General features: G+C 37.3%; 7 protein-coding genes across 10 annotated transcripts in view; 1 reads left to right on the forward strand and 6 right to left on the reverse strand.

Annotated features, from left to right (window-relative positions):
- Positions 1 to 17,631: 17,631 nt before the first annotated feature.
- On the reverse strand, positions 17,632 to 18,006 carry LOC121247293. Its single transcript, XM_041145664.1, has one exon. It carries the CDS (start codon positions 18,004 to 18,006, stop codon positions 17,632 to 17,634), a length of 375 nt encoding a protein of 124 aa, XP_041001598.1.
- Positions 18,007 to 24,143: 6,137 nt separating this feature from the next.
- Positions 24,144 to 30,825, forward strand: LOC121247294. The gene is made up of 2 exons (XM_041145665.1): positions 24,144 to 24,242; positions 30,316 to 30,825. Exons 1-2 carry the CDS (start codon positions 24,144 to 24,146, stop codon positions 30,823 to 30,825), a joined length of 609 nt encoding a protein of 202 aa, XP_041001599.1.
- A 105-nt stretch (positions 30,826 to 30,930) lies between these two features.
- LOC121247842 (UDP-glycosyltransferase 92A1-like) lies at positions 30,931 to 32,900 on the reverse strand. 2 transcript variants are annotated; one of them, XM_041146301.1, is made up of 2 exons: positions 31,242 to 32,900; positions 30,931 to 31,066 (listed from the first exon to the last, which is right to left on the reverse strand). In XM_041146301.1, the coding sequence occupies exon 1, from the start codon at positions 32,829 to 32,831 to the stop codon at positions 31,254 to 31,256; it is 1,578 nt and encodes a 525-aa protein (XP_041002235.1). In that variant the 5' UTR covers positions 32,832 to 32,900; the 3' UTR covers positions 30,931 to 31,066; positions 31,242 to 31,253. The 2 variants fall into 2 exon arrangements, with proteins under 2 accessions (XP_041002235.1, XP_041002236.1); XM_041146302.1 differs by having other exon boundaries at positions 30,931 to 31,063; positions 31,239 to 32,900.
- Positions 32,901 to 39,439: 6,539 nt separating this feature from the next.
- LOC121246819 (signal peptide peptidase-like 3) lies at positions 39,440 to 75,807 on the reverse strand. Of its 2 annotated transcripts, none has more exons than XM_041145104.1 (14): positions 75,554 to 75,807; positions 73,078 to 73,236; positions 66,182 to 66,293; positions 61,961 to 62,080; positions 57,449 to 57,606; positions 55,021 to 55,200; positions 47,732 to 47,766; positions 47,478 to 47,634; positions 45,456 to 45,509; positions 45,287 to 45,379; positions 42,776 to 42,918; positions 42,372 to 42,442; positions 40,110 to 40,193; positions 39,440 to 39,977 (listed from the first exon to the last, which is right to left on the reverse strand). In XM_041145104.1, exons 1-14 carry the CDS (start codon positions 75,707 to 75,709, stop codon positions 39,868 to 39,870), a joined length of 1,632 nt encoding a protein of 543 aa, XP_041001038.1. In that variant the 5' UTR covers positions 75,710 to 75,807; the 3' UTR covers positions 39,440 to 39,867. The 2 variants fall into 2 exon arrangements, with proteins under 2 accessions (XP_041001038.1, XP_041001039.1); XM_041145105.1 differs by having other exon boundaries at positions 73,078 to 73,277; positions 75,554 to 75,681.
- Positions 75,808 to 88,249: 12,442 nt separating this feature from the next.
- On the reverse strand, positions 88,250 to 89,230 carry LOC121247296. Its single transcript, XM_041145666.1, has 2 exons — positions 88,973 to 89,230; positions 88,250 to 88,732 (listed from the first exon to the last, which is right to left on the reverse strand). Exons 1-2 carry the CDS (start codon positions 89,228 to 89,230, stop codon positions 88,250 to 88,252), a joined length of 741 nt encoding a protein of 246 aa, XP_041001600.1.
- Positions 89,231 to 109,113: 19,883 nt separating this feature from the next.
- LOC121247147 (prolyl 4-hydroxylase 1) lies at positions 109,114 to 121,787 on the reverse strand. Of its 2 annotated transcripts, XM_041145491.1 has the most exons (12): positions 121,537 to 121,787; positions 121,279 to 121,326; positions 120,055 to 120,117; positions 119,754 to 119,806; positions 117,942 to 118,007; positions 117,151 to 117,225; positions 115,094 to 115,168; positions 114,129 to 114,199; positions 113,984 to 114,035; positions 113,766 to 113,855; positions 109,852 to 109,944; positions 109,114 to 109,637 (listed from the first exon to the last, which is right to left on the reverse strand). In XM_041145491.1, the coding sequence occupies exons 1-12, from the start codon at positions 121,601 to 121,603 to the stop codon at positions 109,530 to 109,532; spliced, it is 861 nt and encodes a 286-aa protein (XP_041001425.1). In that variant the 5' UTR covers positions 121,604 to 121,787; the 3' UTR covers positions 109,114 to 109,529. The 2 variants fall into 2 exon arrangements, with proteins under 2 accessions (XP_041001425.1, XP_041001426.1); XM_041145492.1 differs by lacking the exon at positions 120,055 to 120,117 and having other exon boundaries at positions 121,537 to 121,749.
- A 21,049-nt stretch (positions 121,788 to 142,836) lies between these two features.
- LOC121247188 (mitochondrial import receptor subunit TOM40-1-like) overlaps positions 142,837 to 144,179 on the reverse strand; it is a 16,256-nt gene continuing 14,913 nt past the window's right edge. The window contains exons 9-11 of the mRNA XM_041145542.1: positions 144,144 to 144,179; positions 143,335 to 143,430; positions 142,837 to 143,136 (exon numbers count right to left, since the gene is read on the reverse strand). The exon at positions 144,144 to 144,179 is cut by the window's right edge and continues 48 nt beyond it. Coding sequence (XP_041001476.1) covers positions 143,080 to 143,136; positions 143,335 to 143,430; positions 144,144 to 144,179 — 189 coding nt within the window. The 3' untranslated portion in view covers positions 142,837 to 143,079. The remainder of the gene's footprint in view (positions 143,137 to 143,334; positions 143,431 to 144,143) is intronic.

Raw genomic sequence — 144,179 nt, forward strand, 5'->3', positions numbered from 1 at the left:
TCCTTGGCATCCCAAATCCTCAACTAGAATTTCATGACGAACAAGGCGCCAAACCATCAACAGGCTTGAAGGGCACCTCAATAAAAGGATTGAGAGGGCCTTCCTGCATAGGCTCTAGGATCGCGGGATCCAACCCCACATCCATATCTTCATCCTCCTCCTCCTAGTAGTCAAGGGCTTCAACCATACCAATAGTAGGAGATGGAGCCTGTATGACCGGCTCCTGGTTTCAGATTTGAATCAAGAACTCTTTACGCCTCAACCACTAATTTCTCTCTTGAAGCTGTCAACATCATGATAAGAGCAGAGATGCATTTTTCTAGTAGTATTGATTCTGAGATTGTTGCAAGATCAAGAATGCTCAGTGCTCAATATGTCGCCTCTATTGCAACCATGCCTCAGAGGTTACTGACAAGGGTGAGTGAGGTTGATCGACTTAACAATCAAATATCTGAGTTGCATCAAAGGCTTGCTAATAAAAGTAGAAAGAATAAAAGATTAAAACAAGAAAACAAGGAGTTGAAGAGATTTGTAGACTGGTACGCTCATGATGACCTGCAACCACGAATAGAGGAGCTAGAATAAGAGAGAGTTAAAATAAAAAGTCAACACATCAGCAGATAACAACAGAGGTTCAGTGTTTATGAAAAAATAGGGATAGTCTGTAGTTAATCTTGTTGGCTTAGCTAAATAAATTTTGACAATATGAGCCCAGCATATCTTGTAATCTTGACTAAGTTTTGAAAAATTATAGTTTGTCTTGTTCTCATTTCTATCTCTATAAAATCAGTTTTGAGTTTCTTTTAATTTGCATCAAATTTTCTTTACTCTCTGTAATCCATCTACATTCTCACTCTTTTAGCTTTTTTTTTTTCGATGGCTCAACAATCTTCTTCTAACAAGCCCCTTGATTACTATATAAGGTATTCTACACCTTAGCCACCAGTTATTTCTATATCTTCCATAGGTGCCATGATGCAACATGAGAATGATTTGACTAACAAGTCAAATGATTGCACCATTAATGAACTTGTGAGTCTTGGTACTCGATATTCATCATCCATTGTTGCATTTTTTTCGGTGATTGTAGTCCATAACTCATGAGGTTGAAAAGTTTAACGAGAAGATCTATGTACTTCAATGACTTGTTTACAAGTCTAACAAAAAATATGAGACTTAAAGCAGGAGAATAAAGATTTAAAATCCTTGCTTGACTCTTCATTTGATTGCCTAATCCTTTAGATAAGGATAGCGTGTTGATATGTGAAGAGTAAGAGCGCTTGAAAAATGAGGCTAAAAGTCTCAAGTTTTTGTAATTCATTTAAGATAATAAAATAAAAATATTTAATAAAAATGAGGCTATCTTCTGGCAGAGGTTTTGTAAAAATGTCTGTCAACTAATCGTGTGTGCTTGTGAACTCAAATACAATATCGCCCTTCTGCACATGATCTCGAAGAAAATGATATTTAATCTCAATATGTTTAGTTCTAGAATGTTGTATTGGGTTCTTTGAAAGATTTATAGCACTTGTATTATCACATTTTATTGGAATGTGATTGTACATGAACTTAAAATCCTCAAATTGTTGCTTCATGTAAAGAATTTGAGCACAATAACTACCCGCATCAACATATTCTACCTTAGCAATGGATAATGCAACCAAATTTTGCTTTTTACTAAACCATGAAACAAGTGCATGACCTAAGAAATGATATGTTCCACTAGTGTTTTTTAAATCAACTTTGCAACTAGCATAATCTGCATTTGAGTAGCTGATTAGATCGCAAGAAGTATGCTTAGGATACAATAATTCTAGGTCAATTGTACCATAAGATATATAAGAATGCCCTTAACTACAGTCAAATGAGATTCTTTTGGAGATGATTGAAAACGTACACATAAGCATACACTGAACATAATATCTGGTCTACTGGCTGTCAAATATAATAGACTACCAATTATACCTCAATACACCTTAGAGTCAATTGGCTTACCGCTTTCATCCTTATCTAGTTTGGTGGATGGGCTTATTGGTATTCCAATTTCCTTCGTACCTTCTATCCCAAACCTTTTCAATAATTCTTTGATATATTTTGATTGATTAAAAAATGTTCTACTTTTTGCTTGCTTGATTTGCAATTAGAGAAAGAAGTTAAGTTCTCCTATCATACTCATTTCAAATTCTTCCTATTTACTTTTAGCAAAAACTTAGCACATATTTTCATTAGTAGCACCAAATACTATATCATCCACAAATTTGAATCTAAAGAATATCATCATTTTCATGTTGAATGAAAAAGGTTGTGTTGATTTTTTCTCTTGAAAGATCTTTTTCAATCAAAAAACCATTGAGTCTCTCATACCAAGCTTTCGAGACTTGTTTGAGTCCATATGGTACTTTTGTGAGCTTGAAAACATGATTTGGAGAAAAATAATTTTCAAAACCTGGAGATTGCTTAACATATACCTCTTGATTTATAAAACCATTTAAAAAAACACTTTTAACATCCACTTGAAAAGGCTTAAAATCTTTATAACAAGCACAAGCAAGTAGCATTCGAATAACTTTTAATCTTATGACCGATGCATATGTCTCATCATAATCGATTCCTTCTTGTTGATTAAAACCTTGGACTACAAGTTGAGCCTTATTTCTAGTGATGACTCTGGACTCATCTTTTCTGTTTCTAAAAATCCATTTTGTTCCAATAATAGTATGATTTTTGGGTCTCAAAACAAGTGTCCAAACATCATTTCTTTCAAATTGATTTAGCTATTCTTGCATAACTAAAATTCAAGATTCATCAAGAAGTGCTTCATCAATATTTTTGGGTTCAATCTAAGATAGAAAAGTAATATGATTGCAAACATTTATAAGAGATGATCGAGTACTTACACCTCATGATGGTTCTCCTAGAATTTGTTTCACTGGACGATCTTTCACAAGTTTCCACTATTTGGTTGCATCTTGTATTAAGTTTTGATGATCTTTCCTGATGTCTCCATGTTGGACTTCCTCTATTGAGTTCTCTTTGTTCAGATTGAGACTATATGTTTTATTTATTACTTCTCTTTCTTCATCTACAGATTTCTTAGAGAGTGGAGGATTAGATTCATCAAATACTACATGCATAGATTTTTATACAGTCAAAGTGTTTTTAATGAATACTCTCTAAGGTTTTACTATTAGCAGAATACTCGAGAAAGATGACTTCATCAGATTTTACATCAAATTTGCCTAAATTATCTCTATCATTCAAAATGAAACATTTGCATCAAAATACATGAAAGTAACGAGTGTTGGGCTTTTTCCCATTACAAAGCTCATAGGACGTTTTATCTAATTTAGACCTTAATGTAACTCTATTTATAACATAACAAGCAGTAATTACTGCTTCGGCCCAAAAATAAATAGGTAAGTTGTTCTCATTAAGCATTGTTCTTACCATCTCTTGAAAAGATATGTTCATCCTCTTCACTATCCCTCTCTACTACCCCATTTTGTTGAGGAGTTTGAGGAGTAGAGAAATTATGCATAAAATCATTTTCATCACAAAAAGTTTCAATATCTTTATTAACAAACTATTTCTCCCTATCACTTCGGATAATTGAAATAATATAACCCTTTTCATTTTGAATTCTCTTGCATAGATTGATAATGGCATTGAATGCCTCATCTTTATGAGCAAGAAAGATGACCCAAGTATGTCTAGAGAAATCATCAACAATAGCAAATGCATAATATTTTCCTCCTAAACTTGCAACTTTGTTTGGTCCAAAAATATCCATGTGTATCAGTTACAATGGTCTAGTAGTAGAAATATATTTCTTGGTTTTAAAAGAAGTTTTTGTTTGTTTACCAAACTGGTATACGTCACAAATTTTATCTTTAAGAAAACTTTCCTTTGGTAAACCTCTCACAATATCATTTTTTGAAAGTTTGGAAATAAGTTCCATGTTGACATGACCTAGTCTTCTATGCCATAGCTAACTAGTTTCATTTTGAGCTGAAAGACAAATAGCATCTTGTGAGGTAATTTCTTCAAATTCAATAGTATAAACGTTATTGTTTTTAAGAGTAATAAAACAAACATTGCAATCATGATCATTCAAAATAATGCATTTATCCCTTTTGAAAGTAATTGTAAATCATTTATCACATAATTGACTTATGCTCAAAATATTATGCTTTATAGACTTTGAACAACTAAAACATTTTCAATTATGAGAGATGACTCATTACCAGTTTTACCTATTCCCATGATCATTCATTTCTAGTTGTCTCCAAATGTCACGTGTCCTTCTTCTTTAGATATAATATCAATGAACTTAGACTTTTCTCCCGTCATGTGTCTTGAACATCCATTATCTAAAAATCATTTGCTTTTGCTTATGGAGAATTTCATGCCTACTTGCAAAAACAATTGAAATGATTTTTCTTGATACCAAAGTTCTTTGGGTCCTTCATTTATTAGTATTAGAAGAAACAAGATTTCTAGGTACCCATATGGCCCTAATAGTCATTGTATGTTTTCTTCTAATGTGACAAATATGATAATTATGACCATTTCTATTACAAAAATTACAAATGGCATGTGACATATATGAAGAACTTGAGTGATTGTAATAGTATTTTTCTTTGAAAATTTTATTTTTATGAGAAAAATTTTGAATATTGGGCTTTGATTTAGAAGAATTATCAAATAAGTTTTTATAAATTTTGTATTTTTGATTTGGCATGTATCCCAAACCTACCTTGTCAAAAACACATCTTTGACTACCAAGAAGTTTTTCAAAATTTCTTTTTCCATTTCAACAATCTCTTCTAAATCAGTCACTTTCTTCTTCAACTCATAATTTTTATCTTTTGAAATGATATTTTCTTTTCTTAAAACATCAATTTTGTTTGTTAAAGAAGAATTTTTCTTTTTTAAAGTAGTATATTTGACACCCAATTTCTCAAGTTTCTCATATACTTCTTACAAGACATTTTGCAATTCATCATATGAAGGATTTTCAATATTGTCAAGATCTGTTACCTCAAGACCATCTTTAGCCATAAGACAAAGATTTGCAGATTATTCATTGCTTGTTTCACTATATGAACTGCTTGAATCCTCATCCCATGTAGCTTTCATTGCTTTATTGCCCTTATTTCAATCTTTCTTTAGCAGAGGACAATCCACTTTGATATGTCCAGGCTTATTGCATTTGCAACAACTTAAAGAGTCATTTTTACACGTATCTTTCTTGGAAAACTTTTTGAAGGATTTCCTTGAATGGGCTTTATTTCTCTTTATGAGTCTTTTAATTTTCCTTGCTATCATTGAAACTTCTTCATCTTTATCATCACTTTTCTCATCTTCATCACTTTCACTTTCATAAGGAACGGTTTTAAGTGTCAAGCTCTTCTTTGGCTTTCCTTCTTCTCCTTTTTTCAATGTGTACTCATGGGTGGTAAATGACCCGATGAGTTCATTTTCTTTGAGTTTCTTGAGGTCTCCAGCTTCAAGAATCGCCGTCACTTTTGATTCTCAGCGTTTTGGTAGAGAGTTGAGGATTTTTCTTACTATCTTCACATTGGAATACACTTTGCCGAGAGCTGTCAAGTTGTTTATGATGTTAGTGAAACAACTGTAAATACTAGAAATAGATTCATCATCATTCATTTTAAACATTCCGTATTCATGAGCAAAAATATAATTGATTCCTTGACTTGCGAAATTCTTTCATAAGTAACTTGCAAGTTATCCCAAATTTCCTTTGCCATCTTGCAAGTCATTATTCTATTAAACTCATTCCCATTAAGAGAATTATATAGGAGATTTATAGACCTTGAATTCCATGTTGTAATTCTATCGTCTTCACGATCGAACTCTTCTTCTTCCTTTTTGACCTTTACTCCATCAACAACTTTTTTTGGGACATAAAGTCCATTTATAACACATCTCCAAATTTCTCAACCTTAAGATTGAAGGAAAATTCTCATTCTAGTTTTTCAGAATGTGTAATTTTCTCCGAAAAATAATGGAGGCCGACTATTAGATTAGCTTTCACAAATGTAGCTGCAATGTTCATCATAAGATCTTAACTCAAAAGATAGTTAATCTTATAAAAGAGCCCTTACTCTGATACCAATTTTTTCCCAGATGACTAACACAAGAGGAGGGTGAATTGAGTTTTATTTACAAATTTACAATTATAAACCAAATACACAATATAAAATATGAAACATCAGTAAATATAAAGAGTAAGGGTAAGAGGAAGTAAACTCAGTATTTTAACGAGGTTCAGCCCCGTTGCCTACGTCCTCGCCTTAAGCTACCCCTTGAGGATTTTCAAATTCACTATTCAACCTCCTTCAGGTGGAGATAGAAACCTATTACACCTTTGGGCAATACTGCTACAAAGAATCTGTGTAGAACACCCTCTACACTTGCAATCACCTTACACGTTGTGATTCAACTATTTCCTATATAGAACCCCTCTTACATACACAAGGGGTATACACACCATTTTACTGATACAAGAGCTGATAATGGGTAGGCTATCAGAAAATACTCCTCATTGAGTGAAATAAGAACAATACAGCGCAAACTATATCTCTCTCAAAACGAACAAGAATAAAGGCTCAATGTTTAGAGAAGAGAGATTGAAAGCTTTAAATGAATGTTGTAAAACATGCAATGATGTGCGTATGCTCTTGTTATTGTATTGTGAATTTGAAGAACTCAAATGAGCTATTTATAGGCATATGAGACTTCATTTTCAAATTTAAAAAATATTCACATGTCAAAAGGAGCACCACTCACTTTTCAAAATTTTCAAATAAAAGTTCCTCCTTTTTGTAATTATCAAAGACAACATCATTCACTTTTCAAAATTTTCAAATCAAATTTTTACTTTCCGCAATTGTGAAAGACAACATCATTCACTTTTCAAAATTTTCAAATCAAAATTTCTCATTCTTGAAATTGTCAAAAACAACATCATTCACTTTTCCTATTTTTCAAATCAAAATTTTACTTTTCGCAACTGTCAAAGACAACATCATTCACATTTCAAAATATTCAAATCAAACTTTTACTTTTTGCATATGATAAAGGAATCACTATTTACTTTTCAAATTCTTAAACAAAATCATCTACCTTTTGCATATGTCAAAAACAACATCAATCACTTTTGAAAAGTTTTAAACAAAACATGCACATGTGAAAGATGATAATCAATCATCTTTTAAATTTTTAAAATTCAAAATTTTAATCATGTTATGCATATGTGAAAGATAACAAACAATCATCTTTCAAAAATTCAAATTTCAAACTTTTAATTTTTAAATATGTCATTCACATGTGGAAAATGCAATTTAATGTTTTGTGATAAAAGATTAATTCTGAGCCTTAATCCAATTTCGAATTTTATCAAAAAATGTACAAAATTACTCTAAGAGCTTCATTTGCGAGCTTGTTCCCTTTCTTACTCATACTTGGTTCATTGATGTGGTTGGCTACATTGTGTAGACAAATTGAGCTTGAGATTCCTTTATGCTTGAATTCATTTGTTATCATCAAAATCCATATGTAGATATGTAATTATATGAGGCTTGAAACATTGGGTACAACATAGAGGAATTCCCAGGCGGTAAGGTCAGGATATTCCTCACCGGAAGGTTCCAAACCTTGACGCCACACAATGCAATATGATAGCAACGTCCTCCAAGGGTTGGGGTGAAGTTGGGCCGGGGCTAACCCAAATAATCCAAGATGTCCCTTATCGCTTGAAAAAACGGGAGACGTAATCCCATCTGAAACAAAATTATAAAATAGGCCACCTTTCTGGTGAACCCTTAGAGTCCACAACCCCACGGTCAAGTCCAAGAGCCTCCAGAATGACAGAATCCAGATCGACCTGAGCAATCACGACAGACCAACGGCTGCCTTCAAAATCATTAGGACAGTAAGAATTGCTGCCTCCAGCCTTTTCAACAGAAGCCTAAGAGAGAGAAGAGCATGAACCACGAGAATCAAAGCGAGCGGCATTGCGAGAAGCCATCAAAATCGAGATACAAGTTAAGAGGAAGAAGAAAATTTAAGGTTTGGTGGAGAGTACGACAACAAAAGTCGACTGGGAATTTGAGAAAGGAGTATAATGGCAGAAAACGCAAAAATATGAAAAGAATGGCTTTATTAAGAGTTGCGCCGGTTAGGCAGTCCTAAAAGGAACTTAACAAGTGTCCCTAGTGCAGATACCAAACAGGCAAATTTCTTCATTTGAGTTGCATAAAGGGAAGTGGGAAATGACTTGCCACACGCCATCCTAAAATGAGGGAGGGCATATTGACGAAGTAGCAACTTAAAGTTGAAAAGGATAGTAAATGAATGCCAAAATTCAAAATTCCCGCCACACTAGAGGGATGAATAGATCCTCACAAAGAGTGGGTTAGGCCCACAACCATGGGAGCCCATAGATTAGAAGACACATGCCCACAAACATGGATCAAGGGTCAATGGCCATCGTGCACCAACACAGAATTCAAATCCGCACATCATCAATAACTAATTAATGACATAATGGACAAAGTGATCCCCCACAAGACACATGCCCATAATACTCGCCCAGAGTATTAACTCCTTCAGGATAACAGCTGATTGATAATTCTTTAGATCTACAATCCAACAGGGATTAGAAGCAAAGTTTTAAATTTCGTACCGTACCGGCCGGTACGGCCGAAATTTTTCGTTTCGACCGTCCGGCCGGTACAGGTACTATACCTATTCCGTACCGCTAAAATACCGGTCGGCCTCAATTTCGGCCTGTACCGGCCTGTGTTTTTTTTTTTTTTTTCATTTTTTCATTTTTTCAAACTACAAACTTATTTTTTAACCATCAATTCAGACTAGACTATTTATAATTTATATATATATGTATTTGTATATAATTTATTTATATATAGACTATTATTTTAGAATATAATTTTTATATATATAATTTATTTATAGATCGACTATCCCGAAACGTTATCCCGAAACGCTATCCCGAAACGGTACCGGTACCGAAATATTTCGTTCCAGTACCTTGGCCGGTACGCTATCCGGTACGGTATTCAAAACATTGATTAGAAGAAATCATGCCACCAAGCAAGCCTCCATCCTAATATGACCAACCCACATAAATAGAGGTCAAAGAACATGCCTGAGGTAACTTCTTATCTTTGTTTTTCACTTTGAAATACTTTTATGATCAAACACTAATTTAATCATCAAAAGTATCCATAGACACACTTAACCTCTCCCACTCTTTGATTACATGTTATCAGAAGGCATCAGTGCTACTAAATACGTCCGCAACAGAACTAATTCTAAAAAAGTAATTGAACTCAAAACTTCATTGAAAAACACGTGTAGATGGTATCACACAATCTTTTCCTCTTTTTTTTTTTTTTCCTTTTTAACCTTTTCCACCTATCTATACTCCAAATAGACTCAAAGACACTTTAAAATCAAGCATGCCTAATAAAGAGTATTGTTATGGACGTGTTCACCGTCACCACCTCATGATCACCTGCAACCAAAGATTAGATGGCTTTGAGATTTGATGGGAAGCCTCCAATGCCTAAGCCAATAACTGCAAGAATAGTCTTTAATCTCAAAGAAGTAGATCATTTTTACATACCTGAGTTCTTCTCTTATATAGAGGTTCTAAACCATTCGGTTGCCTAAATGTTAATAGATTTATCTATTATTTAAATTCAAACATGGAGATGAGGGTTCAAACTTTAATGGATCATCATTATAGCTACTCTTATCTTTATTGCCAACTGGGTGGTTACCCAGTCGATTTTGGCAGTGGGTTGTGCCCTCTCAGTATTAATGGGCCTCTTCATTATTGGGGCTAGGATCAGGATCAAGGGAAGGCCCAGGTCCATACTGTATTATACTGTATTAGGGGGCAGAATGCCCTCTCTAGTTACCCCGCGAAGTCTCATTACACACGCTATGAGGGGAAATCTTAGTATCATTTCATTTTTCGAGGCATGTCAGGGTGTCATTTTATCTCCATTCCTCAGGCATGTCAATCGTCATCTCACGTAAACTCCTATTTAATGCCCCTTAGGAACTTGTTTTCCCTCCCCTTTCGAATTTCTGTCTCTTTCGCATTTCTTGCTTTCCTTCTCAGTTCTTGCTTTCTTTCTGAGTTTTCGCTCTCTTTTTGAGTTCTAGTCCTTTTACCTTCCTCCATGGCTTCTTCTTCTCCCATAGGCAAGGGTGTGGTCTCTGCTCCTGAACCTTCACCACCCTGCGACTCCTCTCCCTCAGTTGCCTTTGCTCCTCCAGCATCCATTTTAACGGGTTCTCGCAGGCCTTCAGCCATTACTTCTCGCGAACTGGAGAATGCTCGAAACAACTTCAACATTCCCGGCTCCATCGATTTGAGGGCTCGAAGGCATTGGTTGATTTGAGCACAAGTATTCACAATTAAAAGACTGGACCAACAAATTTTTCCTGCTTACTGGTTTGGGTTGGGAATTTCCTGCCAATGAAGCTCTTAATCGGGAATTTACTATTAGGGCATGCTGGCCTCCTGTTCCTAATGGGATGACTTCGAGGTTATTCTTTCCCCACGTGAGGAGGCCCATGTGAAGTTGGTGGATTCTTCGGCTCAAGCTCAACCTAACTTATGTTTCTCGGATATGCTTTTGACCCCCTGGCAACATTGAGAAGTTCCTGATGGTTCCCAGTCGGGCCTATATATTAGGACGCAAGTTTTTGGGTGACCCATCGCCGGCGGGTGACTTCAGAAAGAATTAATGCCCTAGTGTAGATGGATCAAAAAAGAAAAAACTCAAGAAGGCTCTGGTCTCACCTCATTCAGGTGAGTCCATCTCGTCGAAGCATTACTCCTTGATCCTCCTATGGTGAGTGGAGGTAGTAACTTGGCTCCTCTTCAGGAGCAACCAAACAAGGCGACGCCCCAGGCGAGTGGAAGTGATATTAAATTGGCCCCCCTGGGGCTAAAGAGAGTGAAAAAACCTCTTAGACAAGTGGGAGCACGAAGGTGGCACCTCGGAAGAAACTGAGTAAGCTGTCTACTTTTGTGGCGCCATCAACTCTTTCCTTGGATGATATGATGTCTTTGGCCGAAGAGGATCTTAAGGCCATAATTACGGCAGAAGCTGCTGCTCCGACTACTATTCAGCCCTTAAACATATCGGTGGATGATTTGTCAAAGAAGGGCGATGATAGCCCTTTGGAGGAGGATGACGTGATCATTTTGAATATTGACTTGCTGGTGCCTCCATCTACTCAAACTGACTTCTACCCGTCAAGACTCCTCTGCCTACATTGCCTTTATCCCAACCTTCCACTACTCAATCCTTGATGTTTTCGTGGAACCTTCACAGGTGGAAAATGTTGAGGGGGGCCATGTCGAGGAGGAATATGTTGACGAAGTAGCAAGAGGTTCTAGCTTGCCTCTTGCTTCGACGATATCTGGTGGAGCTACTCCCGATTTACCTTTTATTTTTCCAAGCCTTTCTCTCGCTAGTGGGAGCAAGGTTTCAATCTCTTCTTCCCCCCCCCCCCCCTCCCTCGTTTTAGTGTTTCTCCTAGGGGAGAGGGCGAGCTATCTCTGATTGTTCCTCAGGAAGATCTTCAAGTTACTTAGGGACCATCTCACCAGGATGAAGCTGCAATGTGTTCGGGTCCATATGTTAAGGCCCGCTAGTTTCCCGTCTAGTCAGGTTGATGGGGCTTCTTCTCGGGGGCCTTTTGCTAATACTCCTTTTCAGGCCTTTAACCCAAGAAGATCTTCTGACCCTCATTTGTCGAGCTCCTTGTCGTCCTAACGTGCTTGCCGTGAAGAGACTTTCAGCGCTGTCATTCAGCATCTCTGGAGTATTTTTGCACCAGTAGTCTCCTCGTACCCACTTCTCTTTTCTGTATATTCTTTGAATAAATATAGATATTATTATTCAACACTTTTTTTTAGGGGGGTTGATCGCCTTGTTGTCGACTTGGTGGAAGACAAACTACATCTAGAGGAGGAAAAGGATCGAATGGCCAATGAATTGGCCCAGCTGGAAACTCGTTCCCGCGTGGCAGGTGATGAATTGGTTGCTCTTTGTGCCCATGTTGAGTCACTTTGGGGAGAGTTGGTGAGCTCTGCTGTGGATACCGACTATTACCGCCAAGAAGTGGCCGTACTTGGGAAAGAGCAAGATGATCTTGCTACCCAGCTAAACCAAACGAAGAACATTGAGTAGGAGTGAGATGACCTTGCTGCTCATCTTCGCTAGGCAGAGATGGTTGTGCAGGAACAAGATGATTTGTCCGCCCAAGTGGAGGTCTTCAACAAAGAGAAAGATGAACTAGCCACTTGGGTGGAGCTTGCTTTGAAAGAGTGAGATGCCTTGGTTGCTGGCCATGACCGGACAAAGGCAAAGCTTGAAGAGGCGAAGATGGCCAGTCTGACTACGCTCTCGCCTAGTTTTCCTAGAAAATGAGCGGCGAGAGCTAATTTTAAAATTGGGTGTGGCAGAAGGCGTGAAAGTAGAGGCTGAGAAGACTTTGATTGAGGTGAAGAAAAATCTCAAAAGTAGTGATAATGAGTATCTTCAACTCAGTGCGGTTGTTGATTCTGCCAGAAAGAAAATCTCCATTTTTTAGAAACATGTGTCTGAGCTGACTCTCACCCTAGAGGAATCACAACAAGACCTCAATAGTTCTTCCCCAATTAGCCATCGCTCCCAAAGTTCATGTGCGAGCCTAGGGTATTGGTTTCAAGCTTGGTATAAAATAGCTTCGAGAGCTTATTCTTGCCAAACTAGAGACGAACCTACAAACTTTGAACTGGAAATCTATCGTGCCAGCGAGGTTGCTTTGCATGTTTGTGACTCTCTTGGTCGGGCTGAAATGTCAAATGCTTTCCCTCACCCTTCATAAGACTTGTATATTTTGAAATTTTTGTACCCCTTGAGAGACTTTTTTAACTTTTGTAAAGTTTTGTATGCAATGAGACTTTGCAAAAAACTTTTATCAATACCTTGTGTGCTTTTGAATTTTGTTTATAGGATAATAAGCACTCTTTCTTGTTTCTCAATAACCTGCTTATACACATCGACATATGTTGTTCATACTTCAAGAACCAGGCTACATTGTTCATACCTTAAGTGTTAGGCTAGAGGGTGAGTTCCTCATCTACGTCGTCTTTTCAGCGAAAGGGTATTAACGGGAGATCCCTCGATGTTTTTAACCTTTAATTCTTAGGCTAGTGGGAGATCCATCGACCATGTCTTCTTTTGGCGAGAAGGTGTTAACAGGAGATCTCTTGACCGTTTTAACTTTTAATTATTTGGGCTAATGGGAGAGTAACTCAACTATGTCACCTTTAAGTGAGAAGGTGTTTAATGGGAGATCCCTTGACTGTTTTCTCCTTTAATTATTAGGCTAGTGGGAGAGTTCATCGACCACGTCACCTTTCAGCAAAAAGGTGTTAACGGGAGATCCCTCGACTATTTTAACCTTTAATTATTTAGGCTAGTGGGAGAGTTCCTCGACCACGTCAGCTTTCGGCAAGAAGGTGTTAACGGGAGATCCCTCGACTATTTTAACCTTTAATTATTTAGGCTAGTGGGAGACTTCCTATACTACGTCACCTTTCGGCGAGAAGGTGTTAATGGGAGATCTCTTGACCGTTTTAACCTTTAATTATTTAGGCTAGTAGGAGAGTTCCTCGACCACATCAGCTTTTGGGGAGAAGGTGTTAATGGGAGATCTCTCTACCATTTTAACCTTTAATTATTTAGACTAGTGGGACAGTTCCTCGACCACATCACCTTTGGGCAAAAAGGTGTTAACAAGAGATCCCTACACCGTGTAAACCTTTAATTTTTTAGCCTAGTGGGATAGTTCTCGACCACATCGCCTTTCGGCTAGAAGATGCTAACAGGATATCCCTAAACCGTTTTAACCTTTAATTATTTAAGCCAGTGGGAGAGTTCCTTGACCAAGTCAGCTTTTGGCAAGAAGGTGTTAACGAGAGATCTCTCGATCGTTTTAACTTTTAATTATTTAGGCTAGTGGGAGAGTTCATCAACCACGTCAGCTTTAGGTAAGAAGGTGTTAATGGAAGATTGCTTGACCGTTTTAACCTTTAATTTCTTTTAGACTAGTGGGAGAATTCCTCAACCACGTCACCTTTCGACGAGATGGTATTAACAGGATATCCCTCGACCATGTCGCCTTTTGTCTTCAGGTCTTGTCCCCATTATTTAAGTTTGTCAAGAAAAATCAAAGAAAGGTGGGAAAAACGTGCAGGTATTTACTATTGAAAAATGATATCAATTAGTAACTCAAAAAAAAAAAAAGCTCCATATATTTCCCTTAGACGTTGTACTTTCGTAAATGTTCTGCATTTCATGGGTGGGGTAGCTCACGCCCTGCGGCATCCTTGAGGTGGAAAGCTTCCGGTCTGTGGCTTACTACTACAGCATAAGGGCCTTCCCATCGAGGGCCTAATTTCCCTTCCTCTCCCAGGGTGACACCAGTTTCCTTCAGCACTAAGTCACCAATTTTGAAAGATCTAGGTTGTTTGTTGAAGTATTGCTCTGCCTTTTTATTAGAAGCTGCAACTCTGACTTTTGCATCCTCCCTTATCTCTTTCAACAGGTCTAAATTTTCTTCTAACCCTACTACGTTGACTTCTAGATCAAATTTTTTCCTCCTGTAGCTTGGTAACCTAACTTCCACCGATGCCATTGTCTCACTTCCATATGCTAGGGCGAAAGGTGTTTGCCTTGTTGAGGTTTTTGGTGTTGTTTTGTAAGCCCATAAAATCTCTGGGATCTTGTCGGCCCACAGCCCCTTTTTGTCGCCCATCTTCTTTTTCAGTATCCCCATGATGGTTTTAATAGATGCTTCCACTTACCCCGTTTGCTTAGGGATTACTTGGGGAAGAATACTTGACTTTGATTCCTATCTTCGCACACCATTGGTGATAATGTTCAGAATTGAACTACCATCCGTTATAAAAAATGATACACTGAGGTATTCCAAATCTGCATACTACTGTCTTCCATAGGAACCTTGTCACACTTTGGGTTGTTATTGTTGTCATTGCCTCAGCCTCTACCCATTTCGTAAAGTAGTCGATGGCACCAGTGATGAACTTGGTTCCTCATTTGCTGTGAGGCATAGGGCCTACTAGGTCTACTCCCCTCTAGGCGGACGGCCACGGTGAAGTTATTGATCGCAACTCTTCGGGAGGTGTATTTGGAATTAGTGCATGAATTTGGCACTGGACACATCTTTTTGAGAATTCCTTAGCATCCTTTAGTGTGTTTGGCAAATAATATCCTGCCCTTACAATCTTTGCGGCTAGTGATCGTCCTCCTGAATGATTTCCGCATATCCCCTCATGTATTTCCTTCATTATGTGTTCTGCCTCTTCCTTTGTTACACATCTTAATAATGGGTTTGAAAAACCTCGCCTATAAAGCACCCCGTCTACCATAGTAAACTGATTCATCTTGCTCTTAAACTTCCTTGCCTCTTCCCGGGATGGGGTAGGTCACCCGTCTCCAAATACTTCCTTATATCATCATCCCATCCTAGTGCATTTTCTCCAATTTGCAAACTTTCCTCTCCTACTACAGGACTGGCTATCGTTCGTAGATCAACCATCCACGGCAATGCCACTTCCTGCCTTGCTGAGGCCACTCGTGCTAATCAATCAGCCTTGAAATGATCTCCTCGGGGTATTTGCTTGATTTGAAAGTACTTGAGGCTTTTGCATTATTCCTGAACTTGGTGGAGATATTTTATGAGTTTGATCCCTCTCGCCAAGTATTCCCCGATGATTTTCTTGACTACTACCTATGAGTTTGCTTTCATTTCAATCTCCTCTCCCCCTAACATCTTTGTTATTGCTAAATCGGAGAGCACTGATTCGTATTCTGCTTCGTTGTTTGTTACTTTGAAGTCTAATCGTATTGCATGGTACTACTCTGCTCCTTCATTTGTCGCCTCATACACACCAACTCCTCCCCCTGCTCGGCAGGATGATCCGTCCTCATACACTTGCCATGGATTCTTCTCTGGTGACTTTTGGGCTTCTTCCTAGAAATTTAAAAATTTTGCTACGAAATCCGTCAAGATCTACCCTTTCACAGCATTCTTTGGTATGTAGTTGATGTCGTACTCACTTAATTCAATTGACCTTTTGACCAGCCGCCCCGAGGTGTCCAGTTTTTGTAACACCTTTTGTAAGGGTGATGAGGTAATCACCTTTATCGAATGTGCTTGGAAATATGGTCCTAATCGCTTTGTTGCTACCACTACGGTGAAGGCGACTAACTCTACTTTTGCGTACCTAGTCTCAACTCCTCTCAAGGCTCTACTTACATAATATACCAGCTTTTGTTCCTTCCTCTCCTCTAGTACCAAGGCTGCTGACACAACGTCTAGTGTCACTGCCAGGTATAACAACAATGGCTCCCCTTGCTTGGTATGGCTGAGCAATGGTGGGTTAGCCAAATACTCCTTCAGGTGGGTGAATGCTTCCTCACACTTAGCATCCCAATCTTGTGCCTTCTTAAGCACATGAAAGAATGGAAGACACTTATCTCTCAATTGGGATACAAACTCGTTAAGAGTTGTTATCTTTCCTACTAGCTTCTATACTTTGTTTATGTTCGTGGGCGACTTCATTTCTATTATTGTTATTAGCTTCTTGGGATTTACTTTGATCCCTCTTTCTGACACCATGAAACCGAGAAACTTTTCCAATTGCACTCCGAATGCACACTTCATTGGATTGAGCTTCATTCGATATCGTCTTAAAACCTGGAAAGCCTCCCTAAAGTCCTTCACATGCTGAGCAAACTCCATACTTTTTACTAGCAGATCATCAACGTATACTTCCATGTTTCTCCCAGTTTGGTTTTTAAACATTTTGTTTACTCACATTTGATAGATCGCCCCAACGTTCTTCAAGCCGAAGTGCATCACCTTATAGCAGTATAGTCCTCAATTAGTTATGAAAGTAGTCTTTTCTTGATCAGCCTCATTCATCCTGATTTGGTTGTAACCCTAGCAGGCATCCATAAAACTTAACATCCTATGCCCTGTTGTTGTGTCTACTATTAAATCTATCCGTGGTAATGGAAAACTGTCTTTCGAGCAAGCCTTGTTGAGGTCGGCGAAATCCACGCTCATACACCACTTTCCGTTAGATTTCTTCACCAACACTACATTGGATAGCCACTCTGAATATTGTGCTTCTTTGATGAATTTTGCCCCCAATAAAAGGTCCACTTCCTCAGTGATTTCCTCGTACTTCTCTGTATTAAAGTTTCTTTTCTTTTGCTTTATTAGGCGCACCTTCGGGTCTATACTCAACTTGTTTTCGATGATCTCCTTACCTATCCCTGACATATCCTTATGACTCCATGTAAATACGTCTTTGGTCTAGAAGGAAATCTATCAACAACTGTCTTTCTTCCCTTGACATTTTGGTCCCTATCTTCACATGGCTCTCAGGATGATTCTTTTCGAGGGTGACCAACTCTAGGGGCTCATCTGCCTCCCCTTACTTCGAAGTACTTTCATCTCTAGTTTCTAGTTCCGTCATCGTTATTTGGGGCCCTGGTGGGAAGATTGCCTCCTCCTGACTTCTCCTTGCCCTGATCTGAGCTCCTGCACATAACATTCTCTGGCTAAGACTTGTTCCCCACGTACCTCGCCTATTCCAGCTCTTGTCAAGAACTTCATTTTTAGATGATAGGTAGATGTAATAGCCTTCAAAGCATTTAATGTGGGTCGTCCAATGATTACATTGTATGCTGACCAAGTTCTCACCAGTAAAAACTGAGTCATTGATGTGGCGATATGAGGGTCTGTGCTTACAGATACTGGCAATGTAATGGACCCCATTGGTTGTACCACATCTCTAGTGAACCCTTTTAATGTAGTTGGCACTGGTTTCAGTCGATTCGCACCGATTCCCATTTTGCTGAAAGCATCCTAAAATAGGATGTCTGCCAAACTTCTGTTGTCAATTAATATTCTCCTTGTGGTAAAATTTGTCACCAGCATCGTTACCACCAAAGCATCATTATGTGGATATACGCCCCCTCGGCAATCCTCATCGCTAAAAGATATTATGGGGGATATATGCACTTGGGGTTGCTTGATGGGTCTCTCCACACTAAAAACTTCTTCATATCTCGCCCACCTAGCATACACCTTTATTTCTAAAGAAGTTGGGCCACCTCTTGCATACCCACCGACGATCGTATGTATTTCGCCCAAGGGTGGTTCCTGTAGGCATCATCTGCTCTCAGTCTCCGATCACGAGTTTCATGTGACCTCCTCTCTTTTCTCGATGATTCTCGTTGCCTTGGGCTTTCACTCCTCCTTTTATACTCGAGCTTCCGATCGTTCGTACATCGTGGGTGGGGGGGGGGGTCATGTTCTGGGCGATCAAGCATTCCAACTCACCACTGCCTCTCATTTCTTCTACTTTTCATTTCAAGTTGTAGCAGACCTTGGTTCTGTGCCCCTTGTTTTGTGATATGTGCAGTACTTCTTGGTCTGTTGCTTATTGGTTGATTCCTAGTCCTTTGTTTTGTCTCAGTTTTGTGTACTAGAGTAATGCACATAACCACCATTATGTCTTCTTAAATTACTATCATGCCTTAACTCCTGTTGGTCTCTCTTCGCCTCTTGGCCCCTATCTCAGTTTTTCTTCTGTTCTCCTTTTAAGTTCCTGTTTATTCCTTCTTTCTGGTTGGGTGGTCAAGGCGATAAGGGTGTCTTCAGTGTTAACAAAATCGTCGGCCCTATCCCTGAACTCTCGTAAAGTGGAAAGGGTTTTCTTGGCCAGCTCGGCCATAAAAAGGCTCCTTTGCCAAATACCTCACAGCAATATTGCTAGCATGATTTTCTCGTCTTGATCATCAACTGTCATATTTTTTTTATTGAAGCTTGTTAAATACGCTTTCAAACTTCCATCCTCTCTCTGTTTGACTGTTAGCAAGTACGCGGCTAGCCTCCTGCATATTATACTCACCATAAATTGGGTCAAAAACTGCCGGCCCAACTCTTTGAAACTTTCTATGGAGTTTGGTTGTAGTGTACCGAACCATCCTCCCGCCAACCCCTTTAGAGTCAAAGGGAAAGCCGTACACGTAATCTTTCTTAGGAATCCATGAAGCATCATATGGACTTTGAAAGTGTCAAGATGCTCCATGGGATCTTTTGAGCAGTCATACAGGTTGATCGACGGGACTTTAAACTTCGGAGGCAGAGGCATTGCCATAATTTTCACAAAGAACGGTAGATTTGTGCTGGACAATAACTGGTCGACCGAAGAGGACATTCTTATCTTTTTGGCCATCTCCTCATATTTATCTATAAGGTTGCACACGTCTTGGTGTAGCTTCTTCGCTTCCTCATTCTCCTTATGACATTTGCCAACGCCCGCACTGTTTGCCTCCATCTCTACCCTGTCAGCTTGGTTGGGTGTCGCGTCCTCTCCGATGGCCTGTTTCGTAACTTGAGGGTCTCATTTTCCTTTCGCAGTGAGTCAATATCGGTAGAAAGTTTCTTTATTTTCTCATTTATTTTCACAAGTCTTTCATCCATGTTTTGTGAAGTTTCTCCCTGATCTCTAGTTGCCTGAGACTAAGTGGTGATGAGCATGTGAAAAGCATGCTAAGTGTGAGACAAATATAATCTCACAAACGGCACCAACTGTTATAGATGTGTTTCACTACCACCGCCTCACAATTACCTACAATCAAAGATTAGATAACTTCGGGGTGCAATGGGAAGCCTCTGATGCCTAAGTCAATAACTGCAAAAATAATCTTTAATCTCAAAGTATCAGATCTTTTTTACGTACCTGGATTCTTCTTTTATATAGAGTTTCTGAAACATTTGTTTGCTTAAATGATAATAGATATATCTATTATTTAAATTCAAGCTTGAAAATAAGGGTTGAGATTTTAATGGATCATCATTGTAACTGTTCTTATCCTTTATTACCGACTAGGTGGTTATTCAGTCAATTTTGACAGTGAGCTAAGCGCTCTAAGTATTAATGGGCTTCTTCGATATTGGAACTAATCAAGATCGAAGGCCCATACTATATTGGGGGGCGGAATGCCCTCTCCAAGTACAATAGTTATGACGTACTAGCCATGCTTGGTAAAGAGAAATAAAAATAGAGTAATACTATACCTATCTAAGATTTTTTTCGAATTGATGTCTCGAAATGTACATTTTATCTTTTTATTTTTTTTTATTTTTTATGTACTTTTTTAATCATTATAAATATTTATAAAAAAAATAAAAAATTTATAATATTATTAAAAAATATTTTCTTAATTATTACGTAAAAAAAAAAAAAGATTTCGCGACACATTTTCGGACATTTCACATTTCTGATAAAAATAATAACAAAAAAGATGACGTTTTACAATTAAAGAGGATCGGAAATTGACAAGGCAGTGCTAGCGGCGTACCATTGGGCTAATTACTTCTTTAATACATAAAAAAAAAAATACATAATTTTATTAATAATTATTTCTTTAATTATTAAAAAAATATATATAAATTAAAAATTAAAATAATTAAACGGTGATTTTGAACGTCGGGACCATTAATTAGTAATAACCTTAAATTATCAAAAAGGGATCTGCACAGCTTTGAAATAAATAACATTAATGGCTCAATAAATCTTGATTGACAAGAAAATGTTGGCTGCACGTAGATCCAGCTACGGCTCAATTTAAAATATTCGAATCCGAATTTGAGTTCGAACTCCAGATTTTTTTTATTTTTTATTTCAACTCAATTCCATAAGTTAAATTTTTAATTTAAACTTGTCAAAAAAATCATACCATCAAGTAAGAATAAATATAAATAAAAATTACTATTAAAAATAATCATTTTATACAATAATATAACATCATATAGACCGTACATATTTTAAATCTAAAATAAAAAAATTAAAAATTAAAAATAATTATATAATAAATATAAAATATATATTATTACAATAACTTCTTTCTAATTAAACAAACCTCCATTCTAATATGACCAACCAGGTAAATAAAAGTCAAAAGATACACGTAAGTTCTTATCTCTGTTTTCAATTTGAAATACTTTTATGAGCATATATTAACTTAGGATGAGTTTAGATTTTAAACTTATTTTAATTTATTATTATAATTTTTTTTAGTTTTAAAATAATAATAATATTATTATATTATTATTATATAATATAATAATATTATTATTATTATATTAAAAAATAATAATAATAAATAATTTCCATGGGCACACTTAACGCCTCCTACTCTTTGATGGCATGTTATATGACGGCATCAGTGCAAATAAATACGTCCGCAACAGAACTATTCAAAGAGTACAATAGCTATGGTCTAAAAAAAAGTACAATAGCTATGGCGTACTAGCCATGCTCGGTACAGAGAAATAAAAATAATAACAATAAAAATGACCTTGGACAGTTAAAGAGGATCGGAAATTGACAAGGACAGTGCTAGCGGCGTACAGCTTAAACCATTAAAAAGGAATCTGCACAGCTTTGAAATAAAGGACATTAAATAAAGCTTGATAGACAAGAAAATGTTAGCTGCAGGTTAGATCCAGCTACGGACTTACTAGAGTTACTATGCATCCTAGAATTGAGGGACGACCATGGCTTCTCTGTTCTTGAGGAATGAGCTGGTCCACTTCGAAATTAGAGTTACAATCGAGTCGAATCGAGCTCAAATTCGAGTTCTAATATTTTAAATCGAACCGATACTCAAGCTCTTATTTAAATTGTTTATTTATTTTTAGTTTTTTTATAAGATTTAATAATTGATAAATTAAATAAATAAATAAATAATTTAATATTAAATTTATATAATTAACAAGTAGAATTTCTATTGAATTATAAAATTTTATAAAATTTATAAATACTTAATATCTAACTAGTCGATATTTATTCAAAAAAATAATATATTATATATATTATTAATGCGTACACTTAATATGATAATATATATCTATTTCATATATGGTTCTCAAATACTAATATATGAAATTATTAAATTTTAGCAACTAATTATTATACAAATTATAAAATAGACTTATGAAGTATATCCACTATATAGATATAAGTAATTAGATTACATATTATATATTTAATTATAAAAATAGTATGCTTATATTATTAATTAATACATATATATATATGTGTGTGTGTATGCACACATAAGTGTATATATATATATATATTTATTAATATATAAATGAGTTTTAATTGAGTCGAGCTAACGAGTCGACTTGAATATAAACGAGCGAGCCTTAATGAGTCTTAGTCGAGTCGAATTTTATCGAGTATGTGTCATTTACAAATCAAGCGGGTATCTACTTTCACGAACGATTTTTTTTTTTTTGCAAGTCGAGTTCAATTCGAGTTTAACCGAGCGAGAGTGCCGAACAGACTATCAAACAGATTGATTCATTTACAGCCATATCTGGAACCCTAGTCTCTTACGAACAAATAAGATTCCGTTTGAATTCAAAAAGTGTTTCATCTCATATTATCTCATTATTACAACTTTTTCAAATTTTTATACAAAATATAATAAAAAGTTCAATTTTTTAAATTTCAATTCAACTTTCTCAAATTATAAAATAATAATAATATTAAAAAATAATATTCTAATAATATTTTTTTTAACTTTTATATTTCATCTAAAATCATCTCATCTCATTTATGAATCCAAACCAGTCCTAAGAGTTGGAACCAGAGAGAACTCACTACAGAGAATGTTAGTTCAATGTGATTAAAGTAAAGAAAAATGTTTGGTCTAATAGAGATTTTATTTAAGAAAAGTTTAATATGATTTGATTAGAAAAATTCTAATTATCATTTCTTATACTACATATCATTAAATAAAATGAGAAAAATGATAAATCATATATTAATATATAATATGCGGATGATAAGTGACATTTCTCATTTGATTAATCATAAAACTGTTTTACAGATAAAAAAAACAAAAATGAAAAAATAAAGAAAAAGAAAAAATAAAGAGAAAAATGATAAATGAACCGATGGTTGTACTCATTAATTGAACTAATTATTATTTTTTTTAATAGTAAAGGAAGTTATCATTAGTGAAAGACTCAAAGACACTTTTATTAGTGATTATTATTGTGTATTTTTTTAAAAAAAATGTTTAAAACAATGTAAAAGAAAAACAAATCAAATCGCAGTCTCTTTGGTACTTTCTTCTGAAAAATTATATGCCTATTCAATTCTCTCTTGGGTATTACCATTGGCTAATATTATTGGCACCACGGATCCTTATCTAGAATTTCATGAGGAACGACGCCCCACACCATCAACAGGCTCGAAGGGCACCTCGAGCATCGACAGGGCCTTCCTGCACAGATTCTAGGAACACGGGGTGCAGCCCCACATCCATATCTTCCTCCTCCTAGCGGTTAAGGCCTTCAACCATACCAATAGTAAGAGATGGAGCTTGTATGACTGGGTCCTGGTTGCCATATTCAAAGGACTCCACCTCCAAACCAAAGCCAAGCCAATTGCAGCTTGTTTCATAATCTCCTCGAACTAATCATCGAGGGTTGACGTTGGCCAAATAGACTCATAGCCTTTTGCAGTAAGCAGAACTTGGTGTTGACGATTGGCTGATAGCGTCGAACCTGAATGATTCATCATCGCCAAGAATTGACTCATCATCTAGACGGGGTTTCTTTTCCTTCTTTTTTGGCAGGATTGAAGGCCTTCTTTTTACCACGAGAATTGGCAGGACCCCTAAAAAAATTGCGCCCGGTAACATGAGAATAGGTGGGCATCACCAAAAATAGAACGATGTTCTACCGAGTGAGGAGAACATTGGTATAAACTGGCACAGGGTTTTTCACAACCCAAGAATATATTTGCCAAAGACGACTGTTCTCTCACGCGAAAAAAGCATCACGTCGAACTCACAATCGTCAAAAATTGTTCTCAACACCGCCCAAACTGGGAAATCTTGATGTGAGCTTCTCCCTCTGGGAACTCCCAACCTGAACCCAACACGAGAAAAAAACCTTCGATGCCAATCATCGACAAGAGAGTAGTAAGGTTCAATATGCGCCAGATTCCTGCCAATACGTTGAATAACACGGGTGCAGAGGAATTCCTCGGCAGTAAGGTCAGGATATTCCTCACCGACAGGTTCCAAAACTCGACTCCAAACAACGCAATATGATAGCAACATCATCCAGGCGTTGGGGTGAAGTTGGGTCGGGGCTAACCCAAATAATCCAAAACGTCCCTAGTGGCACGACAAAACGGGAGACGTAATAATCCCATCTGAAACAAAATCATAAAATGGGCCACCTTTTTGGTGAACCCCTTAGAGTCCACTGTCCACAGCCCCACGACCAAGTCCAAGAGCCTCCAAAATGACCGAATGAGGAACCTTGTATGAGTTCTGTACAGAATCCAGATTGACCTGAGTAATCACGACGGACCAACGACTGCCTTCAAAATCATTAGGAAAAAAAGAACAGCTGCCTCCAGCCTTTTCATGAGAAGCCTAAGGGCGAAAAGAGCACGAACCACGAGAATCAAACGAGCGGCATTACATGGAGCCATCAAGAGCAGTCAAAATACAGGTTAAAAGGAAGAAGAAGATTTAAGGATTGGTGGAGAGTACGACAACAAAGGTCAACTGGGAATTTGAGAAGGGAGTACAATGGTAGAAAACACAAAAATATGAAAAGAAGGGCTTAAATAAGGGTTGCGCTGGTTAGGTAGTTCTAAAAAGAACTTAACAAGTGTCCCTAGTGCAGATACCAAATGGGCAAATTTCGTGGTTTGAGTTGCACAGAGGGATGTGGGAAATGACCCGCCACATGCCATCCTAAAACGAGGGAGGGCATATTGACGACGTAGCAACTTAAAACTGAAAAGGATAGTAAATCAAAGCCAAAATTGGAAATTCACGCCTCATTGGAGGGACGAGTAGATCCTCACAAGGAGTGGGTCAGGGCCACAACCACGGGAGTCCATAGATTAGAAGACAGAAGCCCACAAACGTGGATAAGGGGTCAATGGCCATCGCACACCAACATAAAATTTGAATCCGCGCATCATCAATCACTAATTAATGACGTAATGGACAAAGTGATCCCCCACGAGACACGCCCATAATACTCTCCTAGGGTATTAACTCCTCCGAGATAACAGTTGATGGAGAATCCTTTAGATCTGCGATCCAACGAGGATCTGAAGAAATCACGTCGTCAAGCAAGCCTTCGTTCTAATATGACCAACCACATAAATAGAGGTCAAATGACACGCTTGGAGTAACTTATTATCTCTATTTTTCACTTCAAAATACTTTTCTGATCATACACTAACTTAATCAACGGAAGTATCCATAGACACACTTAACCCCTCCTACTCTTTGATTGCATGTTATCGGAAGGCATCAGTGCTACTAATTACGTCCGCAACAGAACTAATCCTACAAAAGTAATTGAACTCAAAACTTCACTCAAAAACAGGTGCAGGGGGTATCACACGATCTTTTCCTTTTTTTTTTTTTTTTTTTTTTTTTTTGACCTTTTCCACCTATCTATATTCCGAATAGACTCAAAGACACTTGAAAATCAAGCATGCCTAATAAAGAGTACAATAGCTATGACGTACTAGCCATGCTCGGTAAAGAGAGAGAAAAATAATAACAAAAAAGATGACGTTCGACAAATAAGTTAATGCCAAAAAAAAAAAAAAACCGTTTCTAATTTGGGAAATGATATTTTCACCGAGACTTTGTACCGATAAAATCTACTCATTTTGTTCTTTTTTAAGTTTGTGTTTGTTTATATTTTATTCTTGTGTTGTAATTTTTTTTTTCTCTTATAAATATATAAAAAAATGCTTCAAAACAAGAAAATAGAAAACAAAATTTACACTGTAACGCCCTAGTCTGACACAGGTCGAAAAGTTACTTCTTATCACTTAAACTTACATTTCAACAATATAATTATAGATTCCAAATTCTCAATATCATATAGAAATTTCGATTCAAACTAATTTCCTCAATATAACAAAATTTTCAAAAGTCATCATAATACAATGAAATTTCTTAATAAAAAATCGTCAATACTCATAAAAACTTTCTATGTTTAATCCACTATACTTAAATCATCTCACCCAATACCTCATAATCTTGATTCTCATCTGAACCATCAAAATCATCTGAAAAATATTGTAGATATAAAGGAGTGAGTTATCAACAACACAGTAAGCAAAGAACTTATACTAGCATGTAAACATGAGTATTTATAAAGTTTGGTACGCAAAACAAAACATTTACTTTCAGAATGCAGAAATAACATATTTACTTTTAGAATGCATAAACAAAACTTGTTACAAAACATCAGAGCGAAAACTTTCAAAAAAACTTTCTTATTCAAAAATCATTCAGCATATCATAAACTGAGATATCATCTTCATATCATACTGAAGCATTTCATCTGGACAAATACCATGTTTAACTCCCGGGTAGAGTTATAAACCACCATTATACCCTTGACTAGGCCATATACCATGTTTCACTCATGTGGTAGGGTTATAAACTATTATTATACTCGTGGTTCGGCTGTATACCATGTTTCAATCTCGTGGTAGGGTTATAAACCACCATTATACATGTGATTGGGCCTTAATAGAAACATAACAGAACAACATCGGACCCAGATCATATTCAGATACAGAATCAAAATTTCATGCCAAGGGTTTTAGATGCCACATCATATCAAAACCAAATACTGAAAAGTTTCAGATCATTTCATATATTCGAAATCAACAGAATCAAAACATCTTCATTTATTCACAGCAAAAACATTTAAATTTACATATTCGCTCTTTTTACATAGTTCAGAAACATAATGCATAAGATTAGCTCATTTCTACACCAGTCATGACAGAAAATACTTTCTTTTATATAGAATTTATGCATATGTAGAACAAACATATGAGGTCGTTTTCAGATTTCTTTTCAAAAATAAATGTACTTATTTTCAAAGTTAATCTCATTTTATTTCTTTTGTGTAAAACTAGTATATGAATCCTGCTTACCTGGACTTTTTCGCTTTTCAGGAATTTTTTTCAATAATGCTGAACAAGAATTATTTGTGACCTATAAAATAATCACGTAATTTGTGTAAATTTCCAATCGAAAACATATTTCAATATTTAAGCCTAAGATGCTAAAATAACCTATTTTAATTCCTTAAAACCTATAACCCTGAAATACTATCACTTCTCCAAATCTATCAATAACCACTTAAAATGCTCTGACTAAGCTATTAAATTCTAAGACATTTTCTAAAACTGTATAATAATAATAGTAATAAATTCAACTATGCCACAAAATGCAATTCTGGTTTAAAGATTCATTATACAAAATTGATTAAAGTAGGAGGGCAAAAATTTCATTTAATAAAAACAGTCTAATTAGTTTATTAAAGGGTTAACATAAAAATTTCATACTTACCATTTACTTACTGAAATTAGTTGTAAAAAAAATAATTAATTCATTAATCTAGACTCCTAAAATATTTTTTATATAGAATCTTATACTACAAACAAATCCTATGCACAACACGCTTATAAAAACATGTTCAATAAGCACACATTCAAGGGCATTTTGGGAAAGAAAAAGAAAACATAACCTGCATGGCTCTTTGAAAACAAAAATTGGGATTTACAAACATGTAACAGTGGCCATGCTTACCGAGGAGGAAGGAGGGACACAACGGTAGGGCTGGGCTGATGTTGCAGGTGTTCCACACGGCGACAGAGCACTGAGAGATAGAGATAGAGAGTGATGAGCAAGAGAGAGTGAGTGGTGGGAGAGAGAGTCCAAAAAATGGTGAGAGAGATCAAAGAGGAAATCGTGGCACGGTGTGACCTTACCTAGTTAGAGTGGTGACTTAGGGTGGTGAGAGGTGCCGAGCGGCACTTTCTGTGTGCCGTGAGGGGACGACAGGGCGGCGACTGGCGACATGGGTGGTTGGCTTGAGGCTCACGGTGGGGAATATCACTTCCTCTATTTCTATGAAGCAAAAACAGAGTACTCTCTCAAAGCTTTTGGTGGTTGGCACGGTGGTGGTCTTGGGCTTTGGTGTTGCTCCTTTACGGTGGAAGGAGGGGTAGCCGCGACGTGAAGGAGCTTTGGCTTCTAGGGTGGCTGTAGGTGTGAAGCAGTAGTGCAACTATGCTTGATTCTAGGATACGGTGGTGCAGTCCACGTGTGTTGGGCTTGACTGCTTGGTCGTAAATGGTTTCCTGCCAATTTGGCTTTCAAGCCGACGTCATGAGGTGGCACTCAAAGAGGTTGAGCATGGGAGGGAGGATCACAATGGCTGATGAAGGTGCTGTGGTGCACAACGGCTTCAACGTCTATTGGTTTGGTCTTCTAGAGATCCAAGTCGCATAAACGTACTGCAGGCGGAGGGGAGTGGCTCTCTGTTATGGGGGAAACTTTGCTCTATTTTCCTTGCTTAGCACAGGGCCTTGGTGATGATGGTTTATGTTGAGTTTGTGATGGTCTCACTGTGCAGCAACTTGGGTCATCATGTTGGTTAACAGGGAGGTGGTTCCGTGAGATGGGGGTTGGCGGTTGGCAGTTGTGGTTGGGTGGAGTTTTGGACGTGGGAGAGAGAGTCCTCATGCTGCTGGGGTGGTGAACGTGGGGTGAGGGGTTGGTCTTTGATATCACGCATGGGGCTTACGGTGATGTATGTATGGAGATATGTGGGAAGGAAGGAAAAATAAAACAAAGAAAAAGAAAAAGATTTTAGGGTTTCTCCGGCTTGGGCTTGGTGTTACATACACTCTCGATACCCGCTATGGGTGGATCTAGCATCACCCTTCTAATTTAAACACTATTGAAAAAGGGTAATGTTATGGTGCATACCAAATGTGCAAATATTTTTTTTTTCTTTTAACTATTTTTTAAACATCTTTAATTATTCATTTTTTTTAACATTTTTTTTTTTATGGAACTGGGTCGTTTGGTTCAATAATTCTGGTGGGGTTAGAAATCTGATAAGAAGAAGATTCATTGTTATCCATGGGATAAAATGTGCAAGGCTAAAGCAATTGGTGGTATAGGTTTAAGAGATCTTAAGCAATTTCCCTGATGGCCAGTTTCTCAATGCTACACTCACAAGGAATCCTTCTCTCATATGGAGAAGTATCATGGCTGCAAAACCATTACTAGAGGAAGGCTTGTTTTGGCATGTAGGAAATGGTGCAAATACTAAAGAGTAGTGCTAGAGAGAAGCTATTGTAGCAGTGCACACTTTGCACTCATTGTATGGCTGCTTCTAGTTGATTGTTCCCAACACTCACTTGAGGAGATGTGTGGTCTAAATGATGCCACATCATGTGTGCAAAATGAATTTTTCCAATAATGGCTTCTATCTATATTTATTCAATACTAAAATTTGGCATCACAAATGGCTACCTGTTCCCACCTCCTTCAAAGTTCAAAGCCTTGTAGAGGTCCTGGATCTAGAGGAAATAATTTCAGCTTTGATTGATCATGAAGCCAAGGCTTGGAGAACAGATGTGATTGACCACATTTTTCTTCAACCAAAAGTAGAGATTATTCGATAGATTCCTATTAGCCTTTGTAACAGCCGAGATAAAATTATATGGAGGGGTAACTCTTATGGAATTTTTTTTGTTAGAAGTGCTTATCACATGCAAATTGAGCTCCATCAGAGAAGTAAGGGCTAGGCTTCTCATTCTCCTATCAACACAGAGAATTGGAACAAGCTTTGGAGAATCAAGGTTCCTAATGCTGAAAGATTATTTCTTTAGAAAGCTTGTCATAATAGTTTGCCTACTAAACTGAACCTATTCAAAAGAAAGGTTGTCTTAGACCTTTGGTGCCCAATTTGTAACCTGCATGAAGAATCCGTGGAACATGCTTTGTGGGAATCTATGGCTGCTAAGGATGTGTGGTGTCTTACCTCCACTAAATTGCAGAAACAAAGTGTGAATCAAACCAGCTTCAAAAAATTTATGTTACAAATGTTTGAGGATCTCAATGATGAAGCTTTAATTGAAATATTTGTGGTGGCTTGGAAATTATGGAAGAGAAGGAATGATTGGGTTTTTAACCAAACCTTCACTCGTCCTCAAAATCTTATGAATAGGCCAATCAGAAAATAGAGGATCTTGCTGTCATTAACTTTTAGATTCCTGCTAATCCTCTTACCTATCCATCTCAAACTCACCAGTGGCTGCCTCCACTTCTTGCTGTCTACAAGGTCAATTGGGACTCTGCTGTGGATAAAGTGCATTGCAAAGTGGGAATTGGGGCAATATTTCGAGACTGGGAAGGAAGAGTTATAGCGTGTATGAGGATGTGCAGGCCTATACATCTTGATCCTTATCTGGTTGAGGCTTTTGGTGCCCTGCAATCAGCAATTATGGCTGTTGATATTGGTCTGAAACATATCTACCTTGAAGGGGATGCATTGAACGTTATAAATGATATTAATGGCAACAAAGAAAGCTGGGGCCAAACTGGATTACTTGTTCATGATGTTCAACAAGTGATGAAGAGATTTGATTCAACTACTGTTAATTTTATTCCTAGAAGTTGCAACAATTTGGCTCATTGCCTAGCTAAAGATGCACTCAATGTTGTTGATATCCTTGTCAATCTTGAGGATGTTCCATCTTATATTACATCATTATTATAATTTTTGTTGATGAATAAAGAAAAAAACATCTTAAATTATTAAAAAAATAAAAAAATATAAATTCATTAATAATCACTTTCTTAATTATTAAAAAAAATAAAAATAAAAATATATGATAAACACATTTGATAAACATATTTATATTGATTCATAGTATGACATACAACAGAAAACATCCTCAGCACAGAGGTCCTCGATTCACAAATAAACCACGCAAAAAGTTGGCGATCCTGATACATTAGGTATCGTTTAGATTCGAAGATAAGTTGAGATGAGTTAAGATGGGTTGTGAATAGTAGTGAGATGAGTTATGAATAGTAATGAGATTTGTGAGTTAAAGTTGATGAATAATAATAAATAGTAGTGAAATGAATTGAGATGAGTTGAGATAACTTGCGAATACAAATCAGGCCTTAATCTACCGAAAACTACCCTAATTTTGCTGAGATTTTCGAACACCGATAGGCCATACATGGCTGATCTAGTCTCTTGAAAAGAGCGGTTCTCACAAAGTCATCCACTGCCTTCAAAGAAGAACCCTTCTCTTCTCCCTCTTCTCGTACTGCTAACTTTATCAGCTCTTTAACCCCAGCCGCCTTCTTCCTCATATCCTCCCCTTTTCCGTGTTCGTCCATGGCAGATTCTATGACCCTCTTCACCTCCTTCGCCTCAATCACACTTTGAATCCCTCTTGTCAACTCCACACTCACACCCATCTCCTCCATTAACATCTTTGAATTGAACGCTTGCTCTGCCGCCATTGGCCACCCTACAATCGGTACGCCCTGGCTTAAGCTTTCTAACGCCGAGTTCCACCCGCAATGACTCAGAAAAGCTCCCGTCGATTTGTGTGATAGAATGTCCAACTGGGGCGCCCAGTTGCGAACAATCAAACCTCGTCTGCTTTGTTTCATTCGTTCTTCAAATCCCTCTGGCAACCACTCAGCTCTGAATTCACCGTTCAGGTCGAAACCAAGGGGTGGCCTCACGACCCATATGAAAGATTTTCCACTCCCCTCCAAGCCAATGGCTAATTGCATCATCTGGGAGGCACCGATAGTGTTCTGAGAACCAAAAGAAATGTAGAGGACCGAATTGGGACTTTGCAAATCAAGCCACTCCAGGAATTTTTCAAGTGGGAGACTTGGTTTTTTCCCTGCACGTTGTCTTGAAACACTAGTACTTGCGTGTGAGGAGGACGAGCTCTTAAGAGCCGCTGGGGGAAGAAGAGGACCAATAGCCCAAACAGGAAGTCGGATATATTTCATGAGAAGATCCAGGCCCAAGGGTTCGATTTCCTCGACTGAGTTACAGAGCCACCCAGAAGACTCCAGACAACGTGAAAACTGCCGCTGCATAAACTTAGACCACACGTCTGTACCATCAGCAGCTCTCAGATATTGATGCAGTTGAGAGCGATGGAAACGAACACTTTCTGGGAAGCCCGGTCCCAGGAACTCATCGGAATCTGTAGAACGATGAGGGAGGTTTAGACAAAACGAGACGTAGGCCAAGGTGCCGTAGGCGCCACCGGTGCTGAACGAGACGTTCACGGTGCCAACACTCTTTGCAACATCAACAGCCCACCCAAAGAAAATGTCGGAAATTATGCAAAGTGGAGGTCGCCCTTCTTGGTCTATGATATCATTGAGAAGGCGCAAGAGAGGATATTCGAGACTCTGGGACGCATAAAAGAGCTTTATCGTTCTGTCCAGAGACAAGTTTTCGGTGTTCTCGGTGTTGGGAGGTAAGTCGTGGGAAGAGCTGCAGAAGGGGAGTTCGGCAAAGAGGATTTTGGAATCAGAGCCGGCAGAAATGGAGGAACGGAGGTACTGGATGTTGAGCTTGGTGCTGGCAATGGTGATGGTGTAGCCAGTTCTTTGTTGGAGCTGCTTTGCAAGTGCAAGAAATGGTATGAGATGTCCGTGTGCCAGGAATGGTTGCATTACAATATGCTCCTGAGACTGAGAGTTCATCATGATTATCCTTTGGTTCTGGAGGTGCATAAAAAAAAAAATGAAGGGTTGTGGTAGTTTGATTCAATTTTGGAACTCGAGTGGGCATGGGAAGAGCTAGCGCGGGGCATCACTTATTTAAAACAGGCCAGGGGAAAGTTGAGTCGCTTTCCGTAGTAAAGACGCAACTTCAATTAATACATCTCTTTGGCTGTCAGAAATTAAAATACTTACAGCAGATGCACTTATACGAGAGAGAGAGAGAGAGAGAACGCAAAACCTATGCACGGGGAAGCGTGGTCCTCGGGGTTTTGGGAAAGAGCATTATGCCATTGTCTACCGTTACCAACAAATTAAACTTTGTTCCGACAGGACTATTTCGCTTTTGGTAGTTGTGCCATGTTAAGTTACGTAATGACATTAAATATAAATAAATGTTAAATTTATATAAAAAAAAATTAATTTTTTAATAATAAAATTCACATTTTTTTTAAATTACTATAAGACGCTTACGTATTTTACAATTGTTTGTAATATTACTCTTTTATTATTTTCATACAGTTATATTTTAAATTCTGTTATACATCAATTATTATTTTACTCTACACTTCACATTTTTTTTTTAATTTTATGTCACATCTAACCATCACCTTCAACTTCTTTCTCTCCCCCTCAATCTCTCTATCCGACCCCTCTCTCATTTCTCACTCTCTCTCCTCAAACTCTATTTTTATTCGACCTCTTTCTCTCCTCAAACTCTCTCTATTCTATCAGAAATAACACCACAGTTGGAGAGGTCAGCACAGCGTTCTCAACAAATAAGCCGATCATCGCACAAACTATGGAATAGTCTAGAATACTTTTACCTTTGTATACGTGTCTCATTCTGTTAGCAAAAAATATTCTTATTCTTTGTGTATAAATAGGCACTGTGTACTGCACATTACAATCAAGAAAATAAAAACAAATTTCGTCCACTTCTTTATTACTTTTCTGTTTTTCATCATGGTATCAAGAGTCGTGTAAGGACTCACGTCCAAGCTCATCCATGGCTGTAGAACAGACCCCCTCCAAATTCGCCCTTCCTTCTCCCTCCCATTTCATCACTGTAAGTTAACTCATGACAATTATCTTTTGTGGAAGGTGCAACTTATGCCTTACCTCAATAGTCAAAATGTCTATGGGTTCGTCGATGGTACCACTACTGCCCCGACTCTGCTTGATCTCGCAAAGCCAAGTTCTAAATATTTGGCCTGGAAACAGCAAGATCAAGGTATCATGACCGTCCTTATTTCCCCCCTCTCTGAAAATCTAATAGCACATGTCATCGATGCCTCCACCTCACGAGAAATCTGGACCATTCTAGAGGACCTCTTTGCGTCCAAATCTCAAGCACGTACCATGCAACTCCAGTATCAACTTACCACACTCAAGAAAGGTTCAGACTCTATTGCCGACTACTATCAAAAAGCAAAACTGATTCGAGATACACTTGCTGCTGCTGGTAAAATTCTAACCACCTCTGATTTCATCACTTATGTGTTGGCTGGCCTGGGTACTGATTTCGACTCAGTTGTGACTTCAATCACTACCCATGTTGATCCTCTCACCCCATCTCAAGTCTATAGCCACCTTCTCACCCATGAAACCAGACTCTCACACCAGCAAACCATACTTACCTCTTCTCCCGAATTCTCGGCAAATTCTACCACCACAAATACCACACACTTCAGTAATAGAGGCAGGGCTTCATCTCGTGGTAGAGGAGGTTACAGGGGTCGTGCCCGTGGTTGTAATGGTGGTCGGTTCACTCCCTCCCACTTCACCCAAAATCGTCCCTCGTGTCAAGTGTGTAGTCGACAAGGTCACACTGCGCTTCAATGTTACTATAGATTTTATCACAGCTATCAATCCCCACCTCCTCCCTCTCTATCAGCCCATTTTACTTCCGCCCCATCTTTTCTCAATGACACTGCATCGTCTGTTGATAATAATTGGTATCCCAATTCCGCAGTGACTCATCACTTTATTCATAATTTTTCTAATCTGTCTTTGAATCCATCTGAGTACAAGGGAGATGAGCAAGTACGTATAGGCGATGGCAACTCACTACCCATTCATCATGTTGGCAGCTCCACGGTTCCTTCATCTTCTGGCAATCTTCTTCTCTCTCAACTCTATCATGTTCCATCACTTTCAAAAAATTTAATCTCTGTTAAAAAATTTTGTGAGGATAATCTTGTTTTCTTTGAATTTCATTCCTCTTGTTTTTATGTGAAGGATTCCCGCACCAAGAAAATACTACTCCAAGGACCTACTAGAAATGGCATGTACGTCTTACCCTCTGCTCCAGTTTCTCATCAAGCTCTCACTACTTCCCGCGTCTCTTCTTTCCAGTGGCGTGTACGTTTAGGACATCCGTCTATGCAACTTGTCCAGCGAATAATTTCACAACTATCCTACCTGTGAAGGTTTCTCCAAAAGAAACTGGGTTATGCTCATCTTGTTGTCAAGCTAAACTCCACCAACTTCCATATGCATCCTCTGAGTCTCGGACCACAGCTCCCTTACAACTTATGTTTGCTGATGTCTAGGGTCCTGCTCCCATGCTGTCTAGGGGTGGTTTTCGTTATTACTTGTCTTTTGTTGATGCCTACAGTAGATTTACATGGATGTTTCCTTTAAAATGTAAATATGATATAGTTCAAGTTTTTCTATCTTTCAAACGTCATGTTGAAAAACTTCTCAATGCAAAAATACGTGCCTTACAATCGGATTGGGGAGGTGAATTTCGATCTCTTAATAGTGTTCTACAGTCATTTGGCATTGCACATCGTTTATCTTGTCCATATGCTCATTCTCAAAATGGATCTGTTGAAAGAAAACATCGACATATTGTAAAGACAGACTTAGCACTCCTTGCTCATTCTTTTTCACCTCAAAAATAATGATCTGACGCTTTTACCACAACTGTTTATTTGATTAACCGACTTCCCACACATGTGCTCAATAATAAATCTCCTTTTGAAATGTTGTGGAATAAATTTCCAGACTACACTTTTCTAAAAACTTTCGGATGTCTTTGTTGGCTCAATCTTAGACCATACAATAAACATAAAATAAATTATCGTTCTCTTCCCTATGTCTTCCTTGGATATAGTCCTGATCACCATGGTTATTTTTATTTTCATCTTCCCACCTCCAGAATGTATGTGTCTCGAGATGTCATGTTTGATGAAAGTGTCTTTCCATTTCAACAAACCATTTCCAATCCAACGTCTTCTACTCCATCAAGATTTCCCATCCCTCTTAATACAACCCACATAACTTCCTCTGTCAAGGCCCAGCATAGCGTCACTTGTTATTCCGTCTACTTCTAATGATCAAAGCCCACGACCCACTTCTCCCAATCTATCTCCAATTCACTCAAGGTCCAGTATCTCACCTTTTAGCCCTTCTCCTTTCTCTCCAGAATCTTCTACCTCCCTCCGTCCATCCAACATTTCATTAAGGGCTCACTCGACATCTCCAGAAGCTTCTTCTTCTCCATCGCAATCCTCCCCTGCTCATCACATTCAAACTAGATCCAAGTCTCACCTTTGCTTCCCAAAAATTCGAACCGACAGAACCATAGCTTGGCCAAAGCCGCACGCTCATACCACCTCGGCAACTACCCCCGATGAACCCTCCTCTGTCACTAAAGCATCCAAGTTTCCCGAATGGAGGAAAGCCATGCAAGTTGAGTTTGATGCTCTTCTCTCCAATAACACTTGGAGTTTAGTCCCTCCCACTTCCTCTTAGAACCTTGTTGGATGCCGATGGATTTTCAAAACAAAATACCTTTCTGATGGATCGATCGAGCGATGCAAAGCACGACTTGTAGCCAAAGGCTACAGTCAACTCGAGGGACTGGATTATTTAGAAACTTTTAGTCCAGTAGTGAAACCTACAACTATCAGGTTTGTGCTTTCTATTGCAATTTCTGCTCAATGGCCGATTCATCAATTAGATGTACAAAATGCTTTTTTGCATGGTTCTCTCGATGAAACTGTCTTTATGTCTCAGCCCACGGGGTTTGTTCATTCTCAGTTTCCTCACTATGTGTCTAAGCTTAACCGAGCTTTGTACGACCTCAAACAGACCCCTCGTGCGTGGTATGCACGACTGAGTAGAAAGTTGATTGAGCTGGGATTTGTTGTTTCAAAATCCGACACTTTATTGTTCATTTATCGCCAGTAAACAGTAGTTATTTACTTCCTGGTCTATGTTGATGATGTGTTTTAACTGGTTCTAATTCAAATGCTCTTACACAGCTTATTCATAAGCTAGGTATTGAATTTCCCTTGAAAGATCTAGGTCCACTGAATTATTTTTTGGGAATTGAGTGTCACCGAACCTCCACAGGACTTGTTCTTTCTCAAAGAAAATACATCCTTAATTTACTCAAGAAAACAAATATGGCTAATTGCAAGCCTATAGGCAATCCAATGTCCCCTTCGACTAAACTTTCTGCTTTTGACTCTACCTCTATGGAAGACCCATCGCTTTACAGGAGTGTGGTAGGAAGCTTGCAATACTTGCTATTTATAAGACCAGATTTAGCCTTCTCAGTAAATAGAGTTTGTCAGTTCATGCATGCACCATATGTTTCTCACTGGCAATCAGTAAAACGCATCCTATGGTATTTGAAGCAAACTGTGGATCATGGCTTAATTATCACACCATCTCCTTCTCCTGCTCTATCTGCCTTTTCGGATGCCGATTGGGCAGGATGCTCGGATGACAGAAAATCTACAGGAGGCTATTGTGTGTTCTATGGTAAAAATTTGATTTATTGGAGCTCCAAGAAGCAGTCAACCATTGCTCGATCCAGCACAGAAGCTGAATACAAGGCCTTAGCTAATGCAACTTGTGAACTCATTTGGGTACAGTTTCTACTTTCAGAATTGGGCATTTTTTTGTCCAAGCCTCCTACTCTCTACTGTAATAACTTGGGATATACCTACCTCTCAGTTAATCCAATGATGCACTCTAGAACAAAACATGTTGATATTGATTACCATTTTGTACGGGATCACATTTATAACAAGACTCTGCAAGTCTCCTTTCTCTCAAGTAAAGATCAAATAGCGGATGTTCTTACCAAACCACTGTCCATTGCCAGATTTTTTCTGCTTCGGTGGAGCCTCACAGTATTGCCAGCACTGCTTGGCTCGCAGGGGCATATCAGAAATAACACCACAGCTGGAGAGGTCAGCACAACGTCCTCAACAAATAAGCCGATCATCGCACAAGCTATGAAATAGTCTAGAATACTTTTACCTTTGTATACGTGTCACATTCTGTTAGCAAAGAATATTATAAATAGGCATTGTGTACTGCATATTACAATCAAGAAAATAAAAACAGATTTCGTCTACTTCGTTATTACTTTTCTATTTTTCATCATGTTCGATCTCTCTATCTCCTCAAACTCTCTCTCTCTCTCCAACTTATCTCTTCTCAAATTTTATTAAAAGAAAGAGAAGAAAAATAAATAAATAAAAGGTAGGGTGTGGAATCAGCCATGGTTGCTTATCCATAGAGTTTTTTTTTAATATATTATTTTAAATATATTTTTTTTTAAAAATTTATAATATTATTAAAAAATACTGCTTTAATCATTAAATAAAAAAAATATGAAAACCCACTGTGAGAACATATAATCGGGGCACGGGTGTACGTTGGTTGGTGTCTGTCAGGACGATAATGTTAATTCTGACCGACCCAATTCAGAACGGTGCACGTGCGTTTGACGAATTAATTAGTTTGTCGCTAATTGCTTATAATAAACTGAGTAAATAATTCCAAAAGAAGTTAAATGGATATTTGCTACAACTACAACTACTATGTTGAATCACTGATACGAGCATCTACTGTATGTATTTTCTTGTTTTCATCCCATAGACTTCCACTTTGTTTTGTTTTTTATTTTTTGTATCACTAATAGCACCAAAACGTTGTTTCCACGCCTTAAGCTTATTTTTATATTTCCCTTCAAGTTTTTAGAGAGAAAGCCAGAAAGACAAGTAATGAGAAATGAATGACCACTATAAGATAAAAAAAAAAAAAAAAGTCTTTTTTTCCTCTATTGAATTAGTAATATATATAGAATAATGCTATTCATCATCCCCACTTCCATCATCCTATGATGTGATATTAAATGATTGAAAATTATTTATTACATTTTACTTGTAAACCTATTATCTAATGTCACATCATGTGATGATGTGAGGATGATGAGAATTGAAATGATGAATAGATTTTTTCTTATAAAAATAGTAACAAACCTTTGTTTTCCAACTTTTTTTAATCTTAATGTAAATAAACCATGAACTCTTTATATAATGTTAACTATTGGGATAGATCAATAAAATAAAATGAAATTATGAGGGGACTTAGTTGAATACAAGAAGATAATAGCTCTCTTTTATATGACCTTGAACCTCACTAAGACTATTGAGAAATATAATGTCCATCTGTTGCCAGAATAGAAACAAGAAGAGACTCAAGTGCAGTCAGTCCATTATTGCTCTTAAAGGAATCAAGATAAAGACAAGTTTCCCCAAGACATTGGGGACAAAGTGTAGTGTGTAAAAAGAAGTTATTGCTCTTTAGGATTTCAATTCAACACCAAGTTATATCATATTAAGGTCTGAGAGGCATCAATGCTAGTATATACAACACATTCCCTTCGGGTTTTTATGGGGATAAAATTAACACTCCTTCCTCGGAGCATATAATAAGTAATCGAAGTGAACAAAAAAGATTATATGTATGTATATCAGAATATTACAAACAACAACAAATGGGGAAGAATCGACACAACAAATATAAAAGCAGGTGATTGACATGAGTAAATCCCTAGATGAATTACCTCTGATATGTACAGCGCCATGCTGCTCTTGCTGTGTTCTTCACAGAAGACTTAGCCATTATCCTTGTTGAGTGAGATAACATGGAAGTCCATCTCTACACTTTATGCTTAGGGAGATTGGTGCAATTTCAGCTCATCTTGTTGTGGAAGATACAGGTTGATCTAATGTTTTCAAGCATGTTCAGAATGTTCCCTAGACGATGATGCTGGCTCCTCCCCCATCGTATAACTCCAAAGGTGCGGCAGCTCACCTCTCACAAAACCCAGAATAAAAACAAGACCTGACAACATAGACGGAGATAGGGTGGAAAAAGTCAAGGGCATATATATTTCCTATTGTAGGTTGAAAAAATTTCCTTTTCATTGGCAATTCAGGAGTGAAGTCTACCAAAGCTAAATAGCATAATTATTACCTAGTGTACATGGAACAAGATAGAGGAGTGCAGGCTGGCCATGCCCATCCATTAGATATAAGCCCACATATGTAAATACAAGGCCTGAAAATCAGGAAAACCATACTTTCAGTACCACTGAAAAGACAATATAGAAACATATATGCATATGCATGAATCATACTGCAGCTGATCAGAAGCTCTGAATCAAGATATCATAAGCTGAAGTAACAAACTTTTGACGTCAGAGATCAACATATACATTTGTAGAAATCTAAACTTGATCCATCAACAGAAGACCTGGAAGAGTTAACCCACAGATGGGAACAATTAGATCGGAAAAGAAGTGGCATCTAATAACCAAATGAAGGTGGAGACTTGAGAACATAGCATCATTGCTTGCGCTAGTGCATATAGGATGACGTGATTAAATTTTACCAGTCAATTACATCTATAAGTTGTAGGAAGCAAAACCAACCAGGCCTTTGTTGCCTTAGCAGGGAGATTTCAAAGGATTCAAACCATTTATAAATAGTGTATTTCATTATCCCTTGCACTCTCCGAAATCTTCTACTTGAGCATCTTTTACCGAATCTATAGAAAGGGACGTAGAAGGTTCTTGCCTTACACCTAACTAATTAAAGAAATAACATCAAACACACAATCAAGGATGAGCAAGACTATTTCCCATGGTTTTGGTCATCAGTAATCTCAATATATAGCCTGGACATGACGTCATCCGAAGATAAGTCTATTATTTGACCACTAATCAGAAACAAGCACTGATGCAAGAGTATTTGTTGTTATATGCATTGAATCCAAGATATATTCCTACAAATTGAATGTATTCTAGAAAGGTAAGACAGGATAGTGAAGATAAACTCATATAGGGCCCCTCTGTTAAAGGGGTTTCAGATTAAGTTGTTTTACAACGTCTTATGCTCTCAAGTTCATAGCCCCTTTCCTTGGAAAATAATCTAGTAGAAAAAGACTCCTTTGAAAGGTATTTTTTTCCTTTTTACATGAATAGCTGCTTCAGGAAAGAAGTTATAATAGTTGACTGGTGTTGTATGAATGAGAGAAGTGGGGGTTTGATCACCGTTTCCTTCACTGTGAGGTAGCCAACACCTTATGAATTATGATGGTCTACCTTTGGATAACTTGGGTCATGCCCTGTCACATGGTGGACCTCTTTACATGTTGGAAAGAGTAGTTTGGCAGTCATTAATGTGCAGTATAATATAATACAAGATAATCCAGTCATGAGAATAAAATGGGCGTAGTTTTGAAGATTGTTAGACGTCTGTGATAGATCTCAAAACAAACTTTCTGAACACCCTTTATCACTGGATGATTATTTATAATTGTCACTCTTTTCCAGTTTCTAATTCCAAGACTTTCTTGTCTTTCATTTTATTTTTTTGGTATATCTCTTGTATGCTCCCGTATCTTACGGAAAGAAAAACGAAGCTATAGAAATACTGTCAAGACCAGGAGCATTTGTCACCATTCAACCCCCTAACTGCCTCCCACACTCCACTTTCCGCAATCTCCCTTCCAAACAATCTCTCTCATATGCATCAATAGATAAATTGATAGACCATCAATTTTTGGTTGCCATGAAAATTGTTAAATACAATGGGAATTTGCCTCCCAGTGAAAAGATTTAGCATTCCTATCATCCTCTCTCAACCACATGAAAAGATTTAGCATTCCTATCACCCTCTCTCAACCACAGGGCTCTTGACTTCTGGCACCAAATAAGTTCCTCAAATAAGCTAATTGTTTCCAACCCTTCTGAAATATCTTCCTTGCTCAATCTTTCTGTCTCAGTTAAAGGTCTTCCTTCTGCAGTAATATCTAAGTCCTTAAATAGATCATTCAAACACCTCCTCATTAGGTCTGACTTCAAAGCTTTCAATTTACAAGCCAGAACATAATCAGCGGAATATCATCAGATAGGATTCCAGGAAGACTCTTCTGAGCAAAATCCAGAAACACACCCCCCCCCCCCCCCCCCCCCCCCCCCCCCCCCCCCCCCCCCCCCCCCCCCGCCGGGCGGTGGTACTCGATGAAAATAAATTCTGAAAACTGCAACACAGCTGTTAATTTTCTCTTTTCACTCAGAAACTGAACCCACATCTACTTCTCATGCAGAAACTGAAATAAGTTTTATGTGTTTATATGCATGCCATTTTAGTCTAGTTTGAAGGGGGAAGATAAATCACCATGATGCAAAGGCAAACAATTTAAGTTGAAGATGTATGTTGAAAGAGCACTAACCAACTCCATAGCCAATCATCAGCCAAAGAAAATATCCATTCAATATTCCCTTCTTATTCGCTTTGTCATATCTAAGACAACAAAAGTCAGGGAGAAAAAAAGATATTAAAATGAAAAGCAATAACCTCAAGAGTAAAATAAAATATAGAGCTAACAAAGTTCATTAATATTCAAAATACATTATGACTGTGTTTGACACAAGATCCTGAAGCAACAAACCCATAATTGAGTTTCAAATGCACAATTCTAGAAGTGTCAGCCATTCAGCAACAAATTCAGAATAAGCTTTTGAATGGATCCGATCACCATAAAGCTCAGTAAGCTCAAGACAAATGGAATCCCTAAACTTTATAACATCCTTCAACATAATACTTTCACATGGTAAAAATACATTGAATCATTACCTGAAAGAAAAGGATAGCAGCAAACCAGGAAATATAATGTCCCCGAAGCCAATCATATCATAACCACCCCAGGGGTCAAAACAGCGAGGGACTCTCAAAAGCATGGGAATGGATTCTCCACCACTGTTGTCACCTCGAGCAACCTATAGACAATGATGAAATCTCATATTTGAACAACACATGTAAAGGATTATTCTATTTAAAACATAATCCATCTAAATATATAATCTGATCGCACTTATCAAGAAATATCAAGAAATATACATACATATACATATATATATATATATATATTATGCTTAATAGCAAAGAAATATGGAAACGTTTATAATCGGATCGCACTTATCAAGAAATATACATACATATACATATATATATATATATTATGCAATCACCATGAGCTTACTTACAAAGAAATGTGGAAACATAAAAGATTCATAATACAGAAATTTATTGGAAAGTTAGAAGAGGAAGCAAAGGGAATAATACATATATCCACTGAAACAATTTCAGGTGAAATTTTTTTCAGTAGTTTATGCTGTTCAAAAAAGCATTTGATATATTTATGTGCACATGCTAGCTTCAAAAAGAACACTGTAGGTTCCAAGCGTTATGACATCATACAGAATATATTTTGAGCTTAGTACCCTTATAATTTCAGAGGAACACACGCACATAGAGAGAGAGAGAGAGAGAGAGAGAGAGAGAGAGAATGAGAGAGCGAGCGAGCGAGAGAGAGAGAGAGAGAGAGAGAGAGAGAGGACATTTTACACCCAAAACAGAATTCCAGATGGCCACACCGCCCCCTGCCCAATACAAGATTATAACAATCAATCCATGCCAGTGCTTTCTTCCTCCAATAAACTATCCCTATAAACTGCTATCATCTCATCGAAACCAACCTAATTTAAGAAAAAAAAAAAAAAAGCATCTCCATGAACGTAATTCACCACCATCAAACCTTCATAACAAAGGAATAACAAAGATGTTTGGAATAAAGGAATAGCAAACCTTCATCCAGAGTTATAAAAAAAATTCCCGTTTGATGATCAGACCGTGTGATGATGAGAGGTGGTGGAGAGATGGGGTTTGAAGGAGGTTAAGGTATAATGATGGTGCTCAATTAAACAAGGGAGGAGAGTAGTGACAGCAGATGAGGGGTTCAAGTATTTGCACATTTCCATGGTCCTACCCATGCATATGGCTTAGAGTTATAAGGGTCAATTTACCCACCCAACTTGGAATTGAAATCTAATTCATAAACCCTTTTGCTAGTCCATTCCCAGTCTAAATTGCAAAAGCAGTAATCAAACAATACTAGAGTGTCCAAACGTGATCAATTTGTCACAGTATATAGGCTAGAAACTTGAAACTCAGAAATAAAGAAAGAACTAGAAGTCATTGCCAAAAACTCTAATTTTGCCTCTTCCATATCAAACATGAAGCTTATCAGTGTGGTCTTTTTTTTTCCTGAACATTAGTTATATTCAAATATAATATCAGTTTCTTTATGGTACATTATATTATTGTATAAACTTGGATCCATTTTTATAGAGATGCGCAATCTTAACATGGCCCAACTGAGCATTAAGTAAAGAACAACCCAAAATAACAATTCAACTAAACATGCAACAATAAACCATGGAAAGAAAAAAATACCATGTATTTGAGCAAAGTATCAGACCTAGATCCTACAATGAACAAAAATGTTGCATGTTATGAATGAACATTGATTTAGTTTGTACCCTCTCTTGAACCAACATTAGAAAACGAACTTAAGACTTAAGATCTCCATTATAACTCATTTGCATGTTAGATAAGAACAAATATAGAATTCGATAATATTCATAAACATTATTAGTCAACAGGTCCTTTTACAGAAATCGAGGCAGTAAGTGTTACATGAAAAGAATTAGGAGGCTATATGCACCTAGTCCAAACTAAAACATTGGTTTCCCCCTGATACACAGTTGGAAGTTCCCTATAATCGTATATAAGACCCGATTCCACTTAATAAATATTCCATGAGGGGCTTGGCACCCATGCAACTCCCTTCATAATTCACCCACCCAATGTACACAAACTTTTGAGCTCTCACAATATTTACTCTAGAAACCACTATTAAATAATTTTTTAAGGTATTCTTAAAACCTAAACAGGACAGAAGAAAGAATACTAAAAGAGAAAAGGGGAATCTGGTCCCGGATATATCCTTCTAAGGAGAATGTTCTAGGAAAGTTCAAGTTAAAATTTTATTATGGTAGGAGAAAGATGTGTCAATAACAAGTATTCAGGTCTAACTATAAAGAACAAGCACGGTAAACTTAAATGCCACATTACTTCGAGTCATTGCCCCTCTACAATTTTTAAATCTTTCCAATGTTCCCATAAACCTATATGCATATATATAGTCATAAATGTAGTAAGAAGTTCATAACTTTAAATGGGAGAAAAACACTCACAATTTAGCAAGACAGGTAAAAGCAATGTAGGAAAGAGATCAAAGCTTACCGAAACCATAACACTCTGGTTGAAGATCACTTGAGATATGAACACCCAAAAGATGTCATAAAAAAATGCACAACAAAGAAGTATGGTAGCAACCTGCAGTATCCAAATTCTATCATGACAAAGTAATGAAAATTATGATGTCAAATGCATCTTCAAAACACTTACATACCTTGATGTTAGGTAATCGAGCCATCTGCAAGACTGTTATGATCAAGCAGATACCCTGCAAGAATAAAGCCAAATCATAGTGAGGTAGTGAGGAGACAAGTAAGAAGGATTTGAACAACTTCAAGTCTCAATTCAGAATGCTAGATACAAAACCAGTATACAACTTAGTGCAGCAAACCAAAAGATTTACAATGGCACAAAACATTATCCTTCGTGACAACATGGCCAACAAAAGAGGCAAAACTCAGTGGCACATGTGTTTGGCTGTGCTAACGCAGCACCTTTTTCTAAATTATACTCTACACTCAAGTGAACCCTTAATGGACTTGATCTTTTAATGATGAGTAAGATCACTATAACATCCTTCAAAGCTAAGATCATTCTAGGTGACAGTTTACCAAGGTTTCTTCTTTGCCCATGAAGTATCTTGGTCTCCCCTTGGGCGCCCCTTTCAAAGCAAAGTCTATTTGGGATGATGTAATGGAGAAAATTGAGCATAGGCTAGCAAGTTCAAGAGGGGATCGTAGTCGTACCACCTTAATCGGGAGGCTTGTAGAAGATGGTGATTGATTTGGGTTTTGGGGGGGGGGGGGGGGTGTGGGCAGTATTTTCACAAGATTAGTGGTGGGGGATGGTTCCAGGATTTGATTCTGGCATGACACTTGGTGTGGAGACAGAGCCCACAAAGGATACCTTTCCCGTTGTTTACAGAATTGCATGTGACAAGAGGTTTCGGTGGCGGAGTTAATGGAGATTTTAGGGGATTCTCACCAATGGAATGTAAGCTTTATTAGAGCTGCACATGATTGGGAAATCAGGATCTTTGCAGAATTCTTCAGCTTATTGTACTGCATGGAGGTAAGAAATCAAGAGGTTTAATAGTTGCTATGGACCCCTTCTAGAAAGGAAAATTTTCTGTTCACTCTTTCTACAAGACCATCACCAATCAAGAAAGCAATTCTTTCCCTTGGAAGAGCATTTGGAAGAGTAAGGCCCCTCTAAAGGCGGCATTCTTTGTATGGAATACCTCAATGGGGAACCTACAAAAAAGGTGGATTATTGTAATGGATTGGTGTTGCATGTGTAGGAAAAGTGGTGAAACTGTGGATGATTTGCTTCTTCACTGTGAGGTTGCTAGGGCCTTATGGGATGATCTATTGAACAAGATGGGAATAGAATGGCTAATGCCGGGGAGGGTGGTTGATCTTCTTGCCAGCTGGAGGAGTCTATATGGTGCTCAGCAAATTGCATCAATTTGGAAGATGGTCCCTATATGTATTCTATGGTGTATTTGTAAGGACCGCAATGAACAAATGTTCGAAGCCAAAGTACATTCGGTAAAGGAGCTTAGAAGGTTTTTTTTCTAAGAAATTATTCGTTTGGACAATAGCTATGGATTTCAATGGTCGTAATGTGCACGAGTTCCTAGTATCTATCTCTTCCTCTTCTTCCTAACTAGGTGTTTCCTCTTGTATATGTCTTGTGTACTTGGGCATTTACCTACTTCTATCAATAAAATTTTTACTTACAAAAAATGAAGAATATTAAAAAAAATCAGAAAGATAAAATTCCAAATATGTAAAAATTAGACATGTATCGGTTTAGAATGAAATGAGTTTCATATGCTGCGGTAATCTTGTCATCTATATTCCTCTTTGACTCATCTACTACTACAAATAATGAAGGGGTTAGAAACCTGGAAAACAATTCTGCAAGGACTTCACGAGGAAAAGAGAATGAATTAAGATTTCAAATGAAGTATTTTATGGGTTCTAAATCCAAGCAGAGATTCCTGCACCAAATATATTTAGCCTGATGCATTGCACATCTTATATTAGCACTTCCATATTCAAAGAAACTCTATGTAAATCTATACAGCCTTATCTACTACAGTCATTTCCAATTCAGAACTCGATGTAAACCTTCCAGCATTTTGAAAGTCCAGATTTTAGAAGATGAATTCATTTATTTCTATCAAAATAGAAGAAATAGCCTAAGCACACAGATATCATTTGGAACTTACAAGAACATCTTGACCAAACCATGAATATGATGCCTTCCGAGTAGTAGCCCAGAAAATTGCAAATGCCACACAGAAAAGTAGCACCACAAGTGAGAAAATTGAAACCTCCCCAAAACAAGGCAAATTTACTGTCTTATGCCCACAGTTTCTGCCTTTTCTGCTTAACAAACAATAAGAAGATGAGGAACGTATCGTAACTATTGATCCCAGCTAGCTAATAGGCTTAGCAGAAAAAAAGTAGATATGAAGTGTACCTTAACACCAGGCTAACTATACAAGCATGCATTCCCTGAAAACAAAAGATTTAGTTCAGAATCAAAGTTCACCAACAAAATTTATCTTTGAAAGATTTGACATTATAGCAGAAGCAATACAAACAAACAGAAACCCAAAAGGAGAAAAATAACCTATGCCATGTCTAAATAGCATCAATTCCATTTACAAATACATTGGATCAGCTCTACATCCTATTCAACAAATCTAGGTCACTGATATTCCTTTTGGCAAAATCATATAATTTGGTGAAAACTTCTCTCTCTTGAACACTTTCTCTCCACACACATGCGAAAAAACACGTAGAATCCATTGTTTTGATGGTGCATTAATGGCTGAATAGTATTACAGTTGTGATGGGATTTATTAGAGAGATAGTAATTGAATCAAAACTTTTTATACTGGTGAAGGAGGGTGGTTTGTTACGGATTACAGAGAGAGGATGGAAAGGAGAGTCTACTCTACTGCTGGGACAAAATATGGCGAAATGGCTTGGAGGAGCAGTGGAGGAATGCTTGAGAGGGGAAAAGGAGGATTTTTATACGGCAAGTAGAGATGGATACCGCAGTTTTATAGCACAGAGGTGCTCAAACAGGCGTGGGTGTTACTTGATGGTTACAGAGTATTGCCAGGGAGGGAGAAGAAGCTTTCTGTCGGTACTTGAAGGGGAGGTGGGGAAGGGTTGTAAGAGACTGAGGGGAAGTTGTGGGAATCCAATCTGGAAAGATATAGGGGCGGCTCACATGGAGGAGACCAGTGGAGGAGGTCAATCACTAGGTCCTACAAAGAGGCCCTTGTACAGGCGGCGCAACTAAGAGAACAGGGAGGTGGGGATGGTGGTGAGAGGTACAAGGTCAGTGATAAGCATCGAGCCCTTCTGGCTGTACGAACTATGGGCTGTGGCAGGGTGGGTGTTAACCAGGATAAAGGTGAGATGCGACGTTCTTTGATGGAAATGTAGGAACAAATGTGGAAATTGCAGAAGTTGATGGAAGATGTACTGAGGAATGTTGGGTGTTTTAAGGAAAATGATGGAGGGGAAAATAAAAGGCCTTTTGCGGGAAATTGGTAGCAAGCCTCCTGAGGCCCATTGTGGGCCTCCTCAACAGGTCGCAGCCTAGGGGGAGGGAGCTAGGGGTGGGCCTCAGCCCAGAAAACAAACCAGATGGTAGGTTTGTTCGGGGGCCTCTTTCAGCGGCACTACTGGTGCTTGGCCACCAACCACCATGCTGCGTCACACGCTGGCGTTGGAGGACCAGCCGCCGACAACATAGAATATGCCGGCGAAGCCGGTGGTGGCTTCCGATGAAGGCCAGAGAGCAGTGTATGCTCAGAACAAGCCCGACGAGCCTAACATAGTTGCCTCAACAAACGACAGCGAAGACAACGGTGTCTCACTGTTGAAGGAAGGACATACGACGCCGGCAAAGACAGCGGTGCTCTCCAATCAAGGCTAGAAGGAGCCATATGAGCAGAATCAGACCGTTGAGCCCAAAACGACTTCCTTGGCACCACAGGGTGGTAGTTCACCATCGAAGGGAGGACAGAATCTTGCCGATCTGTGTTGTGGGACCTGGTCCCACTCAAGTGCTCTCACTTGCATAGTTCCTTGAGGTCTTTGAGCTGGACGATGAAGATGGGGAGAGCTCTGATGGTTTTTTGCTTTTCGACAGGGAGTGGTCACTTGAAGAATAGTCCCAGAGTCTTGCCCAGGCACTAAGTGGACAGTTGGGTTTAGATGATATTTCCTTGGTGGAGGAGACCCAATGCACGCCGCTGGATTGTAGGGGGGTGATCCAATCCCCCTAAATTACATGATACCAGTCCACTATAATGTCTCTGATTGGAATTTTTATAAGGTAAAAGAATTACAAAAAGTTGTAGGATTGGAGTCCGAAGGTTATGAGGATCAATTTATGGCGTTGCTTACAATTATTGAAGCGGGGCACCAAGGTCACAGAAGAGCTGGATAAAAAAAAAAAACGAGCTGAATAGGCTGACCTGGTCTATGAACTCTGAGGGCAGCTCCAGCAGGGGCAGGTCGAAAGGGAAGGGGCTGACCTTCCCTCAATGAAACCCAAAATAGTGTCGTGGAACGTTTGTGGACTTAACGAGGCTAATAAGCGACTTCAAATAAGAAACCTGCTTTGTGAGTGGAAGGCGAACATTGTTTGTCTCCAGGAGACTAAGTTGAAAATGATTAATGGGAGAATTGTGCCAAGTTTATGGAGTTGTGTACACATGGGTTGGGTTTATATGGCCTATGTTGGGGCATCAGGAGGTGTTTTGGTGCTGTAGGATAGACGGGTGATGGAGAAAATGGAGGAATTTATAGGGCAATACTTGGTGGCATGCTCTTTCAAGAGTGTATTAGATAACTTTTTGTGGGCTTTTGCAGGTGTCTATGGTCCAAACTTAGACAACAACAAGAGTTTATTATGGGAAGAATTAGCTGGAGTATATAGCTGGTGGGACCTCCCTTGGTGTATTGGGAGAGATTTTAATGTTACAAGATTCCCAAGCGAGTGTTTGGGGAATAGAAGATTACGGCCAACAATGACAGAGTTTTCGGAGTGCATATTTGACTTGAATTTGATGGATTTGCCTTTAGCAGGGGGTTCAGCCATGTGGTCTAATAATCAAACTTGGTCTCGGCTAGATCGTTTCTTAATATCCCCAGAATGGGAGAGTCACTTTCTGGATGTATGGCAAAAGCAAATGCCTCATCTTTGTTCGGATCATTGGCCTAACATGCTTGATTGTGGTGGTCTACAAAGAAGGTGACAGTATTTCAAATTTGAAAACATGTAGCTGAAATCAGAAGGCTTTGTAGAAAGGGTGAGACAATCGTGGTCCTTGTATTAGATTCAGGGTACCCCTCATCTTAGCGGGTAAACTAAAAGCACTAAAAAAAGATTTGAAGCTTTGGAATATGCAGTCTTTTGGTGATATAGGAGAGCGTAAGAAAAGCAAGGTGATGGAGATCTAAGAGTTAGAGAAATCACATGAAAATCGGCCTCTTACACAAGAAGAATTAGCACAAAAGACAATGTTGGTTGTAGACCTGGAAAGGATTATATTATTAGAAGAGACGTCATGGCGGCAAAAGTCGAGAGCCTTGTGGCTAGGGGAAGGAGATCAAAGTACGAAATTTTCCATAGAGTTGCCAACTCCCATAGAAGAAACAACATTGAGATGCTGAGAATTGACGGAGTTGAGTGTCAAGAAGAGTAGGTAATCCATAATCATATAGTTGATTTCTTTGAGCAGCTACTAACCGAGCAGCGGGATGGTGAACTATCCTAGATGGTTTTGCTTTCTTGGTTGGAAAGGGCCTTTGAGGAGGCGGAGGTCTACGAAGTAGTGAGAAAAATGACAAGGCACCGGGGCCTGATGGCTTCTCTATGGGCCTCTTTCAAAATTGTTGGGAAGCGTTAAAAGAAGACTTTATGAAGGTGTTTCAGGAGCTTGGTTGGTAAGTTTGAGAAAAGCCTTAACACCACCTATCTTGCGTTGATACCAAAGAAGGTGGGGGCTACGAAGATTAAGGAGTTTCAGCCCATAAGCTTAGTGAATGGGGTATATAAGATAATTTCTAAAGTGCTTGCGAACTGGCTAAGTGAGGTTTTGGGGAAGATCATAACAAAACCCCAAAATGCTTTTGTAAAAAGGAGACAGATTCTAGATGTGGTTCTTATTGCCAATGAATGTCTGGATAGTAGAATGAAGGCTGGCACAAGGATCATTTGCAAGCTCGACATGGAGAATGCCTATAATCACGTTAACTGGGATTTTCTTCTCTATCTCCTTGGGAGGTGTGGTTTTGGGGAGAAGTGGCGGTCATGGATCCGTTGATGCATATCAAATGTGAAATTCTTAGTGTTGATAAATGGTAGTCCAGTCGGTTTTTTTCATAGTACATGAGGCCTACGACAAGCAAATCCGTTGTCGCCATTACTGTTTGTTATTGTGATGGAGGCGCTTAGCAGGATGACTTTAGCTTTGGTTACTAATGGTTTTGTGGATGGCTTTTCGATTGGAACCCCGGAGAGAGGAATCATTAATATATCTCATTTGTTGTTTGCAGACGATACTCTTATCTTTTGTGAGGCTGATCTTAATCAGATCCGAGCACTGAAAGCCTTGCTCCTTTGCTTTGAAGCAGTATCCGTTTAAGAGTGAACTTCGACAAATCAGAGATGGTGCCAATTGGAAGAGTTCTCTATTTATGACAGCTGGCCAATACGCTGGGGTGTAAGATAGCTTCACTTCCTATGACTTACTTGGGCCTCCCGTTGGGAGCTCCCTCAAGAGCATCCTCTTTATGGGACAGTGTGATTGAGAAAGTAGAGCGGAGACTGACAGGATGAAAAATGATTTATTTGTTGAAAGGTGGTAGGATTACTTTGATTAAAAGTACCTTATCCAACTTACCAACGTATTTTCTATCATTGTTCCCTATACCTGCAAGTGTGGTGTCTCGAATTAAGAACTCCAATGGGATTTCCTGTGGAGTGGAGTGAGGGAGGAGTTCAAGTTTCACCTAGTCAAGTGATGGAGTGAGGGAGGAGTTCAAGTTTCACCTAGTCAAGTGGGAGACGATATGCCGCCCCATTTCTAATGGTGGATTGGGCATCAACAATATGAGGATTTTCAACCGGGCATTACTTGGCAAATGGCTGCGGAGATATCATAAAGAACCAGAAGCCCTATGGAAGTTGGTGATTGAGAGCAAATATGGAGGCTTATGGGGGGATTGATGCACTAAAGAAGTAAGAGGGGCACATGGAGTAGGACTGTGAAACACATTAGAAGAGGATGGGAGGTCTTGAATCGACATACCCGACTTCATTTGGGGGAGGGGTCCAGGATTAAATTCTAGAGAGATATTTGGTGCGATAATAGTACTTTACAAAAGGTATTTCCATCACTTTTCCATTTTGCAAGTGAAAAAGATGTATCAGTGGCGGAAGTCATGGAAAGATCAGGGAAGCAAATCCACTGGAACATCATTTTTAGTAGGTCCGCACAAGACTGGGAAATGAGTAGCTTTGCAGATTTTTACAGCCTTTTGTAGTCCATAAAACTGAGCAATCAGCAGGAAGATGTATTGTGGTGGATACCCGCTGGTAAAGGGGTATTCTTGGTTCGTTCCTATTATAAGCCTCTCACACAAGGACCCAATATTCAGTTCCTGTGGAGGAGGCTTTGGGACATAAGGCGCCCCCCAAAGCAGCTTTTTTTGTGCGGGCCTCATTGGAGAAGATTCTCACAATTGATAACTTGAGGAAGCGAAGGGTAATTATTGCAGATTGATGTTGTATGTGTAGAGAAGGGGACGAGTTTGTAAATCATCTTTTACTCCATTGTGAGACAGCTAGGGTATTATGGTACAAGGTGTTTAGTAGATTAAACTTGGCTTGTTTATGCCGGAGACGGTGGTGGCAACGCTGGCTAGCTGGACAAATCTAGGAGGTGTACAACAGATTAAAGCTGTTGGGAAGATGATCCCTATATGCATTATGTGGTGTTTGTGGCAGGAGTGCAATGACCGGACGTTTGAAGACAAGGAGAGATCACTGGAGGAGCTTAAAGATTTATTTTTTAGAACACTATGTACATGGGCCATTGCTGTTGATTTCAATGGCATGGACCTACATGATTTTCTTCTCTATAATGCGTATACCTAGCCTAAGGGCTGCTTTTTGTATTCTCTTTTAGAACTCTTTACATGGCTTTGCCTATTCTTTGATCAATATAATTTGTTTACTTATCAAAAAAAGATATTCCTTTTGGCTATACCTATTTGTTCTGATATCTCTGTTTCACCCATTATTTGTTAAGATTAATATTTATTTTATTGAGGAATGCTGACATGAATACTTGTTTCATTTTCTCTTAATGATAGGTACATTGTGGATGCACAAGGCTAAGCTTGTGAAATGCTCATCTCATTCCTACTATTCAGGTTGGGGGATGGGGCGTGACACTTGCCTTCTTTTATCAATATGAACGTCAAAAAAAAATATGAACGTCAGAGATTATAAATTCTAGCAATAATAGTGATTAGAACACGATAGGGTATTCTGCAACTACTGGAAAAACATAAGTCAATTAACAAGTGAAAGAAGACATGTTTTGAAAATTGAATTTTTTAGAGAATTAGGAAGAAAAGGTGAGACATTCAAGGGCCATATGTCCGACCACCGGACTGACCCAGGTCATACAATGACATCATAAATATATTTAAAAAACATCCTAATGATTGTAAATTTATTTTCTACATATGACCAGGGTTGCAAAATTAAGGATTCAATTGTTTCAAATAAAATATTAATATTTATTTTACATGGATCAGTCAAGACCCTCATGTGATTGATATTTTTGCCGTTTGATCAAAAAACCCTAACAAAATCTTGAAATCATTTTAAACTTTTGGATCTTTAATGAAAGTCATTAAGTAAAATGATCACCAATGAAATGTAACTAATATCCAAAAAAATCCCTCCCTCCTACCTGCCTCCCTCGCTCTCCATTCATCCCACATGATCCAAATCTGAACACTAAACAAATCACTAATATTCAAAAATAACATTATCCAAATTGGTCTTGAAGTGCTTGGCCTATTTGATGATGGTTCTAGATAAATTGAGCCATTTCAATCTATTGGATTTGTTTTCTATTATTTTGGCTAACACCCTGGAGAGGGTGTTGAAAGGAAGTTCCAACTGGTTGAGTACGTGCTCGGCTAATGTGCTTGTTAAAACGATGCACCAACTGACTTTAGCTTTTGGTTGGGCACTTTAACATGAACGACTTCAAGTTGACGTTAACCTAGAATAATTTTCTGTTTTCTAAAATATGTTCCTGGAAACTGTTACTAAAAGAAGAACCAGAAAACCTTTCAAGTGATTATAAGATTAAAACAAGGCATGATACAAAAAGCAATAAATTATCTAGTTCTAGCCATAAAAACGAAATAAACAAATAAATACATTTGTTTCCTGATTGGTACTGGGTGTCAGAGAACAAAATCCCGACTAATCCCAGGGGTGCACAGACCCTCGACAAGACGTTTCCTCAAGTACACCTCAGGTAATTCAAGGGGAAATTCTCCCAGTCCGATGGTCCTAAAAATTGTTTGTGCCCATGAGGATTCAACCTTAGGATTGGAGGGAGCATACCATGAAGCCCAACGCCCTTACCACTTGAGCCAACCCCTAGGGGTTAAAACAAATAAATATACAAGTGTCAAAAAGAACTACCTTACCTCAACACCACCAATGCAGAAAAGTACAATCAGCACCCACACAAACCAGGACGACATAAAAAAATATAGTAGCACCAGAAATGCTGACGCTGTTATGATGAAAAATATAGCACCCTTGGCACTAATATTAAGGACTTCATTCTCAGAATCATCGTTGAGTGTCTCAGCTTTGGAAAAGTTCTGCACAATGAAGGGAAAGACAGTTCACTCCAAATGCTCCTCCACATAACCACTAAATATACAATACTGAAGGGCCAGAAAAGGGGAAAGAGAGAAGAAAAAGCATTGTGATGGAAAACCTAATTTAGATAGAACATATAAGAGAGAAAATAAAAGTGAATACGGATTTTTTCAGATTGGTGCTGTAAACACTCAGTTCACCAATGACATCAATATCCTTTACGAAGCAGTGCACTCATAGTTGACGAGTTTTGACTTCCAAAGGCAGGAGATGGAAGGATTACGTTCAATTTCTATCAAGGTAAGCATCAAGGGGCAATGACAAGCCATTAACTAAATTCTATCTAGCAAAGGATCTAAAATAATGAGTAGAACTTTACCATTGCTTGCCTGGAACATCCAGGGACCGATTAAAGCAAATATTTGATCTAGTCTTTTTGTTTTGTGGGATCAGGGAGAAGGAAATGGATTGTCAAGAAACACAAAGAGATAACTATTATTTTCTGTAGAAGAAAAAAAAGGTTAGAACACAACAGAAGATGTCTCACTGCCAACTAGAGCACAAATTTTCTGATTCCTGGAGAATAACACATTTCGGTCTCCATTCCAGCATTTCTTAAAAATGTTATATAAATTTCTTGTAAAAGCTTGACAATTTAACAGGGTATCAATGATGATAAATATACATTGTAGCTACAAATGGATGAAAATGTTGGGCAATAAAGAAACAGATCCATAAGATTAGCGAATATGATGATGATAGACAGAAGCAGCAACATGAGGAAAAAAAAAAAAAACTTGTTAGCATGGAGGCTGAGACAGGGTGACCTGCTGTCTTTGTTACTCTTTGTTATTTTCATGGAGGTCTTTAGCAAAATGTTATCAACTACTGTTGATCGGGGCTTTCTCTCATGCCTTTCTGTGGGGGCTAGGAATCCTGGGGTGCTTAACATATCTCATCTCTTCTCTTGTTTGCAGATCATACCTTAATATTCTGTGGGGCGAACCCGAACCACATCTGCTCTTTGAAGACTCTTTTTCTATGCTATAAAGCTGTTTTTGGGTTGAAAGTGAACTTTGCTAAGTCAGAGATGATTTCTGTGGGGAATGTTTTTCTAATATAGATAACTTTGCCAACATATTTGGATGCAAGACATTACTAGGCCTATGGAATATTTAGGCCTATCTTTAAGAGCCTTTTTTACGGATAAGTTTATTTGGGATGGTATAATTGAAAACATTTAGCATCATTTGGGTGGTTGGATGAGGATGTATCTATTGAAAGGTTGGTAGGATCTCCCTTGCCTACATATAATTTATCGTTGTTTTCCCTTCCCACAAGTGTGGCTAATTGCATAGAAAAGTTACAGTGACACCTTTTTATCGAGCGTACTATGTGAAATTTAAATTTCACCTAGTAAACTGCACTAAGGTGTGCTCTCCAATGTCTAAAGGAGGCTTGGAAGTATGAAACTTGCTTTTGTTTAACTATGCCATCCTAGGGAAGTGGCTTTGGGGTTACCAACATGCAGGGGAGGCCTTTACGGAAAGCAGTAGTGGATTCGAAATTCAGTAATGCTTAAAGTAGGTTTAATAAGGTACACAGGTCACATGGCATAGGGTTAAGGAAAAGCATCAGGAAAAGATGGAGAGCTTCTTCTAATCATGCTAGACCTCAGGCGAGGAGATGGCTCAAGGACTCAATCCTAGCATGACTTGAGGTGTGGTGAGAAGGCTCTCGAAAGCTCTCCTAGATGTATAGTAGTCATGTACTCAGGAGGCTTCAGTGGCTGATCTATTGGAGCTCACTAGAGGATCCCCACAGTGGAATGTTAACCTTCTCAGAGCAGCTCATGACTGGAATATTAACACCTCCACATAGTTTGTGAATCTCTTGTACTCTACTGGATTACGCCCAGGTGATGTAGATAAGATTATTTGGGCCCCTTCCAAGAAAGGGAAGCTTGTAGATAAGATTATTTGGGCCCCTTCCAAGAAAGGGAAGCTCATCATTCGATCATTCTATAAAGTTAAGAAATTCAAGTTTGTGAGAATGAACTGACAAATTTATTGATTTCAATGGAGCTAGCTTTCATGAGTTTCTTGTTTCTCTCTCAAGCACCTAACTCTCTCTATGTGCTTCCTCTTGTATTCCTGTGTACTTGGGCCACGGGTATTCATTTGATTCAATAAAGTCTTATTTTTCCTATCCAAAATAAGGGAATGAATAGATGGTTGAAGGTGAAACCTTTGGAGATAGTTCATTGTAGCGCTCATTAACCTGCTGAGGAGCAGTTATCTGGGACCAACATGAAGCACATAAAATTGTTCCGACAGCCATCATCCATAAAAATGCCACTGAGAAGTCAACAACTGGACGTTTTGGAGCATATAATAAAAGTTCCACTGCAAAAAGATCAATTAACCACATATAAACTATGAGATAAATACAAACTTCATAATTGAAAATATGAGGGCTTATAAACGAGCAGAAACACATAAATTCAGAATTATTACAACAAAGAGAGATGGTATATGCCCCTATCCATGTAGAAAGCAATTTGACCAACATATTCTTTGGCTCTTCCACCAACATCCCTTCACTCTCTCCACATACTCCACATTAAACACAAAAGGGCCATCTTCCAAGTGGCTAAAACTGTATGATTTCCAATTGATCTTTATGACAATCTAACAACTCTATTAGCTTGGTAGGCATTATCCATTCTACTCCAAAAGCTTTAAAACCACATTCCATTTTTTTTTTTTTTTTTATCAGTGAAAACTTAAAATCACATTCCACAATGCTGTTGCAACTTCACAATAGAGAAGAAGGTGACCTTTGGATTCCCTGCAACCCCTAGGGGTTGACTCTAGTGGTAAGGGTCTCGATCTTGGAGGTATACTCCCTTTAGGTCTACGGTTTGAACCCTTGGGTGCAAACAATTTCTAGGGGAGACGTATTGGTGAAAAGCCAATGATTTACCTAATCCGTGCGATAGGTACGTGTTACACAGGTCTGGGGTTTAACCGAGTAAAAGATATGTTGCGTTTGCCCGGTCTTCAGGATTCCTCGTTGTAAAAAAATCTATGGACCCTGCTCCTTTGCACATGCAGCACCAATCCACCTTTATGAAATTTCTCTTAGATTATGCAAATCAAAATCTTCCCAAGAGTTGGCATCCATAAACAAATTTACTCACAAAGGTACATTGATTTTCCAAATGCTATTCTAGGAAAATGGGAATCCTCCATAAGTGATAATGCCGCATAGTACAACCTAACTACAAACTTCCTCAAGGAAAGAACCACCAAATACTATCTTACATACCTTGTCTGAATCTGAGAGTATAATAATTCAAAAAATGTAGTTACAACTTCAACCTCCCAGTCTTAGACAGATGCAATAATAGATAAATTCCACTAAAGGTTCTATTAGAATAGCATATGTTAGTAGCTACCCACACGTCCTTACTCAGGCAATATTGAACAACTTTGGAAAAGACCCCTTTAGTGGTCCATCCCCACACCATACGTCATTCCAAAAGTACATCTTGGTTCCATCCTGCACTTTGATAGGTAAAAGAGATTTTATTAATACAATAGGAAATAGGCGGGTACCCCAAGTACACAAGACATATACAAGAGAAGACACCAAGTCAAGAACTAGATACAAGAAAATCATGAAAGCTACGTCCGTTGAAATCTACATCAATTTCCCATGACATTAGTGAGTCGAAGAAGCATTTTAGTTTCTCCAATGAGCATTCCTTGTCCTCAAAGTTCCGATCATTCCTTTCCCTCCAAATGCACCATAGTAGAAATATAGGGACCATCTCCCATATTGCTACAATTTGCGGCATGTCATATAAACCTTGTTAGCTGGCAAAGAGATCCACCATCCTCCCAGGCATAACCCATGCCGGCGTCACTCTACTAAAGATATCATCCCATAGGCCCTAGCCACCTCACAGTGAAGAAACAAATGATCCACTGTTTCTCCACTTCTCTTACACATGCAACACCAGTCAATTCAATTACTATGATCAGTCTTTTCCTTAAGTTGTCCATGTTCAAACTCTTCCCCAAATAAGTTGTTTAAAAGAAGAAAGTGGCCTTAAGAAGCACCTCCAAGGAAAAGGATTGTAGTGTTGACTAGTAATGATCATAGAATGAGCGGTCCAAAATTTCCCTTTTCAGGAAGGGATCCAAAACACCCCATCACTGCTCCCATCCCTAGCTCCTATAGAATATAATAAATCAAAGTCTAAGAATACACCAAATTCCAAACCTTCGGCTGCCCTAAGTAAACTAACATTCCACTACAGAGAGCCTCAAGAAATTCCCAGTACTGAGCTATCAAAGCTTCCTGCTCAACTGTTATCCTGCACACTACTGAAAAAGAGTCCTTTGGGGCCCTATCTCCACACCATATGTCATGCAAAACCATATACCAGAGCCATTACCCAGAACAAATCTAATATGCTGATAGAAAAGCTCCCATCCTCCTCTAATATTCTTCCACAACCTCACACCATATGCCCCACGTACAATGGAGCACACACCCCCATGTCCACTGTACTTGGAGTCAATCACCAATCTCCACCATGCATCCTTCTCTTGGTGATAACGCCACAACCATCTTCCAAGAAGTGCCTGGTAACATCCTCAAATCCCAAACCCCCAACACACCACCTGATATTGGAGAGCAATCCCTTCCACCGATTGACTAGATGGAAATTTGAATTCCTAGCCTAATTTACTCCATAGAAAATCAACCTAAAGTTTCTCAATAGGCTTCGCCACACCCGCCACTAAGGAAAAAGGGTAGAGGAACTAGGTGGGCAGATTGGAGAGGGTGCTCTTGATGAAGGTGATTCGACCACCTTTCAAGAGGCATGTCCTCTTCCATCTTGCCAACCTTTGCTCGATCTTCTCAATCACATTGTCCCATATGGCCCACTTTCAAATGTGCTCCCAGGGAAAGACCAAGGTACTTCATAGGTAAAGAAGATACCTGGAATCCCAATATGCTAGCCAATCTCCTTGTATTGTGAAACACTACCTATCGGAACCAACTTTGACTTTTGCATTTGCAAAGTTACTTTCAAGCCAAAGACAGCTGCCAACCAAAGAAGAAATTCCCTCAGATAGTGTATGTGAATATGACCCACCTCTAAATATCAACAACTCTAAATATCAACAAACCATATGCAAATAACAAAAGTATTAAGAGTACCACAATTAGTCTCGCCCACCAAGAAACCCAAAAGAAAGTCAACTCCAACTACCGTTGACAATATTCTACTGAAAGCTTCCATGCCACAAAAAATAATAAAGGGGACAAAGAATCCCTTGTCTCAAAGCCCGGCAGCTATTGAGGAAGCTAAGAGTTCCATTCACCAAGATTGAGAGCTGCATAGTAGAAATGAGATACATAATCCATGAATGCCATCTCTCCCCAAAATCAACTTCCAAGTAAGTAATGCAAAAATTCCAAACTAAAGCGATCATAAGCTTTCTCCATATCTAATTTTCCAAGAATACCCAGCACTCCGGAATTAATTCTACTATCTAGGCATTCATTTGCAAGAAACAATGAGTCTAAAATTTGCCTTATCATTCACAAATGCGTTATGTGGCTTCGATATTATCTTTCCCATACCACTAGCACTCCTTTCTAGAGCAAAGAGAAGGCAAAACAGAACAGCCGAAGCAGCATTAGCAGGCTTCTATTGCTACACAGCAATAGAGCAGGATAGCATTTTGCACCCACAATGTTATTGATTCCACCCGTTTACTTAGGAGAACAAATATTTGACTAGTTTACTAAATGAAAAACTAAAATCGATATTGATCCCACCCCATAGAAAATATCCTTGCATTATGCACAGATAGGCTTAAAAATTTACTTGCTCTTTCAACATCTCCAGCATTTGTACCCACTAGAAGAATAGGTAAAACGCAAAGACTTCCCTTGAGGTTTTTGAAAGTGACACTGACCTCGGTGCAGTTTCCAAGAATAAAAGAAATATCAAAGATTACCAGAAACTTATTCTGTTAGGGCTTCGTGTAAAGAAAGAGATGATTTTGATGTTATTATAAAATAAAAGCTGAGGGGAATTTGTTGTTTTCCACTTCTACGAATTAACAAGCATGAAAACTAATAAATTTATGTCAAGTGGTAAACAAGAAAGATGCAGCTGCCATATAATGGGAGACATGGTTAACTTAGATGGCCATAGTCCAGAAAAGGAAATGAAGATCAAGACCATTCCTGCAACCCAATCTCACGCCCACTAGTTCAAGCACGCCTTACTCCATGTGACCAAAAATGAGGCCACTTACATCAAGAAAGTGTCTTTAAGCATGATCATTCCAATAGTGACAACACAAAATTTTGCTCTATATAATGTCAGATACTGTAGAAGTGAGTTTACTTCATAAAAGTGAGTCTACTTTCATGTACACTCTTGGGAAATGATGCACATGTTTTAAACACCCCCATTGTATAGAAAAAACCAAGCTATGTCATTTCTCATGGTGAAAATGAAAAAAAAAAAAAGCACTTCTCATTCTCCAACTTCTGTGTCTCTCCAGTGGTCCCTGCCAGCCATATTACCCAGAACTTCCCTAACCAACTCATGTTCCTGTATAGAATAAAGATGTCTTTGCTTCTTTTAAATGTACTAGCAGTCAATGTAAACAACTGACATACATATGCATAAATAATTAGAAATTAAAACATTTGGACGCTCACCTTTCAGTCCATCACCCATAGACTTGTTAAGAGCTTCTCCTCCTGACTTTGAAATCATTATCACAGGAATCAATATATTTAAAGCAGCATCACTGTCAGAACAATCCATCTCAGAAAGACCTGAAATGATTGCAACACAGGACAAAAAATTAGCATTGAATAAAATAATAAAAACCTCCAAAGTCATTGATCAAATTCTCTGTTTCAACATATTCTGCTAAGCAGGATCCTTTGCATAAAACAAAAAATAAAAATAAAAAAGTAAAAGTTAAGAACATGTCCACATAAGTTGTTTCAGAGATGTCAAATGGCATTTGAAACCGGTCCAAAGCTACAAAAACCCAAGCCCAGCTAATTTTCTTATGTTCCAACATGAAAAATCTTCACACATACAATATAATCTTAAGAAGGTTAACATGATAACATTATAAAAAAAAATAATGGTACCTATTGTTTGGCTAGAATTTAGTTTTGAACCAAAGTTGAAAGTTCTGATTGCTAAAGTTACTGCCTAAGGCTTGTTTGGGAAACACATCTCATCTAATCTTATTTCAAAATTTCTCATAATTTTCTTCCCAAGCATCACTAAAACACAAACACTTTTTAATTTCAACAACTTTTTTAACTAATCATTACCTAATCATAACAACTTTCCCAAACTTCAAAACAAAACACAAAAAATAATACTACTTTTTCAAATTTCAAAACAAAAATAATATTAAATAATAATATTCTAACAATATTTTAACTTTATAACAATTTTTATTCAACTTTTTCTCTCTCCTTTCCCAAAACCCAATAAAACATCTTAACTAAACCATTTCACTACTATTCACAAACCATTTCACTACTGTTTACAAAATTCTGATCTCATCTCATTCCCCAAGCATCCCCTAATTTCCCTAATGCTTCAAGCAGCAAACACAGTTTACATAAATTGTAACCCTTCACATGTTCAGAAGATCAAATTTAGGAACTTAAAAATAGTGTGACTGCATTTCACTTTTTAACAAAGTGAAATTTTCAATTACAACAATTAACTACTAAAAGTTCTGATAATGCTTCAGGCAGACAATGGCATTGACCAAAAAAACTAGATGTTATCACTTCACTTGTTCATAGGGTTTGTAAAGTACAAAAAGGAAGAAGTGATAAATTCTGCCATATCACTTAAGTAAAAACTACTTGCTTGAACCATCATCTCATGTGGTGCATTGGCTTGAAAGGAATGATAGGAGCTTTGAACATAGGGAGTGCTCTTTGGATGAACTTAGAAGCTTCCTTTTCAGCACCTTATTTCTTGGGGCTTCTGTTATTGTACTCAATGGAACTAGTGTTCATTCTCTCTTGTATTATTTTCTACCTTCTAACTTGTAAGTAGGTGTTTTCTTTCATACACTCCCTATGTACTTGAGCAATGCCTATTTACTTGACTCATTAAAATTTATTTTAGAGATAAAAAAAAAAGTATCATCATCTACACTTCTACTACTGATTTTTAGTGTAGAATTTAAGGTTTTAGAAATGGGCTTTAGAGAGAGGAATAATCACAAAAAGAGAATTTCTTAAATATGTTGAACCGGTATGCCAAATGGGGGCACAGTGGCATAAAGCTTCTGGGTATACTTTTCACAATCATGCCATCTAACACTTCCTTCAAACTGGAGTACATTGATAGGCAGCAGCATGTTCAATAACCCAATCAGAAGTACTCAGAATTCCAAGGATCAAGGCTATAAGTGGATAACGTGAATAATGGAATGGTTGAAGAAATAGCAAGAGTATATATTGTAGCACATAAGCCACGTCTGGCAGTTAACCGCCCCCAAGATCCGAGCGCCACGGCCATCATTGGCAATGTTTATTTCAAGACCTGGGTCCCCGATGAATGCATTATGACTGGCCCTAACAATCTTCATCGTTCTGCTTTAGACCCACCCAACTAGCCTGAATCAACCCATACCCAATTTCAGTTTTCTGACACACCTGTCCTCCTCGCTTTTTTAAGATAATAACATCTCTTTGCAATGGTAGAAGTGCAGACACTCCCCTTTGTCCTCGTTTAGCAGCCCACCATCGACACTCTGCCTTTGTGCCTTCTCTGCCACAGAACCTCCACCACCACTATGGTTTTCAAGGATTTTACAACACCAATTCACAGTTTAGCATTTTTTTACTCATATCAAATCACTCCTCAGGACTAAGCAATAGCTGACTTTGTCAACACTGCCAGTACCACACAAGCGTTGGTTTACTGCCCCTGCTCACCACTTGCTTGATCGATGCACCAGTCTCACCACACCATCCTTCCCCATCATGGCTCTTCTGCTGAGACCCAGCTTAATTTTTGCCACCAATGCACATCTGGAAGAAAAAGATAACCAATAGAAGTTCAGTCGGTCACCTTCTCCAATCCAAACCAGCAAGTTCCAGCTGCAAACTGCTTTCTAGTGATGCTCCCCCGTGAGAAGTATATTTTATCAAGGCTTCAAAAGATTGGGACTCGGGAGGTGGAGATTCTTATCTCATTCTTGGATTGTTTGTATTCTATTCAGCCGAGAATGGATGCATGGTGAGGACAAGCTCTGTTTGACCCGTCAAAACATGGGATGCTTGAAAATAAGTGTTATATCCCCATGACAATAACTTATTCCCTTGGAAGAATATGTGGGGAACCAGGTATCACTAACAGAAACCTCTTTGTTTAGACAGTTGCCCTAGGAAGATCCTTATTTTGGATAAAGGGACTTGTCGGAATTTTATTCCGGACACTCATGGATAACTTAAGAAAGCAGTATTATTGTGATGGATTGGTATTGCAGGTAAACCATAGATCACCTATTACTGCATTATGAGGCAGCTGGCACTGAATTCTATTTTCCAGTTTGTCTGGCTTAAATTGGGTTATGTGCACTATCAACATTAGTCAGAACTTTGTTTTGAACAGCCAATACTTGTAAAAACTAACAAATAATTGGGTCATGCCTCGCAGCATGGTGGAACATTTAGCGTGGCTGAAAGGGAGATTTAGCTGTCCACAAAGTGAAGCGTTGTGGAAGACAAGCTCAAGTTGTTTGTTGCAGTGTCTACAAATTGAAGAAAATGACCAGAACTTTTAGGCCCCATTTGGTTTCACAGATGGTGTCAATCCATCTCATCTCATTTGTGCAACCGAACGAGACCTTAGTATAAGGAAAACATGGCGGCGGAAATTAAGGATTTCTTTCATCCTTAAGTGTTCCTACGCCTTGTGTAATCGGAAAACACCTTGTTTGATAACAATAAAGATTAACTTGCTCATCAAAAATACAGAAAAACCCAAAATCCACACAACCTACAAAGGATTAAGACGATACTACTTTAGTCATAGAAAATTTAAAAAGATTAAACAAGGATTGAAAACTACTAAACTTTTACAAGAAAGAAGTGCTACAGTCAGAAAGAGATTTTATAAAAGTAAACTCAAAATTTTTTTTTATAAGTAAAAAGTAAACTCACAAATTGATATGTCTCCATGTGATATGTTAGATCTACTTTACAATAAAAGTAACTTTACAATCTGACATACCACATCAAGCCATGTCAATTTATAAGTTTACTTTCGTGAAATCCCTTTGTGGCTAAAGAATAAATAATTCCATGTTATCAATTGATAGTAAATTTAAGAAATGAACCTGAAAGTTCAACCTAAAAACAAATCCATTCCTTTGGTGAATATAACCTAAATATGGTATCCATGAATCAAACTTGAAGATGAATGAATATTATTAAAAAATGAATAAATATAGAAATGACTTATACTTTAAATCAGAACAGATATTTTTTATAATTACTAACTACAAACAGAGAAGTGTTACAGCTACAGAGAGATTTCACCAAAGTAAACTCACAAACTGGCGTGGTTTCATGTAATACATTAAATCTATTTTATAATAAAAGTAACTTTATAGTTTGATATACTATGTCAAACCATATCAGTTTATAAATTTACTTTTATGAAATCTTTTTATGGCTAAAGCATTTTTCTTACAAATAACTAGCATTGCAGGCTACAAAAGAATAAAAGTTTCAACAAATACAAGAAGGGTGGCAAAATTTTTTTAAAATATAAGGTTGTATTGGAAAACAACATATATTGTAAAATATCTTCTGTTGGATCAAACGTTGTTTATTAATAAGAATGTGGATAATGATCTGTATGACTGCATTTAAAATTCATACCTTCTTTGTCATTCACCACCACCAAGGCCGCTGCACCTCTCGATTGTGCAACTTTCGCCTTTTGCACGAAGTCACATCCACCACGTATGGACAAGACAATAAATCCAGAGAGCTGGAAAAGCAGAAAAAAAACCATATTTAAACTGATTCTTCACAAAATTAACAATTTCATCCATTTGGCATTATGAATTAGAGAAATAATAATGCTTTATCAATCATTCAGTCTAACAACCACCCTTACTCAATGATCTTTGGACTACTCCCAAGAGGTTTGACATGTCTTAAGTCCTAAATTTGATCTAAATATGGAATCACCTAAACTTTTTTTTTTATTAGTAAGAAGAATTTTATTAATCCACATAATTAGGCGAAACCTAAGTACACAGAAAGTATACAAGAGATGAACCTAATTACAAGCTAAGCACTGTGAAAAACTGTCAATGGTCGTTATTTGTTTCCATGTTTGTTTCCTTATTTATTTCCTTGATTTACTCTTCTGTACAATTAGCATAATATTTGACAGATTGTATAGGGATAGAATTAGCATATACTTATTTCTTTCCATGTATAGAACTCTTGTACAGTTTATAAAATAAACTGAGATCACAAGGCCAATTGATTCGGCCATTCAAACATAATTCTGACTTATTTTGACATGGTATCAAGAGCTGCTTGAATTTTTTTTTCTCTCGGTTTGGTTGTCACCCGTGTGAATTTTTTTTTCTCTTCTCGGTTTCGTATGTCGGCGTCTTTTGGATTATTCTCAGTGACCCAACGTGATCTACTTGCTGTTTTGTGTGAAAGCTCTCTTGTTTTTTGGTCTATTTTTTCTGGGTTGGTGTTATCGGCGCCGTCTGTTCCAGGTTTGAGTTTTTCGGCAATCTTTGTTCAGGTCTCAGCAGCAGTACCCTTCTTGTGGGCCTCTCGACATGTCTGTTCCTAGTTTGTTGTAAGGATCCTTTAGATCCTCACTGCCAATCGCTTAGAATCACACAAGAAAGAGGAATTAATGAACACAAGAACTCAGATAGAATGATCAAGATTCCATGATGAATCTTGCAGAGAATTTTCGAGGGATTCTCAATCTCCAGAAAATGATCTCACTTAGTTCTTCAATACCAATTACATGAGCCCTCCTGCTTTTATAGAAGCAGTCGTGAAGCAGAAACAATGCAATGTTCTAATCCCCAAGACGCAAACTACAAAAAGCTAAACGCAAAACAAGATTGCAACAAAGATGAAATGCGCCGTTTTACTTATTCCTTACAACAAACCAAAACGCACCGTTTCACTAATGAACTTCATTTCGTTATTTTAGTTTCTCTCAAGCTATTAATTCTGTTATTCCTCTTCTACCCAGTCTGTACTTCAATTCTTCCTTTTCCTCTTCAAGGCCTCACCCACTACACTCGTGACATTTGCATAGTTTTTCAACATCTTCTGTTTCCATCTCGACAGCCGCATCCTTCTGGTGGGCATCTCGGCACTTTGTGCCTTCGTTTTATCGCAGACGCAACTTGTCCTTTCTGGTCATTTTTCTTTCTCTTTGTAATTTCGGCATTTTTTTTGTCTGTGGTAATTTTTTTGGCCATTTTATTTGTGGTAATTTCGGCACTTCTCTATAGGTATCTCTCGGTTTATATTTGATTTGCTTTGTGTCGAAATTTATTTATTTGTGATGGTCTTTGTACCTGTGTGTCAAATTTACGGGCACAAACTATTCTACTTGGGCATTTCAGTTTGAACTTTTCTTCAATGGAAAATATTTTTGGGGTCATATTGATGGCACAGATGTCACCCAAACATCCACTACTGACAAATCCAAAGATCTCAGGGCTTCTACTTCATGGGCTGTACTTGATGCTCGGATTATATCTTGGTTTCTTGTTTCGGTGGAGCCACATATTGTTACCAACTTGCGGGCGCATCGCTCGCTCAATCCATGTGGAATTACTTGAAGAAGGTTTATCATTAAGCTAATGATGCTCATCGCTTTCAGTTAGAACATGCGATTGCCATATTTTAACATGGTAGTCTTTCCATCCAAGACTACTACTTAGCATTTCTGACTCTTTGGCATGAATATACTAATTTGGTTACAACAGATGTTCTTGTTGCTGCTCTTTCGACTATTTAGACTCTTCACGAGACAAGCCGACGTGATTAGTTTCTTATGAAACTACGTCCAGAATATGAATCTGGGCGTCTGAATGGCAGTTCCAAGATGACAATCGTGGCTTATGCTGCCCAAGGACGAGGATCACCTATGAATTCTAAAAATTTGCAGTGTTTCTGCTGCAAGGAATATGGGCATATTGCCACCAATTTTCCCAAGAAATATTGTTCTTATTGCAAGAAGAAAAGTCACATTATCAAAGAATGTTGTATCCGCCCCCAAAATCGTCAGGCCCAAGCATTTCAAACTTCTGTTATTGTCCCTCCCGCAGCGACTTCTCTAGCACATGGCTCTTCCTCAAGTACTTCCTCTAATCTTGCACCTCCTATAGCAAATTACTGCACACCAGAAATGGTGCAACAGATGCTAATTTCGGCATTATCTACAATGGGGTTTCAAGGGAAAAATTATACTAAACTCTAGTACATAGACTCGGGGCATCTAATCACATGACGAATACTCCCATCGTTCTGTGTCATGTTCGGCCCTATGTTGGTCAGTCTGCCATTCAGACAGCCAATGGCAGTTCTTTGCTAATAGCTGCAATCGGAGATGCCTCTTCTAAATTTACTAATGTGTTTCTTACTCCTCAGCTTTGCACGAATCTTATTTTTGTTGGTCAATTAGTTGATAACAATTATACTGTTAATTTTTCTGGTGATGGTTGTGTCGTGTAGGACCAGGTAACAGGGGAGCCGATTGTGAAGGGACCTAAAGTGGGGCGCTTGTTTCCACTATTTTTACTTGTTCTAGCACTTTCTCCATTTTCTTATATTAAGTCTTTTGCTTGTAATAATGTTTCCGATCTGAGTATGGTGTGGCATCATCATTTAGGTCATCCCAATACCGAGATCTTATCTCATGTATTGCACTCTGGTTTTCTTGGTAATAAAGAACATTCTTCTTTATCTCTTGAGTGTGATTCTTGCAAATTTGGTAAAAGTAAAACTCTTCCCTTTCCTTTACATGCTAGTAGAGTTTCTCACTGCTTTGATCTTATCCATAGTGATGTTTGGGGACCTTCCCCAGTTAGTTCACAAATACTATATGACTTTTATTGATGATCATAGCAGATTCACTTGGGTTTATTTTCTTTGCTCTAAATCTAAGGTTTTTCGTACTTTCATTGAGTTTGTAGCGTATGTTGACAATCAATTTTCTGCAACTATTAAGACATTATGCACAGATTCTGATGATGAATATTTGTCTATTGAGTTTCAGGCATTCTTGGCTTCTAAAGGTATTATTCATCAACATTCATGTCCCGATACTCCCCAACAGAATGTAGTAGCCGAACACAAAAATCGTTATCTTCTTGATGTGGTACGTACTCTCTTGTTAGAATCCTCTGTTCCATCAATATTCTGGGTCGAGGCTCTGAAAACTGTTACTCACTTGATTAATTGTTTACCTTCCCAAGTCTTACACATGGAGTCTCCCTATTTCGGCTCGTTTGCTAAACAACCTAGTTATGATAATCTCCGTATCTTTGGTTGTGTATGTTTTGTCCATTTACCTCCTCATGAGCGACATAAATTATCTGCTCAATCTGTTAGATGTGCATTCTTGGGATATAAATGTGTATCAAAAGGGATTTGTTTGCTATGATCCTACTTTACATCGTACACGCATTTCTAGGAATGTTACTTTCTTTGAAAATCAACATTTCTTTCTTGTGTCCTATGTGCCCTCTTCTTCTGATGTGTTCCTCCCCTCCTTTGAGCAGCAATTCTCAGATCTTCATCAAGTCAGCTCTCGCTTTAAACTAGGTATTGTGTATACGAGATGCTCCCCCACCCATAGTCTCTTCTGGTGGCTCACCCGATATTTGATCCTACCATGCTCCAGAACCAGTCAGTTGTAGCACCTCCAGAGCTCTTGGTACGTTGCTCTCCTCGAGTGTCTGTACCTCCAAATAGGTATGGGTTTTCTTATGGCCACTCCATTTCAACTCTTATTGCTACATTGTCCAATTTTGATATTCTCACATGCTACTCACATGCTGTCAAGCATGATTGTTGGCAACAAGTTATGCAAGAAGAAATTGGCTCTCTAGAGGCTAATCACACCTAGGACATTGCGCCTTTTCCTTCCATCATAGTTCCTCTGGGCTGTAAATGGATTTACTTCGTCAAGGTTTGATCTTATGGGAGTTTGGATCGTTATAAAGCTCGACTTATTGCACTTGGGAATAATCAGGAATATTGTGTCAATTATGAAGAAACCTTCGCTCCTGTGGCTAAGATGACCAATATTCGTACGATTCTAGCTCTTGCTACTTCCAATGATTAATCATTACATCAGATGGAAGTCAAGAATGTTTTTCTTCACGGGAATCTTAAAGAGTGTATTTATATGAAGCCACCCCCGGGATTGTTTCCCTCTCTGACCTCACGTGTGTAAACTTCATTACTCTCTTTATGGTCTCAAACAAGCTCCGAGGGCTTGGTTTGACAAATTTCGCACCACTTTACTATAATTTTCATTCAAGCAAAGCAAGTACGACACTTCATTGTTTCTTTGGAAATCATACATGGGTATTGTTGCTCTTTTGGTTTATGTTGATGATATTGTGATCACTAGTTTCGATTCTGCTTTACTTGTCCAGCTCAAGACTCATCTTTCAGAATCTTTTCATATGAAAGATCTTGGGTCTTTCACATATTTTCTTGGTCTTGAGGTGCATCGTAGTCCTTCTGGTATTTCACTCAATCAACATAAGTATGCTAGTGACTTGGTGGCTACCACTGGACCACAAGAGGCTACTTCTGTCGATACTCCTATAGAATTAAATGTCAAGCTTCGCAAAGAGGAGAGTGACCTATTTGATGATCCCACTTTATACCAAAAGTTGGTAGGTAGCCTTGTCTATCTCACCATTACTAGACCGGACATTTCTTTTGTTGTATAGCAAGTCAACCAGTTTCTTCAGACCCCTCGTCCATAGAATCATCCGCTATGTTCAGGGCACTTTTGCTCGTGGCTTATTCTTTCATACAAGCAATTCTCCTTGTCTTACTGCTTATAGCAATGTTGATTGGGCTGGTTGTGCTAATACACGTCGCTCCATCACTGATTGGTGCGTGTTCTTAGGTGATTTGTTGATCTCCTAAAAGAGTAAGAAGCAAGACAGAGTTTCTAAGTCATCTACAGAATCTGAGTACCAAGCAATGTCTCTCGCTTGTTCCGAAATTATTTGTCTTTAAGGTTTGCTTGCTGAGTTAGACTTCTCTAAGACCGATCCTACACCTTTACTCGCCGATAATACAAGTGCTATTCAGATCACGGCCAATCCTGTCTATCATGAGCGCAGAAAGCATATTGAAGTCGACTGTCACTCTATCCGTGAAGCCTTTAAAGCTCGCGTTATTACTCTTCCTCATATTTCCACTGAACTACAAATTGCTGATATCTTCACCAAGGCTCTCACTTATCATCAACATTGCTTCCTAAGTAGCAAATTGATGCTTGTTGATCAACCCACATCAATTTGAGGGGGGTTTGGACAGTTTTGCTGTCCATATTTGTTTCCATGTTTGTTTCCTTATTTATTTCCTTGATTTACTCTTCTGTACAATGAGCATAATATTTGATAGATTGTATAGGGATAGAATTAGCATATACTTATTTCTTTCCATGTACAAAACTCTTGTATAGTTTATATAATAAACCGAGATCACAAGGCCAATTTATTTGACCATTCAAACAGAATTCTGACTTATTTTGACAAATACAGCATAAAAGTCATTAAACGAGTCCCATTCAATACAATAGCCGAAGTCCAAAGTAACAATGTATGTAAGAAAAAGTCCTTGAACCCTCCCATTGAACGTTCTCTATTATCAAAACAACAACCATTTCTCTCATTCCAGGTACACCACATTAAGGCCTCGTTTGTTTTTGCAGATGAGAAGAGATGAGTTGAGACAAAAGTTGAAAATTGAATAAAATATTGTTAAAATATATATTTTTAAATATTATTATTGTTTTGAGATTTAAAAAAGTTAAATTGTTTATTTTATTTTGTATGAAAATTTAAAAAAGTTGTAATGATTAAATGAAATGAGATGAAATGTGTTGTGAAAACAAACAAAAACTAAACATAAAAGCACCACATTAAACGTATGGAATTACCTAAACTATTAGTATTAACCGCCTAAAGATTCATTGAATTCCTCGGTGGGGTTGGGATCTACGCCATGGCTTAGACCCAACTTGAGAGATCTTCTGCTAATTCTCGTTGTCTACTCCTGTTCCAAAGGGTAGGGTGCTACTATGGTCATGCCCCAAGTAGGGAAGCCACCTTCGATTGCCCCTCCTACCTTTTTTAGTCAGCAAAATATATATATATATATATATATATATATCCTTTGGTCTAACATCAACTCAAGTACTAAAAGTTCTTCCAAAGTCCCAAAAGCTTTCAGGGTTTTCTCACAATTATAATATTTTTCCATGGTATGTATACATCATGAATCTAAGGTAAGGTGACTGGTAAGAATAGTTTGAACTCACATTCCAGGAGAACAAACAAGTTTCATAATAAAAATTCTTACGAGTTATCAGTATTTATCAAATCTGTTCCTAGATCACATTTAAAAACGTATTCCTTTCTTTTCATCTTCAACTCATTTATAAGTGGTCAATTGAGTGTTAGAAATTTTTTGGCTAAGAACTAAAGAGATTTTACAAGTTTAAACATGGAAAACCAATGCAATACCTTTGAAGATGAACTGGAACAACAGTTGGAGGGATTTGCAAAAGCTGCAGCCAATCTGATGGCTTTTTCAGCATGAGAAGGCACCAGAGCCCCAAATTTTGCATTCATCCCAACCAAAGTTTTGCCTTCAGCACCCCCAACCCAGCTTTTGACCTTGACCTGGAAGATTTAATTGCAGTAAAGAGACCAAATCAGTTTATCTGCCATACATATTCAGGCTTGAAGTGTCAAAAATTATTTAACAAGATTGGTAGAATCAGACTTTATAAATATAACCTCTAATAATATTTGTTGACTTTCACATCAAATTACTCAAAATCTAGTGTGGCCAGATTCTAAAAGATCATACCCTTGTCCTTTGCAGTGTATTAAGGGATATCACTTTAGGTTTGGATGCAGTTAACTCATTATTTTTCTATTTTAATGAGCTTGACTTCTTGGAACTGTTGAATTTTAGGACTAAGATTTATCTAATTCTTTATATGTCTCATAAGCACAAGGATTCAGCACCTTTCTTGCATTTTCTATTAACACTAAACTACTGAAACACAAAGCATCCTATGCTACCTAAACTCATTCCTGGTTCTTTCTTTCATTGTAATTTTATATTCAAGAAAACTGTAAGATGGGCTTAGCTGTATAGCACAGGAAGCGCACAAAAAAGACTCAGGGAATTGAATTTTTGACAACATCTCTACATACCATAGATCAAGTTACAAAAAAAAAATGTGACAACCATCCAAATATTAGACAATATATTTTTAGAAGGAAAATGATAAGCTTACAACTCTTTTACGACTCTATTTTAAATCGAGGGTAGTTATGTAATATCGAAATTATTCCATTTTAATGAAATGTCACAACTACATTGGTTGCATCTAAAATGAGTTGTAGCGTCGTTGTAAAAGAGTCATTGGTATATCATTACCCTTTCCAGAATATCTCCAAACCACGCCCAGTATGTTTTCATAAAAAAGCTCAATGAGCGTACTTAATTGCAATAGAATACCTTTTACCCACACTTCCACATATTTATCCCCCCAAACTCTTCGAAAAGATTATCACATTTTAGTGATAAATAAATACCCCAAACTAATGGAACCATACCAGGAGTAGTTGGGTCCCTAAAATAAACTAAAGTAATCTGGGTTGGGTCCCTAAAACAAACCCTAACCAACCTAGAAACCTAAGCTCTCCCCTCAATCCTTCGGGGTATAATAAATAACTTTTCTCAACTCTACACCACAAAATAAGCAATCTCGTACAAACTTCTAAACACGTCCTCAATATCCCCCTCACACCCCCCAATCTTGGTCAGACCTAAACCTAATGAGGACGAAATTCCCTTTTTTATTAGATACAGCCCAAAATACATAAGACAAGGTAGCCAGCGTTGTCATTCATCAACCCTTTAATATTACAAAAGACAACGGTCCTTATCTTTCTGTTCTTGGTTTACATTGAAAAAAGAAAATGCAAATGACATGAAAAGAAAAAATCAAATATAATCTAACAAAATTAGGTCTGCAATCATGGTACTAGGCCTCTATTAACATTTCTTTATAGGTAAATAGACTAACATTATTCATTCTCAATTCTTTTTCCTATACAATGTTATTCCTTTCTTAAATTTAAAATGGCCTTATAACCTTCGTACTTCTTTTAGTATGTAATTTTAACTACATTCTCATCGTTTCACCCTGGCTTACAGATGCCAATAGTGGGCCATACTCAACACATTCATCTGGCTTACCCAAAAAAATAAAAAATAAAAATAAAGTTTATTTTATTTTGCCCCCACAATGTTTTGCCTCTCTAAAGCAACCATGAGCACAGAAAGCAAAATTCTAATTCAGTCCTCCAGCCAAAAAGGTATAAAGAAGCTGATTTTTCATTAATCATTTTATACCTCATCGGCCACAAGTTATCTGCCTATCACATATGAAGTTCTAGTCCCATACTTGAAAATGAGTAAAAAAGAAAAAAAAGACTACATTTGTGCATGACTTCGTCTATAATTTCCAACTACTTGGCCAAAATTTAACTCTTCAACAACAGAGACATATAGCATTTTGTTTGACCTTTAGAAATCTTGTGATCAAATCCTAAAAACCTTTTTCATTATGCCACGCAAAAATTATATAAAGATTTCAACTATTCGTCACGAAAATTCGACGCCAAAACAAATGCATGGTATTCCAATAAAGATTGCGTGATTATATCTCAAAAACATGTTCATCATGCCACATAAGAACTATGTTATGATTTTAATTATTAATCATGAATATTCCACGCCAACACAAATGCCACATTATATACGTCCATTAAAGCTCTATAACTATCTCCATAATTGGAGATGCGAAAAATGAATATAAACCAAGATCTCGTAATCAGATCAATAAATGACATTTTCAAGAAAGGGAGAAAAGAAGGGAGGACGACTTGAAATTTTTCTTTGGAAAAGAAAAAAAAGTACCAATTCGACGGAATTGTTGCATGAGGGAGACTTGGGGGCCTCCCCAACGTTCCGCTTGGCATCGTCAGCGCCCACGAACGAGAAACAAATGAGAATTAAGAGAATGGGAGCCGAAAAAATGCGAGGATCAGGCCAAGAAGAAGACAAGGACATCATGGGCACCTGAATGGGAGCTTCAATCAAAACTAAGATGGGAAGAGATGGGTAAAAATTGGTGGAAAGGGAAGGGGAAATTCGTGGATTTTACTCCTAAACTGTTTTTCTCTGCACCAATCACAATCCAACGTGTTAGCACCATCTACGGTCCTATTTTTTTCTTGATAACTAATTATGTATTGGTGTCATTAGTTTTAATACCTAATTAAATTTTTCTACATTATTTTTCTAAATTTTTTTGTTAAATATTAAAATTTTTTCAAAATTTCAATAGACAATTTTATCCTTGTCTTTTATAGTTGGAACAACTCCGGCAACGTGTTTGGATAGTGGAGTGATTTGAGATTTTTTGGACATATTATGTATGGTGCATTTGAGTTGGTTGGTTGAGTAGAATGTGTCCCCAATGCAACATATATATTTTGGTATGTGTTGGATAATTTGAGACAGGCAAATCAACTTGGACGTTAGTTGGATATGAGTGATTCTTAGAATCGAACGATGGAGTGATTTTTCCATTCCAGACATTTTCAATGAGACTTTATGTGATGAGAATCTACATTATGTAATATGATGAGTTTTACATGCTGGAAAAAATTAGAAAAGGTGATTCCTCGACTTAGTGATACATATATATATATATATATATATATATATATATATATATATACACACACTTGGGTTTTGCACGGAGGGTAATTCTTTAGAGGGTGATGTCTCGCCATGTTTATATACTTGTGTTTTACTAAGAGGATATTCCTCGCCATGACTATGAATGCATGTGTTTTGCTTAAAGGGTGATTCTTTGTCCATGCAAATATGTGTTCACGTATCTTTTACATGAAATTGTGCATTACATCATCACATGCATTATCTCTAATTGATAGTTTTGTCATAGATGTTTAACTTACCTATGATTTTGTTTATCACAATTGTTCGTATAAAAATATCTGCAAGTGCATAAAATTGTAACAAGTAGTAAACTATTTTGAAGAAAACGGATGTCGAACCCACATTGAATAATTATGTTATAGAGTATTGAAATTAACTAAATTAATTACTATTTGGAAAAATAAAATTTGAAGAATGGATTATCTAAATTAAACTGAAGACAATAACATTAAAATTAAGATTTTTAAAGATAATAAGAATAGATCTAAAACGTTTGATTTCACCTAACAAATCTCACACAATTTATTCTTCCTTGTTATACAATTCCAATTATTCCAAGTTGATGATAAAAATCTCTTAACTATTTAATATTTTCTCTTGAACAATACTAAAAATATCTCCAAGTAATAACTTCATATCTCTATGTGAATTTAATTAATTAGAGACTCATTAAGTTCTTTAAATTTTTCTTGAAAATCACAATAATCACGATAAAGTATCTATACTTTCGTTCAACTAATGGTGCTTAATCCTAGAGTTTTAATCACAAATCACTTCTCGGTCTCATTGTGATTCAATAGATCAAACAATAATTAGCTAGAAAATTGCAAGCATTAAGAACAAGAAATAAATACTCAATTATAGAAATATTGAAAATACGATAACTTAGAATATAAATTGTATGTTCAATACTAGACTACATCAAAACTCTAGAAAATAAAAATTAGTTCATAATGAAATTGAAAACAAAAAGAATAAAACTAGTGTTCTTCGTTGGAGTTGGTTGATGAAGCATGCGGCTCTCGGCTCTGCTCCCCAGATCTGTCTCCTTCAAAGAAATTTCAAGAATAAAGTCAGGAATATTTTTACTCTAAAACTCAAACTCTCCTCCCCTATTCTATTCATCCCACAATACGTGATTAAATAGATGTCGAAACTCAAATCCGAAAACAAGATAAATGCGGCTACAATCTAGTTTAAAGATCTGGAAAATAGTTTATAAAAATAAATGTTAACATAAAGGAAATTATCTCAAGAATAACGAAATTATCTAAAATGGAAGATTCAATAATAAGCGGCTTGATTTACGGAGTTCAGGAAGATTTGGTGGTCAGTAGATTAATTGCAGAACTTGAAAAGGTCCCATCGGGTAGATGTCGTGTGTGCTAAATATAACTGATCTCCTCGCCTACCGAGAGGAAAGACTCCAGACCAGGATGATAGAACCCTTTCCCCAACCTACCGAGTGGTAAAGCTGCTCGCCCTTTCTAATTGTTGTCCACGATGTCGTTTAGGTTGGTTCCTTAAGTTGGTCTTTTAAACTGGTCGCGATTGGGTCTTCTTGCCTACCGAGAGGAAAGACTATTCGCCTACTGAGGGGTAAGTCTTCTTGCATTTTCAGATGTCGTCGTCCCTCGTTAGTCTGGCTCCATAGTATCTTTTTTTTTACCAAAATTCTCTCATTTTGCACTAAATTTTCTCATTTCTTCAAATCCAAGAAAATAAAGAAAAATATATAGAAATAATTTAAAATCAATAGAATTAAAAGAAAACTAATACTTTTCATAAATAAAAGAATGATAAAAATCATATAAAAATAATACTTATCAACAATCATAGGCGTTGATACGGAGGTAGTCCCATGAGAGGTACCCAAGGAAGGACCAACTTCGCCTGAGCAATAGGTGCGGAGGCTTGTCTCCGTTATTAGTAACTGTATTGTTTATTTGGAATTGTATTATTTAGTTCGGCAACCAACCATGTTTGGTTCGTTGTGTTTGGATATAGGGAACAAACAAATAGTTCTGTATATTATTATTTGGGAAATGAAGTGATATATAGATATTCTTGCGATTAATGGATAAACCTATTTATGGTTTAAACCTCTTGTATAAATAGTGTTTAGTCTCCTACTAAACCTTTACTTATTCCGCTGCAATTCAAACTTCTATTTACTTGCACATGCATTTCCTTATGAATATTACATGCCTATTCTTGACCTAAATCTTGGGTGTTGTCGACCAACTGGCATTCTTTCATGCTGTCTTGACTAAAGAAACCAACAACTAATCCAAATCCATATTTGATTTCATACGAATATGAAGATGATGGCATAAGGCAAAGTGGAGGTGTTGATAGATGAGGGTAAGAGACAAAAGTTAAGAATCATAAATGTTGTAGATGTTGCACAGAATGACATGGTTTATTTTAGTGATGCTTCCTACAAATACAGTTTAGACGAGTTCGTTTGGGATTTATTAGAACAAACCAAAACCCATTTTCAAAAATTCTTTCAACTTGAGGGATTTAGGATGGAACAAAGCAAGCCAATTGTTGCATCTAGGCTTGTTTATGGGTCGATTGAGATTTGTGAAAAAGATGTGGGATGTTGATAATCGACCCATGAAATATATAGTGGTCTTTGTAATTTCTTCAAACATTCTAGAGAGAGAGAGAAAGTTACCGGAAGACTGAAGACGAGAGAGAGACGGCGATGGAAACTTGAAGGCTAGGGTTTAGAGCTTCAAACGAATAGAACTACTCGTGAACAATTTGAGCTCAACTCGTATAAACTCGATTCATACTCAATTAATTTGATAAATGAGTTGCTCGTGACCACAACTATTGGTTCGAATATTAAAAGAGCTAAACTTGTATAATCTCACCTTGACTCGGTTTAGGCTCGTGAACAAAATTCATATAAACTTAACTCGACTCATTTTGGGCTCGTCACAATACTCGTAATATTTCTATATATATTCTTACATATATTCTTTTATTGTATATATTTTGTGTTATACGAATTATTTTTGATACTTTGTATAAGTAATATTCTTTGTTACTTTATGTATAACAAGATCACGAAAGAATAATGTTGAGTATAATAATGTATTAAGTTCATAAAAGAATTATTGAGTCAAATGTTTATAAAGAGTAAGCAACTCTAATTTGATTACAATGAGGGCTGCAAATGAATCGAGTCGAGTCGAATTCGAATAAAAGTACTCAAGCTCGATTAACAAGTTTGCTCGTTTGAACTCGGCTCAAACCTGAATAAGGTTCGTTAACCATTAATGTTGTTCGAATACGACTCAAGATTGACTAAAATTAAAGAAACAACTTGAGCTCGAGTAGCTCGAGCTCAAACTTGATTTTTTATTTTGAAATTTTTTAATCTTATCTTTTGATTAATAAAATATTCTAATTTAAAAAAAAACTCAAAACATTTAACTATTCAACCAAATAATTTTGATTCAAAATTCTTATGGTATAAAGTTTTATAAAAATAACTTTTAGTTATAAATTAAAAAAATAATGCACAAGATAAATGTAATAAACTAAACTATTTAATACATAAAAATAATATAATAAATCAATAGTTATAGTTGTGTGATATATTATTATACAAATTATCAAAGACACATTTTGGGAATATAACATATATATATATATATTAAATAAGGTAAACTATAAATAAATTAATAATATATAATTAAGTATATCAAATATAACTAACATGTAATATATATAATACATACATATATAAAACATATTGCGAGCTTCAAAACGAGCTCAAACGAGTCAAGTTGAGTTTATACGAGTTTTGTTCACGAGTCTAAACCGAATCGAGCCGATTTTATACGAGTTTTGCTCGTTTAATATTCGAACCTATATTAGTATTTATGAACATCTCATTTATGAAATGAACTGAGTTCAAACCGAGTATACACGAGCCAAGCTCGAGTTGTTCACGAGCTGCTCTGTTCATTTGCAGCCCTAATTACGACACTTTCTTATCTAATTTCATTTTGATTATTTGGCCATATTTAATACTATATCATGATAATTGAATACTTTAATATTAATTTAATAATTTTATTAAGTAATTTTTAAAATCACTTTAATGTACTAGGCATTCTTGATTTAAGTTTAAGGTTAGTGTTGCCCAAGACTTCACTTCCCAATACATATGACATCACTTTAATACTATTTGCAACAATTCCCACCATCACTTGAGTATTATTTACATAAGTTCCAGCTATTAGCCAACTTTTTCCCAAGATTTCACTTCCCAACTAGACATCACTTAACACTATTTACATTAATTCTTACTTCCCAATGTGCCACCATACGGTTACTTTTTTCAACTTAACACTATTCACAATTACTTTTCCCAACATAACACATTTATGCCCCTTTGTGTTTAGCGTTTTTCCATTTCTTTTTATTACCTTTGTGCCTCTATGTGTTTGAGTCGAGTGTTTTTAATGTTTTGGTTTGTCTATCTTTTATTACACTTGCCCCTTGTGTGACCGACTGTTTTACTAATTGTTTCGTTCCTACAGTGTTTTTCCTTCGTCTAGTTGTTTATTTCGTTCTTGGAGGACTGATTTTTCCTTCGTCTAGTTGCTTGCACAGATGGTGGGACATTTTTAGATATAGGGGATGTGTTGCACAGAGACACTGCGTTGTTTTTGCCCGATAGCAGAGATATTTCAAGAGTGATTAGTGAGGCTTAGAAGAGGGGGGAAATTTGCAGCTCGGTCTCTGTATTTTATTCATCTCAGTGGCGCTCTATATTTTCTTCATCTCAGTGTGTTGTGGCCTGTGGGTATGGTGTTTGTCGATCTCCTTTCTCTTCTCTGTCAGTTTTTTATGTTTCTCGTTAGCTTTATTCTTTGTATTTCTCGGTTCCTTGTATTTGTTCTTTGTCCTGGTGTGTTGTAGTATAGTTCTTTTCAATTCCCTTTTTGTTCTCTCGTGGTGTGGATTTGAGCAACACTCTTAGTTTTTCCTTTATTTTTACATCCAAAAGTAGTGGGCGTTGATTATTTTCTTCTCAATTTTTTGTGGTCGTTGGATTTTTTTGTTTGATTTTTGTTGTTGATTTTCTACTGCTGTTGGTTGTACTGGTAGTAGTGTTGTTGATTTTTTGTGTTGATTTTTGTTGTTGATTTTCTTCTACTGCTTTTATAGTCTATAATTTCGTATGTAAAAATACTTCTAGTCTTATTGTGATACCTTAGAATTGGAATTATTTACCTATTTGTAACTATATTGTGGCTAGCGATAAATCATTGATTTACATTTATTTACTTGCAATGAGAATGTTGTTTAAGTAATGCCATGCCATATGTGTATAAAAAATGGGGCTGAAGTGAATTAAGAGTTGGAGGACTCTTCTTCTACCTTTTTTTAGTTTGTTTTCCTAGTTGATGCTATATTTAATAATATACCATTTGAAATTGTAATTTATTGTGATACCTTAGAAGTTGGAATTATTTACCTATTTGTAACTATATTGTGACAAGTGTTGAATCATTGATTTACATTCATTTATTTGCAATGAGAATGTTGTTTAAGCAATAATATGTCATATGTGCATAAAAAATGGGGCTGAAGTGAATTAAAAGTTGGAAGACTTATTTTTTACCATTTTTTTAGTTTGTTTTCCTAGTTGATGCTATAATTAGTGATCTACTATTTGAAATTGTAATTTATTGTGATATCTTAGAAGTTGGAATTATTGACCTATTTGTAACTATATTGTGGCAAGTAATGAATCATTGATTTGTTGAACGAGGAGTTAGATTGAAAAAGAGTTCAATTTAATATTTATTATCAAAATTCTATTTACAATTAATTAAAAGAAATAATCTTATTTCAAAAGATTTAACTCAAACTCGAGCAACTCGAGTTCGTATCAACTCGTTTATTTTATTTTATTCGAGTTTGAGTCAAGTTTGACCTTAATATATGTTAAGGAGCCGAGTTCGATTAGAAGTTTTCAATTTTTTCGAGCTTGAGTCGAGTTCGAGCTCATATACATGCTAATCAAGATTGAGACCAGTTGTTTAAATTCAGCTCGACTCAGTTCGTTTGCAGCACTATCACCATTTGGGTGAGAGAGAGAGAGGGAGAGATTGCCCGGGGGCAGTGTTAGGGCCGAGCTTAAGCATAAAATGACGTCGTTTTAATATTGGTTTTTTTTTTTTTTTTTTTTTTTTTTTTTTTTTTTTTTTTTTTTTTTTTTTATAAAAGTAAAACCAGGTATTTGTAGGGTTGTAATCGGTCTGGTCCGGTCTGGTTTTGGACAAAATATAGGATCGAACCGGTATGTACCGGTTTTATATTTTTTAAAACCGATTACGCACTGGTTACCCTTCTAAACCGGTACTTCTGGTTTTACCAGTTTCCTGTCCGGTCCGGTCCGGTTTTTCGATTTTTTTAAAATATTAGTTTCACAATTTGTCATTAAAAATTTGTTTATAAAAAAAAAAAAACTGATTTAAAAAAATTTGTTTTATACTTTTATTAATATATTAGACTATGTAATAGTATTAATATTAGACTATTGGTATAGTTATAAGTTGTATATTAGTGTTAATTATAAACTATACATTTAATATTAGTATTAGACTATTAGTTATAAACTTTTAGTAAGAACTTGTAGTATTAATTATAAGTATAACTATAGTCATTATGCTATATTAGACTATTAGTATTAGTTATAAACTTTTAGTGATTTATTATTAGCATTTTATCTGATAATTTATAAATTATAATAAGAAATTATTTCATATATGAATATATATAATTATATATATTATATATAAAAATTTCACATAAAAATTTATAATTATACATAATATATAAAACTTATATATATTAATATATATATATATATATAATATTTTGTATAAAACTTATATATACAATAATACAAATATTATTTTATATATATTTTTTATCAATCGGTCCGGTCTGGTTCGGGCCGGTCCGAAAAATTTTAAAACTAGAACCACCCGGTTATCACATTCTAAGAACCGGTCCCGGACCGGACTGATTCAAAACCGGTAAAATCGGTCTGGTTCGAACCTGTTTTTCGATTTTTCAATTTGAATTTACACCTACTTGTACCTGACCCAGACATGACTAGTTTGGGAGATGAGAACTTGGGCCAGAAATCGTAACCAATATCCGGTTTCGAATCGGGTTAAGAAAAAACCTAGTCCGATTGAACGGTACTATTAATAATAATATTCTTGAACTTTTTAATTGACTGTCATTGTCTAAAGTTGGTTACTATTTATTTGCTTTAGATTAAGAAAATTTTATTGGTGGTCCCAGTTTGGGAGACTGCATGCGCGCTACTAAATTGATCTTTTTTTATTTACTCAGTTCCCTCCCTTTTTCCCCTTCCCTTCCTCGTCCTCTGAAACCCCTTCCCTCTTCTATCTAAAATGAATTGTTCGAGTGGCCAGCCGACGACAGTAATGAAGAGATTTGAGCTAGGCCATAGCCGGAGACATCATCTGGGCAACGAGCAGCATTGAGCTTTTTCTGGACAGGTAGAGTAAATAGACTTCTAGCAGTGCTCTCAATGTTATCAAGAAGGTTTTGAGAGATGTTATGGTTTGTAAATTGGAACACATCCCAGGTTTTACATGCATAGCCTACTAGTGTGAGAGTATTTGAGTCATAAAGATCGACAATTGGCATGGACTCTGAGCTAAATGAGTCATCGCCTGAAGGAGAAGACTCGACGTCGAGTTTTCCCCATGTGTACGAGTCAGGTAACTCTTGAAGTGAGGTAAAGTCAGGGTGTTTGTGACACAGGTGGGCAGATGGGCTCTAAAGGCATATGATAGTCTTGAAGGCATAGTGAAAGTTTTGCTATGGGGGCTTTGTATAAGCGAGAGCCAGGGATCATATTAGAAAGAGAGAAGAGGCCGATGGTGGTGGAGGACAGGGATTGAAGAGTGGACAGAGATCAAGTGGAGAGACGCAAAGGTTTGAAAAAACTGATTCGAAAATCAGGGGCTGGAAGTTTAGAAGATGGCCTCAGGGTATTTATGTAATTTAATCAAATTTTTAGAATTTTCGATAATTTACTCCATTTCGTGGGCATGCAGTCCCCCAAATGGGGACTGCTTGTAGACGAATTCTTATATTTATCTTACAAAAAGTAACATTAGTAACTTATATCTTCTTTCTTGATTATATGTATTCATATGTTGAAGGTAAATATATGTATTATATAATATATATATATATATATGTATTATATCATCTTGTTTATATGATAAGATGATGAATATGATTTAAAGTTTGAAGATAAAGACACATGATGTAGAAATGGGTGACAAGGCAGCAGATCATGATGATGTCTGATATAAACAAGAGATAGAAGAGTCCAAGTGCATAATGACTTTTAGATCTGATAAACAACTTACAAATTATTTCAAGTTGTATGCTAAGCAAAAACGTTTTCGGATGATAAATCAAAGATCGAAGAAAGAGAAATATGGGAGTATACACTACCTCACACTAGCTTGCATGTGCTCGTTATGGCAAGACAAGAGCATGCCCAAGTAAATCTTCTAAACCGCAATCGGCAACAAAGATTGAATCAGACCAAGATCAATGCAAAGGCAGTCAATGACATGTGGTTCTCGACTTTAGTTGATGTTATCTACAACCACACTTTAAGTCCAACCAAATCAAGATTCTTCAGATGTAATAGAATCTTGGATCCTTTCGTGGAAAGAAAGATCGCAGTAAAAAATAGAGCCTATTTATGTATGAACAAAGATTTCAATTCTTTTATTGTACAAGTGGTATGGAAGGATATAGAAAGTTTCATTTATCAAAAAATGATTATACATCATCATCTTGGGAATATTTTGATAGAATGCGTCAAATGAACAATGATTTCTATTATGATATGGATTTGGATCATGAATATGGGGTTAAGAATGTATTGTGGGCAGATGCACATTGTAGGGCAACATATGAGGACTTTAGGGATGTCATTACATTTGACACTACAACCTGACTAATATATATTGTATGCTATTTGAATATTTTATGGATGTGAACCATTATGGACAGTCAATACTACTGGAAGCATGATTAATATGAAGTGAGGGTACAAATGATTTTTGGCTAGTCAAGACATGGTAAAAGTGCATGAACGGTCAATCTCCATGAGCTATTATAACATATTAAGATAGAGCTATGAAAAATGTAATTGTAAAAGTCTTACAAATGACCCAACACAAATTATTTATAGTACATAATATGAAAACAACCAAAAAAGTCGGAAAAAGACAGTATTAGGAGAGAATTGCAATAGACTAACCTGATTCCTGATACATTTGATAAAGATTGGTCTCAAGTTAAAACTGTAGAAAAGCATCATGAGTACAACTCTAGTATTTAGCAAGAAAATCTCGTATAGCTTTAGTGTTGCCAAGTTTTAGAAGCTAACTTTGAATGGACGAGACTAAAGTATTAATAAATTAAGAAAAAATCTTATAATGCACTTTATGTCAATTTTCGAAAAGATATGTAAAAGCTTTAATACTTTCATCATCATGTTGCTTAGGAGTAGGGAGATCACGAAAGACATATCGCCACAATTTGAGCCCATGAAGAAAAACTTTCTTATTTTGAGCCCACATATCGTAGTTAGAGCCTTATCCAAGATGACGAACAATGTTATCAAGGTTAGAAGGTGTTTTAGACATTTTCAGTTTTTTTGTCAATGAACAAACGATGACATGGCAGACACATGACGGGTGACTAGACAGGTGACTGAATAGATGAGGTGGTAGTAGAATGGGTTTGAGGGTTGGGTTTGCTGTGCCTAAGAAAGATATGGGCTTAAAGAAAGTAAATAGACATCAAAAATTAATTCTCTTTGAAAAAAAAAAAAAAGAGGGAGTTGGCCGAGTTTCTTATCACTTTGTGCGACCATAGTTGGTGCTAAGATGAATGAAGGCTGAAGTCTTTTAGGTTTTCAGTCTCTCTAAATTTTATTGTTAATATTACTAAAATAGCCTTAATAATCACGTTTATGCCCACTCTTATGATGGCCATTTCCGTCTTTCTCGTGTTTGGTCACAAATGTAGTACAAACTTGCTGGCTAGACTAAATTTTGAAGCTCAACACTCTACACATCTCCCCAACAGTCAACACTATCTTCCCCTATTTTTCCTTCCCAAGAAGGTCCCCTCAGCCTACCCTTGTACACTTAGAAACTGTTACATGCCTCCTCAAAACTCAGCTCCCTCTTCTTTTTTTTTTTTTTTTGAGTAATTCTATATGCAACCGTGAAGTACCCATACAAATTCCATTGTACCAGCATGTACCGTTAACCCCTCGGCAGTCGTTGTATGGCGTTGCATCCTTGAATGGGATCATGTGAGACGAGCCTAAGATTTCTATTGGCTAGGTCATCTCATCCGCTTTATATCTTCTCACTTTGTTTCTTTCGGTTGTTTGCCATGATATCCCCTCCTACTTTGTGTACTTGTGCTTCTTGGAGTATGATATCTGTTATAGTTGCTTCTTTTTACTTGTTTGATGATTTGTTGCCCATGTTTGCGTTGACTAAAAGGATATTTGGGAGACAATGATAAATGTGCATAACTTCTTGAGAGGGAATAAAAGATTATTGTTTGGGTAAGTTTTTATTAGAGATGGTTTCTAAGTTGGGTGGATTTGTTTAATCCAATTATTGTGAAGATGTATCCAGTTGCCGATGCGTGGTGAGGATGGACCCAAGGGTGGTGGTGCTGAGATTCATAATGGTTTGTGTTGCAAAAGCATCTCATCTATCGAGTAGGTTGATTAATGCTTCAAAAGCATCTCAGCTATCGAGTACGATGTGTGTAATCTACTGTAGTTACTCTGTTGGACTTATGCTTGAGTGCTTAATGCAATAGAGTTAAGAAAAAGGGAATACATCAGTTTCTCTTCTATGTTGAATCATTAAAATTTAAGAATATTGTCACTACTTTCTTAACAACTATTATTAAGATTTTCCATCAAATTTTCTATTCAAACTTCCTCGTGGTATTGTGGGAAAAGCAGTAGAGGCAGGGTCTTCAATTCCCTATATTTTTAGCCTCATTTCAAGCTCTGATTTGGAGGTACCTATCATTGCAAGAGGCCTCCCTTCCGTCTTCCTCATCGGCTTGGTGGTATGCTCCACAATGTTTCTAGTTGCCTAATTTTGGTTTGCTTTCATTTCTAATTGATGTTTTGTTCTTCCTTGTTTGGGTCTTAACCTCTTAGGATTGAAGCTAGCATGGATTTAAAGTTGAATTTTATGTGGGTGTCTTTGTATGATTTTCTTTTATTTTTCTTTTTTGTTCAAATTTTGTGCTCATGTGCTTTAGTGGTATATGCCTACAAGTCTGGATTATTTGGGTAAATTAAGTTGGAAAAAATGTGTTTAATGCTAATTTGATCTCCACTGTTCATAAATTGACATGCAGGGTTGTATTTCATGATATGGCCTCATATATTTCTCTCTCTCTCTCTCTCTTCTTCTTCTTCTTCTTTTTTATTATTTTTTTATTATTTTTTATTATTATTATAACAAGGAAACTGTTTCATTCAATATCAAAGCAATTACATCATAGAATCAGATCAAATAATTTGTGAAATACAATCAGGAAAAGAATCCCACCAAATTATCAAATCCTCTAGTTTCCACACAAATTTTGCCAAATTATGGGTTGCTTCATTAGCCATAAACCCTCAGTGTTGGACAGTACACTTAGGAAACATTTGCATCATGTTCTTGATCTCATAAGCCAGATTTCCCCATAGGGACATTGAGGTGCTATCTCTAGTCAATTCTTGTACCACAAGAAGTCACTCTCTACTTGCAGCTCAGCTATACCCAAGGGAATGCACATCTGTAAACCTCGCAGAATAGCAATAAGTTCAATTTTCATAGGATCCTGCACTTCATGTTCTGGTTTGTTAGCAGAGAAAATAACCTTCCCATGTTCATCTCTTAAAACCATCCCCACACCTGATCTGCATTGATCAAGGAAAAGTGCTCCATCTATATTCAATTTCAGAACCGCTGTAGGTGGTGGCAACCAACAACAACGAGCTTTCATCCCTTTTTTCTGTTCTTCTGCAGCTGTTTTATGCTCCTGATTTAATGATAATGCATGATCAACAACCTGCTCAGGTGAAAGAACATTATCTTTATAAAGTTTCTGGTTTCTCCTATACCACATATCCCAAGCCATCAAAAACAACTTCTCTATCTCCCCAATATTTCCTCTACTCAGCATAGTTAATGCAATTTGAACAAAATCCATCTTGACATCAGATTCTTTTAAGAAACTAAAATGGTTATACCAACAATCCTTAATAAAGAGACAATAAACAAGTGCATGGCTTATATCCTCCTCCTCCTCATTACACTATTGACAGTTTGTCTCCTCGAGTACCTTTCTGTTCCTTAAATTCTGAAGTGTTGGGAGTCCAATTTTGCACACCCTCCAAGCAAACACTTTCATTCTATTTGGTAGATTCATCTTCCCTATTTTCTTCCATACCTTCATCTGCTCTTCAGCATTTGAAGCCTCACCAGTTTGCCTAACATGGCCAAGGGATTGAAAAAACCGATATGCACTCTTCACACTAAAGGCCCCACTCTTTTCATGCTCCCATACAAGACTATTTGGTCTACTCTCTAGAGTCATTATCATATTGAGCACCTCAGCTTCTTCTCTAGGTGGTAAGATTCTTCTAACTTTCTCAATATCCCACCATTTTGTATTTTCATCAATCAGAGTTACCACTATTGAATTCATATGTGTTGTAGTTACAATAGCTGGAGCTGGAATCAATCTATGATTTGGCAGCCAAAAATTTGACTAGATATTGATTGATTTCCCATCCCCCACTCTCCATTTGCACCCTTGCAACAGAATGTTCTTAGTCTCTCATATGCCTCTCCAAGCATAAGAAGGTGCTACACCTAATGTAGAATCACTGAAGCTAATATTTGGAAAATACCACCCTTAAACATTTTGTGTAGCAGTGTAGTCTCCTCTTTTAAAATCCTCCATCCCTACTTTCCTAAGAGAGCCAAGTTGAAAATTTGTAAGTTTTTAAAACCCATCCCTTCATTTGATTTAGATTCACACATATTTTTCCAACTTACCCACCTTGTCTTATTCTCTTCCTTCTTTTGTTCCCACCAAAATTTAGCCATCATGCTTTCTAATTCAGAACACAATAAAGTAGGAATTTTAAAGTAGCTCATTGTCTAAGTTTGGATAAAAAGTGCCACTGCCTTAATAAGAATTTCCTTACCCCCTTAAGATAACACCTTCTTCTTCCAACCTTGGAGTTTATTCCATACTTTGTTCTTCAGTTCAGAAAATGCTTGGTATTTCCCTCTACCAATCATAGGTGGAAGTCTTAAGTACTTGTCATACTGCTAGTAGTGCTGGACTCCCCAAAATTGCATTATCTCCGCTTGTTGACTGGTAGGAACATTCTTGCTAAACACCATGGAAATCTTATCTCGATTAACTTTCTGTCTAGAGGCTTTTTCATAAATCTCCAGTTGATGGAGAATATTCAAGTTGGTCTACAAATTGGCCCTAAAAAATAGTACACTGTCATTTGTAAATAATAAGTTGTTTAGCTTTGGTGCTCCCTTACGAATATGAATCCCATCCATCTGATTGTGTCTCTCAGCTTGATTAAGGAGTGAGATCAAACCCTTAGTGCATAAGAGAGAGGTATGGGGAGATAGGATCCCCTTAGGCTCACCATTCACCAATATTGAAAATGACACAGACTTTACACACTGCATCACCAACCTCAACCATTTCTCTCCAAACCCCATCTTAATCATCACTGTCTCAAGAAAGCCCCACTCTATTATGTCTATGCCTTACTCATGTCTAGCTTCAATGACATGAAGCCTTTCTTCCTATCTCATTTTCTCCTCAGAAAATGGACCAACTCATAGGCAAGCCTAGAACATTATCAGTGATCATTCTTCCAGTCACAAAAGCACTTTGTGAAGGGGAAATCAAGCCTGGTAAGATGCACTTGAGTCTATTTGCAAGTATCTTGGAAACAAACTTCTAAATAAAATTACAAAGGCTTATTGGCCTATAATCAGAACAAATTCAGGCTTCTTCTTTTTGGGAATCAAAGTAATATAAGTGTGATTTAATTTAGTAGGAAACCGACCACTGTTAAGTGTAAAACTACATCTGAAACATCTTTTCCTACTACAGACCAATATTTTTTATAGAATAAAGGGGCCATGCCATCAAGCCATGGAGCCTTTGTAGGATTCATCTCTTTTAGAGCCACTTCAACCTCTTCAGCTGTAAACACCTTTCAAGTCTTTTTCGCATAACTGTAGTAAGTCTTCTAGCAAGCCCTTCTAAGAACTCCATATTACCAGTCTCATCAGAAGCCTTGAAGAGAGTTTTGAAATAATCAAGAATTGTAGCATCCCTCTCTTCCTCCACTTGCCACCTCCCTTCTAAATCTCTAACACCATTAATCAAGTTCTTTTTCTTTCTTTGTGTTGCTCTTTTGTGAAAGAACTTGGTATTTTTGTCCCCTTTGCCAACCACAATGCCTTTGATCTTTGCCTCCACATAATTCTCCCTCTTTCTAACCACTTATGCACCTCTGCTCTAGCTTCTCAAAGATCATTCCTATTGTGACACAATTGATCTGAATTATGGAGTAATTGGAGCTACAACTTAGCCTTATTTAAATTCTTCTGCATATGACCAAAACTACTCTTATTCCACACTTCTAGCTTCTCTCCAAATCTTTGAATTTCCCTCATCACAGTATTCGTCTCTTTGCTACTTGTAGCACCCTTCCAAGCCTCTTCAATAACTTTTTTACAATCTATTGCATCCACCCATATTGCCTCAAATCTAAACATCTAAACATCTTCTCACTGTCTTCTGTTTCATATCATCTTGTATCTTCAATATATAAGCACATGATCAGAATGAACAACTACTCCATGAAGTACACCTGCTATAGGATAGAGAATGTCATTTCAAATTTGTAAAAAAAATATGTCCAATCTCTCACTAATACATTGATCTGGCTCCCTTTTATTACACCAAGTGAATGGATTACCACTAAATTCCAAATCATTCAGTTCACACTCTTCCACAACATCTCTAAAAGCCTACATTTGTCTATCTGATCTGGCCCTCCCTCCACATTTTTCATTATTACTCAAAATTTCATTAAAGTCTCCCATCAGTAACCAGCCTTGATCACTTGGCACTTTAAGAGATCTAATAAGAGTCCATGATTCATGCACCTATTGGCATCAGGCTGACCATACAGACCAGTAAGAAACCAAGGTTCCACTTCTCCATCTTCATTTTTAACTTAAGTATGTATATGAGACTTAAAAAAAATTCAGAATATCAACCTGAATGTTCTTTGTCCAAAAAAGAGCAATGCCACCACTTCTTCCCTCACTACTCACTGCCAAACAATTTTCAAAACCCATTATAAACTTCAACTTCTCCATAACTTTAGCATGAAGTCTTGTTTCTTGCAGGAACATGACCTCGGGAGCTTCCTTTCTGACTAAGTTACAAAGGACACAAATTCCTTGTGGGTTCTCAAGCCCATGAGAATTCCAGCTTAAAAAAAGCATTGATTCCGGCAAGGTTGGTAAGCAACCTCTGCCGATCCCAAAAGTTCATTACCCTCGTACTCAATCTCCTCTACATTTTCACAACTAACAGCCACATGATACTCTAAGAGAGTTCTACCATTTTTAGTACCAGATTATTTCAAGGTGAAACAATTATCTTCCTCTATAGCAATTTCTTACTTGAACTTTCTAGTTGGGAAACAGAACTATTACCTGGTGCTCTAGCTCCTTTTTCCATGTACTGCGTGTCTGTCTCCCTTGCCTAAGCTTGGGAAGTTGATGGGCCTGTGTTTCATGGACTGGATTGCCCACATAAAACCCAAAACTTTGTTGGCCCTCAGTACCCCCTTCACTTTCCATGTGAGCCATAGTTTCCTTATGTATCCCATGGTCTATATTAGGAAAATCAGGATCGATAAAATCCTCCTTATAGTCATTACTGATTGATTCTTTCCTTGTATGCAGATTCCTTCTTCAGAGACCTCCACTGTCGCCTTTCCTTTATGATGCATATCATCCTCTTTATCACCCCGTGAGCATCCACCTAAACTCTCGTGTCCATCATCATTGTGAATTGAAGTCAGAAGCATGTTACTCACCAGAGTCTCAATGACCTCTGCACCACCCGTCACTGCCGCATTCTAGTCTATCTCCGACTGTCTACCCTTAGCCATCATATTGAAACTCCCCTTTTGGTAGTCACGGTTTCTTCTACCTCCTGGTTCTGCACGTAGCCAAGTTCCAAATTGTTTTTGAGCTTCATTAGACTGAAATGATTGTTGGCAATTCGCTCCATCATATCTTGCCACATAGAAAACAAAACCTCAGTAGCTTTTCGTATTGCAATGGAACTCATGTCTTTGTTCCATGCAAAGTAATCGTCCTTCCTCTCGCGAGCAGCTTGTTCAAATCCAGTAGAACTTTGACCCTCAGAAAGTCACCCCACCCCATATCATCTTCATCAGCTTCCACATCTTCCACAGTCCCTAACGTGCTTCCCAACTTTTCTCCACATTTTCGACTCGTCCCTATCAGTGGCAAATTGTGGAATTGCACCCATAGAGCTGTTGTGTCAAACTTCATGTCATTTATAGGAGTAAAACCGTCAAAATGATTTATCACAAACGTATGTCCATAAAAAAACTAGGGTCTGCCATTCTCCACTCTATGTTTATCTACATGGTTTGCAAACATAATGGTAAACACGTTTTTTCCTGCTTCCTTAAAGTTGGCTTTCTTGCTTAAATGCCAAACCTTTGCCATCGTTGCCTCCGCTATATTCTTCCCCACCTGATGTTTAGACCACATCTTGCCTATCAAGCTCCTATACCTTTCCGTTGAACCTCGAAAATTGCTGCACCCTCAATCTCAATGGTGACATCTTCATCCTCACTCAATCTGAGGTTCCTCCACAGTTCTTGTAAGTTCTCCATAAGAAACCAACCACCTCTATTGTGGCATAGAGACTGAAGACACAACCCCTACTCTCTCTCGAGAGGCTTAGAGAGGAGACTCTTTTATGTGTTTTTGGCCTCATATATTTCTAACTACTTAGACAATGGATCTATGTTGTACATGAATAACCTTTTCAATTCTTGAATAAATTGGGAACTTCTTATAATGTAGCCTGTATTATACCAAAAAGAAATTTGATGCCTAAAATAGTTGGGTTTGATAGCTTTTGGTCAACTTGATGCTTTCATTTTGTCTCCTATCCTCGTATAATATTTTTTCTTGTGTATAGGTCAATGGATCAAAGTTCTATTCCTTGAAAATGGAGCTCATGTACTTATTTAAAATAGAGTGCTACTGAAAATGTGCTTTAAACTCATGGAGTAGTAGTAACACTATAACTATTCACCATTTATGAGTATAATATATGTATATAGCATACCTTTTTTTAAAAAAAGAAAAAAAAAAGAAATTTCGATCTTGAATTTGCATACTTAGGGTACCATGCACTTTTCTTTTTGAACTTATTAATTCTTTTTGAACTTATCAATTAATAAGGGGAATCAAGCATGTGGCTTACACATGCTCGCCAATCTAGTAGATGGATAAGACACAAAGAGAGAGAGAGAGAGAGAGAGAGAGAGAGAGAGGTTTACTTGAGATGGGTTGGGTCAAAGGGGGCTAAATTGGGTGGGCGAAGATCCTATTCAAGAGCCTGGTGTGTGTGGGCTGTCCCACACGTGGATCGACACACTAGTAATATGGGCAGCACATGAGATACCAGAATGCGGTGGAAGTTCGCATAGAAATGCTGATGAAAATCCATACAATTTTTTGGTGGTCTGATTTGAGAAAAATCATACTGAAAAAGAGACGTAACTGGGATGCCAAAAAAAAAAAAAAAAAGAGGCAACTATTAAGTGCTAAGAAACTATCAAATTGGACGTAGTGTGCTATGTAATAGTAGAGTGAAGGAACCTGCCTGCTAATAGAAAGGTGGAGAACAGACACAAATGGTTTTATAAGAAATACCAAGATCGGAGTATTCTCTTATACCATGTAGAAGATTGTATATGAGAAAACTCTATATATTCAAGTTTGTGTTCTCAATTTATAGGAAATGTCCATTTATAGAATTATAGTTGAATAGGGCGTATGGAAAATAAGGAAATTCAATCAATCAAGACATAAATACAAATATAATCAAGGCTTAATGACAAGATATTTTGTCCTAAAAAGATTCCATAATATGACAATAATTTAGGATACACTATTATTATGGAGATATTTCTAAATATACTAATGATCATCAGGATCACATTCTCAACATACGTACTGTTGCCTGCGAATCCTATACAAAGTTGTTTGTATGACTCATAAACATGTTATGAGTTCGACAATGATTGGCAAAGACCACTTGAAAAATGCAATCTCCAAAATAATGCATGGTTGCTTTGGTTATATGAAGAGCGCCGGGCTTATTGAGTGCTAGCATACGTGAATTGAAATGACTATGACATAATGTAATGAAAATATAAACTCTTTCTTCGATGGGTTTGTGTACTAGTTACCACGTTGAAAGAATTTGTGAATCAATTTGATAATACGTACTTTGAGGAAAATGGTTAAAAATGAGAAGCTAGTTAATTAGAATTTGTCAAATTACACAATTTTATACATATCCAATTATTCTATTGAGGAAAGGTTTCAATAAATTTACATAAATGCAAAATTTAGAAAAACTCGTAACGAGTTTAGGAGATTGATGTATTGTAATTCGTTTCATATCAAAACAGAAGGAGCAATTTCTACTTTCATTGTGTTGGATGATATAAATATTAATGACTACATAAAGGAAATAAAATTTTGTGTTTACCTTAATGAGTATGAATGTGAGGTGAAATGTAGTACTTGTTGGTTGTTTAGATTCGGAGAAATCGTGTGTAGACATGCTCTTACAATACCTATATAGAAAGTGAAATCATTGCTTGAAAAATATATTCTTAACCAATGAACAGAAGAAAGGATTCGAAACAATGATGTACTTTTTTCAACAGTAGTTACAGTAATCTAGCTGATAGCTTTTAAGCAAAGAGATTTGATAATATAATCATAGCAATATTTTAAATTAGCTTCACTCAGAACCAAATGAGGATCAATGCAATTGTGTGATGCATACTGTGAATATGTTAATTGAGGAGTATATCTACTTAATGCTTTAACACTGTACAGCTTCTCATCACTTGTTGGGTTAATCTTCTAGATGAAATGATGCTATTGATAAATCCACAAAGAACATTGAAAATGTACCTAGTCATCAAGTGGTTCTACATAAAGGAAGACCACTAACAAAGAAAATGGTGTCTACAATAAGTACCTAGTCATCAAGTGGTTCTACAAATTAATAGCATGAAAAAAACAAGTACAAAAGAAAAAAAAAATCCGAGTTATGATGTGATCTATTTTTTTAATTTAAAACATGCATGGAAACAAGTATGGGTTGATGGAATATGAGAAAGTAATTGTCTTTGGATGTTGATACTCAACTTAGTTGTCTAGTTGGAACTCTTGATAGTATGATGCGATGCTCCCAACCTCCGTTTAGGATTTGACGGAGATTAAAGCATCGGAGCATGCAACACAAAGTTACATACTCCCGTTCATGAAAAATAATATTCAATGCACCTAGCATACTTATAGTAATATACAATAATTGTAGGGAGATTTTATTTTCTTTGATTGAATTATAAATAGCACCAGAATACACTAGCATCCCAAAATATTATGTCTTAAATAACCGTACAATAATAGTAGGGTCCCAAACGTTGACCCTTCATAAAACACAAAAGCTTAGCATGCTGTTTTATGTTACATAGCTTTAAAACATGATCACTCTTCTTCCTCTAGGATCTCCCAAAGGTTCTTTATCAAGCACCTTCTACCATTCCAAGTGGGAATGATAGTTGGGATTACCACGATGAGATTGTACAATCTCAACCAGTAATTCAACTAAGCTAACAACATTTTACAAAGTATGCATGATAATAAACATGGCATGTATGCATAACTGACATGACCTTACTCTTATAAGAAAAATAACATCAATGACATCAGAGTTTTCATACTTCATAACATGCTTGCTTTCATATACAGATTTCATTCATTCTTATTCTTGCTTTTATCGAGAGTGGACGCTCCATGGTTTTTCATAAACCATGTGCTCCTGCTGGTTATTGCATCACATCACAAGTCCATCCACTAGTTGTAAGTAAGTTAATAGAGTTTTATCTTGTGGGGTTACCATGATGTCAGTAGCACTCACAAGCATTAGGTGTTTTTTTACTTTGCTCTAGAAATCTTTTGATCCCTAAAATAGTTGATAGTTCTTTGTCAACTCAGTGGATTCCACTCCATTTTATTCACTTCATACTGTAGTGGATAGGAGAGTTCCATTAGGATAATCTCTCATCCTAGCTTTTGGGGTTGTGACAGACTCAAAATTCATGACAGACTTGTATACTTCTTGACATATGTTTGTTCTATGTAACAGATATTCATTCTTGTGACATAGGATATCATGGAATAATAAAATTATTGCAAACATAACACAAATTTAGATAAAACATGATTCACTTGCATGAAATTTACTATCTAGTATATTGTCAAAGATCAAGAGTAAGTTAGAAGCTAACTTATAGAAATCATTATGTAATGAGCAGGCTGAAACAAGAGCATTATTTAGAATCCAACACCCCTAGAGCATTGCGTACTAAGGCTAGAAAATCTCATTAACTAAGAAAAATTCAGAATCCAACACCCCTAGAGCATTATGTACAAAATTGCCCCTTAACTCTTGAAAATTTGCAAATAAGCCCCTAAACTCTCAATAATTACAATCGAGCCCCAAATTTCACTAGATTTCATGAACCTCGTGTATTTTCTATTCTAAATCCATTTTTGAATGTAGAAATTAATAAATCATGCATCCACTATTAGAAACTCCTCAAGGTCGAGACCCCTAGACTCTAAATTTTACGGTGTGATTTTTGGTCCTACTTGCATACCATTAAAGAAATCATAATCATATCCTAATCCTGAGCTTAATATCAGGCTAAGAGACTAGATTCACCTTTATCATGGTCATATATTCCTCATATGATGCAACCAACACAAACACAACAACAATTATACAACCTGATAGCATGGTATTCTTAGTATTTCTCTTGCAAATGAATATCAAGAACTTCAATGAATCACACATCCTAATTTCTAACATGATAAGTACTCATTTTTAGATGATATTACACAACACTAAGCAACAAATCCATTATAGCCAAGAGATAGAAATCGGAGCAGACACAAAACCTCAAAACTGAAACTTGCTTGTTCTTTGTTCTTGAATAATATGACTAAATCCTTATGTAGCATGAAAATTTTCTTGAAATAACTCATCCATGCTCATTATAGTTAAGCTTTAGCTAGGTCTTAGAACCATTTGAATCATATCATAACCAACTTCAAGATTAAAACAAGTAACTAAGCAAGAACCTCAAAGCTTGCATTAAAATCATGCATCCATGAGTATTCATCAAAGACTCAACTCAAACCCAATTTTCATGGCTCACAACAAAACTTAATACATAGATCTAACTTCCATTAACAAGATTTTATAGGATCCAATCACTAAACCTAGACTTTAGAGCATAAAAGGATCAAATTTATCAAACGAACTTCATGCTAGTTTTCAGTTTTTACTAAATCTAATAGTGGATGCAACCTTTTGAATGAAATCACTTGTGCTACAAGTTCAAACCAATGGTTGATACACCATACATGTCAATAAATTCATTAGAAGCTGAAAACATCAAAATAAAACTAAGACTATATGGTATTTCAAGCCAAAAATTCCAACATAACAACTCATGGTAGCCAAAATCATCATGCTCCATTGTCACCAAGATTCAACCCTCTACTCAAAGAAAAAAAATTCAAGTACCCAAGCCATCAAGTCCTAAACTTAGAGTGACATAAAATGGAAGAAGATAGGTTGAGAAAATAAACTACCAAGCTAATCCCTAAGAGAATTGCCTAGCTTCCTCTTACTCCACCCTTACTTGGTTTGCTCTCTAGTGTGAAATGTGAGGGGGCTTAAGTGGATGTGTGGGACAAGAAGAAGGCAAGGAGAGGGCTGTTGGGGTTTGGTAAAAATCAGTTTAAGGGTTGATGAGGGTTGCTTGTGGAAGTGAAATAAGAGATGGGGCGGTTGGAGGCTTGACCAATCGACATGAGGGAAGTGAGGGGTGGTTTTTGCTTGAGTGTGGGAGGAGTTTTTGGGGCTGAAATGGGAGGTACAAGGCAGTGCATGGGTGGAAAATCATGGGGTAGCTTGCTTGTGGAAGGTGTCAAGGGGTGTTGTGAGAGGGGCAACTGATTGGATGAAATCCATTGTACCCAATGGACTAACTTTGAGGGATTGGTTTGGCATTTTGAACTCCAACTTTGGTGGGCTATCTTGGTGGTGTATGGGGGTGTACAAGAGGATGAGAAAGTTGCCCACATGGGTAGGGCATGGAGAATGGTAGGCAGCACAAGGGGTCTTGGTTGCTTGCAAAAGTTTTTCTAGTCATGAGGGAATGGAATTGTGTAAACCTATTGGGGGTGGAGGTGCATAGTTTTGGGGTTTCAAGTTCTAATTTAATGGGGGCTGATCATGGGTGGTACAAGGGTGTAAGTGGGAGACATGGTGTGTCTGAGAGAAGTACAAGGAGGGTGTGGGAGATTGCTTACAAGAATGATTAAATCAAATGTGAAAAAGGGAGGTAAAACTGATGTGCATGGAGGGACACTGTGTGTGCCGGTTTTGAGGGTTGGATTTCAAACCAAAAGCTGGTCACAAAGGTACAAGGGTGTGAGTGGAAGGGCATGATGGTGTAGGAGGTGTAAGGCTTTTGTAAGAAGGCATGGGTTTTGCTTGTTTCACTCACAATCTCCTTACACATGTACTAGGCTTGACATGTGTAAAGTGAGATCCAAATGGAGGGTTGTGGTGGTGCCATGTATAGATGAGGTTCCCTAGTGTTTCTAGGTTGACCTGGACATCTTACATGGTGACGTGGCGCACTAGACGCCACATGGCGCTCTTCAATTGGCCCATTTCGCACCCGAAAATAACGAAACTTTTTATTAAACCGTAAAATTCTAAAAATTCATGAGTCTAAATATGATCCTAACTGCCTAAAAAAAATTCCAAAATGAATTTCGTTCCCTTTTAATGGATCATAATTTGACTACGCTAAAGAACCAAAACTTAACTAGTTTTAATTCATGAAATTCTCCTAGATTTTCATGGCATATCTAAAGTCTAAAGAAATTTTTTCCGTCGAATTTCTTTTAGGGCGTTACATGTGCTAACTCAGGTACTATACAATTTATTAAATGTGAATCAATTGTAATTTTTCATGACGACACTACCACTCCCTAAAAGATAAAAATTTTCAATTTTCCAAAGAAATCAAGTTATCATAGGACTTGGTTAGGGTGGATGATGGACATGATGTAAGATTCTATCAAAGCTGGTGATTCTCATAATGCTTTTGAAGTTATAATGTGAATCAATAGGTTTTTGTTTTATAAACTAGTAATGTTAAAGATTGTTGTATGGACTTTCATGAGTTGTTTTAAGATTTTTAGATAGTTTTAAGGTACTTGTATGCTCATATATGTTAAGATATAAAATAATAAAATCTACCGCTTCCCATTAGCTTAACTTTCGGGACAATTGATGATTTCACATGGTATCAGAGCAGAGGTCTTGAGTTCGAACCCTGACTCTACACTCTATCCCATTTAATTAAATATTTCACTTGTTGGGCCTACTCATTGAGGGAAAGTCTGGCCCAATGAGTAGGCCCACAAGTGAGGGGGAGTGTTAAGATATAAAATAATAAAATCTACCGCTTCCCATCAACTTAAGCTTTTGGAGCAAGTGGTGATTTCTCAATATATAATGATATATATATGCTAGCTCTTAATTAGATCATTTTTGGCTAGCTATTTATGCGATGGTTTCGAACTATATATATATATATATGTATGTATGTATGTATCATTCAAGTTATGGTTTTCAAATATTTGTTCAGTTGAAATGAAAGTGTAAGACTTGTACTTAGTAGACTTACCACTATATTATTGTCAATGTCTCTTTCTAGCTTTGTTTATCAACAATGGCTTAGCATTTCTAGCTAGCAAACTTACTAATCTCATGCATGGTGCAGCTAGCAATGCAGCCAATAAGCATGACAAAGTTGCACCCCACCCTTTTAACCAACTCTTTATGGAATATTAGGCTGATAATTTCTAATGTGAAAAAAGATTAGATGTGTAAAGTTTAATAATTTTACTTGATAAACCTCTAATGGGTCCATGAAATTTTTGGTGAAAATTTAGAAATTTTATATCTAATTGTTAAATATGCTGGGATTTTAATGAATGTAACTTTTTTTTAAAAAAAATGCAATGTTATGCATGGGTTTATTATTGGCCAAAGAGAGGTTGGAAATGAGGGATGAGATGAGATGAAAAATATATGAATAGTAGTGAAATAATTTGAGTTATGATGTTTTATGGGGTTGAATTGTTTTTTGGTTTTGTTTGGAAGTTTGGAAAAATTGTAATGATTAGGTAATGATTAGACGAAAAAGTTAAAAATTTGAAATTGAAAAGTAATTGTGTTTGAGTGATATTTAGGAAAGAAATGAGATGAGATGAGATGAAACCAATCTTCCAAACAACCCCGAAAAGAGCACCCCTAAAATATGCCTTTTCAATAGTTGTATTGTACACAACTTCTGAAACTTCTATCAAATTTAATTTTTGAAAGATGGTGCTACTCACATGAGTATTGAGAAATCCCATCGACACTTTGTATCGACAGTGTTAAATTATCGATAGTGTTCGATCTATACATTAATGTTTGAAAAAGTTTGGATCAATTCTTGATGGCATCCCTGATATGACTTTTACCAAAATATCTTTTGATACCCCATGAGCCTTTCACTTCCTCACATATATCCTAGTTGAGGCCAGCAGCTTGTAACGTTTTTCAAATATTTCTTGCTAGCTAGAAAGTTAAATTTCTTCTAATATTTCACCACATTTTCGTAACATTTTCTGCAAATCTTTTACATTTCCAATATATTGAATCCCAACAACTGTCATCTGTAATGGCTTCTCTTAGTATTTTGAAGAGATCAAATAGTTGTATAATGCATGCATGCCACCACAATTGATAAAGTGAAGTACTTCACTTTCCAATGATCAAAGCCAATCAAAACTTTTAGATATAATTCATATAAACACTTGAATATCTTGTTTTTTAAGAACATATTACACCGATCGAATTCATAATAAATATTGAAACATAGTTATTAGGTTTTTGAACTCAAGAAGAATAACAAATGCTTGATCAAATGCGATTGAATGAGTCTAGTGTATGCTCCGACCTGTTTTTTTGGCATGTGTGCATGTTGGCAGTACAACTTATTTGTTTGTATGAACAAAATTAATAACACATTGAAAGATGTGAACCTGGAGACATGACCACTATATTACAAATTAAGGCCATAATGGTTGGCATTATAGATAGCGTTATGTTTGGAAATTGATTTGGCCATTAAGGCTTCTTCATGATGCTTAAAGGCAAGACTAGGATTTGTAGCGGACTTGAATGGCTCGGTTTGAGGTAAACCAAAAAAGCAAGAGGACTTGAATTCTCTCTATATTATGATGTTACATGGTGCACTCGACCACTATCTGGTTTGGATAGTGAAATCATACCAACTCATTTCATCTCATTTCATTTGATCATTATAATTTTTCCAAACTTTCAAATAAAATATAATAAATAATTGAACTTTTTCAAATCTTAAAATAAAAATAATATTCTAGTAATATTTTATTCAACTTTCAACTTTCAACTTTCATCTCATTTCATTTCAATTTGTTATCCAAACCAGGCCTAAGAAGAACAAAATGAGATCCCTGTAGCAGAAGTTGTAAAAATTTATAGAACAACTGCATATATTTCATTTGAGGTATTAATGCACAAATTATTTTTCTACGATGCATGCACATTATTCGTGTGCTCTAACACAGAGCATATACAAGCATAAAGCCTCAAGCCATTTTTATCATCAAATTATTTTAATACTTTCCATGGACAAATCTTGCATTAGAAGCTCCTAGCAAAATAATATTTACATAGAAAAATTAAACTACGGAAACAACGTCCTAGCCAAATAAACGTGTAAAGAAACAAAAAAAAATGCCTTTGATAAAAACCTCCCTCCACCGCTCAGGTATTTCTTTCCGTTCACTGGCCAGAGGGGGTTGGAGCTTCAGTTCCACCCACCCTCCCCCTGTCAGCACTTCGCCAGACCTGTTCTACTTTCCTTGTTTTTCTTTAGTTTTCTGTCCATAGCACCGAAATATGCCGATCTGTTGTCTTCCAGCCTCCTTCGACCAACACGCGCCCCGCCACCAGATTCTCTAGCCGTCGATCTATCAGAAGGTAGAAGAAAACAGTTCAAAAGTGTGGTGCATACATCTCACGTGCCGCCACACCTTGGAGAGCCTGATGTTGCCACGCGCAACACCCTTGGGTGAGCTGAGCTGGGACCCTTGGGACCAGCAGCATTGGATCTTCTACATCTAACATATACTTTCACTCCTAGTTTGACGCGTGAGTTGCACGCTTGCCACAGCTAGTGACAATCTTTCGTCGGCGATTCGACACAATTTCTATTTGCTACTATCCTATGTTCCAGCTTTCCCTAACTAAGGATCAAGTTAAAGTGGTAGTGAAAGTCTCATTCAGCCAGTCCAGACCAACAAAATGTAGCATACGACTCTCCACTGCAGCTTCTAACTAGCCTTAGTGTTATAGTCTGTTTATCAGACTATGTAAAAACCGTTTCAAGCGGCGTTCCGTTGTGAGAAATGGGTGGGAGCTAAATTTTTTGCTCCTAATCCCTCTTTTTATTTTTTATTTTTTCTCGTGTTGTATTTGTTGGCTTTGGAAAGATTTTAGGGGGCTCCCACCCCATCAAACCTTGTATCTTGTAATCCTTTAGTTCATCTATGATATGCTTACTTGCTTAAAAAAATAGGTCCTATGCAAGTTGATAATAATTAAAAAGCTTCAAAATTGTTGGATTTGAACTCGATACACGAGGTAAATCTGGATAAAAAAAAAGATCCATAACATGACTTTCCATCATGAGCTAATTGTAGGGATATATTGTGAAATTTAATGTTGAAACTGTTGGAGATGAGAAGTAAACAGGGGAAACTTGGGCCTATATCAAATCTCTACAAGGATCCTAATTGTTGCACATATTATATATAGAACTGATGAAAAGCAATTAGACGCATGCAATTTGTAGTCAAAGATTAGGAAAGGACTAAGCTAAGCTTGACAATCACAATGCGACCATCAACTATATTAGAGTGTGCATTGCACGAAAGCTGATAGTAAATACGGCTCATGCATCGACAGAATGCAAGGGTGCAATGGGGTTGTGCAGCAAAGGTTAGGAAAGAGAATATGGGGTGCGTTAAGTTTTATATTTTTTTATGAGTAAGATATTAATTGTATTAAATGAAAAGGTAGTATCAACAGTGAGGATGGGGAGTCCCAACAAATACCCCAAAGAAACTTCCTAGTGTGAAGCCAAAAATCTATCACCACTTGTCTGATTACTATAAAAGTGTACTCTGTAAGGCAAAAGCTATCTACCACCAAGCCCACATCGTGGAGGGAAGAGCATGGGAGCTCCTAAAAAGGCACTTGCGTCTAGTAATGGAGGCACTTAGTGGCATGTGAGGAGCACTTGCGTCGGTCAAACAAGATTCAGAACAGAGTGGATGGTTGAGTAGTTGTATCATGTAGATTTGTGCGCCTCATGCGCTAGTAAAAATCTCTCGGTTTTAGCGGTTTTAAGGAAATCAGAAGAGGAGTTTGGTAGTAGTTGTGAAGGGAGAAAATCCCTTATATTGGGCCGAAGAATGGGCTTAGGTCACAACCAGATATATGGACTGGGTTGGGTTAGGCCAAATGCAAGGCCTAGGCATATCACATGGTCTGGGTCAAACAAGTGATACCTGGATCATGGCTCGAGCAGGAGATCGGGTCATGCCGACAGGACATAAGACATAGGCAAGGCTTGAGAAGGAATGAACATAGTATACAACCACCAGGCAGGAGTGTCAGTAAGATGGAAGGGACCCGAGACAGAAAGCATGCCGCATTCAATGCGAGTCAAAGCAGAAAGCATACTATATTCAATACGGCCCAGAGCAGAAAGCATGCCGCATTCAATGCGGCCTAGTATAGAAAGCACTCCGCACTCAATGCGTCCCAAGGCCCGAGCAATGAACATCAAGCCTGAGCCCTTCACAGCTTGGCAAGGTGACGACCTAGGAGCAGCTCAGTGAACAAACAACACAAGCATATTATCCCCTACTATGCAACACCCCATTATGGTGGGGACCTAGTCGGTAACTATAAATAGGATACTAACAGCAACAAATAAGGTAATTAGTCAATCTGTCACTGTCACCTTACACTCTCATCTTCAATATTGTTTATCATCTCCATCACCATTATTGACTTAAGCATTGGAGGATCAATAGACCCCAAGATCTCCCCCCCCCCCCCCAACTTAGTTACTGTGCAGGTGATCGCTCAAATACTGATGGTGTGAAGTTGTCCAGGCCCGCAAAACACGACATCAACAATAGTGATGATCATATTAGTTTAAGAGTGAAAGAGGTAGATCTAGCCAATTTTAACCAAATAAGTGGGAAATGAGTGCATGGAGGTCAAATGTGGTCCAAACAGTGCTACCAAAATCAAAGAACAAAACCCAAAAAAAAAAAAAAAAAAATGTTATGTTGTGCCAATAATCGATAGTGTATTTGCATGTTTCTCTATAGATCAACCATTGTTCACAGCTAATTCGTAGCACATCTTATGTGTCCTTTTTAAAAAAAAAAAAAAAAAACAAGAAAAGAAAAACAAAATTGTGTTTCAGAAATGGGTTCTCCATCCCCCCTACTCGATTCCCTCTCTCAACTCACCGCCTCACCCAGCCCCGTCGTGCACCACCTGCAGTGCCACCGGCTACCACCATCAGCTCCCCCTCAAGCCGACCACCTCCAGCCACCTTCAAACCTCCATGGAAGCCCCCACGCGCAACCCTCTCTCTCAACCCGAAATGGGTTCTCCTACACGGTTTGCCATTGCTACCGCCGTCGTCGTGTTAGGGACCTCTGTCAAGTCCCTAAACACTATGATCTCCACGCTTAGGATCTCCTTAAGATGACCGAAAGCCCGTTCCTCTCTTGCTTGATTCTCGAACAATGGTGGTTAAGACGACCACTTTGGCATGGTGAGGTTAAGTGTTTAGGCTTGAATTGGTGTATAGGATGATGGAAAGGTTTGATGAAGTGTATGGCTACAATGGTGGAAAGGGGCGCACGGCACTAGAATGAAGCTAGGGTTGGCGCCACTTGGAACTTGGGTTTAGGGTTTGGAAAGTGGTGATGGCGGCTAGGGTTTTGGAATTAGGGTTTTGGTATGGGCGGCTAGGGTGGACGAGATAGGCTAGTGAGTGATTTTAGGAAAGTTTCCTAAAATCTTGGGAAGTCAAAGATGGTGTGTATTGCTGGCTATGAGGATTTGATTAAGTCAACTAGGGTTCCTAAATTATAGGAACACTAGTATGGCAAGCGGAGTGGGCGGCTAGGGCAAATCCGAATAAGGTAAGTGGTAGCCGAATAGGACTTTGCACCAAGGAGGGAAGTGTATCTCGGATAAGGTAAAATGGATGAAGCAAAACAATTATGGAAAGTTGACTAACACTATGGTTGGTCGACTTCTAGGGTTTAAAGGATTTGGAAGAGCACAAATGTGATGAACACCAAGAACACAATGAAGAACACTCAAGAACAAAAGCATTAAACACTTAAGAACTTGAATGACAAATGAACAATAATGATAATTCAACACTTGATTCACGAATTGCATAAGAATTGAATAAACCTTATATATTGATAAACACAATTTGGATTCACGAATTACACCAAGTTGCAAGACAAGATAAATTAATCACACTTATTAAAAGAACTACAAAGTGTGATTCTCTCTTTGAGATTCACGAATTTCACCCAAAAAGCTCAAGTGCAAAGGCACCGTTTATGATCTCTCAAACAATAGTCTTCCCTCTAGGAAATTTGCCAAAAGATTATAAGGCAAGTGAATGGAGTCCTATTTATAAGCAATACAATTTGAAAACCCTATTAGGTCTCTTGAAAATAAATAAATAAATCAAATTAAATAAGTAAAATAAATAACATGATAAAGGCATGGACCAAGCTTTGGCCGTGGCATGCATGGGCCCATGGTGGGCTAGGTTGGTGCATGGTGGTCTTCGGGCTGGTCCATGGCTACGTGGTGCGGCATGGTTTGTTGATGGTGAGCCATGTGTGTGTGCTGCATGGCCCAGGCTGGTGGCCTAGGCGCTGACTCTGCATGGCCCAAGTTGGTGGCTTGGGCGTTGAGGCTACAAGGCATGGACTGGAGCCATGCACTGGATGGCATCCCTGGTGGGCATGCCACTGACCTAGCCTGCAAGGCACGGGCTGGAGTCGTGCACTGTATGGCATGCCTGTGAGGCATGCCACTAACCTCGCTGGCGTGCGGCAGGGGTTGTGTTAGGGCGTGCGCGCACTGGTTGGGCGGGCTGTGCAGTGCATGGCCTTGCGGCACATGGGCATGCGCAAGGCCACGCGCACATGGGCCTGCGCACTGGAACGCGCATAAGCGTGGGGCGCGCGACGCAGTGTTGCGCATATTGTTGGGCACATGATCGCGCGGCGCATGCCTGCACGCATGGGCAAGCGCTCACTAACCTCGCTGGCCCGCATGCTGGGCGCCCCGTGTGTGTCATCGCGCGGGCCAAGGCATGCATGCATGCTGGGAGCCTCGTGCGTGTCACCCCACGAGCCAAGGCATGCTTGTGGGCTAGCCAAGGTGCATGTCCCCACCATGACTAGGGCATGTGCGACATCTCTAGAGGCAACTCAACGTGGGGGTCTAACACGATGTCAGCCTCCAGCCCCATTGTCGAGCACCACTGAGCCCTTGACCTCCCCCCTAGCCACCGTCGAGCTTCCATAGCACGGCATCCCTCTCCCTCTCTTTCCCGAAATGGGTTTCATCCATACACGGGTTCTCCACCTTAGCTCGCCGTACGCCACCACCCACGACTTCTAACCGCCACCTCGAGCCTTCACTGGCCAACATTGACCTACCCCAGCCACCTATAGCCCCAATCTACCTCTCACGCACCCTCACTCTCCCATGGGTTTCTCCGCCCATTAGGCCTAGATTTGCTGCCCTCCAGCCACCATGCTGCCTTCCCCTCGCCACCACCAACTCCACCGAACCTCCCTCAGCCCTCCATGCTCAACCATGCCTCCCTTAGCTCTCCCTCTCCATTTGTCTTGTTTAAGACCCACAGCCCAAGCTCCTCCACGAGCCACCGTGTCTCTGTCGTGTGCAACCTCGGCACCACCACTATGCCCAAATCAGAGTGCAGGAACGCAGGGGTGGGGGAGAGGATAGGCAAGACGAGGGGGGGGGGGGTAGAGGGACGGAAGGAACGTTGGGGATGGGGCAGAGGAAATATGCTGTGAAGGAAGGGGATGAGATTCAAATGAGAAGAATATGAGGGATGCATGAGTTTTGTTGCAGGGATAAATTGGTAATTTTGCTATAATGTGTAGTGGCTACTGCCAAATAGTGGCTCCTCCCGACAATTTTTTCATTTTTCTAATACATTGGTCCCTATAGAAAAAAAAAAACATATGAAAAAGAAAAGAAATAAGAGAATGAACCCAAGAGAAGGTGAGCAGTGAGAGAGAACCTCAACAGGCCGTAGAACGTCCAATTCTCTCAATTACCTGCATTATCGAGCTTAACAACAAACATTTTTGTTTGGAGTAATGGTCGTGGAATGCGCAAACATCGTACAATCGTTTTGAAAAAAAGTAGAGTTCACTATTAAAAAATTATTATTTTTCATATGGATCCCGTATTTATTCAATTTTTTTAAAATAATTGCACAGCGCTTACGTACTCACAACTGCAACTATCATTTCTTTTTTGTTTATTCATTCTAATTCTATGTGGAGACATACCACCACGTCTCTCTCTCTCTCTCTCTCTCTCCCCATATATATATATATATATATATATATATATATATATATATATACACGCTCACGAGCGAATACAAGTCAGTATCTAAATTGATCTAATAAGAGGGTCATGATTAATAAAAAGTTCACATAAAGAAAAAATCTATTCATCGTCCACACACACCACACTTTTTTTTATTATTATTTTAGCAAATATGTGATATATAGATAATGAGTAGAAGAATTCAACCAATTTAAAAAGAAAAAAAAAAAATGTGGTGTGCGGTGTGATGACTAGCAAAGCTCTCGTATAAATACTTTGTTTAGATGTCTCTACTCTTTTATTCATCTTAAATCCTTACTTTTCTTCACGTCTTCAACCTGACGTACTTTATACATACAACTATAGTTGTAAATATGAATCGGTCCTTGCTGTTATCATGAACTAGCATGGCTTCCCCTACGGGACACCGCTGACGGTAGAGGACTCCGAGTTCACGGCATTAGATGATCTGTGAGGAAGACCAATCTCTTCGGTACACAAAGGGTGTCAACACAAGGTCCTCAACTCAACTTGCCTAATCATTTGTTGCGTATTTGATACTACTTCCATCTTACAAATTATTCAGTCACCAGTCATTGAAATAAGGGGGTTAATATGTCAGGACGAAATGCCCATGAAGAGGAAGCCCTTTCCTGAATTTCGGAGAGATGGGTAAAAGCTATAAAAATCAATTTGCAGCTCTCTGCCTCATCCATTTTGTAGCCGACCACTTTTCCCCAGCTAGCACCTCACATCCTCCATGTATGCTACTTGGATCGGACTGTCCATCTAGACCCTGAAAGGAGCAACCAAGGAAAAAAAAAAAAAAAAAAAAGACAGATTTGAATTTGGTCCATTCACTGAGGGCACATTGAACAATGCAAGCCCTACATCATTTACCACCTCAAATATCATAAATATGTAGGCAAATAAGAGGTAAACAGTAAACTATCTATCTTTCACAAGATATAAAGATGCACAAATTAACAAGTAACATTAAGAAAACAAACCATGCTCCAAAAAAGTACTGCGTCTCCTTTAATCGGTTTAACAGACAACCCTTTAACCATCTTCCCACCACAGCTACACTCACCCGAACCAGCCTGAGAATTATCAATAAAAAGTTCAAACAGAATTATTTCAAGAAAACCTTTTTTCCTTTGATAAATATGAAACAAAACTTTCATGAACATAATAACTCTTGCAGAGACAAGGATGGAAAGAAAATCAATAATCAAGAATTACAGATTATTTATCCAAAAAAAAAAAAAAGGATTCAGGACGCGATAGGTACAACTATATCAACAAGATCATCACACAGGTAGCATCTATGACAGCAATAGATGCCCATCGCCATTATTAATAAACACAATTTCAATTTCCACACGGTTAAGATCACCAAAAATTGCCTCATCAACTCTAATAACACAAAACTATGCTCACAGGGGTTTACCAAAAAGGAATCACAATATTTGGACATGACTCATTAAGATAACATATCTCTTTGGTATCGTGTCAAGTACTGGAACTGGTAGCAATAAATTTCTCTACCAGACTGGTGATTCCAGCATTTGCAGTTCCATATTGATCCACTTACCAAAGCATTTTATTGAAGAACTCTTCTCAGGAAGAACACTTTGAGATCTTTCTAGTGCTGGAAGCCATAATACTTCACCACCAATATTACAGATAATAATAATTTATAACCAGATTTTGTTTTAAAGAAGAGACTATTTGACAACTAGCATACATTTGAGCATTGGAAAAAAGTTAAGATGAAATCATGCAGTAATCTTGGGCCCTTGCTAATAAAGCTTTGCTAAACAATAGTGAGTGCATCTGGCAGAAATGTTGATGTGTGAGAACTTTGCAGAAACAAAGAACTACGGAGGGAATAATAGAAGTTTCACTTTCTTTCATTTATCATTACTTCTATATAAGCACATAAATCCATGAATAGGCCCAATACAGGCTACCTTACAGTCCTGCGCAAGGGCAGACCTGGTGATTCAATTCTTATTTTCGGAGAATGTACTAACTACTATATATTCACCAACATTTCTTGGTACATAAAGTGCTTTCCTTTTTCTTGCATTATGCGGTTAGGAAGTGATCATGTATAAGGATAAACTACACCTTCTAATCTGTCCAATTGCCTCTGTTGAACAAATATTAACTCAGCATAAACACAACTGCCTAGGCAATCAGGTGCTAAATGAAACCAGGGAAATCAATCCTCAAGAAACCATAAGTAGATGCCTGGCTAATGTCCAGATGTTGAACTCTTACCAAGTAGACAAACACAAAATGTATGGAATGAGAAGATATTAATAATGAAATTTATTTATTCAAATGAATAACATTGGAATGATGCCACCTAGAGGCAAAAAAGTAAGACGCATTGGACCCTGAAACTTCTGAAGAAAGAAACCGAAACTTAAGACCCAAGACTGTGATAAACTTTTCTACATTTTTATAATCTCCATGACTTGCAAGTATCAAGAAGCCCTGTAACCTTCCCTATCCCACTTCAGTCATTTTGTTAGTGCGCAACAAAGAACCATTCTCCTGGTAACCATCTACACTAAACTGGTAAATGTGAAACCAGTCAATTAGGTAGCAAGTACATTTTCCCTAGAAAAATCATTTCCCTTCTCAGATCCAGGACTCCCAAGTTCCCAAATCCCAAAGCTACAACTTAGTAGGTATATGTGAATAATCAAGATGATCACTGTTCATCATTCTTTTATCTTCCAGCGTTTTCTGTTTAATGTAATCCAACATTAACAAGTTTTTTTTATGACATGGAAACTCACCAAGACAAGGTGTCCAAGGGGGGCCCAAGCCACATCTAGGTCCGTACTCCAAAAGAACTAGTCAAGCCTTACAATTAGAGCCCCTTGGAATCCTTCTAAAGGACATGAACTTCTCCATGCCAAACAACGTGGAATCTCATTTACCACCATCCTATATGCAATCGCACAATCTGGGGCATTACAATCTCCCCCCTTAAATTCCAAACATCTTTGTCGGGCCATTCCATCATAATAGGTACTACTCAAGTCCTAGGCTCAAGTACCACACTTCTAGTTGGGATTGACTTTGATACCATATGTAACAATCTAAGCAAAGCTCAAGCCACGTTTGGGCCTATACTCCAAAAGGATTAGTCGAGATTACAATTAGAGCTCCATGGAGTCATTATGGGCTTGAGCTTCTCCCTCTCAAGCAGGGGCAGCTCAATACAAATTAAGGCCTAGGACAAAATTTAAGTGAGCCATTCTCAATTATAATACAATAAAATATAAATTATTATATTGAATATTTTTTAAAATTTTCAAAAAATGAGGCTTTATTTTAAATATTTAAATAAAAAGTTTTGAATTTATATTTAATACAACAATTTAAAATGAGGCCTCATTGTAAATTTTGTGCCTCAATTTAGCAAGATCTTAGAAAAATTTATTTAAAAATATAAATTATTTATTGAGATGAGATGAGAAACCTATGAATAGCAGTGAAATGATTTGAGTTAAGATGTTTTATGGAGTTTTGGGAAAGGAGAGAGAAAAAAGTTGAATAAAAAAATTATAAAGTTAAAATATTGTTATAATATAATTTTTTAATATTATTTTTGTTTTGAGATTTACAAATTTTGAATTATTTTTTTTATTTTGTTTGAAAATTTGGGAAAGTTGTAATGATTAGCTGAAAAGCTGAAAAATTTGAAACTGAAAAGTGTTTGTGTTTGAGTGGTGTTTGGATGTTGAGATGAGATGAGATGGGTTGAGACAATCTCAACATCCAAACGGGGCCTAGTATCATGGGGCCTTCCACATTTTTTTTTATAAGTAATAAATTTAATTAATGAGAATAGGCAAAACCCAAGTACACAGGGGGTGTACAAGAGTTTAAACCTAGTTAAGAGGAAGAGATAGAAACAAGAAAATCATAAAAATCTAGGCCATTGCACACATTGAAAAATATAAAAATTATTTAATGAAATGGTTTTTATATATTTTTAAAAAAATTAAAAAAAAAATCTTCATTTTTAATTTTGGGGGCCTTGCACTGGGTGGGGCCTTAGGCAATGGCCTAAGTGGCCTTACCCTTGAGCCGGTCCTGCTCTCAATTCCCAAGCAAGAGAGTAAACCTGAACACATGACGCCACCAGCCCAAACCATGCATCAAGTAATCCAGAAGAATTGCTAGTGCGGAATCAAACCCAAAATGCCTGAACCATCTTATCCCATCCTCGTCCCTTGATCACTAGGTTGAATCCTTAACAGGTAAAAAAACTTTAACAAAACTAAAGCATGTTTGCCATTCTTCCTTTTATGGTCAGTATCCACATACACCTCAAGGCATGTGGGATTGTCTATTAAATATCACATATGCATGTGCAAATTTGAAGGAAGAAAAAAGTAATCATAGAATGACTTGTGTCAACCACCTGCAGGACCACCTAGGTACCAGAGTTATACTCTCAGTTCAGCGAGTTTTGCCTAAGTATTTTCTTTTGAACAAGGGACTTCCTAGTAGTAGTTCCTAATGGACCCATGATTAAATAAATTATGCATATATTCAGATGAAGAAAATTTCAGGGCATATTTGGTTTTTGAAGAAACTTTTAGGGCATATTTCAGAGCACTTTATGAAGAAAAAGCAAAAAAACTGTGGTTCACTTGTCTGGTTGGTAACAGTGGAAATGTTTCATAACAAAAGGAGGAAAATGGCTCAAATGTGAACTATAGTAGATGTTGGACATTTTTTCTGAAAGTGAAAAACTTGAAAAAAGTGCCCAATACTTGAAGCACATGTGCTTAAAAATACAAATAATAACTTGAAGCACTTATGTTCTAACATTCATCTATCTAATGAAAAATAAATAAATGTTAAGCATCAAATTTTAAAAGGTAATTACCAAAGGGAAATATGTTTCTCCTCCATCAACATTGTCACTTAAATACATGAGGATTGTTGCTATTCGCTGACCACCTCGCTTCAAATTGAACTGACAAAAAAAGAAAACAAAAAAAAGATTTTGATTCCTTTCCAGAAAATGACTTAATTACAACATATATGAGCAATAACTGCTACAGAATAGATTCCAATAGTCACAAAGACAGGTAAATAACTTACAGTATCAGAAAAGTAGTCATGGTGAGGTTTGTAAAACTGACTCTTCTCATACCTGCGCTGCTGCAGATGTTAGCCTTGGTAGTGAAACCTATAAGTATTTCTGTTCATAAAGAATATATTACTAGGATGCAGATTATATTCCCACCTTAATACTTGTATGAGCTCACCATTTTCTACTGGTACTTGAGAATAGATAGATATTCGTTTTTCGATTGCCTGATTATGCAAGAAAGAGACAATTTTAGTACAGCACTCAATTACAAGTCTCCAACAAAAAGTGAGATCCACCACAATCAGTACAGCTTAGGAAATAAAATTGTATTTATGTCCAACCCATAAGAGTACATGTAAATTATATCATTGAAAAATCTCTCCCTACTCTCCCTCTCTCTATGACACACAAGTGCAAACAATCCCCTCAGCCTCCCCACGACAAAAAAAAAAAAAAAAAAAAAAAAAAAAAAGAATAAAAAAAAGAGAGTGAAAGAAAAGAAAATAAAGGTTGAAAGTGGGATTTTAATCTAATCATGTTTTAGTAATTCTTATCAATATGTTCCTTTGTGATCAACACTGAAATGAGGTAACACTTATCAACGGGTCAGGCCCAGATATCAAATGCAAAGGTGCAACTTCAAAATTTTACTCCATTTACAAACAGCAGGCACAAGGGTAGAAACAATGCTTGTATACATGTGTGTTGGGTTCCATGAAAAGACATCAAGTTGGCCACATATTCCTCAAGGATGGAGATGGCAACCACCATAAAACATACCTCTAAATGGCAGATTGTCCCTGTACAGTTTTGAGTTGCTCCATGTTGAACAAGGGTAAGAAATCAAACAGAAAACTTTTAAACCACATATTTCTAATACATGCTCCTGAACCCCGATTGCTCAAGCATATGCACCGGCAAATGCCTTATTTAATGAAGAGTGCATACACTTCAAATGCCATACCTCAATATGGAACCCCAACAGTCAAAACAATCAATAAGGTCTATAGCAACAGGGCCACAAACATAGTGTTTATTACAAGCATTTGGTATCCTGTTGAGCATCCATGAATTGAGCACCGATATTATAGTCAGAGATGTAAAAAAAGTAAACTAACCTGTATCATTGGATACTTCTTTTCTTCAGGACTCAAAAACATACCAGAGCTAGTCCTAACATCACTTTTAATTCCCTGAAAAAAGGCAGGCACACTTCAGATTGCAATTTAAAAGAAAAATGTACTCTTCAGGCAAGCAAACGTTTCATATCAAGAGCTCTATGATTGATCATGATTGGATGATGATAAAACACTCCTTACAGGGAATTTTTTTTTTTTTTTTACAGAACATTTTTGCATTCCCCAGAATCCCCTCGATAGTCCTACGCGTTCTCAGGTTTGTTTGTAAAGAAGTAATGGGAATCTACATGCCAGCCATTCAGATTACCAAAAAACTGTATTTTCATGGTAATGTTGATTTGCATGAAAGGGTTTGGGTATCCCCATTCCACGGCAAGGTAATGTGACAGTTTCAGATTAGTTACATCAATACACTCAAGTTTTTTGATAAGTACATCAATACACTCAAATTTCTAAGCTTAACAAAAGTAAGGCAACCTCATCTAAGTTTTATGGATTTATGATGGAACAAAATTTATTTTGTTGTATTTATGCAGCTGAAGCCCATTCAGACATGGCAAAGGATGATGCTATGTTTGTGGTATTATGGTTTTGTTTAAGACGACTGAATTTTTAATTCAGTGCATGATTTAGGTATTCAAGTAACATAAGTTATTCTGTGATTTGAACTTTTGTGGGGTTTTTTTGTTTCTTTTTCATGAGCAAACTTTTGTGGTATTTATTATTTTCTTTCCCCTTGGTCCCATTTTATCCCAGTTTTTGTGACACTAATTAATTTTTAACGGACTCTCAGGATTATTCCAGATGCAAGGATCTCAAGTTCCAGGAAAGCTTGTCAGACTTTTAACCAAACCAAATGTGGCCATCATTACATTTATAGGCATCCAAATTCTAAACATTGCATTCCTATATTTCTAGACACCAGGAAACATGTTGAATCTCCTGAACCAAATTCTTAAGCATTGTTTGCCAAAGAATTCACGAGATTTCAAAATATTTTCTTCATATTTGCTCAATGTAAAGTTTTAAGTATAACTATCAGATCAGTAAGAACTGAAACAAGGATTAATAACCCGAAGTTCTGTAAAAAGTTGAAAGCTATCTGCTATCAATGCATCTTTTTTGCTAGCCAAGTTGAACAAATCTGAGAAGACTATTTAAGAGAAGAATCACTACGGCATTGATCATACTGAAATTATATTTTGGTTCCTTCCCCCACCCCATATCTAATTTACCAGGAGAATTACCCGCCAAACCCTTCGAATGTTCTTCCATAACCCCAACCCACAACTCCAAGTCACCTCATTTGAGCACCAGCGTCCAACCACCACCATTCATGGCCAATTTCACATCTGCATCTGCTCTCCACAGGCTATCTATTTCATTAGCATTGCGCCAAAGCCATTTCCCATAAGGGCTCTGTTGAAGGTAACTAAGTACATGTTTAACCCCATTCACTGCCACCTGGTGTGAATTAGCTGTCGTTGTGAACTAACCACCTAGCAGTATGTTACTAAACAAAGATACAAGTATAGATAGGAAATTATGCTTTTATATAAGATTCTTGCAACATAGCGTTCGATCAATCATACAAAAATGATGGCCACTGGCTAAAATAAACAGGTCAAGGAATGTTACTCGACCAATGAGTTTTCCTCCTTTGTTTCAACACCAAAACAGCCCTTTCCCCTTCTCTATTAGAAACCCTAAAGTACCTAATCTACCTTTTCTGCAATTAAACCCTAACTGTAGCTCTCCCTAAACCCAACAAGCTGCTGCAACAAATTAATCCTGCCAACTTTTAAGCACTAGACTTAAAGCTTCAAAAGTCTATCAAGAAACTAGCCTAAAGTTCCTCTCTTGCAATCAATTGTCAGCTTCAGTATCAAATCTAAAAGTGAGAACGTGACTGTAAACATATCATGAGATGAAATCACACAACAGAGGAACTACCAATAGCTTATAGAGAGATAGGAGTATGACAATAGTAAAGAACAATAAAAGATTAATTTGAAGGAGAAGGAAACTGTCTCTACCTTCCCAGTTTTTGTATCCACTACAGTAGAAATTTGAAGTCGGGGGAGGGCTATAGCTCTAAGGTAGTCACATTCCTGTAAATACCAACAAATTTTCAACTTTATATTACTACTTTGTATCTTCATCTACAATTGTTAAAAGAACATCTTTAAACTATTCAATAATCATGCAGAGAATATTTTAAGTTCCACCAAAGTTTCAAACTTGTTGCCAACTTGAATTTGTGCACTCAGCCACTGCTGGCTTGAGATCAATCATCCTAAATGAGAGCTTCTATCCATACAGAGGAAGACAACTTTTGTTATAGTTGTCTATATGCCAAGCCATGGAAAACAACTTTTAGATAACCCAAATTACAAGGTAGCAAGAAGTAGCATACACTACACAAACTAGAAATTACACGTAAAATAGAAATATGTGGCGTAGCTCGTAATTATGCTGTCCACAATGTTTGGAAGCGTATGAAGTAGAGGAAGTCTTAATGTGATTCACATTTTATGCTTGTTGCTTTTTGCTAGTACAAGTTCTTTTAAAATAGTCCACATTTATACTCATCGTACTATTTAACCGAATTCAGCACTTGCATTTTGATAACAAATAGTTTTATTTTGAAAGATAACAAATAGTTTTTCGGCTCTGAAAAATCAATTGATAATATTCAGACTCCATATTTCCACTTTGCTGAAAAGTACTATAGCAGCCAAAACCCCGAGCACATATTAAATACCTAAAGAGCCAGGGATAATCATGCAAACAATAGAAGACACTCCAAAATAGCACATACAGTTACCTCCTTGCTCAAAAAATTATGAAGTAGAATTATTCGAGGTGACCAGCTAATTACTTCAGGTTTGACCTGCATCAAAAAGAAAGAAGAAAAAATATAAGGGAATAGGAGGCTCGAGAATTAAAGCTTCCAAAAAGTAAGAAACGTCATATCATTGCGACAGATTGGTGTTGTATGTGCAGACAGAGCAAGGAATTTATAGACCACCGTTTACTCCATAGTGCGATTGCTAGAGCCTTGTGGAAAGACTGCTTCAGTAAAGTTTGGTTTGCTTGGTTTATGCCCAAAATGGCAGTAGACTTTTTTGCAAATTAGAGAGGGTGGTTATATGGTGGCACTAAGATTAAAGCAGTATGGAAGATGGTCCATACCTGTCTAGTATAGTGTATTTGGAGTGAAATGAATGATTGAAATTTTGAGAGCTTGAGCAGACAATGGAAGGACTTAAAACTTTCTTCTTTAATACTATGTTCCTTTGGGCAGCCACTCTAGAATTTAAGATGCTGAGTTTTTATGATTTCCTTTTATCTTTTTCTATTTCTGATTAGGTATTCATCTTGTATATGTCCAATATAATGGACTATGTCTTTTGCATCTTTTAATAAAATACTCGATTCTTACCAAAAGAAGAATTTATTTTAATGACAAACTAATTTGAGAGTAAAATGTTTCACATAATTCTGAAAAATCAAACCAAATATATGCTGGTTAAAAAAAATGGATAAGGGGGAGAGAGAGAGAGTAACCCAATATAGATTAATTATATTGCCTATCACTGGAATTTGAAAGATACAAGGTTTCCACTTTATAAACTCATATATGCACCAAGTATAGCTTTCTTCCATGACGGAACATGATCATGTAGGCAGGGTTTCCATCCTGACCTAATAATAGTGTCAAGTATGCTTTAAAAATTTACTATTTCAAAATGCAAATAATCAAGAGTAAAACTGAATCTGTCCCAGTGTTGGTAAAAGTACACTTGAGCGGAAAGCACAAAGCGCCAAAACCGAAGCGCTTCACTAACCAAAGTGAAACGTATTTATAAAGGTGCACTTTTTTGTGCTTTTAGTGTAAGCTTCAAAGGCAAAAAAGTGCACTTCTGTAATTGTTTAAAATATATATATATATATATATATATATATATATATATGTATCAGTTCAAGACCCAAAAACTTGTGTAAGCAAATATTCTTAAGCATTTAGTTTGATATTGAAGATCATTTATGCATCATGGCACCACATGTTGTCACATGTGATGTGTATACTTTGAACCCGATGTAATAGTCCATGTTGGTTTTCTAGATGGATTGATATTTCATTTTTTATGTTAGTATAGAAGTCAATATCACAATTCTTGAGCCTTTTTGGTCATGGCACTTTTTGGTATATTCTTTTATTGAAACATGTATTTTTATTTTATTATGGCTATCAAATATCATAGATGTATATATTTACCAATGCATAAGAGAATTATGTTAAATTTTATGTTTAAATGTATCGTAATTAGTTGAGTACTTGATTTATATGTTGCAAAATACTCTAATAAATTGAGTTAATAGGCTAAATAACCATCTTTGCTTCTTTTTTTATGGATTTTTTTTTTTTTTTTTTATTGTACATCATCTTTAAAAATGTGCTCCTTGCTTCAATCAGGCACAAAGCACAGAGGCTCTAAATGGTGTTTGTGCTTAAGTGCGCCCAGCATTTTTAACAGCACTCATTTTTCCTCCATATACCCCCCCTCCAACCATCTTTGTGCATAAGATATAGGAAATTTAAAATTCAACGCAGATAACAAAATAATGAGCTTACATATCCAAGACGTAAAATTCTTGCTTCCTTGTCGTTATCCCAGAGGGGAATACCTGAAAATTGTAAAAAGGTAATAGATCAGAGCGTGCGTACTCCCAAACTCCACTAAATCTCTTTTATGCATAAAAAAACTCAATACTACTCTAATGCTAAGAAATGAAAAAAAAAAATGGGAGAGAGAGAGTGACCACTCGTTCAACAAATCCACAGATGCAATGAACTTAGAGTACAATGAAATCAAAATTCCTTATCAAAAACTCACTTTTAGGAACAAAAAATAATGGTTAGGAAGCATGCCAACCTCTGGGCAGGTGAAGATAGCCATCATTATGATGTCCCTGCAATCTTCTAAACGATGGAACCTCTGTGCCCATTAAGGATATGATTCACAAATATCAGCAGCAAAGCTATTTTTTTAGTATAAACAGCATTAATCAAAAATCAAAATTTTGGAGGTTGATGAATAGCATAATGTTAACACTAAGCTCCTCAACAAAATCTTTCAAGAGTTACTTAGAAAAAACAAACTTTTTTCTAGAGTTGATTGAGATGACTCTAATGCCCTTACAGTTACCATAAAATCTTTGTGATGTAACAACAATTGTTTAAATATCAAGCTTATTTAAGTTTCATCTGTGAAGTTAAATACAAAATTTGCTTATCGACACCAATTAGTTTCAAAGCCACACTTTATTTCATACAATGGCTGCTTACTTCCCTGGATTAAAGATATCCGAATCCGAAAAAATGTCAATAAATTGTCAAATATCATCAATCTCCAGCAAACTTCAGCATCTGTGCTTCTTCCTTCCACTTACTGACTAAAGTTTCTCATCTTCTAATCATATGTGCTACCTAGTTAAAGTGAAGTGATACTCCTACAAGTATAGTTTACTTTTTTTTATAAGTACAAGTATAGTTTACTAACGTAATTTCCACAGTCAAATCTCATTCCTACCCACAAAGACTTGATAATTGCCTGCAAACCTATGATGCACGAATCAAGATTTCCCTAACATACATTTCTTATTGACTCTTCAACTTTCCATATAATTAGATGTTATGATCCTAATTGTTAAAGACTTAACCAAATCAGTATCCAATAGTGTTTAGGATTTTGGATCATTGGTTGGGCCTTTAACAATTGGTATTAAAGTAGGGACTACATCATGTGTTCAAGTCAAGAGGGGGCAACATTTAGGCTAGATTAAAATGTATTGGTGCTATACATAGGCATGGTGTTAAGTCATTGAATAATGATAGATGAGTGAAGCCACCAAAAAGGAAAGGGCTATCACTGAATCGATGTTGATAACGTAGTCCGCCTTGGACATCAGGTTGAAAGCATGGTGGAATGTTATGATCCTAAAGGTGGCTTAACCAAATTAGTATCTAACTGTCCTAAGGCTTTTGGATCAATGGTTATACGTTTAACATTATTCGATAGAGAGCATTTTTTTATAGGTAAATAATTATACGATAGAGAGCATGTAAAACAGAAAACATAGAATGCCAAGAAATATACCATAGGAATCTTCCAACCTTCGTATGAATGCTAATTGAAACAAAGCACCTGCAATTCCAAAACAACAAACAACGCGTCAGTACAATTACGCTAGCAAAGAGCTCTATATTGTTGGTAGAAGCAGAGCATGGAAATTTTAAAGATTACTTCAGTCGGAGGACTAAGATTAAAGATTGATTGATCAGGGGCTTTTGAAAAACTAAGTATTAATGTAAAAAAAATAAATGAAAGAAAGAAAAAATAGATTTAGGCAGCTACCTATAATCATTCCGACTGTGACGAGTGTTAGCAGGCCGAACACGATCTTCATGGCCGCCACAGCCATGGCTCGGAATTTTGGTTTTTTGGTTTACAGTAAGAGACAAAGGGGTTGTCTGGCGAGAGAGAGGGATCCGCGTCCGCCACTGACGCCTATTGCTTCGTTGAATGTTTTTTATTTACCTACCAGTTTTTTTTTTTTTTTGTCGTCTTCTAAGAACTAAGAAGAGTCAACGTCCACAATCCATAATTCAGGGAAAAACGGGTATTCCGACTTTTTTTTTTTTTAATGTAAATAATCTATATATATATTAGAAAAATTTTACCAATAATAGCTTATAAACTTTGTGCTTTATTTTTTGGTCTTTAATCAAAGAAGTTAATATTTATTGTGTTTTGTTGTATTTTTAGTCTTTAATTGTAAGATTTGGATTCTCAAGTGAAGTTGCTTTAGTGCAATATGAAATTTTTTGCAATCTTTGTTACGTTATGGATAGTTATTTTAACCTCTTTTTATTGCAAAGTTAATTTAACTCTTCTTTATTTTGATATGACAGTGAAAAACGCAATAGATTGTGTGCACTTTGAAGAGTGGATGCCTTAGTTTTGTTATGTAAATCTGAATGTACTCAGACAATCAAGAGCTTTTATTATTCTATGTAATTTCGAATTTTTTGTAGCTATCTTTTTATGTGATTATGAAAATCTGGTATTTTTTATGGTTTCAAGCTTTACTTGTCTAGGTTGTGTTCAAAACATCAATAGCTTTTTTTTTCTTTTTTCTTTTTTTGAAAAAGAGAAAATGTCACATGTCCACGAGTGACCCCCTCCTAATATTATTAAAAGCTCTTGCTTGTGCAGGAGGAATACCGTGACATAACGCCCAAAACTTATACAAATACTCTATGCCAAAACCTTCCATACAGAATAACCAAAGAAAATAACAAAAGGAAAAACCACACGACCAAGCTCACTATCCACCAGACACCAAACCCAGAGCCTCGACTATAATTACAGCCGAAGATTAGAAAAGCGAAGCTTGTCCATCCGAACTAGACCTCTCATTTTACTAGGCAATTCATCACCTGCAAAATATCTCCTCGTGTTGCCTCCCTCTCCTTGACAAGCCAAAAAATCTGCCACCTAATTCCATTCTCTAAACTTATGCTTAAACGAGACACGAAAGCCGACTAAGTCCTCCTCTAATGATTCCCAAAAGTTCCATAAATACCAAGTAGTACAAACTCACAACCAATTCCGAATCACTTTCAATACAAATATTCTGATATCCCAACTCTTTACAAAGTCAAACGCCACTAATAATTGCCCTCAACTCTGCTCCATTATTTGTACCTAGGTCTAATTTTTCGGAGAAAGCAACCTTCATGTTACCATCTGATCAGATAATACCCCCACCCCCACAAGAACCTGGATTCCCTCTACAAGATCCTTCAACATTTAGCTTCAACCAACCTACAGCAGGTTTCTCCTAGACCACCTTGTGAGGAGTTCTACTCTTTGGCTTACTTGTTCTCACCTGTAACTCTTCCAATAAATTTTAATATGTATACGAAAGAGCACCCTTCACACCATACAAAATTTTTGCAAGCAAGCTTCTCACAGATAACCACACTGCCTCTACCGATTCAAGGTCTTACAACGCCGAAGCCAGAGTCTCCAAGTAATAACCACAGGCAGCAAACCAATTACCGTCCCCTTTTGTGTTGATTTTTTTGCAACTCGGAACCACCTACTTATCTTCACCCTTCTAGGCTCCGCATCTACGTTCATAATACCAAACACTGACGACGCTCTCTTCCATACCATACTAGCAATGAACCCCGTGCTTAGCACATGATTCAGAGTCTTCTCTTTTTTTTCCACACAACAATCACACCCTAAAACGATCGAAATGTCCAACATGAGAACTCTCTTGTCTAACGGTAGGCAAGGGAATAATGCTTTCCACATACATAGCGACACTCTCGTAGGAAGAAGATTATGCCAGACCCATTCCATCTATGGCCTTGGCACCCCTTTAATTATAATTACTTCCCATGTCGAAGCAGTTGAAAAACTTCCATTAGTGGATGGTGTCCAAACGAACACATCAGGCCCCACCTTCTGCGTTAAGCTCGACATCAGAATTTCACTCATTTTCTCTGCCCCTACCAACTTTTCCAGAACGTTAGCATCCCAAGTCCCAACAATCTTGGACCTTCAGCTCTGACCGTTGTATCGAGTTAGCGCTCTCAGACAAAGGACGATTGCTTAGCCACCTATCGAACCAGAAGGAAGCTTTTCCTTCTCTTATCTTGACATAAACATGCTCATATACCTCTGGAAAGACGTTCAAGACTAACTTCCAAAATCGAGAATCCATGTGAGAAGAAGTAGCTAGCGCCATGTGACCATGTCTAACATACTTTGCCTTAAAGAAACGAGTCCAAAGACTATCTATCGTCATCGGACTCCATGCAAACTTCATGTGAAAAAGTCTTTGAACTTCAGCTAGATCCCTTACCCCAACACCCCCTTCATTCACTGGTTTACAAACCTTAGACCAAGCACACCATTTCATTTTTCCCTTGCCATTATTCTCCCCCCAGAGGAACGACGAAAGAATGGCATTGATCTTCCTAACCACAACCTTTGGAACTACCATCATCGCTAGCGTATGGGTCGCCATGCAAGATAAGACATGCTAAATAAGAATGAGGCGACCCCTTTGTGACAGCAACCTCCCCTTCCAACTAGCTACCTTACCTTGAATTTTTTAGACCAATGGTTCAAGCATTCTAGCTGTTAGTTGTCCAGGGCTCAATGGCACTCCAAGATAAGTCGTAGGGAATTTCCCCTCCGCAAAACCTGTTAGATGTAAAAGACCCCAGCCTCTGGTTCTGCTTATTTTATTAGACAAGAATAAAGCAGATTTTTCATTATTTATTAATTGACCAGACCAACTCTCATACACTTCCAATGTTTGCATCAACATCTTCAAAGATCTTATTTCTCCATTAGTGAACACCAGCATGTCATCTGCATATAATAAATGAGAGATTAACGACGCTCCCCTCGGATGATAGAAATTCCCAATCCTCCCCTCCTCAAATGTTTTCCTTAGAAGCCAAGAGAGAATATCTTTCATCAATATAAATAAATAAGGTGATAGCGGGGTCTCCTTGTCGAAGGCCCCGATGAGACTTAAAAAAGCACCTATAGGTCCTGTTCATCATTATCGAGAACCATGGAGTCGAAACACATTCCGCTATTAAATTGCAAACAAGGCTAGAAAACCCAAAACCCACAGCAAAAACCTCCAATCAACTCGATCATAAGCCTTCGCCATCGCCATGTCCACCTTTAACACTATATTTCCCCCTTTACTTTTCTTGTTAATAGAGTGAACCATTTCCTGTGCCAATGTAATATTTTCAAATATACTTCTACCAGGGAGAAAAGCCCCTTTTTTTGGAGAAATAATTTTATTGAGACATCGCGTCAATTGTCCTACAATAATTTTTGAAAAAATCTTGTAGGCAACTGAACATAAACTTATAGGCCTAAACTTTTCAAAGCTTCTTGGGTTCTGTACTTTAGGAATAAGGACAAAATATGAAGAAGTAAAAAATTTGGGGAGCGGTGCCCCACTGAAGAAATCCTTGGCTGCTTTCAATAAATCTTCTTTGACAAAATCTCAACATGTGTCGCAAAATCCCGAACCAAAACCATCGAGTCCAGGGCTACTATCTTTTGGTATAGACTTAAGAGTCAATTTCAGTTCTAATTCCGAGGGCTCATTTACAACACTCTCGTTATCTTCATCCGCTATCAACATCGATACCAACGGACTCAAGTTAGGTTGTGCAGAATACCTTTGTTCAGATAGAAAACTCTGGAAATGAGGCACTGCATTCTCGTGCACTTCCTTAGGTGTCGCCAGAATCTTCCCATCCTCCAATACCATTGTGTCAATCATCGAAGCATTCTGTCATTGATTAAAATCGCATGAAAAAACTTTGAATTACGATCACCCTCCCTTAACCATCGCTTCTTCGCTATCTGGGAAACCTGCATCTCCTCCCTTTTCTCCTAAAAATCCAGTTCACATTTTGTAACTAAGTACTCCGTCTCCACCTCCTGATCATAATCCCTTTTAAGTTTCTCCTCCAGATTATTCAAACGTTTCTCTAACTCCATAATAGTAGTATCCACCCGACCAAAGACCTCTACATTCCACCTCTTAAGAGCAATCCTAGCCTTTTTTAGTTTAGCCGCCAACTTATACAGCCCCGATCCATGCACTGGTTCCATCCAAACTTGTTTCATAAAATTAGAGAGTTTTTCATGAGAGCTCCACTTGATACCTAAACGGCGTAGGCCCATAACTAGATACAGGATTTGAGAAATGTAGCAAAATCGGTTTATGATCCGACGTCTTCCTCTCCAAATACTCCACGCCGATTGAAATTAATTGATGAACTTCACATTCACTAAGGTATGGTCTAGCTTCGCCCATCGCCTAGTTCGACCAACATGTCCATTGAACCAAGACATACAGCCACCCCGTGACTTCAACTCCACCACCCCACAATTATTCAGACAATTATTGAACTCCTCTATAGCAACCAAAGGTCTAGGCTGCCCCCCAATCCGTTCCCCATCCTCTCTTATAATATTAAAATCCTCCACAATTATCCAAAAATTTCCCCTACTTGTAATGTTTCCAAATCAATCCAAAGCCCCTTACGCTCAGAAAAAGAGCATCTCGCATATACAAATGTGACAAGTAGCTTGGACCCATTAACAACCACCCAACCCGCTATCATTTGATCCGACATACTTTCTACCTCAAACTCATCTTGTCCATTCCACATTACCCATATTTTACCTCCCATTGCTTCATTTGAGCAATAATTAGAAAAATCTAAATATTGCACGAATCGTAACATCGAATCCTCCTTCATGAACGGTTCTGAAATGGCACATAGATATTGAATATTTCCTGACCAACCTCCTCAATCATTTCTTTGACGTGCCTATGCCGCGCACGTTCCACACCATCATTTTTGTTGTAATAAATTTAGTTTAGCATGACGGGTAATAACCCGTTGAGATTGACACACACCAATATTGGGCTCTTCCAACACTTGAATTCTAGTTTGAGTACCTTCTGAGTCATTTCCTTTATCAGATCCCAACCCATGCAACCTGCTCTCTTGTTCATATGCCAGCTGAAACTGTTCTAGATCCAACCCCTTAGTCTCAACCATAATCTAGTTTTCTTGTTCCAACATTTTAGATACCAGACTGAACTAATTAGTTGTATTCTCACGGGGAGGAATCAACACCTCTTCACTCTACCAAGTAGCCTCCTCCTGACGTGGAACTGCTGGACACTGAAATTCACAAGCAGTTGCGCAAAACTCTCCTTCCTCTATCCCTCTGTTCATTCTCAGCACCCCAGAATCAGTCCAAACTTCCCCATCCTTCCCTCTTTCATTGGACTGAAGCGCTCCACATTCACCAACCACTTCTGAAATAATATTCACACCCATATTCCCAACCTCCCCCACCAGTTTATTTTCCTCACTTCGATCCTCTCACTGAACCATCTCGTCCACCTCAACTGTCTGAACACCATTGCCAAATCCCTCCCCCATCGTACCCTCAACAACATATTGACTGAGGGCTCTCCTTCTCGATAACCTATTTTCCCTTGCCCTCACCCAAGATAATTTCTAGGGCACTATATCCTTATTTGCGGACACTATAACAGGTTCCACATTCACCTTTCCACTAGCACCATCTTCTAAATTTATTTATTTTTTCCATTCGTCCCACCTCCTTCCAAGCTTTACCATCCCCTTTCTTCCCTTCCAACCGAAGCCCATGTTTAGGACCTAGCTTCGCCTTGACCACATTTCCCATCCTACACACAACCTTCGTATGTCCCTGGTGGAAGCACTTGTTACAATAAAAACCCTGCTTCTCATATACCACTTCCTGCCAAACATGATTCTTCTAACCAACCACCAATGGGAAACCTTGAATTGGCTCCACCTTCAGATCCACTTCCACACAGATCCTTGCTCCCGTGGCACGAGTTCGATATAGCATAGCATTATCGGTATCAAGAAACCTTCCAAACCTTGTAGCAAGAATCTGAAGACAGTCCAACCTATACAACATCAACGATAAACCAGGAAGAAATACCATTGAGAAACAATGGACGGTTCTTTTTTCACATCAAAATCCACTGACCAGTTAAACAATCGAAACTGACAACCAACCGCAACCCTTCCCTCCCTCGCCCATGCATGTAAATAATCATTTTCATTGGCCAGGTGCAACAAAACGTGATATTCATCCATAAAACTAATCATCTGTACATTTATAATCTCCGACTTCCGTAATAGTAACTTAAATTTAACTTGAGGCAAAGGCCTTTGAAGAGCCTGCGCAAACGACCGGTGATCACCTGCACCAAACCCATTCGTCTCCTTCACAACCAATGCACCATCATGTGAAGCATCCAACCCACTCAACAGGGACCCAGACAGAGGAGCCCTCTCGATCCCGCCTGCAACCATAGTCACCGGAGGGCTGCCCATGCAGGGCAGAAACGTAAGCAATGTCAAGAAAACAATGAAACCCTAGCAGAGAACCAAAGTCACCCTGCCACGTCAGCCCTATCTTACATTTTTATAACATGTCCAAAAATATGTACATTACATTCCCACCACATAATCTATATGTCCATTACATTCACCACCACATGTTCATAAGCATAAAAATAAACCATGACAACAACAACTTCAAGGTTCTCTTGTACTTCTTCTCCATTGCTTTAAATTTGGCTTGCTCAATTGCTACACGTTCATGAAGTATCCTCTTGCGGAAACTTTCTACCAAAACTATTATTTTTTCCAAAAACCCAACCTAAATTGCACTGGGAACACAGTGAGGCTGACCTTCAAACTTGAAGTGGGTAAGATCACTGCACATGGCAAAAATATAAACAAATTATGAACACCATGATCCAAATATAACATGTGAATAGAGGACAAGCATGATAACAGAATTGTTAACAACTCTACAGCAGAAATCCAAGGTGGCTATCTGATATACATATGACTGTCTCTCTCTCTTGCTCCCTCCCTCCCTTAGAGATAAAGCTATATATATATATATATATATATATATATATATATATATATCATTAGGAAACTAAATTATAAAGAGTGACGTTTATGCAGGGAGTATATGCTAACTATTCATCCTTCGAGAAGATTATTAGGATATATGGGGGGATTTGTTTTCAATCCAATATCCAAGGAGAACCAAGCATTATATATGGATAATCTCATAGGAATATAATTTTTTTTCATCATGCATGGCATTTACCCCATTATCCCTAAGCCAATTTTTTGGCCAGTTAATTAGTTTATGACAATAAAAAAAAAGAAAGACAAGGCATCTAGACAACCTAAGATTAGAACGAGAAATTATTCATGTCCAAAACAAAGATTACACCACCAGGAAATATCCCAAGACATCTTGAAAAACCATATTTAAAACCCGCAATGCATCTCAAGCACCAAAACAACTCATCCAACATGTACCCCCAGCATGGTACCACCACCATTTCTATTTCTGTAACCAGGTGTACCAAATTCAAGCATATTCATCATCGATAGCAAGAAGTAATCCAACCAGGAAAGTGATAAAGCAAATATATTACACTGTAGAAATATAACGAACACATTCAATTATAGTAGACAAGGAGAAAACACATAATTTCAAGAATTTTAATCTAAGATCAGTGTATATTCTGATGTGTCGAGTTTAGACACCAACTTCTTTATGTGTTCTGTATAGGCTACCAACAAGAGATCACAAGAAATATATTCTGCAAGCCCTCCAGACCAATAAAATTAATGTCCTTCAAACAAATGTATTCATTACATACATAACAAAAACTATATCATTGCAAACATGTCAGCTACCATCTACAAAGATATATATATCTAGCAATAGGTAAATCCTCGGATAGCTAAATAAAAAATCCAAGTGAAAAATAGTTAAAATAGAAGTTAAAGAACGGAGATAGGAGACATAAAAGGTAAAACAAAAATAAAGATATGTAACAGCTAAGTCAATACACAAGCTCTTTTCAAGGGTTCCTCAATTAATCGAAACCCATTATCAACCTTATCACCATCAAAGCTGTTATCGCAAAACTCTCGAGAAATGACCAAAAAGTAGGATATTTTGCTAAAAAGTCTCGGACCAAATAGATAAATAGAGTTCATTTCCAATATCCATTATATCTGGAACTCTACAGTACCCAAATAAACTGAAGAATCAAATAATTTCTTCCTCCAAGGTATATATGTTTTACATTGTCTAGATAGAAATATCGGTGGAAATTGGCTCATGAGGATGCTTTAATCACGAATGAAGAGGACCAAACGCTGGGGGTGATGAAAGGGAACAAACGAAATCGAGCAGAGGGAAGAACATGAGTTTCAGTGCCCATAAAATCGAGTTAGATTTTATACTTTTTAGGTAACTTAAATCATAAAATGGGTTGAGCTGAACAAGAAATGCTCATTGAGCAAGAACCTCCCTTGTGAAGTATAGACTATAGTTCAATCGGTGAAAAAGGATTGGAGCTAGTGAAGCAAATAAGGAATTTACATGCGATTGTGTTACCAACCCACTAGGTAAAACTCACTCTTGAAAACTAGCTTACAAGGGAAGGGTGTCTAGGGACTTATAAACCATCAACCAATCTCATACTTAGTCGATGTCGTCGTAACATGGTCTTAGACGTTGGGTGGCTCTAATACCAATTGTAACGGACCCAAATTGACTTGTTCGAGAAGTCACTCTCCAGAATTAGGGAAGAAAGGAAGAATGAAGTGAAGAGAGAAGATATGAGTCTGTAAAATGTATGAATTATCCGTTGTGGACTTTCCCCCCAAGTTCTTCTATTTATAGTAACTGTTTGAACAAAACAACAGTATAGCAATGTTTTAACAACACTTATTATAGTTCCCATAAGTAAAACGACTGAATTTACAATTAATAAGAAGAAAAAAACATTAAACAAAAACGTTCTATTAAAAGAATGAAACCAATTCTGCATCACACGATGTCGTTCTTAGCTTCTCCTTCACAACTAACTGTCATCAACCACCTTTCTATTTCTGACTTATGAACACAAGACATAATCTTCCCTCATCAACGCACCTTGCCCCCTTCCATCTCACCATTCCAAGACTACAATCCTTCCACTCCAGCACTACCTCAATCCATAACAGATTGAGCTGGTTGGTTGGGCGATATCAGTCTTTCTGAGCTAGTCCCGCGTGAGGTTTAGCTGTTGTGAAAGAGGAAGCGGAGGCCGCTATTTGGGAGAAAGAGTAGCTACCCTCCGTGCGAGGGTTAATGGGAAGACCATTATATGAATTGATCTGAATTCAGCACTAGCTTTGAGTTTGAGGGACTGTGAGAGAGAGAGAGCTACGAGGGATCGAGAGAGTGTGCCATGCCATTTTCGGCTAAAAACGGGTATTGGGTATTACCCGGTTAAAAAGCATACGGGTATCGGTTATAACCGGTTCCGTTTTTACACTTGAAACGGGTCGGGTTAGGTTGGGTCGATAAATCAGACGGATCGGGCATGCAAGTTTTTTTTTTTTTTTTTTTCAAACAATCCTTGCATTTTGGATACAATACTTGCCAAGTACTAGGGTGTAATCGTCCAGTTTAATTCTATTTTGGATAAGATTTAAGATCGAACCAATACCACTGATTTTGTATTTTTTAAACTAATTATGCATCAGTTACCTTCAAAACCGGTGCTTCCGATTTTACTAATTTCGATCTGGTTCTTGTTCAATATTTTGATTTTAATAAAATGTAAATTTCTAAAAACAAAATCTGTATTTTTTTTTTTTAAAAAAAGGTGCTTTAAAAGATCTATTTTTCTCTAATATATCATAAACTAATTGTGTTTTCGAAAGTCATGAGACGATAATTCCAAACCATTAAATATAAGAAGGAAGGCTAGCTATGAGGAATTCATTAATCTCGTCGCAGGTTGACAGAACGTATACTATTATATTAGCTAGCTAGGATTAGGAAGATGCATGCAGAATAAAGCCTAATTCATAATTATTCTCGTTGTTGGGGCCATCGATGATAGATGTTTGTACTTACGATTCTGGGTTTCTGCTGTGGAGGACGTCAATTGTGTCACATGAGGAGCTAGGGGACGATTAATCTGAGTTATTTTCTTCCTGGAGGAGCAAAGTATGGTAACGGAGAATTTAGACGGTTTTCTGATCAGTAGAGGCCAAAACATAAAGAGAAATAGCTAATTATTTCAGATATAAAAATATCCATTTGGTTTTAGAACTTTATAAATACAAGAAAAAATTAAAGCACACTTTTTTCTTAATTTTTTCGTTTTTCAACTCAATTAATTATCAAAATGAAAATCCATTTTCTCTTGGCTTTTTAAAATCATCTATATATCATTGTGAATTGTCATAAAATTTTAGATAATTTAATTATTTTAATTCCACTATTAATAAAAAGATCCAAAATTTAAGGATAATTTTTTGCTAGTACTTTCTAAAGTAAACAAATCATATATGTATATATTTATATATATAATGGGCTCTAGAATAAACTAATTATCAAGAATGTCTGGTGTATGTATTGCTCTGGGAAAAAAAAGATTTTATAGAGAAAAATAAAACCTTTAAGAAACCTAAAACCTTTAGGGAGCCGGTCTGGTCCGGTTCAAGCCTAAAAGGTCAGGAACTATAATCGGGTTTTCTCTTTACGGAAACAGGTTTCGGATCAAATCGGTTCGGACTGATTTTTTGGAATTTTTTTACACCCTTACCAATCACTAATATTTTATTTGAAATTTTTAATTTTAAAAAAAATAAATAATAATTTAGAAGATAATAATAATAATAGTTGTTAGAATAGAAATTATTTTTAAAATATAGATTAGAAAGATAAGTTTGTATTAGTAATAATGCCATGACAGCTTATGTTTTTTTTTTGTCAAAACCTATAATTATTTAAAAATGAATATTACGAAATTTTAATTATTTTTCTCTCAATTTTTTATATTATTTTCTAAACGAAATCTAAATTTCCCGCAAGTCCATGAAGTGTGAGTTCTCTTTCCATAGTAAGAATTGACAGAATTTAAAAGAGCGTCCTCATTGAATTAAGCATCCTCTATCAAAGTCAAAACTTTGCCTAATAGAGCATAAAAAACACATGCATTGGATTAGGCAAATCCAAATAAAACTGGCTTTGAGTTATAATGTTTCCCACCCTTGGGTCCTATTTGACCTGTTACGATATCTCGATCATATTTTTATTTTATTATTTTATTTCACACTACAACGGTCAAAACCTCTCTATTCCCTCGATTTTTTCTATTTTCACTTCCCTTCCCTCGCCTTCCATTTCCTAGCATTTTCTCTCTGTTTCTCTCTTCCATTTCTTGGTTTTGTACCTCAGTTCCTGTCATTTGGAGTTTGATTGTTGTCTTTCTCTCTGTTTGGGTTTGGCTCAAGAAGCAACAACTCTCGGTATATTAATATAATAATAGAATGTTATTCCACAAAGCAAAAAACTAAGCAAGTGCCAAGGTACAATGAGTGTTGGACCAAAATTTTCGAAAGATTAATATATTTGGGATAAAAAAATGCTTGAGAATTTGCATGGTAAGGTTAAATATATTCGATGTTGCTTCTCTTTAAAGTCAAATTACTCTCTGTGTTTTATTAGATTTTTAACTCTTCATAATTTTAAGAAATACCAAATTGGCCCCTTCATCAAAATCCCTTAGTAGCATTACATTAGCAACAAGAGTTAAAAAGTCTATCCAGCCTCCAGTTCGCGGGTCGCACACCACACACCTAATGTGGCAAATCCGGCTCTTCACCCACGTCACGGTTCAGTCGCCCACTTCTTTCAGACTTTTCTCACTTGAGTTTCTCTCACTCGGCTCCCTACTTCTCCCTTTTTCCATAATCAAAACAACAAGCAAACGACCTCTTCTCCCATATCTCCCGCATGATGATGCCCACCCCAACCAGCACCCCAGCAACATATCGCTCCCTTCAACCTAGCCTCTTCACGTCTCTCACCCATAAAACCCTAGAAGATGTCGTCCTCACCTTTCACCCCAACCCCTTCTTCACATCTCTCACCCATAAAACTCTCGATCTCACTTTCAAACTCCATACGATGTGTTGAGCTTCTGTTGCAAACTCTAAACGTTGAACACCAACTCTCACTCCGTCTAGATCTGCCTCCTCACATCACGGCAACACACGATTGGCATTTTTTTCAAAATATATTACATGAGTTGGAGACAGTTTACTTTTATGTGACTATGTAGGCTAAGTATCGCTTCTTTTCTTCTTCTTTTTTCGGGTTTTTATTGTTGCTAAGAAAAAGGGAGAAATTTGGCGATGAGTATTGTTGGAACTTGGATTCGTGGTTATTTAGATGTGGAAATTGTAAAAGGTTTGCCTTTTGTGAAGTCTGTCAATATATAGTCTATAACACATCCTGTGGGTTGTTTGGTAGCTAAGAAACTAAGGGAAAATTCTCGTTACACACACCTAAGGCATATCCTATCAAAGAAAGTTCAGGAAGAGATCAAAAGGGCCAAACTGAATGTAATATCTCAGGAGCTAGCCTTGTATTTTTTTTTTTTTTTTTGATACATTGGGGGAGGGGGATTGAACCCAAGTTCTCCATTTTGGAGAAATGGGTCTTTTGCCATCAAAGCAGGCCTTGGCATCGAGCTAGCCTTGTATTGAAGTGGTCCAATGCGTGCAATAAAACCTGCATCACATTCAGAGCGATTTCACACCAAATGCGTACTGATCAATAGTCCAAACATCATATTATATCTATATATATAGAACAACAATTATTTACACGTAATTATGCTTTGAAATTGCAATCATGAACTGAGGAATCTGGGTGGGCATTGAGCATCTACCTCACATTTTAATAGATCATTGACACGGGTGCTATGAGGAATTCATCTCTTATTGTTTATCATCCTCTTTTAATTCTTCTACACCATGGATCATTGACACGGGTGCTACTGACCATATAGTTTGTAGTCCTTCTTTTTTCACTCACATCACATCCTCAGTTTCATATTCTATCAAATACCCCAATGGCGACTTCGCCCCTGTCACTCACATTGGTATTGTGCAAGTAACAGCCACCCTTATTCTTCACAATGTTTTATGCGTTCCAACGTTTTCTTTTAATTTTCTATATGCTGGAAAGCTTGCATAACAACTCAACTATTGCCTTATATTTCTTTCTGACTTGTGTTTTATATAGGGCCTTTTTCTTTGGACAACAATTGGGAAGGGTAGCATGGCACACGGACTCTATCACCTCCTCACCGAAAATGTCTCGCCTCATGCCTTGGTGCATACATTATCTTAGAATTTCCATCATCACACTTTTATTTCAACTGTTGTACAACCTATCGACAACACCTTTGATTTATGGCACTATCGATTAGATCATACCTCACATTTCTGAATGGAACTTATCCATGATCCTCGTGTAATTACTCAAATGAATACAAAGAAAAACTTACATTGTTTAATTTGTCCTCTTGCCAAACAAACACGTTTGCCTTTTCCTTCTAGCACTCATTCTACTCATGCTTGTTTTGATTTAGTGCACTGTGACTTATGGGGCCCACACTCAATCCCAGCCCACGATGGTTCACGTTTCTTTCTTACTATTATTGACGACTTCTCTCGTTGTACTTGAGTTTACATTTTGAAAAATAAATTCGATGCACGACCATGTATTAAAACTTTTTGCCATTTAGTCATTACTCAATTTAACACTCGAGTGAAAATCTTACGTAGTGACAATGGCTTAGAATTTTCCATGAACGATTTTTATTCTGACCACGACATCATCCATCAAAAATCTTGTGTCGAGACCCCCTAACAAAATGGTTTGGTCAAACGAAAACATAGACACCTTTTTCTAGTAGCTTGGGCTCTTAGATTTCAATCTGGCATACCTTACATTTTTGGTCAGATTGTATACTCACTGCAACATACTTAATAAATCGAGTGCCCACTCCACTATTTCAAAACAGGTCTCCTTTTGAAGTTCTTTTCCACAAACCTCCCTCATATTCCCATCTCCAAGTCTTTGGGTGCCTCACTTTTCCTTCTACAACTTCTCAAAACCGACACAAATTTGATCCTCGAAGTAGACGATGTGCCTTTCTCGGATACCCCTTTGGCGTCAAAGGCTATCATCTACTTGATCTTGACACATACAACATATTTGTTTCTAGGGACGTTATCTTCCATGAACATCTATTTCCTTTTCACACACCATATCTTTTCCCCAGTTCTTCTATCCCCTCCCCTAATCCTAATTTTCCCAACATTCAACTCCCTGACCTTGACTGAATTCCTGTCAACGCACATGTATCACCTCCCACCTCATCCGAAACACTCATAAACCCAACTCCCGTCTCCTCCGAAACACTTATTAACCCTGCTCCCATTTCATCCGAAACACCCACTAACTCAGCTTCCATTGAAGAATCATCCCTTAATTCATCTCATTTTTTCGACGCTCAACTCGTACTCGTCACCCTCCCTCTCATTTACATGATTATATCTGCCCCTCCTTTCTCATTCCCCCACCACCTCAGACCATGCAAAATTCACCTTCATAGGATACCTGTCCTGCCAGTTCTACTCCTTCTCCATCATTGTCCTCGGCAATGCCTTGCATCTCAGGTAAACCTTTTCCTCTATCATCTTCCCTTTCTTTTCATAAATTGTCACCTTCTTATCATGCGTTTGCATCTTCCATCTCTTCTACTTTTGAACCTACATCTTATGGTGAAGCAATTAAGAATCCCAACTAGTGCAAGGCTATGACTTCTGAAATATTAGCTCTCGAACTCAACAACACTTGGACTTTAGTCGAGCTGCCCCCTAGAAAACACTCAATCGGCTCCAAATGGGTCTTCAAAGTTAAGCATCATTCCGATGGAACTATTGAGCGATACAAGGCATGCCTAGTTGCCAAATGTTTCACAGAGCAAGAAGGCCTTGACTACAACGAAACCTTTTCACCCGTGGCCAAATTGGTCACTGTCCGCACTCTATTGGCAGTTGCCTCTATTAAGGGCTAATTTCTATGGCAATTTGATGTTCAAAATGTCCTCCACGGTGACTTAGAGGAGGAAGTGTACATGCGAAAGCCCCTGGCTATTTCAAAGGATCTCCGACCCAAGTTTGCCGACTCAACAAATGTCTTTATGGCTTGAAACAATCAAGACAATGGTACTCTAAGTTTTCTAATGCCTTAATTGTCTTTGGTTTTCAGCAATCCAAGGTAAATTACAGCCTCTTCACACGCCTACACAATGGCTCATTCATGGCCCTTCTAGTTTATGTCGACTACATCATCGTGGCCAGCTCCGACTTGGATTCCATTGTTGCCCTTCAACACTTTCTCAATGATCATTTTCGCATCAAATGTCTTGGAGATCTTAGATATTTTCTTGGCATCGAAGTCGCCTATTCATCCAAAGGAATTTCAATTTGCCAACGGAAATACGCTTTGGAGATTTTATCTGATGCTAGTTCCCTTGGCACTCGTCCACTCAAGTTACCCATGGATCAAAATTTGAAACTCAGAAAAGATGACAACAAGCTTCTCTCTAATCCTCTCCCCTATCGACTCTTAGTTGGTCATTTAATTTACCTCACAATTACTTGTCCTGATATAAGCTATGTCATCCAAGTTTTGAGCCAATTCATGACTACACCGAGCTCTTCACATCTCCATACAGCTGAACAGGTTCTTTGATACATAAAGAATGCGCTGGGTCAAGGTCTCCTCTTTTCTTCAAGTTCTTCACTCCTACTTCGTAGTTATATAGATTCGGACTGGGCCTCTTGCCCTGATTCTCGACGCTCTATCACAGGTTTTTGTATCTTCCTCAACACTTCACTCATATCATGGCGTTCGAAGAAACAAACTGTAGTATCTTGCTCCTCGACTGAAGCTGAATATAGGGCAATGACCACCACCTCTTGTGAATTACAATAGCTGTCTTAAATTCTCAAGGATTTGAACATTTCTCTCTCGCTACTAGTTGACTTGTACTGCAATGTAACACCCCGTATTTTAGTGTATTTTTATTGAATGATTATTTTTATTTTATTCAAAATTATTCTCTTGTTTTAAAATTATTGGATTTTAATTGGATTATTTTTTAGGATTTTTTTAATTGGTGAAAATTAATTTTTATGTGCTTTCTTAATATTTATTTATTGTTGTGCATTTAAATTGTTTTTCATATTTAATTAATTACTGTGGGATTTAATTATTTCAATTTGACTTTACTATTACGTTTAAATTATTTTATTTAACTTGAGGTTTTGAAATCGTTTCCGTTGGATCATTTTTGTGACCCAAGTTATGAGGATTGGACCTCATTTTTTTTCCCTCCATTTTTCTTTCCTCTCATTTTCTTTTCTTTTCTTTTCTTTTTCTTCCTTATTTCCCCTTCTCTCCCGCGCGAAGCCCAGCCCGTTCTCCCTCTCTCTCCCCGTGCGTCTGTCGCCTTCAACGCTAGCGCCGCCGTGAGCCAGCAGTGGCCTTCACCGACCACCCCATTGTGTTCCCCTGCCGCTGGCGACCTCACTCCTCCAACCTTACCTCCATTCGCGCCGCTTTTAACCACCACTAGTCCTTCAAAGCCGCGGCCACCATTCGCTCCAACGCCGCTGTCGCGCTACCTCCGGCCACCATCTCTTCACCACTTCATCCTCGACCTCTTAGCAACCTATTGGACCCAACCCTAGCTCCGATCCGCCACTGGTGAAGCTCCACCATCTACATTTCTGATTTGGGTATTTTGGTCTTCTACTGCCCATTGCGCCGCCACCCACGGCCAACCTTCACCACCATTAGCTTCACCGACCTCCCTAGGCCCTACTCTATCAAATTTGAGTCTTCGTTTGTCACCGTTGAAAAGTGGGTATCTGTGACCCACGGCTACAGTGTATTTTACACTGTTGGACAGCTATTTTTCCACTTCGAGCGCACCCGTGATCCTCGAAAAATTATTATATAGCATTGTAAGTATTTCTCTAAAGAACTTTCGTAATTTAAATGTATTTTTACACTAACTCATTTCACTGTATTTTTAGCATGCCGGACTGAGTCCTAGGAGTTCGGGGGTCGGATGGATTTGTGATTGGAGTTGTTTGGTTGGTTTGGTTTATTTGGTTTGGTTGTTGATGAGTTGTTTTGATTGGATTTGTTAGGATTGGTTCTGGATGGATGTTGGATCAATGTTGGCGCATGTTCATATCATTATTTCATGCATGATCATGTTTGTAAAGAAAACTGGGTTTTCGTGTATTGCATTCATGTTCATGTGTTTATGAAAACTGGATTTTCATGTGAGAATGGATTTTTGGGTGCGTGTGTATCACGACCCCGAGCCGAGATGGGGCATTAACTCGGTGGAGCTCCTCTGGTTACTCGGGAGCGGAATATACTGAGTAACGTCCCCTGGATTGTCGCCGGGCGACAATGGGATCGGACGAAATAGTCTCGTGCCGACTCCGTGGTCCTTCTGCTGGCGGGGACTAGAGGATGTCTGGCCACGTACGTGTTGGGCGCGGAACTGGGCATCGCTCGTTGCGTAGTGTGGGTGCTTGGCCATGTACGCGTCGGGCGCGGAACTGAGCACCGCTACAAAGCCAGGACGTGCGGATGGTCCATAGGGGAGGCCATGGTGCATATGGAATTAATGCACTATTTTCTGGAAAAATAGTGCGAGTTGGATTTTTGGGTAAATCATTTTCTGGGAAAATGTTTTACGGATATTTTGGGCCAAAATGGGATTTTGGCGTGTGTTGAAATAATTATTTTCGGGGAAAATAATGAGTTGAGTAAAATGCATATTTTTCATGTGCATGCATGTTAGTTGCATTTAATGCATTTTATATTACGTTGTTATTTGGGGTCATACTTACCTGCGATACCATTTTGTGGTAACGCAGATTTTGATACAGATGAGGAGGATGAGGGCGAGCCTGAGGAGACGGCTCCGCCCGAGGAGTGATCTGGGATCACTCGTTTGTTTATTTGAAAACTATTGTAATATATTTTTATGGATGATTGTATAACTACTATTCAAATTTTTTACTGATGTTTGATTGTAAATAAATTCTGGTACTTAGTTGACTATCTGCTGCGTTATTTTATTTGTACACTGTTGCATGTACACACACTGGCACTTCGTTGGGATGTGTGACCGTGTTGTGACCATCCTGGCGTCTCGACCCCTGTGTATTTGTATAAGGAGGATTGGGGGTGCCACATGCAACAATCAAGCTGCACTCCACATTGCCACGAATCCCGTCTTCCACGAACATACAAAATATATTGAGCTCGATTGTCATCTCATCCAGGATAAAATACAAACTGATTTTCTTTGCACCTGCCATGTTTGTTCAACCTTACAACTTGCGGACGTCTTCACAAAGGCATTACCTTCATCTCAGTTTGCATCTCTTCCATCCAAGATGGGAATAGAAAATATCTATTCTCCATTTTACAGGGGGATACTACCAGATGATGATTCTGCCACTACACATACTGAGCAAAACAGATCACTCAACAGCTATGCCAAAAACACTGTGTGCCTCCCGAAATCCCAACAAACTTCCTAAAATGTGTATAGTTGTTTAGGGGCAGTTTAGTATATTCATTTGTACATAATATTCTTTTCTTCTTAGATAAATAGCATACTATACAGCTTAGTTTACACACTTAATAGAATTGATCAACATTTTCCTCACTCTATCGTCTTCCACATGTTTTTCTTTCTCTTTTCGTCTGATAGCAAACTCACCAAACCAGACCTTTTGCCAACTCTGATAAACCATGCTATCAACCAATTTAAATTACAACTTGGATTTATGTCTCTTAACTATTTTTCATCTAAAACCAATAATAATGTCATGAAACAATTGAAATATATTGGTTCTAAATGTATAAAATATACAATAATTTAACTCAATCATCGATCTTTCTTCTTCTCCATAACATCATTAATCTCTAACTCATCATTGAAGTCATTAAGAAATATATTGCGAAAGAAAGAATGATTTTTAAAAAACTGACAAGCCATAGGAGTAAGAATTGAGATTCAATAGAAAAGAAACTTAGAATGAAGTTGGAAGAAAAATGAACTTATTTTTATTGAAAGAAAATTTATTATCGTCTGACGAAATTTTTTTTCAAGAATATGACCATTAGATAAGGATAATTTTTTAAAAATAATGATCATTAGAAAGTCTGGAAATTTTAAAAATTTCTTATAGTTAGAAAAAGACAAATTTTGAAAAATATGGTTGTTAGAAAAAATTAAAAGATTTAAAAAAAAATGATCGTTAGGGAAGAAATTTGGAAAAAAAAAAAAATCATAAATATAATCATTAGAGAAATATAAAAAAAATGAAAAAAAAATTGAAAAAATATAGATTTTGAAAAATATAATAGTTGGAAGAGTAAGAGAAATAATGATTGTAAGAGAAATAGTGAAAAATATAAGAAAATAAGATTTTAATTAAAATAATAGAAATGAATGGTTAAAATAGAGAGTGGGTCGTAGACATGTGAAATAACTGGATAACTAAATCAGAAATAGGGGTAAATTTTCGTTAGATGTCGTTTGGATTCGAAAATGAGTTGAAATGAATTGTTAATAGTAGTGAGATGAGTTGTGAATAGTAGTGAGATTTGTGAGTTAAAATTATTAAATAGTAGTGAATAATAATAAGATAAATTTAGATGAATTGAGATGAATTGTGAATACAAATAAAGCCTAAATCTTTTCCCTAGCCGGCCGGGAATGCTCGAGTAACAGTTGACACCTTTAAACTACCAAACTTTTTCTAATTTACGCACTCAATTAAAATCTAACAATTAAAAGATCTCAACGGTCAGAATTTTACCAAGGGTACATTTTTAAAAACAATTCTGCTACAGGTATTCGGGGTTGGGTACTTTTGAGGAATCTGCTGACATCAGCCGATATTACAAAAAAAAACACAAAAAAAACAAAATCGATTTCTTTCTGAAGCAAATCAAACCCATCCCAAATGGGTCTTGGCTGAAAGCAAAAAGCAGCTAGCATCAAAATAGAAATCAAACTTGATCATCCCAGCGCCAAAGTAGCTAGCATCAAAGCAGAATGAGAGAATCTTCTGGTGTCAAAGCAAACTAGCGTCAAAGCAAAAAGCCAGCGCCAAAAGCAGTTACCGTCAGAGCGAAAAGCCAACGCCAAAATCGGTCTCAGAAATCAAACTCATCCCAGAAGAAAAACAGCTAGCGTCGTCGAGTGCCAGCTGAAAAAAAGTTGAAAAAAAAATCAAAACAGAATGGGAGAGTCTGTGTCGGTGGTCGATTTCTGAAAGAGAGTGCCGTTGTGGGTATGAGCATTCTTTGTTCCTTTGTTTTATGCAATTTTTGTTTCCATCTTCCTATAAGAAGATTTGGTTTCTTGTAATGAAATATTATTCCTTTTTGTAAGTAAAATGGAAGGAATCCAAGCCTCTGGCGACCATTTGTGCATAGGAAAAGAAAAGAATAGAGAAAGAGAGATTAAATTCCTGCGTATTGTAGTAGAAAGTAGGGCTTTTTTGTTTTGATTATGAACATTTTTTCACGGAATCGGTTTTGCAATGAATAGCTTGGTGGGGTACGCGGGGAAGAAGATGAGAAAGAGATGAAGATGAAATCAATCCCCGTGGGTTTCTGTTTCAAACTAGCCGAATTCAACGAAACGCCCCATTTTGTTTTCGCACGTGAATGGACGTGTACGTGGGATTCCCCAGTGCAAGTAGAGTTTTTCTTTTAAAAATTTGAAAGTTTAAAAGTCAACGGTCAATCTTTATAGTTTAACGTGCAAACTGAAAAAACAGATTGTAGTTTGGCCAAGGGCCTAATTGGCATAATCGCCTCCAAAATGGAGATATTGAGTTCGAAATCTCCCTTCAAATGTAAAAATAAAAATAAAAATAAAAATAATGAGAGAGAGAGAGAGAGAGAGATGGGTAGTTTGAAGGTGCATAATGTAGATTCCACCCTTTTTTTTTTATGCTTTTCCGATATCTCTCACTCAATAAACAGAGAGAGATGGAAGCAAGATAATCAAGTTTCAGTATCTTCAATTTCATGATTTGATCTCATTCTACAGCCCTACGGCAACAAGACTCAAATCAATCAATATAACCGCTTGAATTGTGGCAGGCAGGCAGCATCTAAATCTACCCAGAAATAATGTTACAAGTACAAAACTGATCTGCGACATGGGAGAAATCAAGCAATAGCCCGCAAAGTTGCTGCTACCAAAACAGAGAGGATAAAACAACATGTAGTAGCCATTCTAATCTACTCGCCAACTGTCAGCCCAAACCCAAATTTATAGTCTTTCTTCCTGTGGTCTAGCTGCAAGACAAACATTTGAATAACCTGTTATTCTATGTTCTGCACTAATAATTAATAATCTATGCAACTTTTCTACATGGTGAAAATTCTATGTTCATTGATACATGCAACATATCCTGGTTATGCATTCCTCTGGGGGACCGGACCATTCGCCGCAACTTATGCAGGTAAGAGAAAGATAAAAGAATTGATCCTCACCTCTGCAGAAAGAATAAAATTTAGACCCATATTCAATCGTTCTTCCAGAAAAGCAGCTGCACAGCCATTGGAATCAATCTTCCCTCTAAGGCGGCACTGAAAGAATCGTAAAAATTAGTCAAGCAGAATGATGGGATTGTGACTAAAGCATAGAATCCAGCTAGTCATTCACAGATGGTACAGAATGAATTTCTGATTAGAATTTCTGATTGGAATCATCTATGCCAAGAAACCTTTTTATGAATGGAAATACAACCATATAGAAACCTTTATAAAATTAAATGCGGACAGGCATGGCAAAAGAAGGAAAGTGTGTAAAAAAGATTCCAGGGCTATTTAACTTGTTCCTTTGACTTATCAAAAAAAAAAAAAAGATTCCAGGGCTATCCTATATTGGTGCAGAGAAAGACAGAGGGAGAGACTAAAACACAGTAATCTATTAACAGCAAAACAATTAGTATAGTATCTACTAGCTGCATGTTCTAGTTGTATATGTACCCACCTGATTAAAGCATACAAAGCAAGCATATCCTAAACTCTCGTGTCAATTGAGTGCAATTCAGTTTGAGGGTTTGTCTAAACTTGCTTATGGACTAGGCCCAGAGTCAGACTGCCAAAAACAGATATATCCATTATAATGAAGATGCTGAAGAAATCTATCTATCTTACCTCTCACATCTTAATCTAATTAATGTAGTCATATTTGATAACCAACCACACATGGAATATAAAATAGCTAAACAGTACATGAAATAACAGAAAATATAACAACTTAAGGATGTAAGAGCATTTACAAAAGCTGAAACTACCTGTCGAAGGATGTAATCATAACCAAAACTGGCCGT

Source organism: Juglans microcarpa x Juglans regia, chromosome 1S, assembly GCF_004785595.1.
Source record: "Juglans microcarpa x Juglans regia isolate MS1-56 chromosome 1S, Jm3101_v1.0, whole genome shotgun sequence".
NCBI lineage: Eukaryota > Viridiplantae > Streptophyta > Magnoliopsida > Fagales > Juglandaceae > Juglans > Juglans microcarpa x Juglans regia.

Bases quoted from the DNA above. Each gene is read 5' to 3' on its own strand.
- LOC121246819 (XM_041145104.1), bottom strand. From the start codon at position 75,709: ATGATGTCCTTGTCTTCTTCTTGGCCTGATCCTCGCATTTTTTCGGCT. The intron at 55,201-57,448 runs GTTTCACCTTCA...TTCATTGTGCAG, and splicing joins ACAATGAACTATCTCCAAAG to AACTTTTCCAAAGCTGAGAC. The intron at 47,767-55,020 runs GTAAGGTAGTTC...TTTTGTTTTCAG, and splicing joins TCTGCATTGGTGGTGTTGAG to GGAATGCATGCTTGTATAGT.
- LOC121247147 (XM_041145491.1), bottom strand. From the start codon at position 121,603: ATGGCTGTGGCGGCCATGAAGATCGTGTTCGGCCTGCTAACACTCGTC. The intron at 121,327-121,536 runs GTAGCTGCCTAA...TTGGAATTGCAG, and splicing joins CACAGTCGGAATGATTATAG to GTGCTTTGTTTCAATTAGCA. The intron at 118,008-119,753 runs GTAAGCTCATTA...TTTTTGATGCAG, and splicing joins GAATTTTACGTCTTGGATAT to GTCAAACCTGAAGTAATTAG.
- LOC121247293 (XM_041145664.1), bottom strand. From the start codon at position 18,006: ATGGGAATCGGTGCGAATCGACTGAAACCAGTGCCAACTACATTAAAA.
- LOC121247296 (XM_041145666.1), bottom strand. From the start codon at position 89,230: ATGAATTCAATAGTGGTAACTCTGATTGATGAAAATACAAAATGGTGG. The intron at 88,733-88,972 runs GTATGGAAGAAA...TCTGATGTCAAG, and splicing joins ATGCTGAAGAGCAGATGAAG to ATGGATTTTGTTCAAATTGC.
- LOC121247842 (XM_041146301.1), bottom strand. From the start codon at position 32,831: ATGCACCTCCAGAACCAAAGGATAATCATGATGAACTCTCAGTCTCAG.
- LOC121247294 (XM_041145665.1), top strand. From the start codon at position 24,144: ATGCCAATCATCGACAAGAGAGTAGTAAGGTTCAATATGCGCCAGATT. The intron at 24,243-30,315 runs GTCAGGATATTC...ATTAACTTTTAG, and splicing joins AGGAATTCCTCGGCAGTAAG to ATTCCTGCTAATCCTCTTAC.